Genomic DNA, 144,179 nt, shown 5'->3' on the forward strand with positions numbered 1-144,179 from the left:
CTAAAATCTGTGGTCAAATGTTGAAGTTTGATGTAATATAAGTTACCTTTGGCCAAGACCTTGTTACTAAAGGAGCCTCTTTCTTCTCTTTCAGCTCCTCTTGGGAAGTTGGGAGGAAACTTTGTCTGGCATTTCACTGTTGTAGCAGGGTAGGACCAGGTGAGCAGGTACATGGGGCTGTTGGGAGGGAAGTTACTACTTAAAGCCAAACCCTGGAGCTCTTTGCTTTGTCGTTTTAAATGAATTCCCTTTTGGGGGGCTTTTCATGCCACGTATAACTTATAAAGTGTATTGTATATGGTCTAGTCTTTGTGATGGTTAATTTTGTGTGTCAACTTAGCTAGGCTATAGTGTCCAATTGTTTGGTCAAACACTAGTCTAGTTAGTTGCTGTTGTGAAGTATTTACATGTACTTGATTAAATCTGTTGGCCCTTAATGAAGCAGATTACCCTCCACAGTGTGGGTGGACCTCATCCAGAAAATTGAAGGCCCACAAAAGGGCAAAAAAGGGAGTTTTCCTAGGGTGTATTCTGCCTCCAGACTGTGAATAGACATTTTACTAGGACTCTTTTACTGTTCCCACTGTCTGGCCTATGGGTTATGGGACACAAGTTTGTAAGAATCTCCAGCCTGTCCCCTGACCCAAAGATTTTGGACTTGCCAGCTCTGCCACAATCATGTGAGTCAAATTAATAAATCAATCTCTCTATCCATCTCTGTATCTCTGTATCTATCTAGCTGCTGTAATATTGAGAAAGGCACAGTTCCAACCAAAATTAAGATTTTTACTCACTTAATATTTAAGGCCCAGCAGGTCCCTGGGTGTAAGACCTGGCAATCTGCTTCCACAAAGATTACAGGCTAGAAAACCCTATGGGGCAGTTCTTCTCAGTCACATGGGGTTGCTATGAGTTGGAACTGACTGGATAACATACAGCAACAACATTTAAGGGAGTTTAGTTGCTTACCCCACAGCAAGTCTTACTAACCAGACCAGACGTCACTTTTCCTATTCTTTGGTACCTTAAAACTTCCAGGAGCCTTTGATTCTCCTATCTCACAAGAAGTTTCTTCAACTACAGCCTTAATCCACCACCATCTTGATTCCTTGAGTGCCTCTCACTCTGCACCATCTCCTACATCCTATACAACAACACTGCCCTTCCGCCTTCACATATATCTCCCTTTGATGGCTTTCCCTCTAAAAATCTACCCATGTTGCTTTTGTATATTCTCCTCCCAGAGAGAACTCAGTCTTAGCCGCTGCTTCACCAATCATGGATGGAAGTAGGGGGAAGGTTGTGAAACCTTATGAATTGTGTTTAACCCCTACCTGTACCGGCCAGCACTATTCCCATGAGAGTATTCATTCAAGATGGATGCTGCACAGTCCTCAGAGTACAAAGTGGCCATGAAATGCTTCTGGCTATTCCCATATTCCTCTCTCTGATTTATTTTCCTTAATGTGCTGAGTATACACAGGCATGTGATGGTATGCAGGATGTTCATGGGATTTCTAATACCAGAACTCATCCTCTCCTCTCCAAGTCTAATAAAGTGGACATATTTTTTCAGGCAAGTTGATCTAAATTTTTCTAGTTTTAATTTTTAGAATATAGAATATATTTTGAATATTATTTAAAGACTGCCAGCAACGCTTTCTTGCTGTAAAACATTACCTATCAGCCTCATGCCTAAAATTTTATTTCTAGAGAGTTGTTTTGGGTTATGGTATGATGTCCCACTACTTCCCACTTAACATTCAAATCACATCCAAAAAAAAAAAAACTTATTAAGAAACAATCAGCTCTTAATACTAGCAAGTTAGTGGAGGAACTGGGAAGAGGTGAACTATACATTCCCTTTTAGCTTTTATCTTGGTTTCCAAGGAGTGAAAAATGTACCCAAAGCCTATTTAGGAGGGAAATTAGTCCAATTTTTCCCATTTCACTGTACTTACAAAGTGACTTCCTCAAAATCACACAGTATGCTAAGGATCAACTAATGATTATATTTTGGTCTTTTCTCACCATGACATTCTACAAGTATTGAAAGAAGGAAGGAAGGAAGGAAGAAAAGAAAGAAAGAGGAAAGCAAGGAGGGAAAATATATGATTATATGATTACAGAAAAAACAAAAACAAAACTTGTTGCCATCAAATCAATTTTGACTCATGGAGACCCCATGTGTTTCAGAGTAGAAGTGCTCTATAGGGGTTTCTTGGCTGTAATAGTTGGGGCTTTCTTTTATGGTGTAATTAGGTGTGTTGAACTGCCAACCTTTAGGTTAGTAGCTGAGCTCAAACTGTTTGTGCCTCCCAGGGACCTTTAAGCATAAAAAAGCATAAAGGTAGTACATATTTGGTATACCTTTTAAATCTGCGTTCTAATATTTTATACCTTTTTTTAATACTTCACCTAGAAATCGCTGTTTTATTACCAAACTTGATTTAGTTCGTCCCTACTCCCCACCCCAGCCACAATAGTTGAGGACAAATCCTGAACTGCAGCTTGGGAGAAAGCCTATTTCATTTTTTTTCTTCTTTCTCTGATTATTTCATTAGACTTTATACATGTATTATGAGAAATTTTTCATTCTAATAAAATCTATACTTTCAGATGCTTTGCTCCCAAAGGATTCTGCCAAGATATTCACTCAAGAAAAGAGAACTATAAAGGTTTGAAAATTCATTGACAAATGTTTTTTTCCTACAGTCTAAGGCCTAAATCTCAGTAATAACAATAATCATGTTTAAGGGCTAAAGTAATCTTCTCTTTTAAAACCAGTATCTCTCAGTTTAATGGAAATAACTGTCCTTGATAGATGTAATTCCATTTCTTTTTGGTGAACCCTTTAGCAATTCATCTTCCCTTATGAATGACTGAGAATAACTAGAATGGAAAAACAGCATTAAAACATTAGTGAAAAAGAGATATGGACCTCAAAAATTTAATCAGGAAAAACAACTTGTTTGAGAAACAAATATTCTAAATAAAAGAATTTTATTGTCTCTGAAATGTGTTCCCAGAAGACTCAGTTGAAACTAATTGTTTGCCATGACCAAAATCCACTCAGTGTCACTCAACATGTATTGCTTGGGAACTTACAATATAGGGGACACTAGGCTGGATGCTTCATGAAATAAAAAAGATAAACCATATAACATCAGTGTCCTTAACTATGCAGAATTTTTCTGTCATTTGAAATTACATGTTTCAATGCACAAATTTGTGTAGGAAATAAATTTATGTAAACTCAAAATAAAGCAAATCAGTAAAAATTTTGTAGGAATAATCTAAGATGAAGAATAAATTTTTATTTATTTTGGAGGGAATTTCTACATTCTCCTCTAGCAATTAATGTCATGGAAGCAGAGTATTCATTCAAAAGACAAACCTAGTTTAGGAACTAAAATAAGATTAGGAATTAATCTGGGTACAGTGCTCAAGGTCTTGCTTTCTGGTTCTTTGCCTTTGTAAATCAGATTGATGGGAACACAAAGACAATATTGGTCTTTCTATAATACAATCTTATATTTAAAGTGCCATTTAAGAGTGGCGTAATTAAATATAAGAATTTAAGCATTACAGAAATGTTCCTACCTCATTCCTCATCCACTCCTCAAACCTTATGACCTGCATTTGGAGGATAAAAATCACTCAATTCCTTGTTTTCCACTGAAACTTTCTGTTCCTTTTTTTTTTTTTTTCCTAATGTTCAAATGCAGGTGAGTTCATGGCACATTATCGGCATTGGTCCAGTCAAAGCCCCTCCAGGCAATCATTCAACCAATCATTTATTCATATATTCATTCATTCCATTTTGTCACTGTTATCAATTTATATTCCTCTCTTCTGACATAAGCAACTATTCTTTTTGTTTGTATGCGCTTTTGAAAATTATATATCATTCTTGTGTTCATGTACTTTTTTTATTAACTTTTATTGAGCTTCAAGTGAACGTTTACAAATCAAGTCAGACTGTCACATATAAGTTTATATACACCTTACTCCATACTCCCACTTGCTCTCCTCCTAATGAGTCAGCCCTTCCAGTCTCTCCTTTCGTGACAATTTTGCCAGCTTCAAACTCTCTCTATCCTCCCATCCCCCCTCCAGACAGGTGATGCCAACACACTCTCAAGTGACCACTTGATATAATTAGCTCACTCTTCATCAGCATCTCTCACCTACTCACTGTCCAGTCCCTTTCATGTCTGATGAGTTGTCTTTGGGGATGGTTCCTGTCCTGTGCCAACAGAAGGTTTGGGGACCATGACCGCCAGGATTCCTCTAGTCTCAGTCAGACCATTAAGTATGGTCTTTTTATGCGAATTTGGGCTCTGCATCCCACTGATCTCCTGCTCCCTCAGGGGTTCTCTGTTGTGCTCCCTATCAGGGCAGTCATCGATTGTGGCCGGGCACCAACTAGTTCTTCTGGTCTCAGGATGATGTAGGTTTCTGGTTCATGTGGCCCTTTCTGTCTCTTGGGCTCTTAGTTGTCGTGTGACCTTGGTGTTCTTCATTCTCTTTTGCTCCAGGTGGGTTGAGACCAATTGACGCATCTTAGATGGCCGCTTGTTAGCATTTAAGACCCCAGACGCCACATTTCAAAGTGGGATGCAGAATGTTTTCATAATAGAATTATTTTGCCAATTGACTTAGAAGTCCCCTTAAACCATGGTCCCCAAACCCCCGCCCTTGCTCCGCTGACCTTTGAAGCATTGATTTTATCCCGGAAACTTCTTTGCTTTTGGTCCAGTCCAGTTGAGCTGACCTTCCGTGTATTGAGTATTGTCCTTCCCTTCACCTAAAGCAGTTCTTATCTACTAATTAATCAGTAAAAAACCCTCTCCCACCATTCCTACCTCCCCTCCTTGTAACCACAAAAGTATGTGTTCTTCTCAGTTTATACTATTTCTCAAGATCTTATTATAGTGGTCTTATACAATATTTGTCCTTTTGCCTCTAATTTCGCTCAGCATAATGCCTTCCAGATTCCTCCATGTTATGAAATGTTTCAGAGATTCGTCACTGTTCTTTATCGATGCGTGGTATTCCATTGTGTGAATATACCACAATTTATTTAACCATTCATCCGTTGATGGACACCTTGGTTGCTTTCAGGTTTTTGCTATTGTAAACAGAGCTGCAATAAACATGGGTGTGCATATATCTGTTTGTGTGAAGGCTCTTATTTCTCTAGGGTATATTCCGAGGAGTGGGATTTCTGAGTTGTATGGTAGTTCTATTTCTAACTGTTTAAGATAACACCAGATAGATTTCCAAAGTGGTTGTACCATTTTACATTCCCACCAGCAGTGTATAAGAGTTCCAATCTCTCCACAGCCTCTCCAACATTTATTATTTTGTGTTTTTTGGATTAATGCCAGCCTTGTTGGAGTGAGATGGAATCTCATCGTGGTTTTAATTTGCATTTCTCTAATGGCTAATGATTGAGAGCATTTTCTCATGTATCTGTTAGCTGCCTGAATATCTTCTTTAGTGAAGTGTGTCTTCATATCCTTCGCCCACTTCTTGATTGGGTTGTTTGTCTTTTTGTGGTTGAGTTTTGACAGAATCATATAGATTTTAGAGATCAGGCGCTGGTCGGAGATGTCATAGCTGAAAATTCTTTCCCAGTCTGTAGGTGGTCTTTTTACTCTTTTGGTGAAGTCTTTAGATGAGCATAGGTGTTTGATTTTTAGGAGCTCCCAGTTATCTGGTTTCTCTTCGTCATTTTTGGTAATGTTTTGTATTCTGTTTATGCCTTGTATTAGGGTTCCTAAGGTTGTCCCTATTTTTTCTTCCATGATCTTTATCGTTTTAGTTTTTATGTTTAGGTCTTTGATCCACTTGGAGTTAGTTTTTGTGCTTGGTGTGAGGTATGGGTCCTGTTTCATTTTTTTGCAAATGGGTATCCAGTTATGCCAGCACCATTTGTTAAAAGACTATCTTTTCCCCAATTAACTGACTCTGAGCCTTTGTCAAATATCAACTGCTCGTATGTGGATGGATTTATATCTGGGTTCTCAATTCTGTTCCACTGGTCTATGTGCCTGTCGTTGTACCAATACCAGGCTGTTTTGAGTACTGTGGCTGTATAATAGGTTCTGAAATCAGGTAGAGTGAGGCATCCCACTTTCTTCTTCTTTTTCAGTAATGCTTTGCTTATCTGAGGTTTCTTTCCCTTCCATATGAAGTTGGTGATTTGTTTCTCTATCACCTTAAAAAATGACATTGGAATTTGGATTGGAAGTGCATTGTAAGTACAGATGGCTTTTGGTAGAATAGACATTTTTACTATGTGAAGTCTTCCTATCCATGAGCAAGGTATGTTTTTCCACTTAAGTATGTCCTTTTTAATTTCTTGTAGTAGAGCTTTGTAGTTTTCTTTGTAAAGGTCTTTTACATCCTTGGTAAGATTTATTCCTAAGTATTTTATCTTCTTGGTGGCTACTGTGAATGGTATTGATTTGGTTATTTCCTCTTCGATGTTCTTTTTGTTGATGTAGAGGAATCCAAGTGATTTTTGTATGTTTATCTTATAACCTGAAACTCTGCCAAACTCTTCTATTAGTTTCAGTAGTTTTCTGGTGGATTCGTTGGGGTTTTCTGTGTATAAGATCATGTCGTCTGCAAATAGAGATAATTTTACTTCGTCTTTGCCAATCCAGATGCCCTTTATTTCTTTGTCTAGCCTATGTTCATGTACTTTTTAAAAAATTTTGTTTATTTTTTGTTGTTGTTGAAAGTATACACAGCAAAGCATACATATACAATTCAGTAACATTGATTACATTCTCTGAGTTATGCAACCATTCTCACCCTCCTTTCTGAGTTGTTCCTCCCTCATTAACATAAACTCTCTGGTTCCTAAGTTTCCTATCTAACCTTTTCAGTTGCTGTCATCAAGTTGATCCCATATAAACAGATAGACCTTAAAAGGGCATGCTACTCAAGACAGAACTTTGTTACTATTTAAGTTGAATGAATACACTGTTTGGTTTTAAGGTGACTTCAGGGGATATTTTGGGTTTAAGGTTTGGAAATTATCTCAGGGTAATAGTTTTAGGGATTCATTTGCCCCCCACGGCTCCACAAAGTCTAGGCTTCATGAGAATTTGAATTCTGTTTTGCATTTTCCTCCTTTTGATCAGGATTCTTCTGTGGAATATTTGATCAAAATGCTCAATATTGATAGCTGAGCACCATCCATTTCTGGTTTCATGGCAAAGGAGGTAGTTATTCATGGAGGCAATTAGCTACACATTCCATAGCCTCCTCCTATTTCTGACTTTCCTTCTTCCTTTGTTGCTCTAGGTGAAGGGAGAACAATTGTGCCTCGGATAGCCACTTGCAAGTTTTTAAGATCCCAGGCACTATGCACCAAACTAGGAGGTAGAACAGAAGCACCAAATACATTATTAGGCCAATTAACTGGATGTTTCATGAAACCACGTCTTTAAACCTCCAAACCAAGGAACTAAATCCTACGAGGTGTTTGGTTGTACTTAAGCAGCCTCAGCGGCTACTCTTTTTTTTTTTGGTTGCTGTTGTAAACATATCTATTACACAACTTTTGCTGATTCAACTTTTCACAGGTGTACAACTTATCGAAAACAATTAAAATTATCAGCTGTGTAATACCACCCTTAATCAATGTGATTTTTCCATCATCATTAACTCACCTTTCCACCCTTCCCTCCCATCCCTGGTAACTGCTAATAAACTTTGTTCTCTATATATTTATCTTTTCCCGTCTTTTTATATAAGTGAGGTCATACAGTATTTGTCCTTTTGTGATTGGCTTATTTGGCTCAGCATAATGTCTTCAAGCTCCATCCATAGGGAAGCATGTGTCAAGACTTCATTTCTCTGACTAGCTGAGTAGTATTCCATTGTATGTATGTGCCCCATTTTTGCTTATCCATTCATCTGCCAATGGGCATTTAGGTCGTCTCCACATTTTCCCTTTTGCGAATAGTGCTGCAATGAACATTGGGGCACACATCTCTTTTCGAGTCTTTGCTTTCAAGTCTTTTGGGCATATGCCTAGAAGTGGAATTGCTAAGTATTATGGTACTTCTATTTTTAGTTTTTTGAGGAACTGCCACACTGTTTTCCACAACAGCTGTACCATTTTGTATTCCCACCTGCAATGGATAAGGGTTCCAATTTCCCCACATCCTCACCAACATTTGTTATATTCTGTTTTTTTTAAATAATTTTATTGAGCTTTAAGTGAAAGTCTACAAATCAAGTCAGTCTCTCACACAAAAACCCATATACGCCTTGCTAAAATATACGCCTTGCTACACGCTCCCAATTACTCTCCCCCTAATAAGACAGCCTGCTCTCTCCCGCCACTCTTTTCGTGTCCATTTCACCAGCTTCTAACCCCCTCCACCCTCTCATCTCCCCTCCAGGCAGGAGTTGCTAACATAGTCTCAAGTGTCCACCTGATCCAAGAAGCTCACTCCTCACCAGCATCCCTCTTCAACCCATTGTCCAGTCCAATCCATGTCTGAAGAGTTGGCTTTGGGAATGGTTCCTGTCCTGGGCCAACAGAAGGTCTGGGGGCCATGACCACTGGGGTCCTTCTCGTCTCAGTCAGACCATTAAGTTTGGTCTTATGAGAATTTGGGGTCTGCATCCCATAACTCTCCTGCACCCTCAGGGGTTCTCTGATGTGTTCCCTGTCAGGGCAGTCATCGGTTGTAGCCAGGTAGCATCTAGTTCTTCTGGTCTCAGGATGATGTAGTCTCTGGTTCATGTGGCCCTTTCTGTTGCTTGGGCTCAAAATCGCCTTGTGTACTTGGGGTTCTTCATTCTCCTTTGATCCAGGTGGCTTGAGACCAATTGATGCATCTTAGATGGCTGCTTGCTAGTATTTAAGACCCCAGACGCCACTCTTCAAAGTGGGATGCAGAATGTTTTCTTAATAGATTTTATTATGCCAATTGACTTAGATGTCCCCTGAAACCATGGTCCCCAGACTCCTGCCCCTGCTACACTGGCCTTCGAAGCATTCAGTTTATTCAGGAAAATTCTTTGCTTTTAGTTTAGTCCAATTGTGCTGACCTCCCCTGTATTGTGTGCTGTCTTTCCCTTCACCTAAAGTAGTTCTTATCTACTATCTAATTACTGAATGCCCCTCTCCCACCCTCCCTCCCTCCGCCCTCTCGTAGCCACAAAAGAATGTTTTTTTCTCAGTTTAAACTATTTCTCAAGTTCTTATAATAGTGGTCTTATACAATATTTGTCCTTTTGCAACTGACTAATTTCACTCAACATAATGTCTTCCAGGTTCCTGCAAGTTATGAAATGTTTCACAGATTCCTCACTGTTCTTTATTGATGCGTAGTATTCCGTTGTGTGAACATGCCATAATTTATTTATCCATTCATCCATTGATGGGCACCTTGGTTGCTTCCATCTTTTTGCTATTGTAAACAGTGCTGCAATAAATATGGGTGTGCCTGTATCTGTTCGTGTAAAGGCTCTTATTTCTTTAGGATGTATTCCAAGGAGTGGGATTGCTGGATCGTTTGGTAGTCCTATTTCTGGCTTTTTAAGGAAGTGCCAAATCGATTTCCAAAGCGGTTGTACCATTTTACTTTCCCACCAGCAGTGTAGAAGTGTTCCAATCTCTCCACAGCCTCTCCAACATTTATTATTTTGTGTTTTTTGGATTAATGCCAGCCTTGTTGGAGTGAGATGAAATCTCATTGTAGTTTTGATCTGCATTTCTCTAATGGGTAATGATTGTGAACATTTCCTCATATATCTGTTAGCTACCTGAACACCGTCTTTAGTGAAGTGTCTATTCATATCTTTTGTCTATTTTTTAATTGGGTTATTCGTCTTTTTGCAGTTGAGTTTTTGCAGTATCATGTAGATTTTAGAGATCAGGCACTGATCGGAAATGTCATAGCTAAAAACTTTTTCCCAGTCTGTAGGTAGTCTTTTTACTCTTTTGGTGAAGTCTTTGGATGAGCATCCCAACCCCATAGGTGTTTAATTTTTAGGAGCTCCCAGTTATCTAGTTTTTCTTCTACATTCTTTGTAATGTTTTGTATATTGTTTATTTCATGTATTAGGGCTCTTAATGTTGTCCCTATTTTTTCTTCCATGATCTTTATCATTTTAGGTTTTTTATTTAGGTCTTTGATCCATTTTGAGTTAGTTCTTGTGCATGGAGTGAGGTATGGGTCTTGTTTCATTTTTTTTTTTTTTGCAGATGGATATCCAGTTATACCAGCACCATTTGTTAAAAAGACTGCATTTTCCCCATTTAACTGTTTTGGGGCCTTTGTCAAATATCAACTGCTCATATGTGGATGGATTTATGTGTGGATTTTCAATTCTGTTCCATTGGCCCATGTATCTGCTGTACCAGTACCAGGCTGTTTTGACTATTGTGGCAGTATAATAGGTTCTAAAATCAGGTAAAGTACGGCCTCCTACTTTGTTCTACTTTTCCAGTAATGCCTTATTTATCAGAGGCTTCTTTCTCTTCCAATATGAAACTGGTGATTTGTTTCTCCATCTCATTAAAGAATGTCGTTGGGATTTGGATCGGAATTGCATTAAATGTGTAGATTGCTTCTGGTAGAATAGACATTTTTATAATGTTAAGTCTTCCTACCCACGAGCAAGGTATGTTCTTCCACTTATGTAAGTCTCTTTTGGTTTCCTGCAGAAGTGTACTGTAATTTTCTTTGTATAAGTCTTTTACATCTCCGGTAAGATTGTCCCTAAGTATTTTATCTTCTTGGGGGCTACTGTAAATGGCATTGATTTGGTGATTTCCTCTTCGATGTTCTTTTTGTTGGTGTAGAGGAATGCAAGTGATTTTTGTATGTTTATCTTGTATCCCGATACTCTGCTGAACTCTTCTATTAGTTTCAGTAGTTTTCTGGAGGATTCCTTAGGGTTTTCTGTGTATAAGATCATGTCTTCTGCAAGTAGAGATACTTTTATTTCTTCCTTGCCAATCTGGATGCCCTTTATTTCTTTATCTAGCCTAATTGCTCTGGCTAGGACTTCCAGCACAGTGTTGAATAAGAGTGGTGATAAAGGGCATCCTTGTCTGGTTCCTGATCTCAGTGGGCATGTTTTCAGGCTCTCTCCATTTAGGGTGATGTTGGCTGTTGGCTTTGTATAAATGCCTTTTACTATGTCGAGAAATCTACCTTCTATTCTTATTTTGCTGAGAGTTTGTATCATAAATGAGTGTTCAGCTTTGTCAAATGCCTTTTCTGCATCAATTGATAAAAAAATCATGTGATTCTCGTCTTTTGTTTTATTTATGTGGTGGATTACATTAATTGTTTCTCTAATGTTGAACCATCCCTGCATACCTGATATGAATCCCACTTGGTCGTGGTGAATTTTTTTTTTGATATATGTTGTTGAATTCTATTGGGTAGAATTTTGTTGAGGATTTTCACATCTACATTCATGAGGGATTAGGTCTATAATTTTCTTTTCTTGTGGTGTCTTTACCTGGTTTTGGTATCAGGGATACGGTGGCTCTATAGAATGAGTTTGGTAGTATTCCGTCCTTTTCTATGCTCTGAAATACCTTTAGTAGTAGTGGTGTTAACTCTTCTCTGAAAGTTTGGTAGAACTCTGCACTGAAGCTGTCCGGACCAGGGCTTTTTTTTGTTGGGAGTTTTTTGATATGGGTCTATTTAGTTGTTCTTTTGTTATGGGTCTATTTAGTTGTTCTACCTCTGTTTCTGTTAGTTTAGGTAGGCAGTGTGTTTCTAGGAATTCATCCATTTCTTCTAGGTTTTCAAATTTGTTTGAGTATTGTTTTTCATAGTAATCTGATATGATTCTTTTAATTTCAGTTGGGTCTGTTGTAATATCGCCCATCTCATTTCTTATTCGGGTTATTTGCTTCCTCTCCTGTTTTTCTTTTGTCAGTTTGGCCAATGGTTTATCAATTTTGTTGAGTTTTTCAAAAAACCAGCTTTTGGTCTTGTTAATTCTTTCAATTGTTTTTGTGTTTTCTATTTCATTTAGTTCGGCTCTAATTTTTATTATTTGTTTTCTTCTGGTGCCTGTGGGTTTCTTTTGTTGCTCTCTTTCTATTTGTTCAAGTTGTAGGGATAGTTCTTTGATTTTGGCCCTTTCTTCTTTTTGGATGTGTGCATTCATTGATATAAATTGGCCTCTCAGCACCGCTTTTCCTGTGGCCCAAAGGTTCTGATAGGAAGTGTTTTCATTCTCACTGGATTCTATGAATTTCTTTATTCCATCTTTAATATCTTCTATAATCCAGTCTTTTTTGAGCAGGGTTTTGTTCAGTTTCCAAGTGTTTGATTTCTTTTCCCTGCTTTTCCTGTGATTGATTTCCACTTTTATGGCCTGCTTTGTAATATTTCAGTGTTTTGGATTCTGCTAAGGCTTGCTTTATGACCTAATATGTGGTCTCTTCTAGTGAATGTTTCACGTGCACTAGAAAAGAAAGTGTAGTTGGTTGCTGTTGGGTGGAGTGTTCTGTATATGTCTATGAGGTCAAGTTGGTTGATTGTGGCATTTAGATCTTCCACGTCTTTATTGAGCTTCTTTCTGGATGTCCTGTCCTTCACCGAAAGTGGTGTGTTGAAGTTGCCTACTATTATTGTGGAGCTGTCTATCTCACTTTTCAATGCTGATAGAGTTTGTTTTATGTATGTTGCAGCCCTGTCATTGGGTGCACGAATATTTAATATGGTTCTATCTTCTTGGTGTATTGTCCCTTTAATCATTATATAGTGTCCTTCCTTATCCTTTCTGATGGATTTAACTTTAAAATCTATTTTGTCAGAAATTAATATTGCCACTCCTGCTCTTTTTTGATTGTTTTTTGCTTGATATATTTGTTTCCAGCCTTTGAGTTTTAGTTTGTTTGTGTCTCTAACGTTAAGGTGTGTCTCTTGTAGGCAGCATATAGACAGATCTTGTTTTTTAATCCATTCTGCCACTCTCTGTCTCTTTATTGGTGCATTTAGTCCATTTACATTCAGGGTAATTACGGATAGGTATGAATTTAGTGCTATCATTTTGATGTCTTTTTTTGTGTGTTGACAGTTTCTTTTTCCCACTTGATTTTATGTGCTGAGTAGATTTTCTTTATATATTGTCCTTTCCTCATATTTGTTGTTGATTTTGTTTCTGCTGAGTCTGTATTTTTCCCTTGTATTTTATTTTGATGAGTAGGATAGTTTGTCTCCTTTGTGGTTACCTTATTATTTACCCCTATTTTTCTAAATTTAAAACTAACTTTTATTTCTTTGTATCTCCGTATCTTCCTCTCCATATGGAAGGTGTAAGATTACATTTCTTAGTCCCTCTTTATTATTTTAATGTTGTCTTCTTTTATATAATATCATCGCCATTACCTTGTGCTGGGCTTTTTTTTTTTTTTTTTAATCTTGCTTTGTTTTTTTAGATTTCTCTGTCTGTGTTGACTTCTGGTTGCTCTGCCCAGTGTTCTAGTCTTTGGTTGATACCTGATATTATTCATTTTCTAACCAAAGAACTCTCTTTAGTATTTCTTGTAGTTTTAGTTTGGGTTTTACGAATTCCCTTAACTTGTGTTTATCTGGAAATGTCTGGATTTCACCTTCATATTTAAGAGACAGTTTTGATGGATATACGATTCTTGGAAGGCAATTTTTTTCCTTCCATTTTTTAAATATGTCATCCCATTGCCTTCTTGCCTGCACTGTTTCTGCCGAGTAGTCCAAGTTCATTCTTATTGGTTCTCCTTTGTAGGTGACTTTTCGTTTATACCTCGCTGCTCTTATAATTCTCTTTTTATCTTTGGTTTTGGCAAGCTTGATTATAATATGTCTTGGTGACATTCTTTTAAGATCTAGTTTATGTGGAGTTCGACGAGCATCTTGGATAGATATCTTCTCATCTTTCACAATATCAGGGAAGTTTTTTTTTTTCTGCCAACAAATCTTCAACAATTTTCTCTGTATTTTCTGTTATCCCTCCCTGTTCTGGTACTCCAATCACTCGTCAGTTATTTCTGTTGATAGAGTCCCACATGATTCTTAAGGTTTCTTCATTTTTTTAAATTCTTTTATCTGATTTTTCTTCAAATATATTAATGCCAAGTGATTTATTTTTGAGTTCAGAAATTCTAGCTTCTGCTGGCTCAATTCTGCTCCTCTGACTTTCTGTTGAGTTATCTAATTCTGTAATTTTATTGTTAATCTTCTGAATTTCTGATTGTTGTCTGTCTATGGATTTTTCCAGCTTATTAAACTTTTCATTATTTTCCTGCATAATCTTTCTAATTTCTTCAGTTGCCTTATCTGTGTGTTCTTTGGCTTGTTCTGCATATTGCCTCATTTCCTTCCTGATGTCTTGAAAGGTTCTGTATATTAAACTTTCATATTCTGCATCTGGTAGTTCCAGGAATGCACTTTCTTCTAGAAGATCCTTGGATTCTTTGTTTTGCGAGCCTGTTGAGGTGATCATGGTCTGTTTCTTTATGTGACTTGATATTGACTGTTGTCTCCAAGCTATCTATAAGTTATTGTATTAGTTTATGCTTGCTTACTGTGTTGTAGCTGCTTGCTTTGTTTTGTTTTGATTTACCCCTATAGGTTGGTTGAGTGAGCTAGCTTGATTATTTTGACCCTTGGAGCTCTGGTGTCCTGGCTCCAGCTGGCTAGAGCTATTATCAGGCCTATCAGTCTAGGAGTCCATTCACTTTTCTTGTATGAATTCAGCTCAGGTTTCCAGGTAGCTGATCATTAAGTGTGTGGTACAGGCTCTGTCCTACAGTCTTAGAGGGGCAGGGGTGATTGGGGTATATACCGGTGTCTGATTCTAGCAGGGAGTCATGCACTGAACAAGGCAGGGGCTGAGTATCGACCCCCAAGTGTCTCTGAAGAAAACGCTTCTCTGTTCCTTAGAGCGTGCTGGTGGGCGGGTTCTGCAGAGGGACCACGGGCACCCAAAGTTTTTGGTTGTAAGGACTGGGAGGTACCAGTTATCTTTGGACCCTGGTCGCAGGTGGCTGGCTGACCTGAGTGGAGCTACCAGTCCTTAAGTCCCTGTTGTGGGTAGGTGAGAACCTTGTTTAATAGGCAAAGCAATGTCAAAGGTCAAACACCCACCTCTCCACCGTACAGCTGAAATGGTTGGAGTTCGCCAACAAGTGCCTATTCTCCCAAAATAGGCCCACACAGGTCCATGCAGAAGGGAAAGTTGCTCAAGGTCCATGGATAGTTTATGCCTGGACAGGAGCCTCTTCTGTCCTGAGCTTGCCTGGTTAATGGAGCTAGCAAATTATCTTTTCCCCCCAGTTGCAAATTTTTTCCTTACCCAAGGCCGGGAGAATGACTCTAAGTGCTCACCAGCGTCTATCTCAGGCCCAGGGATTCAGCCGCTGAAGCTGTCTTGGGGGTGCAGGATCATGGTAAAATATACAGAAGTACTTAGCTTTTGCTGAGAGCGCCATTCTCCTCAGGTTCCGGAGGTGTGAGTGGGCTGTGTGGCTGGCTGCTCCTTCCTGAGGAAACTGTGGCCAAATGCTAGGACCAGCCTGCTGCCGCCACTGCCACGCCAGGAATGGTGCCTGAGGGCTCCCCGCGATTCAGGTCCGGTAACTCCTCTCCACTTCTGAATGGCCTCTTCCTCCCCCTGCCCCTCAGTTTGTTGCCTAAGCTTGCATTTGATGCTCAGGGCTCCCAGCTTGTCACAAATATACTCGTTTCACTTGTTTTTTCAGGTCTTTGTTGTAAAGAGGGCTTGACAGAAGCTTCTGTCTATTCCGCCATCGTGGCTCCACCTCTATATTCTGTTTTTTAAATCTTAGCCATCCTAAACAAACAAACAAAAACCAAACCTGTTGCTGTCTATTCAACTCATAGGCATCCTATAGGACAGAGTAGAACTGCCCTATTGGGTTTCCAAGGAGCAGCTGGTAGATTTGAACTGCCAATCTTTTGGTTAACAGCCTAATGCTTAGCCACTGTGCCACCACGGCATAGCTATCCTAGTGGGAGTGATACGGTATCTCATTGTGGTTTTGATTTGTATCTCTCTGATGGCTAATGACAACGAGCATAGTTTCATGTGTTTGGCAGCTATTTGAACTTCCTCATTGGTGAAATGTCTATTCAAGTCCTTTGCTGATTTTATGATTGGGTGTGTGCATGTACTTTTAATTTAGAGAAATGCTAGTGGGTTATATATCAAATTCTGTTTTTTTAAAAAAATATTTTTACTCAGCTTTATGTTTATAAGTTCCATCCATGTTGCTACAGATACATCTAGTCTGTTTCTCTTTTCTACTCCATGGAGTACTTCATAGTACTCCACGTAGTGCATCCACCAAAGTTTATCTATCAATTTCTCTAGCAGAGAACTCCCTCACCATTGCATCTAACCCCATACCACTGGACACAATGCTGTAAGAATGCATTCTGATGCATACCCCTTAGGTGTGTGTGTGTGTGTGTGTGTGTGTGTGTGTGTGAAATTCACTGGCATGTATACCAGGAGTGTGATTGCTGGATTGCATTGCATACTTATATAAAATGTAAACAAATATTCCACACCACAGTGGCTGCCCGGTCTATAATCCCACCAGCAGTGTTTGAGGGTCCCTGTGTCTCCACAACCCCATCAATTATCCAGCTTTCCTTTTTTTTTTTTGTAATGTAATAGGTGTGAAGTGATGTCTTGTTTTAATTTTTATGTCTCTGATTTCTAGTGAGTTTGAACATCTCTTCACATACTTATTAACTTTTGGGTTCCTTCTCACATTCTTCACCCTTTTTTCTACTGTGGTTGCTGTTATTTTCCAATGGGAGTAATTGGTGTTTTATAATATTAACCTCTTGTTGGTTTAGGACACACAAGAATTTTCTTCCACTTTCCATCTATTAGCTTTGTCCATGGAATTCCTTTTTGAATAGAAGTCTTACAATTTGATACAAACATATCCATCATTCATATGTCTTATAGTTTTCAGTTTTATTTTTGAAAATTTAAGTTCTTCATCACAAATATATACATACATATATATTTGTATATGTCCTATATTTCTTTTAACTGTAAAGCTTTTTTGTCTTTCATACCTTGTGTTTAATACATTTTTGTACGTATTGTAAGACAGGAATCCAGCTATTTTTTTTTTCTTTAAAATAGTTTTTCAAATACGTTCTTTTAGGCAGCTCCTATTTTTCTCATGATTTGTGGAACATCTTTATCATGTATTAAGGAATAGCATAAATGAGTATGTTTTTAAGCTCTCCAGTCTATTCTATTGCTCTAACTGTCGTTCTTGCATGCATACCATACTGTTTTTATTACTATGGCTCTGTAGTATGTCAGTATTGAGTAATGTATGACCCTCCTCTTAATTCTTAATTTTCAAAGCTGAATTATTATTATTAGTTTTATTTTTTTGTGGACATTACAGATTTTAGAGTAAGTTTACAAATCCTTAAAAAAATTCGAACTGAAATTTTGATTGAAATCTGTAATAGTATCCTACTGCCTCCATAAAAAAGCTTAGTGACTTAAAACAGCACAAATTTACTGTCTTAGAGTTTGGTAGATCAGAAGTTCAACACGGTCATACTGAACTAAATTCAAGGTGTCAGCAGGGCTACTTTCTTTTCTGGAGGCTCTAGGGGAGAGTTTATTTGCTTGACTTTTCAAGCTTCTAGAGGCCACCCAAATTCCTTGGCTCATGGCTTTCTTCTTCCATTTTCAGAACCAGCAACATAGTGTCTCTCTGACCTTACTTCCATCATCTCATCTCCCTCTGACCAGAGTTGGAAAAGGTGTTCCACTCTTAAGTGCCCTGTGATTAAGTCTGCCCACCCGGATAATCCAGGATATTCTTCCCATCTCAAGGTCAATAACTTTAATCACATCTGCAAATGGCCTTTGCCATGAAAGGTAACATATTCACAGGTTCTGCAGCTGAGAGTGTGGGCGTCTTTAAGCCCATTGCCATTGAGGTTTATTCCAACTCATAGCAACCCTATAAAACAGAGTAGAACTGAGCTGTAGGATCTCCAAGTCTGTAATCTTTATGGAAGCAGACTGCCACAGAGTGGTTGGTGGATTTGAACCACCAACCTTTAGGTTAGCAGCTGAGTGCTTAACCAGGACTCCTCATGGACATCTTTAGGGGGCCATTATTCTGCCTACTTGGAACTGTATTGCATTTACAGATAAATTTGGGGAGAGTTCAAGGGAACCTATTTCTCTTTTTATAGAAACCAGTCATTGCGTCTTCTCTTACAGCTTAAACTTTTTCTCCAAAAAAGTGTTTTGTATTCATGGCTTGATTCCTGAACTCTCTATAATTTTTGTTGCAGTTGTAAATTGTATCTTATTTTTAATCACATTCTATAATTGGTTATTGCTGGTGTGCAGAAATGCTATTATTCTTGTAATTGATTCAGTACCTGGCAGGCTTGCCAGAATCTCTATTTGTTCTAATAGTTTGCCTGTTGATTCTATTGATTCTATCAAACTTTTCCACTTCCTCTAAGCCAAGGGTCAGCCAGCTATGGTCTGTAGTCCAATCTGGCCTGCTACGTGTTTTTATAAATAAAGTTTTATTGGAAAAGAGCCACATTCGTTTGTTTACACGTTGTCCACTGCTGCTTTCTTCCTATAATGGTAGAGGTTAGCAGTTGTAACAGAGACTGTATGTGGTCCTCAATGCCTAAAATATTTACTATCTGACTGTGCTCTAAGTCTCTCATTCTTCTTCCACATGCCTCACAGAAAGAGGGGAGCAGATTATTATTCTTGACTGAGCCTTAAGAAGTAGCCAAAGACCCAAAATATTTACCTCTTCTTATAATTTATTAATTTTCACAGTAATTTGTGAAATCATACAAGTTAGGAGATTATAAGGTTAATATGCTTGGTAGAGTAGAGGATCAGCAAAAAAGAGGAAGACCCTTAATGAGATAGATTGACACAGTGGCTGCAACAATGGGCTCAAATATAGCAATGGTTGTGAGGATGGCCCAGGACCAGGCAGCATTTATTTCCATTGTATATAGGGTTGATATGAGTCAGAGCCAACTCTACGGCACCTAACAACAACAACAACAAGTGTTAATAAACTCCCAAAGCTGTTGTTGTTGAGATAATTTGAACTCATGGCAACTCCATGCATTATAGAGTAGAACTCCTCCACAGGGCTGTCTTGGCTGTAATCTTTATGGAAGCAGATCACCAGGACATTCTTCTACGGCACTGCTGGGTAGAGTCTAACCACCAACCTTTCGGTTAACAGGTGATTGCACACCGCTTGAGCCATCCAGGAACCTTAAGGTTAATATGTCTTTTTTTTTATTTGTTTAAATCCAACACCCCCAGACAGTAAATCATTTGTAAAACAAAACTTTGAAGGCATTGGAGGAGCCTACAAGTGGGAGTTCACTGAAATGGAAAAATGATCACTCCAAACTAAATATTTCTGCAACCTTGTATAAGAATGACCTGCCCTCTAATTCAGAGCAATTGAATTTGTACTGTAGACATGCCTTGTCTAGAAAAGGGATAATCATGCTGAAACAGATATTGAAAGAGATGCTGCTCGGAAGAGCTTGTAGCAAGGCTTCCAGGTCTAAAGTGATCTCAAAGTGAAGGACACTCTTCCTGCATTGCTAAACGTGGCATATTTGGAAATAATAAATGAATTTTTAATAAGGAACTCTGTTGTTAAAATAAAAAATTGCTTAGAGAAGGGACCTACGGGACAAGCACTCAGAAAGAACTGTTCATTCGCTTTAGTGTGGCCTTTAGCGTCCTCTCTAATTGGGCCATACATTCGTCCTTCCCAAGCATGGCTGCACATCAGACTTTCCCAGGGTGCCTTAAGAATTACAGATTCCTCAAGCCCCAATTCTAATCGGAATCTCTGGAGCCTTTATTTTTTAAAAAAGCTTGCCAATAAAGTCTCATATGTCTAGCCCACACACAAATACCCTGCAATCTTGCCATCCATGAGGACTCCTTATATACCTTTCATCCAGGTAAATTGGTTTACTTGCCTCTCTCTCATCAGCCATTTTTTTCCTCTATCACCAAGCATGCTCTTAATACTCCCATGTTGTTGTAGGTTACCCTTAAGTCCATCTGACTCTTGGTGACCCCACATGTGCAGAGTTGAAATGCACTTCAGAGGGTTTTCAAGGCTCTGACCTTTTGGAAGCAGATCACCCGACCGTTCTTCCAAGATGCCTCTGTGTGGGTTTGAACCACCAGCGTTGCAGCTAGTAGTTGTTTAAAAATGTTCATCTGTCCAAATATTTCACACCCTTCAAAGCCCAGCCATGTGCCACAAATCACCCCAACTGTCCAGGCAGAAGTGGCCTTTCCCTACTTGGTGTTCCAATGACAGTTTGTTCTGCTTCTATGATGTAGTTATGCAATCAGTCTCTACTCCTTGAGGGCAAGGCAGGTCCATGAATTAAACAGCTTTGCATCTGTCAAAGCTCAGAGCTGTGCCATGGCACAGGGTGGCTGTTCCAAAGACACTTGCTGGATGAATGATAATGAAAGAACCCTGGCCATCCAGAGGACTACTCCGTTACTAAGAACAGTAAAGGAGGAAAGCGTTCAAGGATGTCAGAAGCCAAAACATTTTGCACTTTTCTTTGACTTTTTGTTTGAATGGATACTTTATTGGAAAAGACATTCTTGTTCACTAAGTATCTGAAAAGTCTTTCCTCTCATCAACTTTCCTTCTTTTTCTCTTTTAAGGCGTACTTATAAAGGGCTAGATTTTGCTTTGTGATTGAGACATATGGACTCTGTTAGGGAGTCAGCTAGTTAGAGGAACTGGTCCAGGGACCCTGTGCCTGCCAAGGTATTCCTGTAAATACCCCTTAGCCAGGCGGGTCCTCAGATTCAAGACCAGTGGGTGCACAGAGCCTGTGGACCTGAGATATTCTCTATCAAAGAGGTGATGCTAATTGCAGAAATTTATATGAAATGAACTGGTAAAGAAACATAAGGATAAAAATACCTAAATACACACTTTATGTTACCTGGTTGGGAATACCCATATCCACTGGGTGGCAAGGAGAGGATTTGATTAGTAAGGAGACACACTAGTTAATGACACACAAGTCACACAAGGATTGCTCATCTGTAACCAGTTTCTGTCAAGTCGATTCTGACTCATGGTGACCCTATGTGTGTCAGAGTAGAACTGTGCTCCATAGAGTTTTCAGAGGCTGATTTTTCAGAAGTTGATCACCAGGCGTTTCTTCATAGGTGCCTCCGGGTAGCCTTAAACATCCAACCGTTTGGTTAGCAGTTGAGTGCTTTAACTATTGCACCTCCCAGGGAGCCTTATTGCTCGTCTACAAATGGGCTCATCAGACTGCCAACCTCGGACTGCCTGGATGGGGCAAATCTTCCCTGTTGACTTTTCTTGATAAGCATAAAGCCTCTCCCCTTCACCCAACCTCTTGTCCCTCCTCTGCCTCATCATCTCTGATTTCTTTGAAATAGGCTTATTTTCCAAGCCACAGTCGGCAGCAGTTGGGAAACGATAGGCTGTGCATGGCAAGAAGAGAAAAGGTGTGAGCACATACACAGAGCCCAAGACGCTCCCGGCATGTATATGCTGTTTTGTCTTTACAGCACTCTTTAAAGGATAGTATTATTTTCTATAATTACAGATAAAGAACCAAAGCCTCACAGTGATCATAAAGACAGGACAGGGGCCAGAATCTGGAGCCGGGGCTTGTAGATCCCAAAGGGCCTGCTTTCTTCACTGTATTGACGTAAATGGAGTTATTGCTTCCCTCACTGTGCAGATAGTTCAGTGCGAGGCCAGCACTGCTTCTGAGGCTGGTGAGAAGGGTTGAGGGCCTAGGTTAGCCGCAGGCCAGGACTGCCCATGAGTCGGGTACACAGTGCCTGAGCTGGGCATGAGGGCCTCCAATTTCCTTTCTGACCCCAAACCTACTGTAGACAAAGAAACTGGCACGGTGACAGCCCATCAGAAAACCCTCTGCCTATGATTTTGTGCTAATAATTTCCATTTACTGGAGAAAGTCTGAGAAAGAATAATCATTAAAAACCTATGAAATGCCTGAGGGGTAAAGAGTTTAACTTTACCAAAGCAATTGTCCTTGGTTCCTGAGAAAGAACCTCTAAAACCTTGAGATTTCCCTATTGATTGAAGTGTCTTTGATGAGGCCTCTAGACCACACCTGAGGGTTTATGCTCATGAGGTGATTCACATGGGGGCTGGCCAGGCCAGAAAGGACCACGGCATGGTAACAGCTGACCTCAGGGGATATGGGCTGATACAATCAATCGTGCCTATGTAATGAGGCCCCAGTAAAGGCTCATGACACAGAAGCTCCATGGGCTTCCTGGCTGATGAAAGACGTTGATGCTTGTGGGGAGGTAGTGTGTCCCTTTTTAGGGCAGGAAACATGGCATTGGGAAACCTCCCAGACCTTGGCCTATGAGTCTTTTCATTTGTGTCCCTTTTGCTGTAGCCCCCAACTTACGAAGCGGTTCTGTTATGATGACTCTGTCATAAGTCAGTTCTGACATAAGCTGAATACCTCCTTTTTTTTTAGTGTTCATTATTTTTGCTTCTTATTATCAGTATCTTTATAAATCTGATCTTTATTTGTCTTTGGGGGTTGGAAACATTACATGTAAACATCTATGAGTGAACCTTGAGAATAACATCAGCAAATTACTCACTGCAACACTCTATGCAGTACATATTTTACGAAGGATAAGATGTACAAAAAAAAAAAAAAAACCACAGGGCAGCTGTAAGTGTGGTTCCTCATAACTGAAATAACGTGTAAGTCAGGGACTACCTGTAATCTTAAGCATAGCACTTTCGTGAGTTCTGTGAGCCGTTCTAGTGAATTTTGGAATTGGAGGGAGTAGTGGGAGCTAGCAGGTTAGAAGAGAAAAGGTTGGGGACCCCCAAGCTTACGACTGGTATCCTGAGGGGTAGTGGGAAACCTCCAATGTGTAGCCAGCAGGTCAGAAGTAAGGATGTCATGTGGACTCCTAAGCTTGCAGCTAGAGTCTGAGGCTTTAGGCAGACTCTGCAACCTGGAGGACGATGCCCTGTACTTACAAGGTCTGACCTAGCTCTGGGTGGTTAGGGTCAGAGGAAGAAGTGCTGCTGGTGTCAGAGAGAAGTGGATCAGAATTGAACTGATTTGACTGATCCTTACAATTTGGTGTGAGAAGTGGAGTTTGATTTCTCCATGCAATACCCATGTATTTTATTCTTTATTACAGTTGCACTGGAAAGTAGCTATGCTTATTTGCAGGTTGACAGAAGAGCAAATTGTGGCTCAAAGATTGGACAGCTGATGAACGATAGCGCTGGGATTCAAATCCTGGTGAGCTGACTCCCAAGCTTACATTCTCTCCATTACATCACACAGCCTTACATCAGCCCCATGCATAGGTATTTTAGGAGAGAGAGGTTATGCAGTTCACAAGAAGCAGACTTTCTTACTTCTTTACATCATTTATATGAAAGGGCATCAATACATATCCAGTGTTGTATATCCCTAGTATTTTGTAGAAATGAGCCTTGTGCTTGGTGATAGGTTTCAAAGTGAATGAAGATTCCCATGCATTGCATTTAGTGTTCCACCAGGAGGTACCCCTTTCTGTGGTTGGTGTGTGTCGTTGAGTCAATTCCAACTCATAGTGACACTGTAGGACAAAGTAGAATTTCCCCACAGAGTTTACTATGCTGTCATATTTATGGGAGCAGATCACTAGGTCTTTCCTCCTTAGGAGTCGCTGGGTGGGTTTGAACTGCCAACCTTTTGTTAGCAACTGTCTTAGTTGTCTAGTGCTTCTATAACAGAAATACCACAAGCAGGTGGCTTTAACAAAGAGAAATTAATTTTCTCACAGTCTAGTAGGCTAGTAGTCCGTATTCAGGATGTCAGTTCTAGGGAAAGGCTTTCTCTCTCTGTTGGCTCTGGAGGAAGGTCTTTCTAGTCAATCTTCCCCTGAACTAGGAACTTCTCTGTGAAGGAACCCCGGGTCTGAAAGACACACTCTGCTCCCGGTGTTTCTTTCTTGTTGGTATGAGGCCTCCAACTCTCTGCTTTCTTCCCTTTCCTTTTATCTCTTGAGAGATAAAAAGTGGTACAGGCCACACCCCAGAGAAATTCTCTTTACCTTGGATCAGGGAGGGGACCTGAGTAAGGGTGGTGTTACAATCCCATCCTAATCCTCTCAACATAAAATTACAGTCACAAAATGGAGGACAACCACACATGGCCTGACCAAGTAGATACATACATTTTTTGGGGGACATAATTCAATCCATGACAGCAGCCTGACGTTTATTACATCACCATGTTAGACAGGTGGAAGGAAGAAGAAAGGGCAGGGCTGTTATTTGTCAGAGCATGATTTAATTTTAGGTACTAACTATTCTATTACTTTGCCTTCTAAGGGGGTAACACTTCTGCAGCCTTTTCAAATTTGTAATTAAATTTGGAATTTAATGCTTCCTTGGAAAATGCCTTGAAATCTAGGGAAAATTATTCTGAATTTATAGACATCATACATAAATCTATCAATCCTACCAAGTTTTAGGGCCCAGAGCCCAGAGAATGGTCCAAAGGATTAATCTGAATGCTGGATACCAATGAGTCAGCCAGCTCATATCAATGCCATCCTATAAATCACCCATTGCCCCCAGAGAAGGTAAAAGCAGCCAAACTCTATATTTAGTAAATCCTAGGCTGGTAATTAAATGACAAAAAGAAGAGCAGGAGACAAGGTGACTAGCTAGAAGTATGACTCAGCAGGACACAAACTCTACTTTGAGAATGTCACACCATTGTTCCTTTGGGAGAAGAAAATTGATTGGAATTAATAAAATGTTGGTTACCTTAGGTATCAGTTCATATTTATTTTAGGAAATGAGTATAAAATCAATGGTATAAAATATTTTTACAGAAAACATCATTTATAGAGAAGCTTTTTAAAGCAACCAAAAGAGAATTTTCTGAAAAGATATATTTTTTTCCTTGTATTAATTTGGATTTTTTCTTATATCAGCCCAAATGATTTAATTGATCTTGGGAGACTCTACTCAAGTCATCACTTCGATCCTTTTGAAAGTCTCTCACAGGGATGAGAACTTTATTTTATAGATGTCGCGAATTTTTATATGTAATAAGTTAATCTTATGTTTTATATTACAACTTAGGATAATATTACATACTTTTTGTTTGCATATTTTGTGGTATGTAATTTCAATTCCTATAAAAAAACCAGTTGCTGTCGAGTCGATTCCAATTCATAGTGACCCTATAGCATAGAGTAGAACTGCGCCATAGGGTGTCCAAGGAGTGGCTGGTGGGTTTGAACTGCCAGCCTTTTGGTTAGCAAGCTCTTAAAGACTATGCCACCAGGACTCCTTCAATTAATGTAGATCACATTATATTTTGTTATATTGAAATACAAGTATACTGGTTTTCTTTACTTTATTAATTACTAATTAAAGTCCTTTAAAATACTTTGTATAGTTTACCAGTCGCCATAGAGTTGGTTCTGACTCGCGGTGGCCTCATGTGTCAGAGTAGAACTGTGCTCTATAGGGTTGTCAGTGGCTGATTTTTCTGAAATAGATTACTAGGCCTTCTCCCAAGGTGCCTCTAGATGGGCTCAAACCTCCAATCTTTTAGGTAGCAGCCACATTATGTAAAAAACTGAAATAAGTATGCTCATATCAATAATATCTTCATAGCAGATGGCACTTTTGGAAATCAAGTGTGAGAAAATGATAGTTTAGAATTGTGCTGAGGCTTGTAGAGAAAATTTTGTGCTTCAAGGGAAATCTAAGTGTTGTTTAGAGCACACACTTATGGGTTACCGGGTTCTGATTTTATGGGGGCTTTGGGCCTTTCACTGGCTTTGACCTATATGTATTTTATAACTGTGTGAGTTGTAGACAGAAAACAAATAGCAATGCAAAACAATTCTTGTTTTAGACATGCAAAACATTCTGTCTGCTGGTTCAATTGATTTATCTCATCCTATTTTTTTTTTTTTTATGGAAACAGCCAGTTTCTCTCTATTTGTAAATTCATTTCATCATTCCTTTAGTACAAATAAAGTTCTTTTTTCCCTTCTCTTTTGAACTGGTTATAACATTTTACTGGTTTCTTCATTAATAATAAATTGAATGAAATCCTTGTTGTTGGGTGCCATAAAGTCAATTCTGACTCATAGTGGCCCATGTGACAAAGTAGAACTACCTCATAGGTTTTCTAGGTTGTAATCTTTATGAAAGCAGATTTCCAGGTCTTTTCTCCTGAGGAGCAGCTGGGTGGACCTGAACTGCCAACCTTTAGGTTAGTAGCAGAGCGCTTAACCCTTGTGTCACCAGGCCTCCTCAAATGAAATCCTTAACATATATTAACTTTATATCTGTATGAGAGTCATGCTGTTACACTACCTTAAAAATTTATCCTTTAACACTCGAATGTCATCTCATCAAGGAGCCATATTGGTACATCTTCGTCCTCCCTGCGTATTGACTCATATTCTTTGTTGCTTCTATTGGTACTGCTGTAATTTTTTCTTATCATTTCTTAAATGTTCACAGGTATATTATCTTGTTTCCCCAGCCTAATTATAGGCTATTGGATGGTTAATGCTTCTCTCTATTTCCTGTAGTGCTCACGTAGTATGTTACATGTAATATGTGATCAGCTTGATAAGTACTAAACCCATTAACCTGTTGCCATTGAGTCCATTCCAACTCACAGCAACCCTATAGGACAGAGTAGAACTGCCCCATAGGGTTTCCAAGGAGCGGCTGGTGGATTTGAACTGCTGACCTTTTGGTTAGCAGCCATAATTCTTAACCAGAGCACCACTAGGGCTCCTGATAAGTACTAGTTGAATAAAATAATTATGCTGAGCTTCATGGGTCATTTGCTCTCTGTACTGTCTTTGTGGGTCTGTGCAAGTGTCACATCAAGATCACAAATATCCTATGGGTCCTATGCTTCAAATATGAAAGGCAACTGGGTACTTCCCGATAGCTTTTTACTTTTATTTTATTATGCGTTACATGTTGGAGGTCTGGTGGCATAATGGTAAAGAGATTGGCTGCTAACCAAAAGGTTGGCGGTTCAAATCCACCAGCTGCTCCTTGGAAACCCTATGGGACAGTTCTACTTTTTCCTATAGGGTTGCTGTGAGTCGGAGTTGACTCGACAGCAACAGTTTTCATGTTACCTTTGTATTAGAGTAATGGCAGTGGAAACCAGCCTATCCTTGCATTATAAGTAGAATTCAGTCTTTTCAGATGTCTGCTTTGTGGTTTGAAATTACCTGGAAGAATTTCAGCTTTAGAGAGTCCTTTACCCAAGGCTGGAATGTCTGGTCATCTCCATACCATGGGTGGATGTGGAGAAGGAGCCCTCTCCTTCTGAAAAGTAACCAATAGTACATGCCATGTAGATATTCAAATGGAATGGTAATTTGTATGTTTCAGCCCTTAATAAGATACTTTAGCATGTATTTTCATATTTGGTCTTCACAGCAACTCTATGAAAGGTAAGCATGCTATTTCTCTATTTTACAGCTGAGTAAACTGAGGCTTTATAAAATTAAGCAATTAAGGATCTGACTACAATGGATCTGATCACAGTCAAGATAAAATCCAGTGTCCTTGCCTTTACCCAAAGGCCCTTTGCAGTGTGACCTTGGGTCCCTCCCTCACCTTGTAGATACCATCCTCTCCCTGGCCAATGCCCCCCAGCCTCTCTGTTCCCTTGCCTCTTCCCCTTGGAAACTCTATGGCTTCTTTCCTTATTTCCCTTAGGCCTCTGGTCAAATGTTATATCCGTTTAAGACATCTTTCTAATTATCTTATATAAAACATTACCCAGTGTCATTTTTTTATCTTCTCACTTAGCTTCGTCTTTTCTTTGGAACACTTACCACCTAGCACTCTCCACACCCTGACATCATGTCATGCATTTGTTTTTTTAATTGGTTTTGACTCTTTTATGTAAAGTGTCATAAGGCAGGCTCTTTGCCCACTGCTGTACTGATGCCTGGTGGTTTCAAACCATTGAACTTTTGGGTGGTCTGCTTCTATAATAATTACAGCCTTGGAAACCCTATGGGGCCATTCTACTCTGTCTTACAGGGTTGCTATGAGTTGGAATCTGCTTGAGAGCAATGGGTTTGGTTACAGGTACTGGTGGCTGGCCCATAGCAGGCACTCCATATATATTTGTTAAATGAATGAGTGAATGAATTCTCCTTATCCTAATCTACAATTCAGTGAGATCACGATCAAAATCCCAAGGAATCCTTTTTAAATTTGTTTCAAATTCATGGATACTAAGTTTTAGAATACAAATTTTGAAACAGAAATTCTAAAAATAATTGAATAAATGTTTAGAAGTATTTGTACAAGGATGATCATCACAGAATTATTCATAAAGCAGAAAATAAAAAATAATTTTTAAATTCATTAATTGTAACTAGATTATATCATTATGGCACATAGTCAAGGATCGAATTATGTCCCCCCAAAAATGTGTGTATTGGTTTGGCGGGGCTACAATTCCCAGTATTGCGGATTTTTCTATACGTTGTAAATCTTGCCTTTACGATGTTAATGAGGGAGGATGGGCAGCAGTTGTGTTAATGAGGCAGGACTCAATCTATAAGAGTGGATTGTGTCTTGAGGCAATCTCTTGAGATATAAAAGAGAGAAAGCGGCAGAGAGACAGGGGACCTCATACCACGAAGAAAGTATTGCCGGGAGCAGAGCTCATCCTTTGGACTCAGGGTCACTGCACCTGGGAAGCTCCTTGACTATTGGAAGATTGAGGACAAAGACCTTCCTCTACAGCCAACAGAGAGAAAGAATTCCCCTGGAGTTGACGCCCTGAATTTGGACCTTTAGCCTACCTTACTGTGAGCAAATAAACCTGTCTTTGTTAAAGCCATCCACTTGTGGTATTTTTGTTACAGCAGCTCTAGATGACTAACACACACTTCAAATGAAAATACAATGTATTTGACATATATTTCAATGATATTATAAGCGGAAGATGTTATCAAGCAAAATAGATAGTATAAGACTGCTTAGAGTATATGGTTGTATGTATATTTACATGTGTGCATAACATCTGTAAGAATATATATAAAGACATTAACAATATTTCTTTCCTACCATAACCATGAACTATTTTTAAAATAAAAAAAACTAAATTTATTTTGAAAAAGAAAAAGAACACTACTCCAATTTCTTTATTGTACAGATGAAGAAATTGGTTTCAAGATACAGATTAGGCGTGTGTGTGTAAGTACTGAAGATGAGAATAAAGTTTATCCAATGTAATTCACTTAGGAAAGAGAAGTAGTGTTGGTTTTACTGAAAAGTTGTATGTTATTTTTCTTCTTCCTGAACCAAATAGCTCTTTTTTATGAACATCAAGCTAAACTGTCAAATTGTCTTGTGGCAAGATGCTTGATTCTGTGGTAGATATACTCAACCCATAGAATGTATCTATCACCGAATACTAACACAGCAAAATGAAATGGCACAAATAATCACTGCAGATAGATCCTGGTGAATCTTCTTGCTCATTTCAACCCAAATCAAGCCTATATTAAAATAGCAATGCAAGGATTGAACTGCACAAGTACCAGGCCATATTGAAGGAAGATTAAAGGGGATCTCACAAGATGACTGTGGATCTTCAGGCATCAAGTTGCTTGTCAGGATGTAAGCTCTTAGGAAATAGCTATTTACGTAAACCAAACAGTCACAACATTCTCAAAAGATAACAGCAACATGAGTAACTCCCTGGGTTTATTTGCTTCCAATAAAAATAGCTCTTTATTGTTAAACTTGAATGGCTTTTGTTGTAAAATAATCAGCCTACTTATTTGACTTTTATTCCTGGACATTTTCATAGTGAATTGTATGAATGTAAAGCTAAAAGTATGACTAGTTAAGAATTTGATATGCTGTTCCATTTTGAGAATGCTTTGGTGTAAAAAAACTAATGCGGGATTGTGTGGTCAATTTAAGAGGCACATCTGGTCCATACAGTACCTTCGTGTACATTAGAAAAAGGCATCACTTCTTGTGGACTCGGCCCCATAGGTGTATGTCTTGGCAAGCCAACCTTTTGGGCAAAGAGTCCCTGGGTGGTGCAAATGGTTAACAACCTTGGCTGATAACAGAAAGGCTGGTGGTTCTAGTCCTCAGGCAGTGCCTCAGAAAAGAGGCATGGAGTTCTAATTCCAAAAACTCGGCTATTGGAAACCCCGTGGAGCACAGTTCTCCGATACACATGGGATCGCCTTGATCAGAATCAATTAGTTTACTGGTTTATTCTTTGGGCAAATTGGCAAAAGCTAAGCCAGCCATGGTGAAGGCTGAGAGAAAGGAGCCTCCGTTATTTCTCTGTCCTTTTTGGTTTTGAGAAGCATATGTCTGTGGGTGGCATAGACAGAAACTGGAGTCTACCAAGCTGAACCAGGGACCCATATTACAGGCCTGCCTACAGTGTGAATTCTATATTTGCCGTCTACCCACCTCCCCTGGCTCCCCCTAATAGATTTCCTGCTCCACTTGTGGATGGCTCTTCAAAAACCTCACCTGGACACCCCTTAACTTCCTCACTGGCTGTAATTCTCTTTGCTTGTCTGATACTTCTGTTTTCCTACAATAATGTTTCTTTCTCATTCCAATACTGTCTGGTCTTTACTTAAGCAATGGGCATTGAGATCTATTGTCTCTGATATAAAATTCAAGACAAACCACCAAGAGAAAAATGCTCCGTGCAAGCACTGGCAGATCACACTAGGGAAAGGACACTTCAGACAAAAGCCCTACCAGGCATGGCTGGTCCTTGGTCAAGAGACTCTCTTGATAGTTCTCTCTTTAACAATCTTGGGAAGGTGCTTCTAAGGGTGACAACAGCTTCTCATTTGGTTTTGGATTCAGTAAAGCTACCCATCAAGATAGACAATGTTTACATTCTGTCAACTGTTCTCTACAAACACTGTGTACCTTTCACCGAGCCCTACCCTTTGTCAAGCTAACCTGTGGCTGTGGAGTTGATTCTGGCTCCTGGTGGCACCATGTGTGTCAGGGTTTTCATATTATCACTTCATGTCAAGTAACATTGGTGGGATTTGTTTCAGCCTGGAAGAGTCTCATCTCACACTGTTCTTGTTTGGATTTTCTCCTTGCTCTCTTAGCGGGCTACACACCATTTTTGATTGTTTGGGCCCCTATGATGTGTGCAGCAAACAGGAGGTGACTTGTTATCTATAAGCAGAAGCTGTCTGATAAACAGCAGGGATGAATAATTTATAAGGTAGCAGTATGGAAAGTGACATTTCACATCCTTTCCATGTAAAATGTTGCATGAATTCCAAACAGACTAAGCAGTTTAGTGGGAAATGGAAACCTAAAATCGCCAGTAGGAGAGAGGAAAGAGAAGGCTTATGTGGTAATTATGATGTTACTCAAGGAGTCTGATCCAAATATTGCTCTCCATTGATTAAATGTGAAAGCAAATTACAGTTTCTAAAATCGATGTTAAGAAACAATTATTATGCACATGCAAATGACATCAATAAAGCAAATCGGCTTGGGTTTCCTTCCACTCAATTTCAGTCAATTTACAGTAAATGAATCCTGAAAAACTACATTTTTCATTTTCTAATCATGCAATAAGCCCTCTATTAAAAGAGAACCCCAAAATGGGGTTTGATATATTATTATGCATCATATTGCATACTTAGCATTTGTCCAGTTAACTAGAAAATCCAATCAAATTGGGTCTCTGAATTCAAACCATCAAGCCATTACTAGCTCTTTATGACGAGAGTTGGTTAGTAAGATGAAACTTGAACTGTAGAAGATCAAACTCTTGAAAGTAAGATTGCATTTTTATTCCATTTGATGATTAATATTTAGCAAGTTGATATTTTGGAAAGCTAAAAAAATGTAGAGTTACCTTATTGAATGTTTACAGTTATTACTGAATCTGTCTTGCGGTAATATATCATTTTTTAAAAGAACATTTAAAAAATTCTAGATTCATCAAATCTGTTAAATACTTTCTGTGTGTGAAATATATGGAACACTCCAGGGAACAGAAAAAAAAATTGTTAGGGACTGTCTAAGGCTGGATTCTCTAGAGAAGCAAAACCAGTAAAGTGTATAAATATGCATAGAGAGGAAATGGCTCATGAGGCTGTAGAGGCTGAAACGTTCCAAGTCCATAGATCAGGATAGAGGCTTAGCCTGATTCACGTAGCCATGGGGGCTGGCAAACTCAAGATAGGCAGGTCAGAGAGCAAGGCTCTTACTCACAGGCTGCGAAGATCAACAAATCCCAAGATCGACAGGCAAGACCACAGGTAAGCTGCTAGTTCAAGTCCTGAGAACGAGAGGTCAGACCCAGCTGCAGATCCAGAGCAAACAAAAACCCAGGAGCTTTGCCAGAATGTCCACTTATATTCCATGCAGGCCACAAGTCCAGGGAAACTCCTTTTCAATTGATGGGCTGCTCACAGCAGATCCCATCATGGAGGTGATCACGTTATATCAAATCTCATCATGGAAGTGATCACAGCATCATAAGGCTGCCAAACTACATCATAACTGTCAAACCACTGAGAATCATGGCCTAGCCAAGTTGACACACAACCTTAACCATCACATCACATCTGAGAGGTTGGGGTGAAGGCAAGAATGAACACATTAAAGAATAAGAGATAATGAAACGGGTTACTGTTTGGTGCTAACTGTTGCTTGATAGGAAGTCTGAGAGATGAGAGATCAGCCTGCCATGGAACAGTCATGGGAGACTGCATCAATGACCAGGCAGTTTGTCATTTATTTCTGGACCCCTCCTTTTCCCTCTCCAGTTTGCCAGCAATTCCAAATGATTCTTTGGTCCAGTAACTCTTCTCCCTCCATCTCCTCATACCTACTGCTACAATCCTGAACTATGCAAAAAACAAAAAACCAAACCCTTTGCTGTCAAGTCAACTTCAACACACCCCATGTGACAGAGCAGTACTGGTCCATAGGATTTTCTTGGCCCTAATTTTTATGGATGCTGTTTGCCAGGCCTTTCTTCCATGTCACCTCTGGGTGGGTTCAATCTGCCAACCTTTAGGTTAGTTCATGTTGTGTGCTGTCAAGTTGATTTCTGACTCATAGCTCTGATCTTTAAGGGAGAAGATAGCCAGATCATTTTCCCTGAAAAGCCACTGGGTTGGTTCGAACCACTGCCCTTTTGGTTAGCAGCTGAGTGCTTAACTATTGCACCACAAGGGTCCCTTTTCAGCTTAGTATTTGAGCGCAAACCGGTCACACCACCCAGGGGCCTTAAGATAGCTATACCAAAAAAAAAAAGAAAACCAAACCCATTGCCATCGAGTTGATTCCGACTCATAGTGACTCTATGCTATAGCAGAGCATTAAACCAAGTGTAAGGAGCCTTGGTGGTGCAAGCTGTTTTTGATCATCTGCTCACCCAAAGGTTGGAGGTTCAAACCCACCCAGCACCACCACAGAAGAAAGGCCTGGTGAACTGCTTTCACAAAGATTGGATTTTCACACATGGGGTTGCCATGAGTCAGGGCCGACTGGATGGCAACCAACAACAACAACAATTGAAGTGTGAGCCCTGCTGTGGATGGCACCTTGTGTGGCTGCATACGCAGCATGCACATGAAGCTGGCCCTGTGCACCATGCTTCGGATTTTCACACTCTCTCTTATTCCACATAACAACCTTACAAGGTCTGGAGAAGTCAAATAACTTTCATGACTGCTTACCTGGAAAGTGACAGATCTAGGATGTGAATGGGGCCATTAGGAACATAGAGGATCTGCTGCCTCAGTTTCAGCACTCTTAGCTCTCCAGTGGATCTACGTGTAGGTTGCTGAAGGCAGATGCCACAGTTGTGATCTTGGTCCAGTGACTTGTTGTTTTGGGGGGCTGTCAAGTTGATTTTGACTCATAGTGACTCCATGTGACAGAGTAGAACTGCCCCATAGGATTTTCTAGGCTGAAATCTTTATGGGAGCAAATTGTGAGGTCTTTCTCCCACAGCGCTGCTGGGTAGGTTTGAACCACTAAACTTTCTATTAGCAGCCAAATGCTTAACCATTGTACCACCAGGGCTCCTGGGTCCAATGGCTAGTCACTCCATAATCAATCCATAAGTTTTTACTTTAATTTCCAAATGGCTTCCCACCCTGTGTTTCATTCTTTTTGCCAAGTAGAGAATCTCTGCTCTGATAGTGGTATTTGTCTGAATTCAATCTTTTTCCTTTTTACACAAAACTACCTCCTTCGCACTGTGGTGTGAGAGTAAAAATGGATTCACTTATAAGGAAGCCTCTCTGTCCTCAGGAAGCTCGGATCTGTTTCAAAAGGTCAAATACCTTTCACCAATTTTTCCTCCATTGTCCTTTCTTTACAGGTTTTGTTTCTCCTAATTGCTCTTTGCTCTTGTTATTGGGTGCCCTAGAGTTCATTTTTGACTGATAGTGACCTCATGTGACAGGGTAGAACTGCCTCTTTGGGTTTTCTAGGCTGTAATCTTATAGAAGCAGATCACCAGGCATTGCTGATGGCTTCAAATCACCAGCCTTTTGGTTAGCAGCTGAGAACGCTTAACCATTTCGCCACCAGGGCTCCTTCCTTTGCTCTTACCAGAAACTTTTCCTGGTGTCTGTTTTTTTTTTTTTCCCCTGACATCAATTTCATAGTAGCTCACCAAAACGTCAGCAGTTCGAATGCATCAGACACTCCTCCAAAAACTTATTAAGTAGTTCTACTCTGTCCTATAGGATTGCTAGGAGTTGGAATTGACTTGATGGCAATGGTTTTGGTTTGTTTTTTTTAGAGCCTTAATGATTTTCTTTCTGTGGCTTTGTTCTGGTTTGGAAAACCCTTGTTGATGTACCTGATTCTTCAAATTAAGTATGGTCGGATTTTTCCCTTTCCTCTGAACTTGATGCCTATAAAGTGCTAACAGACGCAAGACCTGGACAATACTCGGATGAATTTCCATTAAGGAGCTCTTTGTGGTTTGCATACCATGTCTGTGCTGAAAGCAGACTTGTTCTCTCTGTTAAAGAGAGAAAGTCACCTAAAAATATTTTAAGAAGTGAGGAACTGCTCAGAACATGTTTTATCATGGGTACACTTGGGATTGATTTCCAAGTTGACTGTAAGGAAGAAGGGAACAGTCCAACTCTCCACCACTCCTTCTGAGCAAAACATTCTTTAGGATAGAGAACATGTCTTGAAGCACAGTTGGCATATTATTACACATCCGGTAAGTGATTGATTATAATATTTCTAAATGGCTGTGGAGGGCGGTTAGAGGCATCAGTACCTTTGGAAAACAGATTTTACGTGTCTACTGAATACTGAATACTGTAATCGTTAGTTTCCAAAAATATTAGCCTTAGAGGAATCATTCCACCCATACTTTAGTCTTTGTAATTATATCTGAAACTTCTCCAATGATGAGGTTTCTCTTAATTTGTAGGCACCAAGAGATCAGGGAGCAGGTTATTTGATTTATTGTGAAAAGTTCATAGCTTCACCATATGAATATACATGGTCTGCTAGTTAATTCATATGGCTGCTCTGGTTGGTGGTCATAGACTGTAATCTTAACCCTATACATATGTGCTTTTAGTCATAGGGGCAGGGAAAAGTGACTCGCTCAGCACATACGTCATGAACGTGTGCTATGATTCGCAGCTAATGCACCTCAAGTGCAGCCAACATCCGTCTGTCAGTGGAGGCTTGTGTGTTGTTGCAACTTTGAGCAGGTTTCAGTGGGGCTTCCAGACTAAGACCAGGAAGAAAGGCCTGGCCATCTACTTCCAAAAATCAGCCAATGCAAACCCTATGGATAACAAAGCTCCAATCCCATTGTGCATGGAGTCGCCATGAGTCAGGGGCCGACTCTATGGCTGCTAACAACAACAACATGGGCTAGATACAGTTTTAGGTGATACGTGTGATGAGGAATGGCTTAAAGATAAAGCCTACATTGATCTCCATTAGAGTAAGCACACATCTCAGTTTGCTCAGGCCTGGTGGGATTTCTGGGACAGCTGGAGAGGTGCTGGACAAACCAGGAGGAGTAGCCTCAAGGAACCTGCAGTCTGCTTGGAAAGAGAAGGGATATAAAAGGTGGAGAAAACAACAAAAACAACAACAAAGTACTATCAGTTCTAAGGAGGGAGAAGTTAATTTCAACTGGAAGATTTTGGGCCAGGTGAGTGCAAACCCCTTGTTGTTAGCCAGGGTAGGGGCGAAGGGAGTTCAAGAAATGGTGTTTCCAGGAGATGGAAACTTGATTGAGTCTAGGCATTTCATTCTTTTTCTCCTAGAGCTCTTTTGAAATGGCCAAAATGACATAAAATTAGAAGAGGAAATGTTATTACTTAAAATAGGGAGAGAGCACCTATCATCTGAGAGAAATTGTGAGGAAGTTCTGTAGGATGGAGAGAAAACTGGGGTCAAACTGAAGAAAACAAGGAAGGCTGTCTCACAGCCTCCCCCTCTGAGAAGACGGTGCAAAACGGAGGATTAAAACCAGTTGCCATCCAGTCAGTTCAAGTTCATGGTGGACCCGTATGTGCAGTGTAGAGCTGCTCCACAGAGTCTTCAAGGCTGTGACCTTTCGGAAGCTGATCACCAGACTTTTCTTCCAAGTTTCCTCTGGGTGGGTTCAAACCACCAACCTTTCCATTAGCAGTTGAGTGTTTAAACATTTGCACCACCCAGGGGCTTCATAGTTGGGAATTAAGGGGAGCAAGTCCTAGTAGAACTCCGAATATTCCCTAATTTGGAATGGGGAAGGGAGAGGTCATGGAGACTGTGGGCAGACAGGGAAGCATGAGGCCTTAGGGTCTCCTCTGCAGCTGAGGAGTGAAGATAAATCAGGACACGTACTCTCGGGCGTTCAGAGCTCCCAGTGTGGCTATACCAATGGAAAGCTGGGAGTAGGCCAAGGCTTTGCTCTGGCAGCAGGCCTCCCTTGATGAAGCAGATGGTCTTCCTGAACAAGCAGGCTCCTGGGAGAAGCCTGGTCTGCGTGCCTGTCAGACAGACCAGGACAAGTGCAAAGTCGATGCAGAAAGCTGTCCCCCGAGCTGCGCAGAAAATAAACCTCGTAGTGTTGGCTTCGATCGTCCACAGTTGTGATTCTCCTCTCGTTTCCTTCAGGATGCCGGTTTCACTAAACTAGTAAGGCAAATTTAAATAAAGAAACTCTTCAGCTTAAAATTGAAGAGGGGATTTCTAACAGTCACCAGATGGACAGTGAGGAGACAGGCGAATCCTCCCACTCTGTTTACGTGCAAACAGGAGGCTAGGAGGGACCTCTCTTCTCTCAGGGATGTGTAAACAGAAAACAACCGACAGGTGGCCTGTGGAAAGAGTTTGCAGTTCAATGTGAGGAGAGGAGTGGGGTACTCGACATCCAGGAAAAGAGCTGGTTTTGAAAAGATTCACTACAGGAAATAGATTATGTCTGGGCTTTATGATCTCAGTAAAATATACGACAAGAGGAGCTCTGTTGTATAGAAGTGAAAGATGACATGGAATCGCAGGAGACTGAGGTAATACTGAGTGACCTGAAAGCAAGAAAATGAAAGCCAAATGAAGTAAAAATCATATAAGAAAATTGAAAAGACAACCGTGGAATTTAAAACTGCTTTAGAAGTCATGGGTACTGGGTTAGAAGTCATAGAAGAACAGAGTCCATGCTGGCGAATTCCTCCTCAGTGGATGGAGAAGGCACTTGAGGTGCTAACAGAATGGGAAGGCAATGGGCTGAGAAAAGAAACTGACCAGAGAGAAATGGGTATAACTGATTTGGAGTTATTGATGTTTCTGAATAAAAGACTAAAACAAAAAGAATTATTTGAAGATATAAAAAAAAAAAAAAAAATAAGTGATTTTCTGAGCTAAAGAAAGACGCAAGTCTTCCTATAAGAAGGGACCAAGGAGTACCCGGAAAAAAGCTGAGAAACATGGAAAATGTTATGAAAAGAGATGAAAATCTGTTTTCGGCAGGAACATTTTGAATTTTGACACTAAGATGGAGAGGATGCGAGGAGAATGTTGGCAGAGTTCTTGATGGTGCTAATCAGAAAATAAATATGAAAAAAGGAGTATCTTTCCCATATGCCAGCAAAACAGTTTATTAAACATAAGGTCTAAAGATACAATTCAAAATAATAGTAATTCAAAACAATAATGATATAAAATAGTCAGGAATAAATTTAAGAAGGAAGTGCCTATATACGTAAGAGTTTTTATGCATGGTGTAAGTTATTTTTTATTTTTTTTTTTTTATGCATGGTGTAAGGGTTGACTGAGGGACATAAATGAAGATTGAATAGGTGACGATGTAGTACATGCTTTTAGATGCAAAGACTCCATATTGTATAGATGTCAATTTCTCCAAAATTTAATGGGATTCCTATGAAAATCTTAGTAGAAGGTGAATGTTTAAAGGACCCTCCCCCCACCCCCCAAAATCCACTGTCATCAAGATGATTCTGACTCACAGCAACCCCATAGGGTTTCCAAGACTGAATATCCGTACGGAAGTAGACTGCCACATCTTTCTCCTGCGAAGGCTCCGGTGGTTTCGAACCACCAAGCTTTTGGTTAGCAGTCACTTGCTTTAAGTTTAAAGGACATCTAATGCTAATTCACAAAAAAAGTAATAAAAGTGGTCAAAATGAAGAAAGATTTTTATATGATTTTGATGAAAGTGTAGTTTCAAATTAGCTTTTTTAAAAATTTAAGAACTTGGTAAAGATTTAAATTACTAAGAATTGGTGAGGACTTGGGGAGACGAGCTCTTTCATATGCAGTTGACAGAATTGTAGATTTGTATTATGCTTCTGGAAGGAAATTTAGAAAGATGTGTGAATGTCAATATTTTTAGAAATATTATTGTAAAATTTTAAGCCAGAAATTTCAATTTCAGTTGCTTTCTTAAGAAAATAATAAGACATATTTTTTTTAAATAAATAATTGCAGCATTATTTATTATGATATAAACTGGAAATAACTAAACACCATTATGCTATTACTAAGAATATTATGGTATACCTTTATCATAGACTATTACATGGAAATGAAAGATATATTTTCAAAGCCTCTAATAGCTAACTTACTGTGCTATGAACAGAAATCATCTCTACATTTTCAAAAATTTCCATAATAGATATGTTATTTCTATAATATAAAATTATGTTATTTTTGTAAAAACCAAAGAGTCTGCCCTATCAATGGTAATTCAGTAACACAATATTTGCAGCAAAAAGCAGTTTATAATAAATACTAAAGACACTAGTTTCTGATTTTCTCAGAAATAGTACTTGCCATAACTTTGGAAGAGAAATATCTTAAAGCTTACAATTGTTATGTTTCTGCTCAAGGTTTGAACATAAACTGTATTTTATGTAATGTCAGATTTGTTTGTTTCCACTCTGATGATTTGCAAGACCTTTTAAAATGTACCCACGTGGAATATATAAAAATTACTCCACATGGTCAGAAGAGGGAGCTTTCAGATTACAAAAAAAAAAAAGGCGACGACCTAAGCACTGTTATCCAGAAAAAAAGTTTTTTTTTTTTTCCAGAGTACAGTATTATTTCAAGTCCACATATTGACTGTTAAAAAAAAATTTTTTTTTCTTCATGATTTGTTTTGTTCCATGATTAATGATTAATGAAATATTGAACTTATTCTTAATTGCAAGAATTACATATTTCACTTTAACCATTCTCCTCAAACTCTTTTCAAACTTGACCTTCGTGAGTGTTGCTGACAAACAAGAAGCCTGGCTGGTTGGAGGTATTTTTCTGGGTGCTTTGCTTTTCCCCTTTGCATATGGTGCAGTTGGTTAATGAGCCAAGGAGCTAGATGGTGGACAGCAAGAAGTCATGAACAATTTAACACTGAATCATTAAACATTTATCACATGCCCATGTAATAAAGATACAGGAACAAAGTTCTCTGTTCAAAATAGCTTATTAGAGATAATGCTATAAGCATAAAAGGTGAGAATAAATCAATCTAATCCAAGGCTTTTTTCTGGACCAACATTCAGAGGTTAAAACTGAAGTTTCAAGTCTAGTATGTGTGTAAATTTTTCACTAATCTTTTAGTGTTCGGAGGTAGAGCTACGTGTCCACAGCAAGTGTGTAGGCTTTGTTAAAGGGGGACTTTTTCAACATGATTATGATAAAAGTAAACCTAAAATAAAGTGGAAAATGAAATACTCGAAAGAATGGCAACACACACAAAACATGCTATGGGTTATAGTAGGTACTATAGATACCATGGAGTTGCTGGATAGTGCAAATGATTAAGGAGCTCGACTGCTAACTGAAAGTTTGGGGGTTTGAGTCCACCTAGAGGTGCCTCAGAAAAAAGGCCTGGTGATCTATTTCTGAAAAATCAACCATTGAAGACTCTGTGGAGCACAATTCTACTCTAGCTCATATGGGGTTGCCATGGGTCAGAAGCGACTTGCTGACACCTGTGTTTTTTATAGATACTGTAGTAAACCAAGAGCCAGAAGTGAGTTGTTATGTCATAGAAACAGGGATTTGAACTGGTTTGTTCCAATTTGGACCCCTGCTGAGATTTTCCATTTCTAGCAAATTTCCTACTGAGAATTTGCATTTCCACTTCAGATATACTGAATCAGAATCTACAATTTAACAAGATCCCTAGGTGATTCTTATGTATAACCTCCTGGGAATTTGTTAGAAATGCAAATTCTCAGCAGGGAATGAACCAATTTGAGGCCCTGCATAGAAATCACGACAGTCAGAAGTAAAACCCAGAGTGAAGACTGTAACAACTATGAGAATAATTCTTTTTTATTTAGTACTAGTCAAAGGCAGGAGCCCTGGTGCACAGTGGTTAAGCGTTTGGCTGCCAATCAAAAAGGTCAGCAGTTTGAATCTACCAGCCGCTCTTTGGAAACCCTATGGGGCGGTATTACTCTGTCCTGAAGGGTCGCTATGAGCTGGAATTAACTTGATGGCAGTTTTTAGTCAAATGAAAGTTCTGTAGTCAATTCTTGACTCCACATCTTGAGGGAGAAATAGAACATTTGAAGTGGGTTCATACAATGGGCACAAATAACATTCAAATGTGGAAAAGAAAATATGACAAAACTCTATAAATAGGGTTAATTATTAGGTTATTTATCTTAAAGGGATAATTTGGCATGGTTGCTCAACATTTTTCAAGTATATGAAGGTTAATCATACCCAGGAGGAGGACCAGATGCTTCCATCCCAGAAATGGAAAAAAAAAAAGAAATAGTTAATTTCAGTGAGTGCTGCAAAAACAATGAAAGCACATAGCCAGGAAGTTGAAGGCTTTTTACTCTTCAGGTACCTAAACAGGCCTCAAGTGTGTTCTTTATCTGCATATCACCTTGCTTGGATGACCTTTGGCCTTTTTCTGAATTTATTTGTTCCCCTGACTTAACTTGACAAAAACATTCCGTAGGGTCAAGGCGCCACATCGAGAGTTAAGGATAATTGAAGCTTCTTAAAACCTGAAGAAATGGGACAGGCCCTGAGAGACAAGGAGGCTCTGTCATCCAACCAACAGAAGGAAATGGGGTGTCTGGGCAGAGGGAACCTGAGGGCTGTTACTCTAATAGATAAGAAGAAATGATAATTCTGTCTCTTTATTAGCCTTCTTTCCATCACCACTCATCCATTTATTCTCAGTGTTTTAAGATATGAAGATTTTCCCAAGAGGAGTAGGAGAAGGAGAAGGAAGAGAAGGAAGAGGAAGAGAAGGAGGAGGAGGAAAGAATACATATAATTGTCAACACAACATACTTAGAGATTTTGCTTTGACTTTTTTGTCTGTATATTTTCATGGGTATCTGCTCCCTATACATGCACCTATTTCACGGATGTGCACTTCCCAAATCTATGGCTGTAGCCAGTTATTTAAAAGCATCACTTATTCACTACTGACCTCGTACCGAAGATTGCACTAGATGTGATCGCAGCAGAGGAGTAAGACACAGTCCTAGCAGCTCGTGGCCACTTAGGAAGTCAGACATGTCAACACGCATTTACAATCAATCTGTGGAAAGAAGGGCATAACTGAAGTGGGTGCATCAGTGGTAAAAGGAAATCATGGAGGTGGGATCTGGGAGGATGTGGGCAGGGAAAACACAGATAGGGAAGAGACCCTGGAGGTTATGTTGCAGGGCAAGGCTTCCCAGCTCAGGACTAAGCCCTGCCTAGGTTCTTACCTTCTTCTGACCAAGAATGACCAGGAGAGGCCCAGAGGATCCACAAGAACAATGGTTTATTAGTGACAGAAAGAAAGCAAAAGGCTCTGAACGGAGAGATGGAGAGGGGTTTCCACCTACGCTAGCCTCCAGTCTCTCATGAACAAAGGATTTCCTAGGGTTTATAAAAGGTTTTAGGCAGGAAAAAGGCATTATTTTTATTCATTAGATGGGTGGAGATTTCCAGGAGAAGGGGAGGGATTATGAAAATCAAATGCTCACGCAGTTAGAATTCAAGATGGATTTCCTCGCGGAGGTTGCTGGAACTAAGATGGAGTTTGTCACAAAGGCTGCCGGGATGTCGAACAGGACTTATTCTGGAATGTTGTGCATGTGTGATGCCTCTGGATCTTGGTTTGAGTCCCGGGGAGGGGTCCCTGCTTTTGTTTGTCTCACATGGAAGGTCATTCATAGGCCACGTTGATCTTTACTGCACATGCTCTGCAGCTGGTGACGCCTTGAAAAACAACTCAGGAGGATTATCAGTAATTTATAGCTAGTCAAACAGACAGGGCCTCGAAATGTAGCCCTTTATCTTGTCTAAGCACCTAGTTTGTTAATCACAAGTAGTTCTCGGATGCCAGCAGCAGAAGTTATATGGTGGTCTGCACTTAGGTTTAGATTCCAAGAATACTGAGTCAGAGCCTATTTAATTCAGCCAGCCTGATCTCTTTTCTGTCCCACTTACTGAGTTCTGAGCTTTAAAATGATCTCTCGCTGGAAGCAAAATTCCTTTGCTTGCTCATGACCTGGTTTCATTTGGTTAACCTTTTCTTTTTCCTTTAGTAGGACCTTGATGAGGAATTGACATGTAATGGGAAGATCTGTACTCTGAGTCAGGAGGCTGTGTTTACTGCCTCTAGGGAGACCAGTGCTATGAGGGGTCCCTTGGCCTTATTAGGTGCTGAGATCCTCATTTCTAATTGTGGTGGTTTCACTGTGTGATGTGTACATTCTACCAGGTTGTTGGTGGAATTTTCCTGGATACTTTCCTTGTATGTCCTACACAGCAAAGTCTCCCAGTCAAATAGCATGGATATATGTGTTTTGCTATTCCTTATTAACATATATGGGGCATTTGGGAACACAAATAATTCAAAGCTGTGCAAAGCTGTAGGATTATCTACGTCACTCTGGGCATTACTGTAAAGAGAAATGAAGCAGCAGTTTGAGACTTTGAATTTGTTGTTGGAGATCCCATGTGTGCAGAGTAGAACTGCTCTATAGGGTTTTCAAGGCTGTGACCTTTCAAAAGCAGTTTGCAAGGTCGATCTTCTACTTGCCTTTGGGTGAATTCCAACTGCCAATCTTTAGGCTAGTAGTTGAAAACTATTTCTGCCTTCCAGCAACTCCTTGAAATTAGTAGCAGTCTCTTTCTATAATGCAACCTTACTTCGACCTGGAAAACAGACACACATGCACACATATGAATTAAAGAAAGACTTTATATATAATTATCCTTACAAGATACCTGGTTAGCCGGCTCAGTGAAATTTTAGTATTTAGGTTTTTTCTGGGAAGAATAGTTATGACAAGATTCTCTGGCCTTATGGAAAACCCTGTGCAACAGATAAAGTAATGAGCTGTGGCCCAAACTACAGTTGGCTCTGTGTGACTCTTAACACCCACACAAAGCTAGCCAAGCATGGTATTTCATTTAATTAAATGCACAGAAAGTAAATTGGACCTCTTCATGCTAAGAAACCCCTTGGATGTGTGAGCGAGCCTCATAGGAGGGCTGTGATGACTTCAGTAGCGTCCCTGGGCTAGACTGTACTTTGTACGGGACTTCCCAGAACTACTAAGGACTGAGACATGAGTCCATCTCTAACAGTAGTTCTTAATGGAAGCTCAGTTTAACCTGTCTTTACCCACATCCTTAATCAAGTGTATGCAAATAACTGAAATGACTCAGGAAAGTCTTTGGATGAAATGATTTTCTCTTTTCATCTGAAATTGAAAATAAATGTTCTCATCTTACCTGACACCTCACCTCCAATGCATTTATAGCTTATGTATTTCTTCTGGGATTTACTGCATTTAAAAAATCAGCCCTTGAGATATCTGCACACACACATGCCCATATATGGCTCCCGGTTTTATTACAGGGGGCAGGTGCATGCTTCATTCAGATCCAGGGCTTGGTGAGTGGAGAGCATTGTAGTCCTATAGAAGGCTGCTAGTGAGAATGCCCTGATTGCTTTGTTTGAGTAGACTGCATTTGTACCACCATCTATTTCGTTGAGGGGAGCTGCTGGGGGAAAGATATAATCTGGGGTGCTTACTTTCCAGTGACCTTTCTGGGAGTCCTGTGCAAACACCTCCTGTGAACATTCCAGATGGTTAGATTACCATCTGATCACCAAGAGCATGAAGCTGGATCTTCAGAGATGCTCTGAGCAATCTGATCTTTACTGCTACAACCTGAACCTGTAGCTGTGAAGTCGATTCTGACTATAGCGACCCTATAGGACAGAGCAGAACTTCCCCATGGGGTTTCCAAGGCTGAAATCTTTATGGAAGCAGACTGTCACATCTTTCTTCCATGGAGCAGCTGGTGGGTATGAAGTGCCAACCTTTCAGTTAGCAGCCAAGAGCTTCACCACTTTGCAACCAGGGCTCTTCACTGTTGCAAAGTGCTGTTTATTTTCATTCTAATTTGAGTCTCATTGAGGGTTTATGTTTGGTAAGCCCTGTTTGTGGCCACCTCATTTCAGGAGGGGGGTTGGGAAGCGGTATTTTTCAGAATGAAATGAAGCTGAGCGATGCTTGTCAGCTTGGGGCTGGGGGAGAGGACATGCCACCCCACTCATAAGAATGGTCACGGTGCTAACACAGCCGAATGTCCTCTCATGGTGTCCTTGTTTCCTACAGCTGCCTCACAGGAAATCAACATCAACATCCCAGGATTACTTATTCAAAAGGCGGCCCACCTTCGACGTGGTATCAATGGAAAGCCAGATTCTTCCACATTGTGGGTTATAGACTAGAAAGGAATATTGCTTCTTGGATGTGGCTGACTCCTTTAGGCCACCAGATACAATTCTTCAGGGCATATTGTAAAGCACTGAATAGTTTCCCCTGGCCTTCCCTATGTGTCCAGTGCAAGTCCACTGGAGCATGTACCTTTGGAAAACCTTGCCACCAAAAGGATGATGTCACAAACTGGCAGTACCATCCCATGCTTAGATGTCACCAATGCCTGCCATTCATTTCCAGGAACATCTGAACTCCGTCCTCAGTGGCCACATAAACATACAGAAGCACCAAACACTTAGCAGCACCAGCCAAAATTCTTTTGTGAGAGAACCGCAAAGTTCTATTAATTACTCTCTCTTTTTGCTATACTCATTCACTGTTATTTCACAGCATCTACTGAGATTAGATTTATTGACTAGTACTTAGGGTATGGAAGAAAATTAACAAAGTTTGGCGTTTTTATCTTTCACCTTTTCTTAGAATTTTATTGCGATTGTTTTGATTCATTCTAAGTAGACATTTAGGATGTCAGCTTCTAGCAACATGTACTCTGAGCATATAAATCTCCTGATCCATAATCCAAAAAAAGAAAACCCATTGCCAATGAGTCAATTCTAACTCACAGCAACCCCACAGGACAGGGTAGAACTGCCCCATAGAGTTTCCAAGGAGCGCCTGGCAGATTCAAACTGCCGACCCTTTGGTTAGCAGCCGTAGCACTTAACCGCTATGGCAGAATGTAAGGGATACAATATAATAAGGTGTTAAATAAGTAGTTATGTTATAAAAAAATAAAGATATGTGCCTGTATGAGTCAGTGTTCTCCAGTGCTCCATTTGTGCTTGTACCCTGACCCATACACAGTCCCAGTCGGACAGGGCAAACTCACAGGGTAATGGATTAGCTCTCATAATACCTAACATCTGAAACAGCTATTAATTCCTTTCAAATTTGCTTATTTTTCTTCTTAGGTGACATATCCCTTTGGTCACATTCCATTTCCAATTTCCTGGATCACAAGAATACAAACCAAAGTCAAAACTTAACATAAAATTGTACTTAGACAAATCAACGAACTATGCCATTTCTCTCCCTCCATATTGCTTCTAACCTGTTCTTTCCTTCTTATCAATTTCTATCTTTTTCAAATAGCAATCTCTCAGTCTTTATTTGTGTGCATATTTATTCCACCCTCACTCTTCAACTGAAAATTCAACTGAGTATAGATTGACAATTTTTTTTTTCCTAAATTACTTCAGGATATCTTTCCACAATTTGTAGTCTCCCTTGTTGCTAACAAAAAGTCTGTCAACTATTCTTCTTTCATGGGTAGTTTGTCTTCTCTTTCTGGTTGTTTTCTCTTTGTCTTCAGTGTTCTCTAGTTTTGCTCAACTAGACCCATACAGCTTTCCTGAGGTATCATTGTGCCTTCTACCTACTTGTGGGGAAGGAAAGGAAGGGCAAGAGATACCATTTGATGTGAAAAATGTTGTCTAATGAAACAGATCATTAAGACATTGAGAAAAAAGCCCACTAAAATTGAATAAACATTGTATATATATAAAATTTGTTAGAAAACATTTATATATATATAACCCCCCAAAAACCAAACTCATTGAATTCTGGTTGATTTTGACTCATAACAATCCTATATGACCCGGTAGAACTGCCCCATAGGGTTTTCCAAGGAGTAGCTGGTCGATTAGAATTGCTGACCTTTTGGTTAGCAGCTGAGCTCTTAACCACTGCACCTCCAGGGTTCCTATACACACAATTTATGTGTGTATATATATATATATATACATTTTTTTTTTTCTAACAAATGATACCTTTCTCTTACTGGGATATGATGGTGATGATTCTTTCATCACCCAGTGTCTGCATTAAAATGGAGTTTTAATCCATGTGGAATCTCTGGGTGGTGCAAATGATTAAGGTGCTCAACTGTTAACTGAAAATTTGGAAGTTTGATTCCACCCAGAGACACCTCAGAAGAAAGGCCTGGTGACCTACTTCCAAAAACTCAGCCGTCAAAAATCCTATGGAGCACAGTTCTACTCGGACACACATGTGGTCACCATGAGTCAGAACTGACTTAACAGCAACTGGTCTGGTTGCTCAATTCATTTGCTCAGAGAGGTCACAGATCATTTGTACGATATTAGTGCTATGGTAAGCATTTCCCATTTTACACCAGGGAACCTGGATTAGTAGGTGAAAGATGCATCATAATTTTCAGTAGTTCGTGGTTACTTTCATATGAACCAAATGAGGGGGAAATAGCCATTATGGGTGAAATTACAGAAGTGTAATTAAATTGACTTTCTTCCCTATGCTCTCTGGTGCCTGTACCTGGATGTTACAGTTTGTAGTAAAGCACAGAACACTGGCTCCAATGACATTCTGGCCTCACTGAAGGAAGGAGATGCTAGCAATTTGCCAACAGAGTTAGCCTTTGGAATTTCCACTTTTATAAACTGGAGGACTGATTGGCAGCTGAACTTTAGAAGGTTTACTTAATGCTACAGAACTTCAACGTTTTCAGGTTACCATTCAGTTCAGAAGTTTTCTATATGTTTTTTCCAGTGACCTGTTGCTCACCTCCACTTGGCCCCCTAATCCCCTTGCTTTAAGGTTATCTTCTCCCAGTTAGTTTCTGCAAATCTGGGCATGTGTCTGACTCTTCCTGCAGTGGCATCCTTACTCCACTTGTCCCTCTGGCTGCCTCACTCTTTCCCACCTCTGCAAACTTAGATTGCTTTTGTCACCACCTAGAGCTCGAGGTTCCAGTTTCTGATGCTTTAAGTTGCCCCCTCCCTGTGCCTATTCCTCTTTTTGCCATTTACCCCCTCCTTGCTCCATTGTCGCTTAGACTTTCTGGATTCCAAGATGGCACTTGTAGAATAACACCTCCACTGCAAGTAGAAATGTGAGGAAATAACAGTAATTTGTCATTTAAAACAATCCTGCTTTGTCTGTGGTCTGATAAATAATCCATGGGCTAGCATCCCAAGTGTGTTTTTATGGAATGAGAATACACTGACCCAAGTAGGGTTATGGTACTTCACTGAGTCAGGGTAGACAAAAGACCTGGGAGGAACTGGGATCAGATTCACTAGCAGAAGAACAAAAGAAAAAGGAACACAACTTTGTGTCATTCTTTCTGTTCCAGGTTTGCAGTTTGGGCAGCAAACTTGCCATATGCAGTGTTTCATGCCCTTACGAGGTAAAGTAAGCCTCATAAGTTACCACAGAGAAGACCTGGTAACCTTCTTTGGTGGAATGACTTAACCTGGTCAAGACACTTGCATGCGTGTCCATTTTAGGTTGTTTTTCTCAGGAGCCATTCTGAAGTTTAAAAAGATCTTTGCTGCCAAGTATGGAATGTAGAATACAATCAGCAACAACAAAAACCCAAGATCCTTTGCTTGGGCTCAACTCAGGTACTGTCTCGTTCATTTATGCTACTCTTGGAAAACATTAGGAATAACTACAGCCATTATCACCTGTGGCAAAACACTTCGCTGTGGATGGACGCTCTGCTAATGACCTCCCAGCACGAAACACGGTTCTTAAAGCATTTCTTGGCTTCCAGTGCAGTGTGTCCGGTGTGTTTTTCTACCTCCTGATTAGTGCTTTAGAATCTCTGTGTGGTACTTTCTGAGAACAGAGTGGGGGCTCCATTTGTTAAAAGCTGTGGGTACGGATGATTGGCAAATGCAAATCTAATAAGCACTCAGTTAACCCATCAGAGGAAAAATTATGTGGCAAAAAAAGATTACAAGCCACCTACAAATATATATTTTCAGTACTTTAGTATTAATTTAGTCAGGATGATTTCCTCATTTTGATCTCATCTCTTTTAAGAATGACTGACAGAGCTAGCTGGCAGCCACCCTTCCTTCAAGACCAGCTGTCACTGAGAGAGAGGAATGAAAACAGGGTGTTTTCATTGTGAGGCTGTGAATTCCTTGGCAGGAAGGATTTGAGCTTACTCATCTCTGTGTGTGTCCAGATTCTGCCCAACACAGGGCACCTAGTAGGTCATCAGTTAGTGCTGGATGAGAGAAGGAGGAACTGAGAACTCCTGAGTTCAGGCCAGGGCTGAGGCTGCTCAGATGCATTAAATGTGAATTCCTGCCTACAGACCAGCAAAACACTAAACGCTTCACCATCAAGTGGATTCTGACTCACGGCAACCCCGTGCATTACAGAGTAGAACTGCCTCACGGGGATTTTTTGGATGTAATCTTTATGGAAGCAGCTCACTAGGCCTTTCTTCCGAGATGCTCCTGGATGGGTTCGAACCGCCAACATTTAGGTTAGTAGTTGAGCACAAACTGCACCACCCAGGCCCTTACATCTATAGAGCAGTAAGGAAAATACATATTGCAATGCCATAAAATAGAATATGACAGGACTGAGGTCAGCTGGTAGAGTCAAATGTGGAAGAACGCAGATGTCCTAACCTCTAAACTTTCACCGCAATGCTTCCTCTAAGAAGCGAGATTTTGGGTAAGAATTGACCAGGGCTGCCCTGGTAGCAAAGTGGTTAAGCCCTTAGCTACTAACCAAAAGGTCAGGAGTTTGAACCTACCAGGTCTCCATGGGAGAAAGATGTGGGAAGTCTACTTCCGTAAGCATTAAAGCCTTGGAAACCCTATGGGTGCAGCTCTACTGTGTCCTATAGAGTCGCTGTGAGCTAGAATTAACACGACGGCAATGGGTTTGGTTTTGGGGTTGTACAAATGGTTGACAAACTCAGCTCCTCAGTTCATGTTCACCCAGAAGCTCCTCAGAAGACAGCCTTGGCAATCAACTTCCTAAAGGTCACAGCCATTGAAAACTTTATGGAGCACTGCTCTACTCTGACACACAAGGAGTAGCCATGAGTCAGAGCTGATTTGAAGGTGGCTGGTAGCCCCTTTCTCATCCTGTCTGGACAACTGTCCTGTCTCTGAACCTGCCTGAGGAAACCAGTCTACCAGTTCCTTGAGAGAAGCTTTAGGGAGGCAACTTGTTTCCTTGCCAGGTTTCCTAAGGATTATGAGAAGCAGACTTTAATACTTTTTAATAGTAAAATTTAATTAAACTAACGGTACCTCAGGGAAGAATAATGTATGCAAACTTATCACAAAATCAAGCACCATGGTGAGAAAAAGTGAGAGTTTAATGTGGATGAATTCCAAAATATTTAGCTTAAGCAACAAACCCAACTTATCCTGTATTTCCCCTTAATATGTTGTGTGGGTCTTTTACCAGTTGGTTGTTTAATAACGGTAATCTCTGAGCTTATTTCTCAGCTCAGTCTGCACGTGACAGTCCTTCACTCTCAGTGAACACTGTGTGATACAATCAGTCGGCCACAGATGCTCCTTATTTTATTACTGCAGCATAATCATTCGGAGAGATCTGTGAAACTAATGCAAAAATCCCACAAAGCTATTCAGAAATACGGATTGAAAATGGAAGGCTGGAAAAATACTTTGTCATAGCCCATTAGCATCTACTCACTGCTGTTTGAGAAATTACGTTCCGAACGTTCCTTTTTTACACGTTGCTTAAAAAAAAAAAAATCCAACCTTGTTTGTTCCTGGAGAACAGTGGAAACATTTATCAGGGAACGTTATCTCGATTCCCAGGCAAAATGATTAATATTTCCACTGGACTGAAACATGTCGCTAGATTTAAGATTAAGTCTGATTTTTTTTTTTCCTCAGAGAGTAACAGTATTTCTGGTGTTATTTTTATTAGAACAGAGCACAATAATAGTTATTGGCATAATTGCATTTATCTTTGATGAGCAAGGTTCCGGACTCAAGGATTGACCAGCACTTCATCAGGCTAGCTCTTAGTTCTTTAATTTTTTCCCCCTTTGTCCATTATTTTATATTTTTTCACAAGTCTTGTCTCTCCTCAGCCTCCTCTAATCTCAGTGACTTTCTCTGATTATTTGTGTCTCTTTCCAGAAAGATCCTTTTATATTTTATTTCCTAATCAGTGGCTCTTAGTTCAACATTTGGGTACACTCTTGCCCTCTGAGATGCCACAACTCCGTCTCAGCTGTGGACCCAGAGTGTTTGGGGCAGGTATGCAGGAAAGAGAAAATTGACCGGGCCTTTTGCTGGCCATGATTATCTCTTTGGGAGAAATTTTCAGACTTTCTAAAGCATACTGGCATTTGTAATTCTGAGAACATAAATGTCTATCAGTATATTCACAAATAACTCTTATAAAATCTGGTGTAGAGGTTCATGATATTTATGAGAAGTGCGTTAAAATAGTAGAAGACGTAAAATTTCAGAGCCCTGATAGTGATGTGGCTAAGAGCTCAGGCTAAGAAATGCTATGGGACATTTCTCTGTTATATAGGGTAGCCGTGAGTTGGAATCAACTCCACCGCACACAACAAAACAACAACAACAATGTGAAAATTTCCAAAGGGGTCTTTCCTGTGATGTTTTCTTATTACTACTTTGGGAGAGGAAAGAGGATGCCCCATTTTGTGATCCCAAACTCTCAAGCAGAGGGTTGCTGAAGGGAACAAATGCATGAACGTGTGCCCACCGTGTGCTCTGGATCAGGGTGGTTGTAATTTGATTCATGACATTTTATACTCTAAGTCTACACTGGAATTCCCTGATATTTCCTTCAGTGCCTTTTCACAGGAATATTTATTTGTTTTGTGTTTTGTGATGAGTTTGTGTGGGAAGATAGTGGGGGTGATGATAACAATGAGAGAAAATACGCATAAGGCAAAAGGCCTGAACCCCCCTCCCCCTGCCCACCAGCATTTCATCACTCTCCAGCCCCCATGCAGGGCTCGGGGGATGCACGGATTTGCAGTCAGCCCCTTGCTCACTTTGGCACCTTTGTTGGTTTTGGAAGAATACTGGGGAAAAGCAATCTGGTAACATCTAGGGGAGTTATAAGGACTATGGAGTCTCTGGGTGGTACAACAGGTTAACATGCTTGGCTGATAACCGAAACATTAGAGGTTCCAGTTCACTCAGGGGTGCCTCAGAAGAAAGGCCTGGTGATTTACTTCCAGAACAAATTCAGCCACTAAAAACCCTATGGAGCACAGTTCTACTCTGACATGCACGGTGCCATCATAAGTCAGAGTTGGCTTGATGGCAACTGGTCTACTGGTTTGTGAAGACTACACTCACTCCCACATTACCTTCGACCCAAATCATTGCCTTGTCTACATTTTACAAGGACCAGTTTTGTTCATTTCTAGAGAGTCTGTCTAATGATGAAGATGTTGTGATCCCATATGTCCCTCGTACACATGCAAGTGCCCTTAGAAGGGGCGAGGCATCAATCTACTATGGACCTTCAATGAGCGTACGAGCAGGGAGACCACCAAGAGCACAGACAGGTGGATGAGGCAATGTGGCCTCATTGAGGGAAGGTCTCAGGTTTTCCAGCCTGAGATTTTATAAGAGAGGAGGAAGGTAAGGTAGACATGCAGGTGTGGGTGTGGGGGGCCATCTGTGGGGATAAATGGGGAGCCGGGTTTGGGGGTTTCAGTTGGGACAGTGGAAGGAGAGTCCAGAGACCCACTTTGTGTCCTGAAATCTTGCAGGACATTCTGAAGTGCAGCGGAGTCCGGATTTTTTTTTTTTTTTAATCCCCTCATGATCAGTCCAACCTGTCCTTTCTCATAAAACATAAGGGGCTAGAAGGTCAGCTGCCTTGCTAACCAATCCCCTGTCTGAGGTTTTCCACAAGCCTTTGAAGGAAATGAGTCCTGAGATGTGAAATGTTCTTCAGTCAGGTTGTGTGCTGAAACCCCAAACGTGATTCCTTAATGAGAACAAAGCAATACAAAACTCACAACTGCATCTTTAATCTTCTTTGTTTGCATAACAATGAGCTTCCTTCTCCACAGTGCCTAATTTATTCCCCAAAGTAATTTGCTCCAGCCCCGCAGTCCTTGCTTGCTTTAATAAATCGAGCTCTTAGGGGGAAACCTTAGAATTCTTCTAGGATTAGTAGGAAAGCCTGACTGCAGTCCTTCAAGAGAGGCTTTTTGTGGTAGGGAGCTGTGAACTAGACTTGAAGTCTGGAACACTGCCCCTACCCCTTGTGACTTGGGTGAGGCACCCATCCCCACCTCCTCCAGGTTAGCAATTATCGGGCATCACTTCAGTGATTGGCCCTTCCTACGACAATCTTATCCAAGGCTCACAATGCTCACAGGAGTAAGACATGGTTATCTCCACTTTGCAGATTAGCTAAGGCGAGGAGGTCACATGTCATCCCTCAGATTTCACAAGGAATAAAGCTGGCAGAGCTGTGTTTCAAAATTTGCTCTGGTTGGCTTCAAAACTGGTGAGTTTTCCATCCATCATGCTTCTGCCCTGCATTGGTGAAACAGGGAGATGAGTCACTGATGGGTAAAGCATATTCCAGGCTTGAGATTTCCTGGTTTTGATTCTAAGAGACCTCACCCTGATAGGGAGTGTGTTGAACCCAGACAAGTACGTACAATCCAGGGCCTTTAAGGTACAGCACAAGAGACCGTTCTTTTTTCCTGGAGCTTTAACAACCCTGTATCACGCTGGGATGGAGGCAGTGGAGGTTCAGAGGTAGAATTCTCGCCTTCCATGTGGGAGAGAGACCCAGTTTTCACTACTGGTCAATGCAGCTCATGTGTAGCCACCACCTGTTTGTCTGTGGAGGTTTGTGATGCCTAACAGATTTCAGTGGAGCTTTCAGATTCAGACTAGGAAGAAAGGCCTGGCGATCTTCCAAATATAAACCAATGGAAACCCTATGGAGCACAATAGTTTCAATCCCATTGTGCATGGGCTCACCATGAGTCTGGGGCCAGAGCCACAGCAGCTAAAGGCAATACCCTACTGGGCCACCCTGTGGGGCAGATTTTCAAAGGGCATCTATGTGGTGCAAATCACCACAGGGTCAGCCAGAGAGCAGCTCCTTGCCTGTTTGGAGAGATCCAGCCCCTCTCTCGATGTTTCTATCCTTTTCTTTTTTTCCCTCTAAACCAGAAAAGTGATATTTACAGTTAAGAAGAGGAAACAGTGTGTAGCAAATGAAACCCTCCACCTACTCGGCTTCATTGCTGGTTCTGCCTGCTTTTCTTTGGTCTTCTATAAATAGGCAACACCATTTCTCTAAGGCTTCCGTTTTGTTTCTTGAAGAGTGGTGATAATACTCATGGAGATTTTCTAACAAAAAGAGACTGAGAGCGCCTTGAGTCCCCCAAACTGAATAGGTTCTAGAAAAGTAATTACTTAGTGTGAACAGCTAGGAGGCATGTTATCCTTGTGTGTGTGTGTGTGTGTGTGTGTGTGTGTGTGTGTGTGTGTGTATGGGTAGGGGGGGTTCCTCAGTATTATTTTGCATAAGTAGAGGGAGCTTAAAGGAACCTCAGCTATCATCTCCTCTAACGCTCTTATTTTACAGGTGAGAGAATGCATGATTCTGTGATATGAAGGAACTGAGGTCAGTTAGGCTATGTGTCTTTCTCACAATCACAAGCAGTGAATGCCATGTACATGTGGACAGGGATGTTTTTCAACGAAGGCAGACAGCCTGCTCCACTTGCTGGAGGTAGTTCCTCACCTTGGTTTTACAATAAGGGTGTGTCTATTTTTCTAAAGAAGTGCTATGAAAATATTAATTGCCTTTAATGCATTTAACTCAAGAAAACATATACATTATATTCATATATATGCATAGTCATTATGACTTTTTTTTTTTTTTTTGGTATGACCAAAAAAACTCATTGCCTTTGAGTTGATTCCAACTCATAGCAATCCTATAGGACAGAATAGAACTTCTCCATAAGGTTTCCAAGGAGCGGCTGGTGGATTCGAATTGCTGACCTTCTGGTTAGCAGCTGAGCTCTTAACCACTACACCACCACGGCTCCTTTTCTATTATGTTTAAAAAATCAACCAAGATTTAATAGGATATAGCTCCAAACACATAGATTAGCCCTGACACCATGTTTGGAGTGGAATAGATTCTCATGTAATGACATATCCTACCTGGGGTGCCTGTTCCACCTGCTTTCAAAGCTCCATTTATATTCAAGAGGTCTATGCACAGCGCCCTCCTCTGGACAGACCAGAAACTCTTTAACCCGGAGTGATCTCTCTCACTTTGATCTCTCTCACTTTTCCTTCCTTCCCTTCTCCTTCCCTCTCCCTCTACCTGTCTTCCCTTTCTCTCTTTCTTTCTGTTATGTTTATCTAACCCTGTGCTCCTGGAAAACAGCAAGAACCAAGAAATGACCTCACCTTTTTGTGTTCCAGGAAACACTTACTGCTAAGAACCTCCCTCAAATGGCTTAGATCAGACTGGAGGATGACCCCCTCGTTTACCTATGACAAGGTTGACACAGACCCTCCAAATTCCTTCTCTTCCTTTCAGTCAGGCTCCTCTCCCTTCCCTCAGTTCCACCCTTGAGCATTGGAACACAGAACAGCCTCTCATTAACGACCCCAGCCAAGAAAGGATCAGCCACCCCAGGGAAAAGCATTCCCTGATCAGATCACGATACCGACTCATTTGACTTCTCTGATACCCACTTCTTTCTAGCCTTTTATTCCTCCCTATAAGAGAAAAAGCCGCTTTTCCCTGACCTTTGAGATGCCAGCTGATCTTACAGTAGGAATGTTCGTCCTATTGCCATAGCCACCCTTCCGCTATTGCAATAGTTCCCCTCCCTACTGTGATGACCCCCTTCCCCTACTGCAATAGTCTTTTCAAATAAAGTGTCTCCTTACCTAAGTCCAGATTTGTTTTTATTTGACATTTCTATTCAACACCTGTTAAGTAGCTACCATATTCCAGACACTGTTGTTGTTAGCTGTCATCAATTTAGGCTCCCCAATGCATGGCAACTCCGTGCAACAATGGAACAAAATGCTGCTCGTCATGCCCCGTCATCATGATGGACTGTGGATCAGACTGTTGTGATCCATCAGGTTTTCATTTCAGACGTAGATTGCCAGACCTTTCTTTCTAGTCCATCTTAGTCCACTAACCATTAATTTTTGCATTGCTCATTTTATACTTATTATCTATGCATCTTTGGTGGTCTTTCACCAGTCTAGGTCTTTTTTTTTTTTGCTAACAATAAAACTATTTGGGGATAGAGACCCTGGTTTATATATATTTATATCTTCCATTGTACTGAGGACTATGCTTTGTACATTGGACTTAATAAAATGTTTTGTGGATTGGTTCTTTGTCTTTCTTTAAATATACTTAGCTCATTAACTGATTTGTGCTGCAAATATTTAGTGAATATCACTTTTGTGCATATATAGAAAAAAAGTGAGTCACGGGTCCTGATCTGCAAGAATGCATGATTTAGCTGAGGACCTAACACATGAATTAGATATGATTTATTCAAGAAACAAAATGATTGTCAGGCAATTAATAAGTAAGTGTCAAAAGAGATTACATATAATAACTTCAGTAGAATGCAGAGGAAGATATAGTCTCTTGTGGTTAGAGAATTCTTGGAGGAGCAGGGATTTTAAATGAACCCTCAGTGATCTGGGAGTGGAGAAAATAGAGAACAGGACTTTGTGAGCAGGAGGGGTAACTGGGTAAAGACTGGAGCCGGGCCGGCTGGTGGAACATCATTGAGGGAGTGGTTAGAAAGACCTTCTAAGAGTTTGGTGAAGTTTAGTTTAGAGAGGGACTTGATTTTTCACTTACCATACTTCCAAGCAACTTATTGGTTTGTTGTGATTAATTATAATTCCATCTAACTAATTACATATTACGTTTCCCTAAGCTAAATGTTATAGGGATTATGACATAAGATGATACAGGTTCTTTTACTGAACAAGGCATGATACGAACTGCTAGAATTTCAGTTGTTATAGACTTTCTGCCTCATTGGCACAAAATTCATCAGCAATACTTTCCAGATTACCGTTCTGACTTCTGATTGCTACGCCGTAATACCTCATAGTGAAGGAATGGGAAAAGAAGTGCCTCTTGGAGATCTTTGCTGAAGACCCTTCCCTGTGGTCTCTTCCTGCAGTGGTGAGATTGGTTTCTGTAACCTCCTTGGCAGTTGGCAAGAAACTGAAAATCTTCTGGATGGTTCTACCACAAAGACTGATCTACTACTCAAAAGCTCTTTTCTTTACGGCTGTTTTCTCTCCCTTATTGCAGCCTTGGGACGCAATTTTGCTTTTGCTTTGGGGTACGGTTATGTAGCCTGTCAGATGCAAAAATTGACAGCAATGGTCCTTTTCCATGTGTGTGAAAATCACTAAAAGAATGGAAAGGAAGAACAGGAATAACAAAAAGCTGCATGAAAAATAAGCTTTGGGTCTTAAGTATTTTTACTCATCCCCTACTTTTTCAGAAGCGATTATACCTATTTATTTTTCTTTAAAAATAGGCTTCAGGCCACCACGGGACCAACTTCCTACAAAGAGACCAGGGGAGTAAATAATGAAAGCATAGCTCTTAAAGCACCCCAGCTGAGTGTGGAGCATGCTGAGTGCAGAAATACTTCCCGGAATAGTTGCTCCTCCTCTATCCTTACTCTAAGATGACTTGGGTTTTTTTTGTTAAAGAGATTCAAAAGTCTGAATGAGTCCTTGGGTGGTACAAACATTGCCTGGATGCTAACTGAAAGGTTAGAGGCTCAAGTTCACCCAGAAGTGCCTGGGAAGAAAGGCCTGGCCATCTATGGTACTTCTGAAAAATCAGCCACTGAAAATCCTATGGAGCACAGTTCTACTCTGACACACATGGGGTCACCATGAGTCGGAATCGACTCCACAGTAACTGGTTTAAAGTCTGAATAATAGTTAAATTTATATAAATATTGTGATTCATCGACAAATCAAATCCTTCCTTTAGCTGCTAAAGTTGGTTCAGATAAACCATTTAGTACCCCTGTGTGAAGTGGACACTGACAATTAAACATGCGCTTAACTAGGGTATTCTTTTAGGAGCCATAGAGTTTGGAGACAAAGTCCTGTTTAGCATATTAGGTGTCGAGATAGTTGAGAATAATATTGTTTCAGCACTAACCTCCTTTTTTCTTTTTGCATTTGAGGTGTCTGGAGGGCATTTCAGATGCTCAAAGAGAGCCAATTTACTAGTCTGTGTTGTTTCGTTCTGTGTAAAGAGTTGTAGTCTCTTTTTAATCCTCCATTATCCAGATTCTAGAGACCACGAGACGAATGATAGCAATTTAGTTCTCACATTCTATTTCCAGCAGAATTGTTTGTGGTTTAGCTCAAAATATCCATCTTCTTAATTTTAACTCGTTTTGCCAGTTGCCAGTTAAACCAGATTGCAAGTGAAAATGAATATCATCAACACACTTAAATATTTCTGTGCACGGTACAAAGCAGACTGTAGATGATTATAGACTACTGGAAAATGTGTTTCCACAGAAACTTCTTTACAAATTGCTAAGAGTGTGTTAGACTTTAAGATTACTCATAGTTGTGTGTTCAAAAAGTTAGGAAACTTAAATTTTTTTATTTTACTTTAAAAGTATATTAGAAAGAGAGTAACAGTCTCTAAGGCAATGACTCATATATTCCCCTACAGTTTAAATATGGTGCATGTAAAATTCATGTTGTGCACAAAGATGCCTTTGAATAAAATAATTTTAAATAAACCAGGTCACTGAACAGTCTCCATGGCATCGATGACTGCCTCTACTTTGTCTCCCTAGGCAAGGGCACTAGTTTATCCCTTCACCATTTTTTACCTGGGTTGTTTGTACAGCCTAATCAGGGCTTTGACCTGGTTCATTCTGGTTTGACTCCCTGCTGATAATTAGCATTTCCACCCCAGATATATGAATCAGAATCTACATTTCTAACAAGAAATCACCTGGGGGAATCTATGAAAATCACCTGGGGAATCTATGGGAATCACCAGGGGGATCTTGTTAAACTGTAGATTCTGATTCAGTATACCTGGGATGGAAATGCAAATTCTCAGCAGGGATCTAAGAATCAACTGGGGATCTACGAGAATCACCTGAGGATCTATAAGAATCACCTGCGGGATCTTAAAATGTAGATTTTGATTCAGTATATCTGAGATGAAAATGCAAATTCTCAGCAGAGTGTCAAACTGGAATGAACGAGGTAGAAGTACTGAGCCTAATAGTCTGCTCTTCTTCCCCTGACTCCTGCATAATGGATTCAGAAACAACTTCCTAAAATGGTCCTGATAGTGTACTTCCCTCCTTAGAAAACTTTAAGACTCATAAATTGAAAAATAAGCCAGACTACCCACATGTCCATCACCAGATGAGTGGATACATAAAACATGGTATATGTATGACAAAAAAACCAAACCCACTGCTCTCGAGTCGATTTCGACTCATAGTGACACTATACGATACAATATTATTCATCAACAGAGGAAAAATAAAGTGTTATTATAAGTGCTTTGATGTAGATGAATCTGGAAAATATTAAATAAATCAGACACAGAAGCACAAATATTGCATAATCCCATTTTTATGAAAAATTCAGAATAGGCAAATGCATAGAGATCAAAGTCCCCAGTGGCAGGTGGAGGGGGAAACGGGAGGTATTGCTTAAGGGTTACTGAGTTTCTGTTAAAGGTGTTGAAAAATTTTGGTAACAGATAGTGGTAATGGTCGTACAACATGAGGAATATAAATATTGTCACTGAATTGTACACATAAAAATAGTTGAAATGACAAATGTTTTGTTATATACATTTTACCACAATGAAAAAGAATAAATTGAAAAAAAAAAGGACTACTTAGCCCACAAATGGATATCCTGTACTACCAGTCCCTCTCAACATGTCCTCTTATTCTCAAACTTCACACCCTTCTCTGCTAATAAACTTGCTCACTAGCTACACCTGAATACATATTCCAGACACTTCTGCCAAAACTCTGTCCTTTGGCCCATTCTGCTCTTTTTTCTAGAAATCCTCTAGTCTTTCACTTTTCCGTTATGTTAATATCTTACTGTTCAAAACCAGTTGCTGTCTGGTCGATTATGACTCACAGCAACCCCATGGGTGTCAGAGTAGAACTGTGCTTCCCTGGGTTTCCAATGGCTGATTTTTTGGAAGTTGACGTCAGCGCTTTGTTCTGAGGTCCCTCTGGGTGTACCTGAACCTCCAACCTTTTGGTTAGCAGCCGAGCACATTAACAATTTGCACCACCCCGAAACCCCAAGGTTCATGTAAATTCTGCCTCTCCTGAAAAAACTTGTCAGGTTCTCTCCTTGCCTCCCTACCCCCACCTGTGCCCCAAATACTCACACAGCAGATTGGCCTTGAGATTGTACTGCTCCGGAAATGGCATTGGCAATACTTAACCTCTGCCCAGCATGGCTGCCCCCATGATCAGAACCTAGCTGCTAGAAACGTCGGTTGTGTGCTGGCTGAACGGCCAGCCTGCAGGCTTTACCATCTCTCAATTGGCTTCCCTCAAGTCCTTCAGAAAGTGTCCATGGACCTCTTTGTGACTAACCACTCTTCCTCTGTGGTGTCATCGCAACTGTGTGGGTCTCTAGCACAGCGCCAATCACGCGGTGCTCTAGCCACGCAGTGCTGTCATCTCCATGCTCCATCAGGCTGAACGCCGGGCATGGACAGATACTCATTAAAAGCTTGTTGACGAACTGAATTTTTAAGAAGGAATTGAGGCCAAATACCAGTCTTAATCACTTTCTCACAGCTATTCACAGTAATTGCATAGATAAAGTGCTAAACAAATATTTGTTGAATTAAACTAGAAAGCTCTTTCTCTAATGAAATCTTACTATTAATAAATTTCAATAATAGCAGTATTAATAATAATAATGATAATAATACCAAAAACTTATGTCACCTTGACTACGTGCCAGGCAGTGTCTTAAGTGCTTTATATATACTTCCTTAATCCTCACATCTACCCTGTACGGTGACCCTATTACTTTTCCTGATCTCTAGCTGAGAACTGAAGCACAGAGAGGGGAACTCGTCCAAGGTCGCAGGCCTTGTTAGTGGCATGGCCCGGTTTCTATCCTAGGCAGTTTGACTCCAAATCCAATGCTCTCTTGTTCTGAATTCATTTTTGATGAAAGCACATTATGATATAATGAACCTATAATACGCATTCATTGTTTTCCTTCCTAACCACCTGTCCTTCACATCAACCTCTGATACTCTGGCTTGGCCCCCCCCCCCACCCAGTGCTTTATAGAACATTTCCAATCAAAAACTTGTAAATAATCATTTTATCACCAACAGCTGTCTTTGAAATCCTCTCTGTAGTACCTGTAATTGTTGAACACACGTCTAAACCATTTCTTTCCTGCCTTCTATGAAATAGCACGTTCCTGCTTCTGCTTCTGTGGTTGTGCCTTCATTATTCCCTCCCCTTGCCCCTTTGTTTTCTCCCAGCTGAAGATAACTCAAGAGCGTCTATTCCTCTTCCATCCCCCTCCCTCCCCGGAACTCAGCTTCTCAGGGGCCCATTCATTCCTTGAGCATCTGCTGTCACTCATACCCTGATGGCTGCCAATATCTTTTCATGTCATCCTGATTTCTCTCATCCACATTTCCACCCCAAGTTTCCAAAATTTGTTCACAAATTAAAAAATAAAGTCACCTAAAGCTTATCACCTCCATCTTAACTCATATTACATCAATTATTGCTCCTTCTATTAGTATCTTTGGAGCCCTGGTGGCGCAGTGGTTAAGAGCTTGGCTGCTAACCAAAAGGTCTGCAGTTGGAACCCACCAGCTGCTCCTTGGAAACCCTATGTTTTTGTTGTTGTGTGCCGTTGTGTTGATTATGACTCATAATGACACTATAGAACAGTGTAGAACTGTCCCATAGGGTTTCCAAGGAGCTGCTGGTGGATTCAAGCTGTCGACGTTTTGGTTAACAGCCTGAGCTCTTAGCCACTTCACCACCAGGACTCCCTATGGGGTGATTCTACTCTGTCCTATAGGGTCCCTATGAGTAGGAATCCACCCTCTGGCAATGCGTTTGGTTTGGTTTTGGTACTAGTATCACAACTGGGCCAATACCTTTAACTAAGAAACCTTTAAAATCTCCCACTGATAATTCTTTCTATACTTAAAAAGGAAAGTACATACATATATAAGCATGTGTGAGTGAGTGTGTGCAAATGCATGTGTGTTTATGAATGTGTGTGTGTGAATGTGTCATTGTCTATGTATGTGTCAATGTGTATGTGAGTATGTGTCAATGTGTGTGTTTATGAATATGTGTGACTGTGTGTGAGCATGGTAAGTGTGTGTGTGTGTGTATCTTAAATGTATCATTTTGTCCTCCTTTCCTCAATCCGCTGACTCTGAATCCAGCCCTTATTACCTTCTACCAGCTGTGTGGGATGGATCTTAGTATAACTCCATGTTTGTGCACGTGTGTTTCTGCATTGCTATCCCCATCCAACCTCCTTAAATTTTAAGGGATAATCTCTCATGTGGTTTACTTCTCTGAATTTGATTCTCCTACTGAATGCCCAGAATGTGCTGAGAATGAGGAATTTGGGGTTTTTCTCACTGAGCTAATTTGGAGAGGAGGAGATTGAGTTCAGGTTCACATGCTGAGCTCTCTAAGGTAGAACTAGGTTACTTTAGTAAGACAGATACGTTTCTTTTTCTTTTGGGCTTTTAAAAAAAGTTGCTATCAATGACATCCAATGTCATTGCTTGATACTAATGTAAAGTGTCAGATTAAATCAAATAATGGTGTCTGTCTAATTGTTTTGTAAATGAACAACCCAAGTCACTTACATTCAATGTAGCCCAACTTCAGAGTGATTTAAATAGAAAGGGTGATGCTCTAGAAGAGTGCTCTTTTCCAGTGTCCTGAGCTGCTTGTGCAACATAGAAAGTGCCTAGCTATTCATCCCTTTGACTCATTTGACCCACATGAGGAGAATGAAAAAGACACATATCCTGCCACCTGCCACCTCTCACCTCCAGGTCAGGCTCTGGACCTGCTCCCTAACATAAACCTCAGAGGAAATTGGAGGACCAAATGCTATTTTATTTTAAAGCTTTCCAACCATAGTCTTGGATGGTGGAGATCAACCCGAGTGGCAGCTGCACTTGATGATTTTACTTGGAACATTGAAATGAAAACCACAGCCTGACAGCATCTCCAGATTTCTGGGGTGGAGGCCTGGGAGAAATCCTTCGAATTATGATTCATTTTCTTTTCTTGTCACAGGCAGTGCTGCATATCCCACTCTAGACTTTCATCCAGTGTTGTGTGTACAGGTAGGACCATACCAATTGTTAAAATATTAACTTACTTCTATACCAATTCATATATCACCAATCTACCTGTTTGTTGTACTGTCATGGCCTGCATGTTGCTATGATGCTGGAAGCTATGCCACCAGTATTCCAAATACCATCAGTGTCATCTGTGGTGGACAGGTTTTAGTGAAGCTTTCAGACTAAGGCTAGAAAGATAGGCTAGGCAGTCTACTTCTGAAAATTAGTTAGTAAAAACCTAGTGAACCATAACAGAACATTGTGTGACTTACATGTGTTGGACATGTCAGCAGAAGGGATCAATTGCTGGAGTAAGACATCATGTAAGTAGAAAGCCACCAAGGGCATGGAAGGCCTTGGTTAGATGGGTTGGCATGGTAGCTGCAACAATGGACTTGAACGTACTAGTGATTGTGAGGAAGATGCAGGACCAGGCAACATTTTGTTCTATTGTACCTAAGGTTACCATCAAAGTAACTTTATGGTATCTATTCATATCTGCCTGTCTATCTGTCTATCTATCTATCTCTACCAGTTGATAAATAATCACTCACTGAGCCTCTAAGAAACCCAACTGCAATCAAATACCTTCTCTCAGGGCTCCAGAACATTCCTACAACCCAGCAACTCAAGGAAATAACCTTGACACAGCATGGCTCTTTAGAACTCTGTGCCAGTGTCAAGGCTGGCTGGCTTCTCTTCAGATTGCTCAGGACCTGTGCCATTCTACTGTTACATATTTTATATATGGCCCCTGAAATGAGAATTGGAGACCTGGAGGGACTAGCTTTTATACAGGATCAATTAAAAAAATACCCTCTTCTCTGATGCTTTGGGTCTCTTATAAAACTGCAGCAGAAGATATTCTCTATTATGGGTCTATCCTCTCATTATATGATTCATGTGATCAATTTCTTTGGGAGTGCCTTTTTGCTGGGAATGTAATTTGTTTCTCAAGGAAAAAAAAAAAACTTGTTTCTTTTCATTAGGCAGAAGGAATGCATTCAACCTATTTTTCATTTTCCTCAGTTGAATACTAAAATTATATGGACTTTTACTTTATATACATCTCCTCCTAAATGGATGATCCATTAATTTTAAAATTTTACTTATTTTAATGTGACTTAATATTAGAAACTACATCAAAATTATTTTTTTTTGGGAAACAAGTGATAAAAATAATCATACCTAGATGGAGCACACACGGTGTTCTGTTGTACTGAGTGCATTGCATGTCATGAGCTGCAGGGTTGCCCTACACACCACTGTATCCTCCTGGACGACCTCCATGATTATACAGTTATGCTTGCCCTACACACCACTGTATTCTCCTGGACAAGCACCGTGATTATACAGTTATGCTTCTGAACTCAGAGAAGAACTCCCTTTTATTATTAAAGATGAAAGAGTTTGGAACAAATACTGAAAATCCATTTAATTTTCCATGTTCTCTACTCTTTAATCCTCCTCTGAGGTTAGTAAACAACTAGATTTGACTTTGAGTTTGTCAATGATTTCATTTTACTTGGATCAACAATCAATGTCTATGGAATCAGCAGTCAAGAAATCAAACAACATATTGCACTGGGCAAATCCAATGACTAGTGTGCACCTGAACCAAGCTATGGCCTTCTCAGTCACCTCAAATGCATGCAAAAGTTGGATGACGAAAAAAGAAGGTAGAAGAAGAATTGATGAATCTGAATAGTGATATTGGTGAAGAATATTGAATACACTGTGGATTGCTAGAAGAACAAACCAATCTGCCTTTAAGGAAATACAACCAGAATGCTCCTTAGAAGCGAGGATGGCAAGACTTTGGCTGGCTTACTTTGGACATGTCATCAGGAAAGATCAATCACTGGAAAAAGACATCATGGTTGGGAAAGCAGAGGGTCAGCAAAAATGAGGGAAACCTTCAATGAGATGAATTGACACAATACCCACAACAATGGACTCAAACATACCAATGATCATTAAGATGATGCAGGACTGGGCAGCGTTTCTTTCTGTTATATGTAAGGTTGCTATGAGTTGGAGCTGACTTGAGGGCAACTAATAACAACAACAACAACAAGAACAATAACAGGTTTGATCTAGCTAGAAATGGGGAAAGGAAATCTTGAAATTATTCAATATATGATTATTTTTAATTTTGCCTTATGAAACATGAATTACTCTATTTATGTAGATCTAGCTCTAGATATCTACATAGTTCACAAACAATTATGATCATTTCACTTGTTTCCATTTCCCATCTTCCTTGTAGCCATTTCTCATAAGCATGTCTGTTTTGTAGAGTTATTAAGGCAGACAGAAGTGAAATTCAAAGTAGTTACTTTTGGTAAAGGTGGTTTATAACTAGAGTAAGATTAAGTGGTGAAAGGTGAAATTTTGAGAAGATCGATTAGAATTAATACAAACTTTAAATTTTCTGTGCATGTCATTTTTGAGAACATTCTTTTTTACTCTATATGCCATGGGTGATATGCCAACACGACTCAGTAGATTGTACATCCCATGAATTTTTTGTCTTTGTGATACCCATTCCTTGTTCAAGTCTGTGTACATGATATGAGCTCAGTGAATGTATATCCAATTTTATTTTATTATGAAGTATGCATTGTGTGCTTTGCTCATTAGAGAACAACTAGGTTCCTTTTCCTTATAATTCCTCTGTGTTTTAAATCCCTTATTTATGGTTCTGCCTTCCTGCCAATCAAAAGAATAATTATTATCATCCATCTGTCCTACCTTTGCAGTTACCTAATCATTAAGGTTACTTACTGAGTGCCAAACATGTTTCCAAAATATTACATAAATAAGACTTTTTACCCTGTAAGTATGTGTGCCTTTGCCATGAGAAGACAGATCCAACATTCACTATATCATATATTTATGGGAGGCCTGGTGGTGCGGTGGTTAAGAGCTCAGGCTGCTAACCAAAAGGGTGGCCATTCTAATCCACCAGCTGCTCCTTGGAAGCCCTATGGGGCAGTTCTGCTCTGTTCTATAGGGTAACTATTAGTTCGAATCAACTTGATGGCAATAAGTTTATATATGTATGTATATATATATATATACACACACATATATAATATAGTAAAGGTTGCAATAGAATTTGAGAAATCTTTATGGGAAGAAAGAGGAGGGATTGAACAACTCTGTTCTCAGAAATATAGAAAAATCTCCACAGATGCATTGATATTTCTGCTGTAACTCAAGGATGAGTATGAGTTTCCTGGATAATGGGGTGGAGGAGGGAGAAATAACATTCCAGATGGAGTGACCACCTTGTTCAACCATCTGCCTTGTTCAAGAGACACTGAAATACTCATATTGCCTGGTGAGAAGGGGTGATGCATAAATTCAGAGAGGTAGGTGTGATGCTACTGTGAAGAGCCTTCCAAACCATGCTAAGAAGCTCTGGTTTTAGTCTGTAGGTAAAGGACAGCTAACAGAGGCAGCTGGCCAAGCAGCTACATCGCAACTCTACACTTGGGCTGGTATGTATGGACCAAGGTTTTTGTTTGCAGTTCACCTCCCTAAGGACTCCTGTACTGTGTTATCATGGAGAAGAAATGCTGCAAAAACATGGGAACACAGTCCAGAGGATAGAAATACTATTTTCTTCAACTAATACCTGTAAGTAAAAAGGTTCCATTTTAACCACTTCCAGTGAGTAAATTTCATGATTAAATGTTGGAAAATATATGGTGCTCTTTACTAAAAAAAATAAGAACAGTCATTTCTTTATTATTTTAAATTATAACTGAAACATTGACTTCTATATGCTATGCCACAAATTGAACTTGCACCTAAAACGTATTCATGCTAGGCTTCTGTGACATCTGCCAAGAGATCTAAATTACCCATTGACGAAGATTATTCAGGTAGAAAAAGCTAAATCTATGTAGAAAAATGGAAAGGAACTGAATTGGGCAGCTGTAGGGAAGAGATGATAAATCATCCATTTATGTCAGAGGAAAGTGCCAGCTTCGGTATTGTTGGTGTGTCATGTGGTTCAGGTTTGAAATACAAAGCTTATCATTTTTCTTTATATATAGTATCCTTCCATGAAGGGCTCAAACAGCATTTATGTAACGGTTTCCCACAATATTTCAGCGGAATAATGGACAATTTATGATCGTAATTTATAGATCAGGAGATGGCAGTGATGCTGGCAGAGTCCTAGGAAGGTTGCAGCATCACCTTGGTAGGGGTTTGGTGCAGAAATCAGGCAAGACCAGAGAACAAGGGTCAGTTGCTGCAATGAACTGCGTGAAGTGTCCTCAGAAACGGGGTTTGGATAATGCCAAGATGGCCAGGGTTCCTGCACTATACGAAATGAAAGAACCTGTAAGAAATGTTAAATGAAAGATCCTGGAGTCAAATTATAAAAAATTATTTAAAAATTAAAAAAGATTTTATTTGGAAATACACCAAGTTGCTGCGGCAAGGAGGAGTTGCCAAGGTCTTCATCTTGAGAAAGATAAACCTGTTGCCTCTGGTCTATTCAGACTCATAGAGACCTTTTATAAGAACATTTGAGGAAGTTAGTTGGGTAAAAAGAGATAAGCTCTGGAAAGTTGTGGTTTAAGCAAAAGTGGGTATTTTCCAAGTGAGGGCAAGTTTGGGATTGTGCTGCATGTCCTTGTACTTGTTTGTAGTAGGTGCAGGTATTCTTGGCTTTACTATGGGGAAGTCTCAAGAAAATGTGGGTTTGGAAAGTCCCAGTTAAGTAAGATTTATAATATCAGGTGGAAGCACCGGGGGCTGGTCTATAGTGGTTATGGTTATTTCTGGTTGACAGAGAGTAAATTATCTACCCCAAATTGAAGAATCACTAATTTTCCTAGCCCAATATTTTGTCCCCTGAGCCATTATATACTCTATTATCCATTGCACTACTTGATGCATTTGCAACAAGAAATATTTTTCTTTTGTTTTACAATAAGGGGTAGATAAATTTTAATTTTAAATAAAATGTAAATTTATTAGCTCAATATTAATATATTGCTGTATTCCTTTCAATGAGGAAATGAAGAAAGTTAGGAGAGTGTCTTATAATTTAACTGATATTCGGTAGGGATTTCAATGTATTCAGGCATGAAAAGCATCTTTTAAATGACCTCTCCGGAAGAGAAATAGGCAGAATTATTCTACAGCATTTCATTTGCATGAAGAAAGCAATTAGCAGTAGATCTACTGTTAAATAGATTAACAGATAATTAATCATTAAGAGCTTGAGCATTATTTCCATTCTCCCATGATTCTTTGTGTCTATATGTGTGTGCTGATAGAAAGGGCCATCTCATTATATTAATAATTTGCATGTATTGAATAATGATCTGTTCCAGGCACTGTGCTGAATTCTTTTCATACTTCATCTTGTGTAAACCTTACATAACTTATTTCAGGAGATACGGTAAAACCTGAGAAAACTGGAACCTGTGTTAGGTGGAAAACTGTCAGAAAATAGAAAAGTGATAAGCCTGCACCCTACCAAAGGTGGAAAACTTGTAAGACTTGGGAAAACAAGGCAATCCTGTCGAATTCTGGCTGTCACAGGTTTCACTGCTCTATCATTGCTACCGTTGTACAGAAGAGAAACAAAACCAAACCCAATACATGGAGCTCAGTGAAGTCAGCTTCAGGCCACACACCCACTGAGTGGAACAGTTCAGATTAGAAGCCCTCACACTCTGGCTCTACCGTGTGTGAACTCAACTGGAGCTCCTTAGGCAGGGTCTGGGAAAAGGAGCTAAGAGAAGGTCCTGGAGTACCTGCCAGAGGCAGGAAATGTTTGGTCTAGGCACAAGCTATGGGTGAAGGGGTGGCTGAGCTTTCGTGCCCAGGAAAGGTTCCCTGGGTGACATCTACCTTAGTTGGCTGGGGGGCCCTGACCCAGCAGGGTATCACCTCCAGGATAAAGTCAGGAAGGAGGAAGGTTCTGGCTGTGTGTAGTCAACAGTGTTGACAGTGGAAGTGGGGGAGTTAGTGAGCCCTCAGTATGCTTCCAGGTGTCAACGTGGACAGGGCACCTGGAACTTCAGACATCATACAGAAGGGCTCAGCCAGAATCTGCTGTTGTTGGTGTTGCCACTGTTGGGGACAGTGGAAAGCCTGGAGAGCAGTCTAGCAATGGAATTGATTCTACAGGAGATGCCATGCCAATGGTAACCCTTCTAGCTTTATGTCACTCCGACCCATGTGGGGGATGGATTGGAGAGGACATAGAGATTGGGAAGACTCTATTGCAGTGCATTGACTCTGCTTCAGATGAATGATAACAAGGAGCTGAACCAGAGGTGAGTGAAGAAGAGTGACCTTATTGAAGGTGTGTTTGGAGTTCTGAATGAATTGTGAGTTTGTTTTTTTTTAATTGTACTTTAGGTGAAAGTTTATAGGTTGAGTTAATCTCTCATACAAAATCTTATACACATATTGTCATGTGACACTAGTTGCAATCCCCACAATGTGACAGCATGCTCCCCCTTTCCACACCAAGTTTCCCATATCCATCCAATGGAATTTTGTGTTTTCAGAGCTGAGAGAGAAGGAAAAAAAAAAAAAAGCAGAACTCAGCTTCCAGACTTGCTCCCTTCCCATCTGTCTGCTGCTCGGGAACAGAACAGTCAGAACAGTCTTTCTAACATGTGAGTTGCAGGTGACTCCTCTGATAAAATCCACCTGTCAGGAGGACACAGAGAGGCCTTTAGGACTTGGTCTCCACTTCTCTGTGTCTCCACCTGATCTTCAGTGGTTTACCCAGAGTTTCTTAAATGACATCTTTTGCTTCTCCACATATCTTTGCATGGACCATTTCCTGTATCTAGACTGCCTTTTCTTCTTGCATCCCAAAGTAAGATTTCCACTTACCTCTCAGGAGCAGCTTAAATCACACATTACCTCATCTGGCAAGCTGTTCCTGATCTCCCTATTTTATATAACAAAAAGAATTTTTAACGTGTCCTTCTCATGGTTTATAATGCAATCTTTTGAATTCTAAATCTAGTCTTGTTCTTTCCCTGCTTAAAACATTAATTGGTTCCCCTTTTCCTAGAGGGTAAAGGAGAGCTTTAAGGAGGCCTGGTGGTGCAGTGGTTAAGCACTTGGCTGCTAATTGAAAAGTCAGGGGTTCGAACCTACCAGCGGCTCTGTGGGGGAAAAGACTTGGCAATCTGCTTCTATAAAGATTATAGCCTAGGAAACCTTATGGGGCAGCTCTCCTCTGTCAGATAGGTCACTATGAGTTGGAGTCAACTTGAGGGCACCTAATAAAAACAACAAAGTAGAGAGCTTTACCCCATGTAAAACCAACCTCATATAAAATAGTAAATACTTGGATAATATAGCATTTCTGAGTGAGTTAATTATATAATGTATGTACAGCATACGTAAAACAACCAAACCCATTGCCATTGAGTTGATTCTGACTCATTGCAAACTCATGTGTTATAGAGTAGAACTGCTCTGTAGGGTTTTTTTCAGCTGTAATCTTTACGGATATAGATCGCTAGGCCTTTCTTCCACAGCACAACTGGGTAAGTTCAAACTGTCAGTCTTTTAGGTTAATAGTCAAGTGCAAACCATTTGTGCCACCCAGAGACCTAATATACAAGAGCGTAATAAATATTTGTTTAATCGTGTAGAGAGATACTGAAATACAGTTTTCAAATCATTAAACATTTGAAGTTTCAGACAAAAAGCTTTTTTATTTTTATTGGACCATATTAGATTTTTAAACTTAGAAAATATGAAGACTGTTTTGATATAAATATATCAAACATCCCATGACACTGTAAGAAATGTACATCATATCATTGAAAATCATCAAGGAAGATCCTTCATGTTTAGGGCATTCATCTATGGAAAGTCTGGAAAACAAGAATAGCAGGAGATCATGGTAGCTGTCTGCAGCTGGAGAATATTAGCAGGGGAAGGAAAAAATAAAGTCCTTATTGGCAAAAAACAGCATGCAGGTTACAGCTTAATAATTAGATCCAGTTTATAGAAAACCAACATTTCTTGAGTTGATCAAACTTTGTTTTTCTTGCATTGAAAAAAATACACCTCCTCTGCTTCCCTACAAAAACAGAAATGCTTTCATTTTATTTATTTATTTTTCCCAGGAGTAATGGTAGAAAAACTTAGCAGCCTACCTGCTGGCGTGGATTTTGTCATACTCTGCCTACCTTCTAGTCAATTTTATTTCTCTCACCAAGCTGTTTCTTTGTGAAATGGCTCCTTATTATTTATGTAAATTGGTTTTAAATGAGAATGTTTAACTAAAAGATTTGATTCTCCTATCATGACAGCTGTTATAAATATGGGTGTCCAGATGTGTCACCTTCTTTCTTCCAATTTCTTTACTTTGCCATTTTGTTATTATATTTTTAATATCTTCCTGAAAGGAAAGCGTGTGTTTGAAGTTTTCATGAAAACTTTTGGGCTAAGAATTAGGGTAAAATTATGGAAATGGATACTGAACTATAAATAATGAGGCCCAGGCTCTGGGTCTACCTCTTTCATCGTTATTTGGAACACTGTTGTTGTTGTCTTTGATGTTGCTGCCAGAGCTGGGCTCCTAACTCATGGTGACCCCATGTACAATGGAACAAAATGCTGCCCTGTCCTGTGCCATCCCTCTGATTAACTGTGGATTTGACTGTTGTCATCCATAGGGTTTTTATGGGCTGGTTTTCAGAAGTAGATCATGAGGCCCTTTTTCCTAGTCCATCTGAGATTAAAAACAAAAAAACAAAACAAAAAAAAACCCATTGCCATCGAGTTGATTCTGACTCATAGCGACCCCATAGGACAGAGTAAAAGTGCCACATAGGGTTTCCAAGGAGTGCCTGTTGGATTTGAACTGCCGAACTTTTGGTTAGCAGCCATATTTCTTAACCACTTTGCCACCAGGGTTTCCCACCTAAGATGAAAAAAAAAAAATTTTTTTATTTTTTTTTAGATGAGGCAGGCTAAATTCTCTGAACCACAGTTCCCTTACTTGACACTGAAGAAAAATGTAAAAAAAGATAATAGATAATGTCCAACTTCATTCTTTTCAGCTTCAACATTCCTTCAAGTCCACGTATATGCGAGCCATACCCTTGAGATTGCTCTCGATGAATACACTTGGCATCACGGGAGGAATTTGTTTGCACAAAGAGTGCAGGGTACTGCTGAACTTACTCACCATGGAATGGCATAGATACAGCTGGGGCCCTTAAATGTTGTCAGATTCTCTCTTTTTTCAACTTCACTTCGTAGAAGCTTTCCTTTCTTTAAGTATAGACTGGTACTATGGATTGAATTCTGTCCCCCCAAAACATGTGTTGTAAATCCCAACCCCTATACCTGTGGTTATAATCCCTCTTGGGAATGGGTATTCTTTGCTATGTTAATGAGGCATTATTAATGTTAAGTGTGTTTAAGTCAATCTCTTTTGAGATATAAAAGAGCAGATTAAGCAAGCAAGCAGAGATGGAGGAAGATAGATACCATGCCACACAAGATCTCCAAGGTACAAAGAAACAGAAGTGAAAAGAGACAAGGATCTTCCCCCAGAGCCAATAGAGAGAGAGAAAGCCTTCTCCTAGACCTGGTGCCCTGAATTCAGACTTCTAGCTTCCTAAACTGTGAAAAAATAAATTTCTGTTTGTTAAAGCCACCCATCTGTGGTATTTCTGATACAGCAGCACTAGACAGCTAAGACCATGGGTTTCTTACATGACGAAAGTTGTGGCTGCTGGCGTCTTACCAGTCTGCCGAGAGTGGGAATAGGGAAGGAGGGGTTGTGGATGACCACCTCCTTTAAGTTTGAAGAATCACTGGAAAGTCACCTGAGGGCCTGGCTTGGGGCAGGGCTTTCCCAGACCATTCCCCCCTGGAGGGACCCAGGCACTGTGTAAGAAAATGGTAGCATTGGCTCCAACCACCTGGTGAGCTGGGAGTGGTGTGGATGTTTCCCAGGAGCACATTGCTTCTCTGGGTAGCCAATTCCATAGAACTCGACTGGGGTAATGCTAGGTAAGACTTTGTGTTCATCCTTATCAATTGTCCGTACATGTATGATGCAAGAAGGTCTTGAAGTTCTGTTTGAACGCCAGCAGAGTAGATAGGTGAGGCTGTCAGTGGAGACAACATAAAGAAGAGAATTGCAAGGTATAACTGGGGCTTTGAAACAGGTGTGTGTATCCGAGCACTTCTCTTTTAGGCCTTGTTGTGCCTCCAGAAGGGGAGTTACAGTGTCTAAGGGACAGGAAAAGGAGAACATTCAGTGATCAGGTGGAGACAGAGCTGTGGTTGTGAGACATAGCCATGGCGTTTGGTGTTCACTTGATTTGACATCACACTGCAATTCTGAGTAAGGACATGTGGACACAGATATATCTCCTCCAAAGCTTACAACATGTTTCAGAAGTAAAGAGTTAAGCCATTAAACACTTACGATCAGAATTACAACTTTGAAGCTGGGGTTTGTGCGGGGCGATGCTCCACTCTCATACTCTCTTTGGAGTCCTGCTGTCTGAGACTCAGAGAATTCTTATTTTATACCTCTGTGTTGTCAGAGATCCTAAACTTCCAGGGTCAAAATCAAATATACAGTGTTTAGAGAGGAAAACGTATATGAAAAGATTGTATTTACTAAAATACCAGCTATCATGAAGATGGTGCAGGACCAGGCAACATTTCATTCTCTTATACCTAAGTCAGAGCCCTCTCAAAGGCACCTACCATCAACAACATTTACTAAGAAGTAAAATGCTCTGAGACTTCAACATATGCCATTCAAACACATAATAAAAATGACAAATAAGCAATGTAAACCACTTGGTTTTCCTTTGGTCTATACCCTCCTCTTCTTGCATAGCCCTCTTAGAGTTTTCTTAATTCTTAATTGGCTGATTTGGATGGGAAATATCAATTTTCTCTACTGAAGTTTTTCAGATTCCTTCTCCTAATGTCAGTTGTATTGGGCTTTCCCTAGAGAAGAAAAAAAAAAAAAAAAGCCTGTTAGGGAAGCAGTTCGCACATCAATAGATAGCAGAAACCAGAATGCTATTTTTAGCTATGAAGAAGGCATGGAGTTTGCAGGTTACTAAGTGAATGAAATGGTGGCATTCTGGGATGAAGAGAGAAATGGAAAATGGATCAATAAGGAAGATCTTCATTGTTTTCTCACTACCTCTGTTTTCCACCAAAAAAGAAAAAGAAAAAAAAAAAAGCCCAGACTTGTGCTATGGTCTGTCTGTCTCCTCTCATTTGAATTCAATTCACCAAAGAACACTAACGTCTTTATTTAAAATGTTTCAAGGTTGACTATAAAATCCCTAGTTCAGGTCAGCCAACACAAGTGAGAAGTAAAAGTCGGGCAACTTCTTATGGAAATGTTATTTATCTCACACCTTGCTTCCACTGTGTTACAGCTTATATACTTTTAGACAGCCCTTTCTCAAACTTCTCTGTATTTCTTCACAGTTCGTAACAATCTGACTGCTGGTTTGCAATTTCTTCTCTAATTAGATTTTTTGGCGTGTGAAAACACAGGGCTTCTTTTGTTTTAGTCCAGGGTTCTTTCCTCCCCTCCCCCACATTTTTCTTCATTTTCTATTTGTTCATTAATTTTTTTTCATTCAGAGGCGGCCGGTTTGGCACTTCTGTGTTTATGTTTTAACCCTTGGCCACATCACACTTCATAGTTAATTTCTGGCAGAACCTTTGCTGATGCTTGTCAGGTTCCATTTCGCTCCTGTGTTTTCTTAGTGTGTAAAGCTCAACCATCACTCATTGTTTTTTGAAGATAGCGCTGCTTTTGAGCCTGGAACGGCTTGAATTAACTTGCAATAAACGACCCTATCCAAATGCAGAGAGTAGTAGGCATGGAGCATGGCAGATAACCCGTGCACGCAGACGGTATCAGTAAAAGCTGTCAGCGCCCCAGCAAAAATACCCAGGACTGCCATGGGCAAGTCCTCATAACAGAACTTGCCCAGGAAACAGCGTCTTTTCAGTGAGTGACATTGCCCTTAACAGCCTCCAAACATTCGCCCTCTGTGTTCACTGCACCTCCAATCAGACACTGAAATTACAAATCAACGATCTGAAATACTTTTTGGGAAATGACTCAATTCTTCATCTCCTGAAAATCAAGGAACCAGATCTCCAGCTAGGGTAGATTCATAGCAGCAGCCTCTAAACAGGTTATCTCTTCTGTAAACATATCGCTGTGCTTGCTTCCATAATTAGGGACAAAATGGTTCTGGGAGGGGGGGAGCCATGAAGAAACTAGGCCAAGCCTGTTAAAATTCCTAGGACAGCAGCTTTGGGGTTGCTGGTTCATGGCTAAACATGACAGAGCAATCTTAGCAGTTTGTTGTTCTTAGTTGCTCAGTTTCTGAGGGGTGCCCTTGCCTAGTTTTTCAAATCAATCTGGCATTTTCTGAAGCATGCACCATGTTTTTGAGTTGTTGTCGTCAGTTGGCGTCAAGTCAGCTTCAACTCATAATGACCTTATGTATAATAGCATGAAATGCTGCCAGGTCCTGGGCCATCCTCACAATCATTGCTATGCTTGAGCCCATTAGTGCAGCCACTGTGTCAATCAATCTCGTCGACAGCCTTCCTCTTTTTCACTGACCTTCTACTTTACCAAACATGATGTTCTTCTTCAGGGGCTGGTTCTTCCTGATAACATGTCCAAAGTACATGAGACAAAGTCTTGCCACCCTCGCTGCTAAGGAGCATTCTGGCCGTACTTCTTCCAAGACAGATTTGTTCGGTCTTCTGGCAGTCCAGGCATATTCACTATTCTTCACCAACGCCATAATTCAAATGCGTCGATTCTTCTTAGGTCTTTCTTATTTACTGTCCAGCTTTCACATGCAATACGAGGTGACTGAAAATACCATGGCTTGGGTCAGGCGCATCTTAGTCCTCAAAGTGGCATTTTTGCTTTTCAACACTTTAAAGAGGTCTTTTGCATCAGATTTGGGTTAGGCAAGTTCAAGACTCTCCTCCTAATGATAACAAAATTGTCTGTGTGTGTCTTTAATCCTGAAAGATGGAAATGATTAGGTGAATAAAATTAGACCCACTGTCAAATAAATTGTAAATGATACAATTGAAGCAAGTTGTAGGTACGCCTGTTTTCAATACCTGTTCCTCCTCCGTGGGAGGCTTTGTGGGCCACATGGTTTCTGTGGAAGCTTCTTAACTCTGTCGTTACAGAAGAAAACCAGCCATAGACTATACAAGTACAAATGAGTGTGTCCATGCACCAATAAAACTTTATTTACAAAAGTGGTGGGTGGGCCCGAATTTGGCCTGTGGGCTGTAGTTGACCGACTTCGCCTCTAGAGCAAGAAGTTCAGTATGGAAAAGCAGACTCTGAGGGGAGAGCAGAATACCTGGAAGGCCTGACGTCTTAATGCGGGAGACCAACCCATGTTGGATGGCGCAGTAAAATTAAACTCAGAATTCGTTTAGAACAGCAATAGAAAAAAAAGGTACATTATAAAAAGCATACAGTTTTAAGAAAAAGCAAGGTATAGAGTTTGCTGTCATGTGCACGTCAGCACTATGTTCTCTTCCCCCAGTTGTCTTAAATAGGCTGGACATTTAAAAAACGAAAAGTCGTATTTTGAAATTATGGTTCCAGGGTTTTTTTTTTTATTATTATTCATAAGTCTATACCTATTTTGTAAGGAGCCCTGGTGCACAGTGGTTAAGTTCTGGGCTACTAACCCAAAGCGTGGCCTTTCTAACCCACCTAGGTGCTCTAAAAAAGTGCTCTGTAGGAGAATTATGGGGCAGTCTGCTTCCGTAAGGATTACAGCCCAAGAAACCCTGTGGGACAGTTCTACCCTGTAACATGGGGTTGCTGTAAATTGGGACCGACTCGAGGGTACCTAACGACAACAACATTGTGCTCCAGAAGTTTAGAGGAATGAGAAATTGAACAGAGTTCATGGAAGAATGAAGAAAATAAAAATGAGAGAAGCATAAAATAAATTAAAGAATATTTTAGGTTTTGAAATTTACTATCTTGAAGAGGAACAATAATATAGATATTAATATCTATAGAATTAAGTGCTACCTTAAATTATCTGTTATTAAAACTGGACCAATGAGTCCGTGCCCAGCGTGCAAGAAGCCAAACTCTCAGACGCTGGTTTTGAGAGGAAGAAAGTTTATTTCGCAGGCCAGCAAGAGGGAACTCAGAGGTTTTGACTTCAGATTGAGTTCACCGATCTGTGAGAGCAGTGTACAATTTACCCTTACACATATTCATTTAGGGGTGGAGGGAAATGGTAGGCAGGATCCGGGGTTTTAACCATTCACATTTTCTACCGATTATTTATTAGGAGGTGGGGCTAAGACTCGGCAAGGAAGTGGCCGAGGGACCAAACACTTTTGAAATGGGCTCGACTATTGTGGATGCTGCCTTTCCGGTGATTTGGTTTCTTGGCATGAGTCTTTTGGTTCCTTGAGGTAAAGTTCGCTTGTGTTATTGAGCATGCGTGGCAGCCCAGTGTCGTTTGTTGGTCAACATGGTCTGCTTTGCGCCTGTCAGGAGCTACCCTGAGCCGGTTAGATCTGGCCTCTTCTAGGGCTCTCCACAGGGTCTGAAAAACAACTTAGAGGAAGTGAGTGATGTGGTGGGGAGGTGACCAGGAGTGGCCTGATACCTGGCAGAGTACTAATCAATTAGGTGTCTTCAGGGTCTTCGGCCTCCAGAGTAAGCTAACATTATTACATGGATGAAGTTCAAGGCAAGCGTAGTACAGAAGGGGCAGACTCAATGTCATGAAGCTGAAGAGGGCTTTAAAAGGCTTACTGTATTCGTTTCCTAGGGCGGCCATAATAAAATGCCAAAATTGGTGTCTTAAGAGAGAAGAAATGTATTGTATCACAGTTCTGGAGGCTAGTGGCCTGAATTCAGTCCAAGCCTCTAGGGGAAGATCCTTCCTTGTCTCTCCCAGCTTCTGATGGCTCCAGGTATTCCTGGGCTTGCAGCTGCGGGATAACTCCGTCCTCACATGGCTGTTTTCCTCTAGTGTCTCTCTCTGCTTTGCTTCTCTTTTATAAAGGCACCACTCAGATTGAATTAGGATGATGGATGATGTCATGTTTATTTGACTAATGGTATCATCAAAGACCCTATTTCCAAACAGGTTCACATTTACAGGTATTAGCGATTAGGATGTCAACATATCTTTTTTGGGGAGACAACCCATAGCAGTTGCTATTTAGTAAGAACGTGGACTCTGTCTTTTATTTAGAGACCTTGGTTAGTGATTCAACGTCAGTCCCATCCTTCGCAGGCCAAATGACCTTGGGCAAATTATTTACAATTGTAATGATGTTATCTACCTCACAAAGAGGTTGTAAAGAACTAAAGAGATGGTGTATCTATAAAAATATCTTGTAAGCAATACAAAATTGTAAAATATAAACTGTTACAATATGATAACTCTCTTGGCTATACTGGAACTGACAACCTTAGAGTTCCATTCTATTCTGGTAATTCAAAGATTCACTTATTTTTCAGAAGGGCATTTTCTGTAAACACTTTAATGTGATACTCACGCACATGAAACAATGTGGTTTAGCCTTATCTGCATACTTAAGATGGGAATATTCTCACTTCATGATTAATATGAGAGTGAGAAGCTAGCTCAAAATATTTGTGGCATGTTTAAGGCTAATTAATCTTATGATCCTGCAAACCTGATCTGTTTCACAGTTTCTAAGCTAAAATAGAATATGCATTATTGAGCTATAAAGGTCTTGGAATGAAATTTTCTTATAGCTTCATATTTATATATGAATAAGCATAAGAAATGGCATTTTGCTGGCTGAACTTGGGCTCAAACTCTGCTGACTGTGTACATTGATAGGTGGGGAATTGGGGGATGGGGTGTGCGTGTGTGTTCCACATGTTCCCCAACAATTTATCCAAATAGTTGAGGGTTTTCGTTTTATAACTGGCAGAAGAGAATGTAGTCTGCTTGCGTACAGAGGCCAGGCTGGGATGGGAGGGGGCTAGATAGATTCAATGGAGTAGATCACATAGCATCTTATTTTTTGGATTCGAAGTAGATAAGGGAGGCCCAATACTGTTGGAACTTTTTACGGGAGGATCTGCGAGCTTCTTGACACAAGCAAGTGACAAGTGACACAAAGTCGAGGAGACAGTTATTCTCACCACTTCTGAAAGGGGCTCTGGGGCTTGCTGAATCTCTAGGGACCAAGTGTGGGCAAGAATGTGGGTCACAGGGACCTCCGTGCTGGTGGGAGCATATTCCAGAGCCTCCTTGTGCAGTACAAACACACAGTGCTGGGTGACATGAAGTTTACATGTTACTTTCAGACCCACCCATCACACACTTGTGTATAAGGAGAGAAACCTTCACGATGTGGTATAAAGTAGTTGAAAGCAACTTAGTGTCCATAACTGGGAGAATGGATAAGTGAAATGTGAATGGATATATGCCGTGGAATACAACACAACAGTTGGAAGCAATAAATTACAGTGAAACCTGTTAGAGCCGGAACTTATCGGGACTGCCTTGTATTTCCAGGTCTTGAAAGTTTTCTACCTTTGACAGTGTGCAGTCTTACCACTTTTGTATTGCTTATTTTAGTGGAAATGATTTGTGTTTTCCTTCTCTGACAGATTTCTGCCTTATACAAGTTCCAGTTGTATATGTACATATAGTAACGTGGATAGATGTTAAAAATACAGTGTTGACTAGAAAAAAGCGAGAACAGAATAAAATCTGTAGTTCATTACCATTTATGGAAATAAAAACATATTTTAAAGGATCAAACATATGTAGGGAAACACATCAAACACAATGGATGTCACAAGGGGAAGGGGACTGAAGCTGCAAGCGCTGTAGAGACATCAGCACTGTGAAACCCACTGATGTCCCTGTAGGCAAAGAAGTGTATCTGTTTGTGGGTTATTTAGCTATGACATCACTCAGCCATTCTTAAATTACCTACTTTTGTCCACTTTGTTTATCCATATGATTCCAACCATTTGTTCACCAAATCTAGATGAATTTTAAAAGGCAGTAATGAGAAGGTTAATAAAGAACTAAGATGGTGAACAACTGTTGATACCTAATTTGGCAGCTTTGAGTCTATTGTATATTAATTTGTAGGTGGCTCAGTGTCTGAAGATTATTGAGGGTATATATAAAATTCTTAATGAAAACATGCCAGAAATCTGGAGAATCTTTGCAGAGAGAGGTGGATTTAAGAGGTAAGAATATTCCATCTTCTGGGAATAGTGTGTCTCCTCTTCATGAATAGCACAGTGCCTGGGGTTTATACAGAGATTTGCCTCTTTACCAACCTCCTTTTATGTGCTCTTTGGCTCCTTGGGGCCAGTGCTGACAGACAAAGGAGAAACCTCGTCCTTCTGTCTAGCTTGCTTAATTCCTTTTTTTTCCGTCTAATCAATGGATTCTTAGATACACAGGAAGTTGACTAAAGTTGGCTAATTACGTATATTCTATAGAATTAGGTCTTGCTGTCAATCACCTTCTCTCAGTAGTAGGCAGAATAATGGCTCCAAAGATGTTCACGTTCTGATTGCCAACATCTGTGAATATATTATTTTGCATGTCAAAGGGGAATTAAGGTTGCTGGGGGAATTAAGTTTGCGAATCAACTGGCTTTAAGATAAGCAGGGTAGTCTGAATTACCCAGGTGGGCCCAATTTTATCATAACCCATTGCCATCAAGTTGATTTCGATTCATAGTGACCCTGTAGGACAGAGTAGAACTACCCCATAGGGTTTCCAAGGAGCACCTGGTGGATTCAAACTGCCGACCTTTTGGTTAGCTCTTAAACACTATGCCACCGGGCTTTCCAATTTAATCATAAGGGTCCTTAAAAGTAGAAGGGAGCGGCAGAAGAGTTGTCAGAGGGAGATGGGAGAATGGTCATAGAGATTTAACGATGCTGGTTTTGAAGATCAAGGGGGCCGTGAGCAAAGAAATGCAGGCAGCCTCTAGAAACTGAAAAAGGCAAGGAGACGGAACCTTCCTTAGAGCCTCCAAGAGAGATCACAGTCCTGCTGATATCTTGATTTTAGCCCAGTGAGGCCCGTGCCAGACTTCTAACCTTCAGAACTGTAAGATGATAAAATTGGGTTGCTTTAAGCCACTAAGTTTGTGGTAATTTGTTATAGCAGCAAGAGAAAATTAAGCAAATCTGTTTTTCTGTGACACAGACATAATCATATGCCTATACATCTACATTTCTCAAATTTGAGTTGATTTTTTTTTTTTACCCTTGCCGAGGACATTTTTTTTCCTTGTGTAGAGTACCTTTGTTTTGAAAAGCCATGTAGTTTTGGACTCAAAAGGTAGGTTTCAGATGAAACTAATAGAAAAATATAAAGTACTTAGTCATTCAAAAATGAGGAAAAAAGTCAATGTCAGATATTAATATTTCATGGAAAGAACAAACCTCAGGCTATTCCCAGTAATTAGAGAAAAAAATACTTTAAAAGAGAATGAATTTTTTATTTTAAGTTAATATTCCAAAGTTTTAGTCAGTACTGAGTAAATTTCGCCCAGGACTATTTAGTAACCAAAGGAGATGATGTTTGATGCCTGGGTTAAGAAAGATTCGAGAGTGGTAATATTTGACCAATTTTTTCGATAATAGTTCAGATTGGTATAAAGAAAGCTATTTTTTAGAGTATGTAATGTTCTAAGATGATGTGGTGAAATGAGTTCCCTTATGTGGCCTTTTGCCTTGGTTCTTTGGAAAAACAGCTTGAGAGATTTTTCCCCTAAGGCTGGAGGAGTTACCTATGCCCTAATTTTGTACCCCAGAGGGTTTGTTACTTTTTTCCAGGTTGATTGACATTTCCTAGGCAATCTGTAAATAACTTGACTTTTTGTCCGGCCCTGGGCTGCAGCCTGCCCTGATTGGTATGCACCTTGGAGGGATTTGTCAATAGACTATACAGATGAGATGAGTGGTAGCCTACTATGCACATGAAATATATGCAGCATACCAGGAGGTGATTGGTCAGTTCATGACCCTGGTAGGAGTACCATACCTTGAAAATGACAAGGAGTTAGTGCATTAAGCAGCCAGTCTCACAGAGATTTTTTAAGAGACAGAAAAAAGCAGGAAGAGAAGAGAAGGAAGAAAGAAGATAGAAGAAAGTAGAGAGAAGAAAGAAGCAGAGAGAGAAAGGTGACAAAGAACCTCCTCAAAGAGCTGTAACACTGGCCAGGGGCTGTAGCACCGAAGACAGCGAGAGGCCAAGAAGGGGCCCAGAGGCACAGCCAGCAGTGACGACTGAAGGGCCAACAGGAACCTGTCCTGAGGAGGCTGACAGGAGCCTGTCCTCGGGAGGGGAACCTGCCCTGGGGGAGGCGAGGGAGAGGCCCGTCCTGCTGATAGGAGCTGAGAGAGGCTGTCCTGCACTGAAGAATGGAGACTTTGCCTGCATGCTTCCTGATTCTGAGTTGTATAGCCTGTTGATCCCGTTCATTATCCTCCCTGAAGTTAGAGGTTCTCATGCTCCTACTAGTCCCATTTTACAGATGGCAATGTGAGCTTCCATTGAACTGAGATCCCTGGTTTCCAGATAAATGGCTCCCATTATGAAATTTTTCTGTTTACTGGTTTTTAATTTAATTGGACTGTGTATGCATGTGAATATATGGTGAATGCTAATGGACAGTGAGTGTGGCCTCATAAAATATCTTAAGTGACCAGTATTTCTTCTAGGATGAATATTCAGGTATTGTGCCAACAAAGTGATATAGATGTGAGGGGTTCAGACTGCTGTGCTCTGTGCTCTGATGTCATCCCAAGGGAGTCAGACCCAGCATGCATCAGAGTAGAGACCTGAGCAGATCCACCTGGGCAAGCTTTCATTGGCAGATAGAGATTCCATGTACTTTTCCTAAATTGCTGTTGACTTCAGTGTGAATGCGCGAAGAACTAGAAAGCATCCAGATACCTAAATCTTTGAAGAGACTAGAAAATGTGATATTTAATTGGAGTTGTGCTTTAACACATGGGATAGGAGCCCTGATGGTGTAGTGGTTAAGAGCTTAGCTGCTAACCAAAAGGTTTGCAGTTCAAATCTACCAGCTGCTCCTTGGAAACTCTATGGGGCAGTTCTACTCTGTGCTATAGTGTTGCTGTGAATTGGAATCGACTCGACAGCAACTTTTTTTTTTTTTTTTTTTAATGGGGGGATAAAGTAATAGAAATGCTGAGAATGTCTCTGACAGATTCAGACCTGTTTTGAAAGGAGAGGTTTAAGTGTGTATGTGTTTGTTATATCGAACCACTACTAAATTAATAATTAGTGAACCTCCTGCTGAAAACTAAAGGGGATGCTTTTAGTTCAGCTTACATATTAGCGAGTCTGTTTGAATGTTTTCCAGGATCCCTTTTTTTTTCTCTTTCTACCGAATTATTTTATTATATTACTTTCCCAAGTTTTTGCACTTTAAAAAGTACACATGTAAATTGCATAATGGATAGCTAAAATCACAGCACTTATTTGGGGTTCAATAATTTTGAATATTGCCCTATAGCACATGTAAATCCTTTGGAATATTACTTTAAGCATTGTACTTGATTGACATGGGACCTAGAGGCTCTGCAAAGTTCATTCCCCTTAGAAAGGGAAAACTTATGGATGTCTTCAAACTGATTAGATACCCTATACAGAGTTGTGGTAATATTATATGGTAGTATAAGAATTTTAAGGCACCCAGGTGGCATAGTAGTTAAGAGTTTGGCTGCTAACCTAAAAGTCGTCAATGTGAACCCACCAGGTGCTCCTCAAGAGAAAGATGCAGCAGGCTGCTTCCATAAAGATTATAGTCTTGGAAACCCTGCGGAGAAGTTCTGCTCTGTCCTATGGATGGCTCTGAGTCAGAATCAACTCGGCAGCACACAACAACATAAGAATTTTAGACACAAAGCTAGCATGATTCTACAGTACTATTAAAGGTGGATCAAATTCTGAATGACTTTAAAAACCAAAACCAAACCCACTGCCATCAAGTTGATTCCCACTCTTAGTGACCCTATAGGACAGAGTAGAACTGCCCCATAGGGTTTCTAAGGCCGTAATCTTTACAGAAGCAGACAACCACCATCTTTCTCCTAAGGACAGCTAGTACTTTCAAACCACCGAGCTACCAGTTTGTAGCCGAGAGCTTAACCACTGTGCCACCAGGGCTCCTGAATGACTTTAGGTGAGTTGAAGTACTGAGGAAATTTACACATATTTGCATATATGTATAATTTTCCCTAAGTAACTCCATAGAGCTATAGCTGTTATGTCTTGGTTTTAACACTGTGAGAAAACTAGACTCAGAACTTACTGATTTTATGTGTGGACTAAAAATGATGTTCAAATATGTAACTATATATATTTTTTTACAACTAATCTTACCATGTTCTTAAATCCTGTTCTTGCTGAAAATGCCAGATTTTGCCCATCCAAGTGTGTCAATCTTTCTTGTTTTAAAATTTAGCCACCTTGAGTTAATTACTCAGTATTTTAGGGAGTCCTACCCTGTTTCTGTTCTCCCCGTATTGCATCTTGGATGCAAAAGGAAATGGAGGTAATATAATGGCCTGGGCTCATGGGTGGGGGAGGGCTGGGAGGGAGGCTGCTTATGTGTTCAAAACTGTTGTCATTCATAGCTGGTGTTTTCATCTTGTTCAAGACCCAGCTCCCCTGTGCTAATTCAGCCAGCATCTTACTCTAGGCTGTAGCTGCTGTTTTCTCTACCACCTCCATTCATTCCCAGGCTCACATGATCCATCTTTTGGCCCTCTGCTATGAAGTCATTTAGCCCCTCAATTCTATGACTCTCCCTATCAGTGAGCGCACCAGCCAATACCGTGTGCAGCCTTACTCATCCCCTCTGTGACTGTATTAACACCTTAGAAAAACTGCCTCAGACCAATGCATGTGAGCACTCCCCTCCACTGTCTCCACTTGATTGTCCGAGCACCACCATGTTGGATGTAGTGCCATGCTGACCCCATGGTTTCCCAGGAGTGATGGAATCTTTCTAATCTGTGTCCAGGGTAATAAGAAACAAGACTCCTATCTAGGATCTCCATCATCCTTTCCCCCCAAATGATTCCTGGGGGATCTCTATTACAATCTCTCTCCTAAGGTTCAGTTCGAGGGGGAGAGAGACAGAGGGTAGTGAGGTTTTATCTCGTGCCTCTCTTTCTTTTAAACTCCAGTGCCTGAGTCTATAGTGACAAGAAAGAATTTTTCCTCAGGGTACAAACTTTTCTTATCTCAGATATCCTATGTTGTTTCACTAGCACTAGTTTAAATGTACAACTATGTTCAGACTTCTAATCTTTGCTCTTAATATGAAAAATGCATTTATTTTTGCTATTTATATGATCTTTCCACCCATGCTTGGCGAGGCCAGCTTTCAAGTCACTGTCCTTGAAGGGAACATAAGGATGTCTAATTAGGAGCCCAAAGTTGAACAAAGTTCCCTTTGTTCTAGACTGTCTACGAAGAGATGGAGAGCTAAAGGGCAGCTCATTTATGCACCTTCTAAATAGTTGGAAGGAAAAAAAGAAAACTTTACCCCTGTTGGCATAGTCTTCTGAGAGCCAAACTTGGACTTTTCTATCTTCAGCTGCTACAATGCGGCTGTTGGTTGATGCGCTTTATTTGCTTTCAAATAGAGGAGCCAGGGAGTTCTTTTGCAAGTACGTTGTGAAGATGGATTCATTCCATAGGTGTTGTGAATCTCTGGTTCTCAGGAGACCAAGATCAAAGCATGTTTCAGTGTTCCTGGAGGCTGACTTGGACACAGGGCAAATGGGCATGTGTCCTTGTATCACACTGTGTGCATCACTGGACAATTGGGAGGCAGCAGTCAAGGGAGAAATGAGGTCATAAGGAACTACCACAACTGATCCAGCTGGAGATAAGTTCACAGGAGGAGGAGGGCATGGGACGTTAGAGATGCCGCTCTCCCCTGAGCTAACTCGCAGGTCGCTTGGGTGGGTTTTTGACACAAGGGGAGAAATGTTCTGAGGAGTTAAGGGAACAGACTTGTAGCAGGTAGCTCCATCTGTTAAGAAAGTAAATGAACCCTCTTTGCCTTCGTGGTCACAGGAGAGTGTAATCCCACGGCTGAATGCCATGTCAAATGTTTCCACCTTTCCTTGGGGAGTGGGGGTGATGGCTTCCTCTCCTTTGGATAGAGGAGCACCAAAGTCACCACCTGTCAGAAAGGACACACCAGACCCACCCCTCACAGCAGGGGGTCCTTAACGCTAGGGCCTTGAGTGTCTAGGGAACTCATGAGTGGCATCCCGGGGTTGGTTCATGCCAACATCATGTGCAAGCTTGGTGTGTGCCTTTGTGCCTTAGTCTCAGGAGAGATGCTGTGACTTCAGCTGATTCTCAAAGGAACCTCTGACTCTAAAGCATCAAGGACCATTACATTAAAGGAAATAATGACATAAATAAGTAACTTATAACTTGGTACATTAAAACCCTTTTCTCTGTCCAGGAAATTCCAGTGAAAGAAAACAATGCTACTGATCACAGAGTTCATCCTCTATTTTCACAAATCTGTTTAGTGATAAAACTCATGCAAAAATGCCCACTCAAAAGAGAACAACAAACACAACAACAAAAGAGAACTAAAGTTTGCTTTGGGCCTCTTATGGATGCCCTCACAGAGCACTGGACTACAAAAAAGCCGGGAACTAAGGATATCTTCAAATCATTGGAATTCCTCATAGGGAATTCAGCTTTAGATAACTCGTTTGTAAGCTGAGAGGTGGATGTGAGGACCAGCAATAGCATATGACAAATAACTTACTGTAAAGGGCAAGTTTCTGGGTGGAATTAACGATTTGTCCTCAGGAGGCCTTTATTTACTATTTAAAACCGGAATGCCTTTTGTTGTTATCAGGCTGATAGTTACAGGGAAATTGATTCTCCTCACAGAATGTCCTGATGGTCCCAATAAGCCATTAAGTGCCTCTGGCCGGCCCTGCCCTGTTTTAGTGGCAGCTCTGCAGTGGTCAGCAGCATCCTCTCTGGCAGCAATTAGCAATAATAAGCAGGAGCTCACACAATTGATGGTGTAATAAGCCTTGGTAATGTGGAAGCAGCAGTTACGAAATGCTTCACCGAGTAGAGTTCCTGTTCATGCTGCCTCCCTCCCATCAATTTTCCAGGTAGCAGAGCCTAATGATGGTGCAAGGCAGTGGTGCCGGGACAGAAGGAGCTCAGACTCCGCTCTTCCCTGGCTGATGGAAAGACCCAGACTTTGCTTAATGTGATTGCTATGACTCCCTTCTTCCACCTCAACTGATGTTTCTCCTTGATTAACCCTGAAAGGGTTTTGTGGAAAAGAGGGTAAGGACAGAAAGAGGGGTATGAGCATGCTTTTTCTCTTATATCTGTCTCTCAAGTGAAAAAATTTAACCTATTCTTTACTTTTTATCATATCATAATAGTGGGTTTTGGTGGGTTTACTTTTTATAGAAGGATTTTAGAAATCTTCTCTGCTGTAAAATGATTTCCTCTATACACTTCAAGGAGTCCCTGTGTGGTGTGGTGGTTAACATGCTTGGCTACTAACTGAAAGATTGGTGGTTCAAAAGTACCCAGAGGCAACTTGGAAAAAGTCCTGGTGATTTATTTCCAATGAATCAGTATTGAAAATCCTATGGGGCACAGTTCTATGCTGACACACAGAGGGTTGCCATTGGTTGGAGCCAACTTGACAGGAACGGGTTTATTTATTTATTTTTTGGAAAACACTTCAACCTCATGGTTTAATTACTCTGTATATGCAGATGGTTCTCAAAATTATATCTCTGATTTCTCTGTTGAGCTTCAGAATTGCATGTCCATCTTCCCACTCCATTTATGTATTTGAATAAGCAAATCCCAAGCAAAAATGTCCAAAACAGCAGTCAGTATCTCCTTGTCCCTATAATGGGGCCTTTGCCTGCCACCTGTTCTTCCAACAGCACCTATGCTTTCCATTAGTGGCACTGCCAGTTGCCCAGTTCTCCAAGTCAAGAAGATAACACCTAGCCATCCTAGACTGCTCAATTCTCCCTATCCCACGTTCAGCCCATTACTATGACTTGCTGAGTTCACCTCCTAGGTTTTTTTTTTTGGATGCATTCTATCTTCTCCACACTGTCACTACACTTCTAGTTCAGGCCACATAGATGCTCACCTGTATATGGGAAAAGCTTCTTAATAGACCTCCCTGCCTTCCCGCTACTCTTAAGGTATGTCCACACCATGGCCAGAGGTCCTGTCCATGAACCATTAAACATAAGCAGCCAATGTTGGTCATTTATTCTCTCCCATAGTATCCCCTCTGCTCTCCTGTGTTTCTGGCCCTTTTAGAAATGGTATCTTGCCTCATTAAGTTGTTGCTGTTAGTTCCCATTGGGTCAGTTCCTACTTATGGCGACCTCATGTACAAGAGAAAGAAACATTGCTCAGACGTGCCGTTTTCGTGATTGTTGGAATGTTTGAGTCCATCGTTGTGGCTATTGAGGGTATCTCATGAACCTTTCTCTCATTTCCACTAGCCCTCTACTTTACTAAACATGGTTTCATTTTCTAGTAGTTGATTGTTCCTGATGACATGTCCAAAGTAAGCGAGCCAAAGTCACGTCATCCTTGGTTTTAAGGAGCATTCTGCCTGTATTTCTTCTAAGACTGATTTGTTTGTTCTTTAGGTAAAAACATATGGTATATTCATTTCATGTACCAGTATACTAGCGCTGTCAAGTTGATTTTGACTCATGGTGACCCCATGTGTGTCAGAGTAGAACTGTGCTCCATAGGTTTTCAGTGGCTGATTTTTCAGAAGTAGATCACCAGAACTTTGTTCCAAGGTGCCTCTGAGTCTACTTGAATCACCAACATTTTGGTTAGCAGCTGAGTGCATTAACTGTTTGTACCACCCAGGAACATTCTTTAAGTAGGGCAGCATAATTCCCTGAGCTCCCCCTCATCTCACTAGCAATAGTTTCCATTCTCCTTTCTTGTTCACTCCCTGGTCCTCTGCCCTTCCGTTCCCTTCCATATGATTGTTCCTCATTGCAACTCTTCAATAAATACTTGGAGGCTGTGTGAATGTCTGGCAGCCCTTCTCTCCTTGAACTGTACACTCCCACACTCTCAGGCCTTTGCAGTTGCTGTTTATGTGCTCATAGGTTCCAAATTATTATCTCTAGTCCAGACATCTCTGCTGAAGTACACCTGTACACATGACTGGTATTCCACACACAACACATCCCAAACTGAATCCCTCTCTGTGTCACCAAACCCACTTCCTCCTGCACATGTGTTTCTTCAGTGATAGCACATCATCAACCCACTTGCTCAAAGCAAGACACATTCGAACCACACCTGGTCCTATTTTTCCCTTGACCACAGCAGTTCCCTGGGCAATCCCATCCTGCCCTGGTAGTTCTACATAGTATCAAAGTGCTGCAGCTTCTCAATTCACATCTTCATCCTGGGGATCTCCCGTATGTAACTCTCTATTTAATACCCCCACTGGGACAGCCAGTAGACCAATCATACTTAGTATATTCACATTCCCTACTACTACCCTATTCCTATTCTTTCAGCTCATGGTACCAACCTCCCATGTCTCTGGTCAAAAGGAATCACACTTGACATCTCTTGTCCTTACTCCTCACATTCACTGCATCAGCCTAGCCTATCAGCTCTATGCTCCTCCAAATTCTAAGTCCAGTCCCTTCTCATCATCTCTCCTGCTTCTACTTTAGTCTCATTTATTTTTACCTGGACTACCATTAGCCCTCACCCCCCACCAGATTTCGCCTCCTGATTATACTCTTGCCACACTCCTCCCAACTTAAATGTACGTAAAGGCTAAAGAGATCTCTTTTTAAAGGAGTATCAATTTATATCATCTCCCTTCCTGAAACACTCAATGTATTGCCTTTTAAAAACAGATGAAAATCCAGACTGATGATTGGGACCTACAGATCTGGAACCAATCCCCTCTCCTTTTTGTTTATTCTTCTCCTCATTCAGTCTTTGCGGCTCCTGAATAGGCTAAGCTTTTTCTGACCTCAGGACCTTTGCATCAGCTTTTCTTGATCCCAGAACACTCTTTCTCTAGAGATTTGTGTGCCTGTCTCCTCATCATGCAGAATTTATCTCAGATGTCCCCATTTCAGAAACACCTGCCTGACCTACCCTATCTAAGGAGGCCACACAACCTTGTCCAGCTATTTACCATTATTCTGCTTATTTTATTTGTAGAGCTGGCTAACACCTGTAGTAACCTAATTTACTGATTTGTTTATGTATTTATTACCTGCCTCCTGCCAGTCCCCACTAGGCTGTTAGCTGCATAAGAACAGGGACCTTTCTTATTTTCTTCACTATTTCATTCAGAATGATGGACGTCCCATAGTAGATAGTCAACAAGTATTTGTAGAATGAATTAAAAAGTCTTCAACTTTTTTTTTCTTTCTTTCTCAATTCTGATGTTCAGTCAACCTAATAAATCCTGTATTGCCACCTCTTAAATATCTCTGAAATCTCAGGTCTCCTCCTCCTCTGTTCCTAACATAGTTTAGGCTCTTATCATCTCTCCTCTAGATTGCTAAAACAATCTTATTTTCTTGCCCGCGGTCATATTTTCTTCCAACCAGTTTCTCCAAGACAGCTGGAGTAATATTTCTACAGTACAAACATACTCATGCCATTGTGCAGATTAAATTTTTCATTGATTTACCATTGCTTTTTGGACCAAGGTCTAACTCCTTAGTGTGATTTGCAAGAACCTCCATGATCTAAACTCTACTTCATCCATATCTCTACCTCCCTTGTTCTTTGGCATTTCTTGGTCCCCAGAAGAACCGTGTTTTCTCTTGCATCTGGAGCTCAGAATGGACCTGTTCTTTCTACCCCTTTACCTGACTAGCAGCCAACTGTCCTTCAGAAGTCACCTTCTTCAGAAAGTCTTTGCTGACTTGTCACTGTCATGCTGAGTATCTCTTCAGTTAGTGACCACAGAGACCTTTGTTTATTCCCACCATGGCAGTTACTACATGATATTCTAATTATGTATTTGAAAGGAGAGTATAGTTTAGTGGTTGAGAATACAGACCCTGAGGTTGGACAGAGAGATGCACATGAAATGAAAAGACTTCCCTGACCTCATAGATCTGAGAGGAACCATTTGGTGGTTTCTTCTCCCCTCCTTTCATCTCCAGCTTCATTCCCTGTCATTTCCTGCCTTTGAATGTCATGTTCAGGCAGTAACAACCAGGCTGTGTTTCCCTATACATATCACACTGAAGCCTCTTGCCTGGGGTGGTAAGTCCCAATACACACTCCATGTTGTCCTTAAATTATCAGTGAAAATGCCTATCTTCCCTTCTAGGCTAAAATATCTCAATAGCACTATGTCTTACTCATCTTTGTAGTCTCAGTGCCAAGCTCATGCTAAATGTTCACTAAATGTCAATTGAACAAAGTGGGGAGAGAGAATAGAACTAGCATTTATTATGTGCAATGTACTTTTCCAGGTGTTTTACAGGAGTAAGAAGAAAGGAGGACATTTAAATCATAGGGAGTGAGTTTGTGTCTTGTTTTTCTTTCATTGTCAGGAAGGTATTGGCTCTTCTGCTTCTAAAGGGATGCAGCAGACTTTCTGACTATTTTATATGCACTATCGTGGGTACTTTCCCCTGCTTCACCCCACAGGATGGTGGGGCAAATCTAGGGTGTTGTTAGAAATATCTGTCATCAAATGTTTCTCTTGTGAAGAGTCCTCTCTGCTTTTCCTTCAACCTGTATCCTTTTCTTTTCTTCTTCATGATCTGAGTACAATGAAGATTGGTTGCTTTGCTCTACCTCACAGACTTCTGGGGGAAGAGAGAACTCTTCAAACTTCCCTATTTCCATTTCCCGACATCTCCCCATGTTGCACAGAATAGGAAAAGAATAAGGCTGAATAAAAAATAAGGTAAAGACAATGTTCCTCAGAGTATTGTTAGAGTTATATTGATTAAAATTTGAGAATATTATTTGTAAAAGACTGTCTACTCCGTGGAGAAAAGGCACAGAATATGAATTTATAAATAAATAAAATGAATAATTTCATTTCCCATAAGAGACAGAGAAAAAAATGGATTTTTTTTTTCTTAAAGCAAGTTAAATTGCAAAGAAGAATAGGACAATTTGTGAATTTAAATGAATGCTCAAAATATTACAATTGTAACTGCATTTCTGTCAATATAAAGAGTGGGATATTTCTAAAGGATTAAAGATTAAATTTAATTTCAAACCTCCATGAGGATAATTTATTAAATGGAAGTGCTGTTTAGAAAGGAATTACTCCTGTACATAGATATTTGTTTGCGCCTTCAGGTTCTCAAATCGCACCAGTTTAATCTGGACTGAGTATTCAGAGAAGTTGCTCTAACTTCAAACATCTATTTTTAAACATTGAGGTAAAAAATATGGTCTGGGAGAATGTGCCAGCAGGGTAGATATTAGCATGTACTAAGTGTTGGCTTAATTAGCTACAACTAGAACCAGAACGAGTTGCTGTCAAGTTGATTCCAACTCATGGTGACCCAATGTGTTATTAGCTATAAAACCCACTGCTATCAAGTCGATCCCGACTCATAACAACCCTACAGGACAGAGTAGAACTGCCCCACAGAGCTTCCAAGGAGCACCTGGCAGATTCTAACTGGCAACCTCTTGGTTAGCAGCCGTAGTACTTAACCACTACGCCACCAGGGTTTTATAAGAAAACGTTTATAAACAAACCGCAGCCTAAAATCACCAGCTCTTAACATCCAGTGAGTATGGAGATAATTATATTCTCGAATTCATAGTCCTGAGCATTTTTCCCCTCAACAACTCTTCAAAAATACATTTTGAAAGAACTGGATACTATTTAAATACGATGAAGTGGGAATAATTGGCAAAGTGGTGGTGCCTACACATTTTCTCAAAGAACGCATAATCTATATGCCTCCAGAGCCATCTTCCCACTTGGAAGTTAGGAGAAATTGTTCTGTACCTCGTTTTGCTGAAACTTTGCATATGAATAATTATGTCTGTTAAAATTGGTGCACATTGTTCCTATACTTAAACCTTGTCTCTCTAGGGTTGATGGCAAAGATGCTATAACACGAATGAACTGAGCTTGATCAGCTATGGACTTTATCACAACCAGACTGCTTTTAAGAACCTGGTCATCTGTGTGACTCTTGTGAAGAGGACATCAACAACGAGTGACATAAGCGATACTACCTAATCCCAGAGAATCCAGAATGTCTGCACTTTAGACAGCTCAGAGAGTTAAGTTGGGCTTTTTTTTTTTTTTTGGTGATCTAATATCCCTGAATTCCCATTCTAGATTTTCTCAAGTCACTTAACTTTTCCTTTGCTTTTATTTGTTACATCTGTTTTTATGAACATGACATTTACGTCTTGCTCTTCTTCTGGTCTTTTTGAATGATTAATAGTTTGGGGGAAGGAAATGTCAAAGCCCATCGAGCAGGTTGGGGTCTTAAAACTACTCTCAAAGATTCTAGGTTCAACCCATGGTTAGGTATTTTCTAAATCTACTGATGTTATAAAGGATAGGGCAATATTATTGCATCCTTGGATATTTTAAAAATTGCTACTCTTGGAAATTCTTTGGGAAAAGGGGCTACGATATATATCTAAAAGTCATATTATAAATATTCTTTAGAAATTAATCATCAGCTATTGAAGGAAAACTGTTTGCTCCGGATTTGGGGAAAAGGGGGTGGAAAGTGGTGATTAGCTGCTCTTGCTTTTAGCCTTAATGAATCACACATCTCTATTGATCGCTAATTATGATACTAACCTTGTTGAGCCAAGTTGGAGAGATTGAGGAGGAAAAAGAAGCAGAGTCTGGTTTTGTTTTTGTTTTTATTTGTGCTTTGATTTCTGGTTACTATCAGATTATGACCTCATAGGCGAGAGGCGTTAATGAAAGGTACTTGAAATTTGCACTAATTACTTTGTGGCTTTGAATTGTCGTTGTTATTGTTAGTTGCCATTGAATGGGCTCCAACTCATGGCAGCCTATATACAACAGAATGAAACATTGCCCAGTCCTTACTATCATCTTCATGATTGTTGGTATGTTTGAACCCATTGTTGAAGCTGTTATGTCAATCTCATTAAGACTTTCCTTTGTTTTCACTGACCCTCTGCTTTACCAAGCATGATGCCCTTTTCTTGCGATTGGCATCTCCTCATGACGTGTCTAAAGTAAGTGAGTCAAACTCTCGGCATTCTCGCCTCTAAGGAACATTTTTATTTTGTTGAATCTTCTCATGGCACTTTGAATTGTGATTTCTTCACTTAAAAAATGAGGGAAGTGAGTCTCAGAAAGTAAATGTGAGGGAGACAAATGGCTGAAAAATGGCCAAACTGGGGCTGTGATGCAGCTCCATGCCTTCCCCATGTTCCCCAAAGACAGTGGATGCCAATTCTTTTTCTTTAGTCAAGACATCTGTTCAAGGAGCATTCCCTCAGAGCCCTGGTTCTGCTGCCTGACAGGCTGCTAACCCAAGCTAATGTGTTGAGTGTTAATTGGATAACTTTCTATTTCTCTAAGATTATATACCTGCATTTTAATAGAGATATTCTTCAGATAATGTATGAGTATAGAAGAATGGAGCTGACACTGACAGAGTCACCTGACCAATGGGTGGGGTGGCTGTTTCTGGGACATGGGTCTGTTAATGTTCTTCCAATTGAACTATGAGGTAGATTGACCCTACTTTGGAAATTCAAGAGAATTAGCCTCAGTAATGGTGTTTGTGCTCTTACGTATGAATATCGCCAAGAAGATTCATATGTGAATACCAGTCTTTCCCAGTGTAATGTTTTAGCTTTGTCCCTATTCATGGGAACTTATGGTTTTGTTACTTGTACTGCATATGGGGATGACTGATCAAAATGAAACCCATTATTTTCACTTAGGAAATCACTGTTGTTACTGTTTTTAATTGATGGTGCAAATGGTTAATGCACTTGGCTGCTAACCGAAAGGTTGAAGGTTCGAGTGCACTAAGAGGTACCTGGGAAGAAAGATCTGGCAATCTACTTCTGGAAAATCAGCCATTGAAAACCTTGTGGAGCACAGTTCTACTCTGACATGTATGGGATCCTCATGAGTTGGAATCCACTGGCAGCAACTGGTTAACTGGTTATCTTCACTCCAGGCTCCTGCTCAAGTGGCTTCTGTGCTTCTTAACAGCCCCCACTAGCTGTGCCACATTTCCGGTGCTTAACTGACATAGAACAAGTCCCCACACCTCTGCCTCAGTTGATTCATCTGTAAAATAAAACGGTGGCACTCAAGGGTCTGTAAGTTTCCTTTAAGTTCTAACACTCTTGTCCTACCCGGCTTGTAATCAACCCCCAAATTCCCTCACATTTCTGGGTGGTGAAATGAACAATCTCAGACTGAGATACTCTGATCTCAGGAATTTGAGGCGCCAGGTGGCAGTGGTCACAGCATATCTCTGATCTTGACAAATCGTTCCTTAGGCTGCTGTGAAACTCATTACTTGAAAGAGATTTGAGGGAGCCCCAGTTACTGTGACTTTGGAAGGGATAAAGTCCTCCTACCTCACTTCTAATCTTCCTTTCATGGTGGCACCAGAAATCTTGATTTTAGCGACAATTTGTGAACACCTACCCATCTTCAATATTCAGTCACTTCTGGGTCTGATGGATGAAGAACCAAGGCCTGAGTCTTCTTCTTTCCCTGGGTAATGAATGCACTGTACTACCTCCATTTGCCAGAGATACAGGCATTGGCAGGGCAGTGAGGGAGCGGAACATTATGGCACAGAGAGCCCACTTGCTCTTCTTCCCGATAATGTGTTTTTGACTGCCAGTGGTAATCTTGAGCCCTGTTTCATTTGGTCCTCTTCTCTTCCCCAACTCCTTAGCCTATATTCAAAACTGCTGTATATTCATATAAACCCTCAACTTTTCCTTTTTGAGCTGAGTGCACTGAACATTTCTACTCATGCATAAAAGATGCCCAGCAAATTCCCATCACAGCCACGTAAGTGTTTATTTTGTTTTCTGAGATTCAAGCTCTGAGGTAGTGCCTTCAAGAGACAAGCACTTACGTTCTGCTATGTGATTTGGTTCAGGTTTTTTTCTTCCATCTTGTTTGTTTATCAGGAGTAAAAGAGGGAACTAAAGGTATTATACAGAGAGAGTTTCCCCCGGTGGCTAATGTTAGGTGTTTTGTGAATATATATGCTTTTAAAAAGAAAAAGAACTGTGGGGAATGGGACATAATATAGATCAGGAGTTATTAGAAAATCCTTTGTAGAGTTGATTTGAATTATCTTGAATCACTAAATCTAAATTAAATGCAATGTAAATGTAAAACAGCTGACTTAGTAATAACATTTCCACCTTTTGATTGGCGAGCCTGATATAATTCTTAGTGCAAAAATAATCATTTTTAATTATTTTGGTAAATTACCTACATCGTATATAAATAAGGCAAGTAAAAGCAATATTTTTGCATCATTCTGTAGCTTTCAAAGTTAATTTTCTCCTGCATAGCTCCGGTGTTCTGATCTCAAAAGATAAAGTGAGGAAGTAAAGGTATCTTATATCAACATGCTAAATTTTAAAGCATTCTTTTTCTTTTTTTTTTTTTCAGAACATAAGACTCTAAAAAACTATGACTTTCGTTCTTCATAATGAAGAATAATTTTTTAGTTACTCCAGAGGTGGGCAGTGTTGTTCACCTCCTCTGAAGCCTCCGTTTAAGGACCAATCTGGAAATTTCTCCTTTGGAGTTCTTATGGATGAAAATCACAGTCCAGTTGTCTTCCAATGCCACTATGAAAATACATATGCGATAACTATGCCCTGCTATTGATTAATCAGATTAGGTTTTACACTGTTAGAAGACCTGCTCAGGTTTCGAGAAGTGCTTGGGAAAATACCCACTGAACCTTGGGTTGGCTCTGGCTAGTTTTAGAGCCTATCTGGTTGAAGCAGCCATTCCAGGGTTTATTTAGTACAGCTGTGCCAGGTATTCCCATTCAAAACGCCAGACTGAGCCAACAGCTTAGTCATGCAAGGTCTAGTTGCCAGTGGAGTGCAAATTTCCTCTCCTGCCCCCAAATTGTTTCAAAGGATACGTTTATCCATAGAATATTGGCCAATGAGAATTCTTACCCCAGTCCATCAAGCATACCAAACAGTGTCCATATCTTTCTGTCTTTCCTTTTACTGGTTGAACCATGTTCTTCTGGCTATGGCTTTACAGACAGAATAAAAAGTTTGAACAAGTATTTAAGATAGTGCAAAGATTCCATTTTGACATCTGAAGATTATCTAGATTAATTAAAAATCATCCAAATTAACTGGATTATTTTATAAATATTTATAAATCATAAATATTAAAATATTTAGAAATTATAAATAATTAAAAATATATTTGTTTTAAAATTAAATCAGAATACAATAGCTTAATATAAACATATATGTCCCACACTGCCATTTCTAGTAATTTATGCTTCTAAGTGTGGAAAAAAGCAGGTATGTCTTTAGCGCAGGTGTGGTTAACTTTGGATCCAACTTTCTAATGAATTTTAGGCAGTCAAAATAGTTTTGAAAACTCCTGGTGGAGAGAAGAGAATATACCTTCGTTTTAGAGTTAGCATCATTCTGTCAATGGAAATCAGATATTAATCAGATATACTATATTTCATAAAGGCTGACAGTTTAAAACAAAGCAACTTCATCAATTAATCTACACATAATCACATGGACACTGGGAGCAAGGAGTTTCAGAACTCTATCAGTGTGCTAGATTGGATATCATTATAGATGTTACCAAGGGAAAATTTGCCCGAGCTGAAAGAGTCCTTTAGGCAAATGACTCTGCCTGATGGAAGGATTTGTATGATCAGTGTGGTATTTTCTGTAGCGAAGCATTACTTTCTGTATGTCTTTGATAGCTTAAGACACGTTCAGCTTGCTCTTTCTCTATACTTTGTTAAGGAAGCAGCTAAAGTAGTGGCTAATCATAATCTAGTCATAGACTTAAAGAGAATATTTAATAATAATAATAAAATCCATTCTGTTTTTTTAAATAAAAAATACAATTTGCCCACAAAGCTTTCAGAAAAGGAAGCCCTGGAGTTGCCCAGAGTGAACAAAATCAGAATCCAGTGCCATGTAGATGCAATAATTCTCTATGTCAGCACACCTATCAATCAGGTTAATACAGCTATCATTTGTTACAAAAGGCTTTTGGGAAACTGAAGGTAGGGCTCTTTGTTTAGCTAGAAACTTATGTGGCTAGAAGGAAAATTGCTGGGGAGCATACAGAGCAGCTAATCTCCATTCTACCCTCGGAAATGTGCTCACCCTGCATTCTCTGGTATGAAAATAGAAAAATCGAGATGGCTAAGCATTCAGGTGATCTACCTGTCCTTGGGGTTCAGAATCCTGTTAGAAATGCCTTTATGGTTTCGCATTAACTGCAGGTCTATGAAGCTCTCCAGAAAGTTCCTTCTGACCACTGCTCTCCTCCATCTTCACTCCCCACAACACAATTTGTCAGTGACTTTTCAAAGTCCTTATGTTTCTCAGTCCTCTTTTGTAAAGCATCGATAAAGGTATTTTTTGAAGAATTAATGGAATATTGTATTATTGGGAGAAAATAACCTAGGCAATTGCGATAGTAAAAGTGAAGACTTTTGTAAAATAAATCTGTTTTACCCTTCTGAATTAAGAACTGTACCTACATGATTATCGTATTTCTCAACGTCTTTTTTGTAATTTCTTATCCCTTTTTCTGTCTTTTCAACCACATTCAAAGTTCCCTGAGGTGGAAACAACGTCTGTCCTACTCATCCTTGCATCTCTTGATGCATACGAGGTGAAGTGATGCTTAGATATTTGTTAAATAGTTAATAAATGACCCCAGGATGTAGGACATGTGGCGAAAATGTTATGAGAGTATATGAGATGTATAAGTCTCTCCCCACTATTTAGGATCCTTGGGAGTTGACCAACTGAATTTAAAATAGGGAAAACTGCTTGCTCAAATTAGGGGTGACTCTCCCTTCTTTGGAAACCCTGGTGGTGTAGTGGTTAAGAGCTATGGTTGCTAACTAAAAGGTCAGCAGTTCAGTCCACGAGGTGCTCCTTGGAAACTGTATGGGGCAGTTCTACTCTGTCCTATAGGGTCTCTATGAGTCGAAATTGGTTTGATGGCAACGGGTTTGTTTTTTTTCTTTTTTCCCTTCCTTGGTCCAGGCCAAATTTTTAATTAGAAAAAAAGAAAAAAAATAGTGCAGAAATTGCAACATACCAAAAGACTTTGAAGGCAGGTCAAAGGTTATTTTACTGCCACCTTCATCTCTACTCAGAGTAATAATGGATAGTTATCACACAGCACCATAGTGGCCCCAGCCATCTGTTTACATAGTTTCAGCCCTGGCCTTAGGCGATGAACTTTTGGGAACCCTCACCCAACAGCTTTTCAGAGGGTAGACATTGAGGATTTTAAAAATAATTAGGTGTATATGTTTCAAAGGGTGGAGAGATTTCTGCTCATCTACTGTGGTTGTGCAGTGGTTAAGAGTTCTGCTGCTAACCAAAAGGTTGGCAGTTAGAATCCACCAGCCACTCTGTGGAAACCCTATGAGACAGTTCTACTCTGTCCTATGGAGTCAGAATTGACTTGATGGCAACGGGTTTGGTTTTTTACTGTGAGTTCTTACAGCTGAAATGATTGTCTTGATGAAACCAAATCTTTACTTCATTGCTGTAGGTTTACAGCAGGCAGGTCCTTCTTTGTTTATTATAACATTAAACAGAACATTCACACAATTATCGTTATTATTATTATTAGATCAGGTATTTTGTTTTGCAACTTCCCAAACATTTTATGCTCAGTTTGGTGGATGATGTGAAATTTCCTGTTATGCAAAAATTCACACACACATTGTAGTAGGACATATTTAAGAACGATAGTTATTTTCATCCTTTTTTTCTCCCAAGAGAAAGAGGGAAGATAATAAAATACATCTTCTCACTTATTGGCTATTTCATTATGCAACATTTCACATTTACAACAATAGTAAAAAATCTACTATCCGATTATTTTTGTATTAACGATGTATGTCTGGCAGTAACGGATGCAGCGATGCCAGGCAAGAATAACGTTGGCTATGATGGTTAAGGTTATGTGTCAACTTGCCTGGGTCATAAATCTCAGCAGTTTGACAGTTATGTAATGATGTAATTTGGCAGGTATGTAATGATGTAATTTGGCACATGTGTAACGATGTAGTCATCCTCCATTTTGTGATCTGATGTGGTCAACCTTCATTTTTGCATAACACAAATTTCACCCAATGACCTGGGCTTTGGAACCTATCCATGCCAGTAAGTGAGGTGAGAGTGTATCTAGTAGGTACTAAAGGTACTTCATGCCTGATTTTGATCCGTGAGCTCCTGGAATATTACATCAACTGTCACAGGAAGGATGCCTTTTACATCTCAGAAGCTTGAAGGAGACATTACGCAGTGGTAGAATTCTCACTATGTGGGAGACCTAAGTTCAATTCCCGGTCAATACACCTCGTGCACTTCTGTGTGACTATGATGCTGAACAGGTTATGATACCGAACAGGTTTCAGTGGAGCTTCCGGATCAGGTTGCCATGAGTTGGGGACAACTCAAAGGCCTCTAACAACAACTGTTATAGGAGGACAGTGTGCCTGCAGTTAGTGGTGGGGTTCCTGTCAAATCCCTCAGAAACCTGGTGCTGTGGAGCAGTAAGAGCTGGCAGAAAGGCAGACAGACAGGAACAGAGTCTGCTGCTTTGGGCAGTGTGCTAGATTTGGGGAAAATAGAGTTGAATAAGACCTTAACTGTGACCCAGAGGTTTTCGTAGACTGACCGGTAAGAGGAGAAAGGCACCTAGATACACACAAACCAGTGATTTTCCAGCTTTTAAAACCCACACCTTCTTTTGAAAATGAAGCTAAAGAAAATTGACACAAATCTCTCACAATACAGCACACCTGGGTTTCTGGAACCTAGCTCTAGGGTCATGACCTTGCCCCTCCTTGAGAACCAGACATCGATGTTAACTAATGATGGCAACACAATGCCATACATGTTCTAGTGGAAGTGTGGGCAGGGGGCTGTGGGACACAAAGGCCTGGGAAGCACTGCCTTCTGCATTAGGAAAGCTGTTGCAGTGGCGATCTTACCTGAACATAGCTGAATTTCACCTGTACACCAGCAAAATACCCCAGCCAATGCTACAACTGAGGCAATCTTACCCTGTGAGATCCAGAGCCAGAACCACAGGAATAGCCAGTAGTGATTGGCAGTGGAAATACTCCACTAGACTATCACCTTGTTTGAGTCCTTGTTTGGTTTTGCTCGGTTTTGCGGACTCATCTTTATCAATGTTCATATTTGCTGAATGCATTGGTAAGTGAAGTTCCATGGAAATACACAAAGGAACACTGAATTATGTCAAGATAGATGAGTGAGGGGGAATGTTAAAGATATTTCCTTCTGCCCAAAATCAATATCAGTGAACAAAAAAAAATATGGGAGGAACCATGGTGGTATAGGGATTAAACACTGGGCTGCTAACTGAAAGGTGGGTGGTTTGAACGCACTAGCAGCTCCATGGAAGAAACGCCTGGCAATCTACTTCCATAAAGATTACAGCCTTGGAAACCCTGTGGGGCAGTTCTACACTGTGCTATAGGGTCTCTATGAGTTGAAATTTTATTTTACTCTCTAGGGTAAATAGCTGTTTATTCCTGATCTTCCTCCTATGGAAACCCTGGTAGCATAGTGGTTAAGATTTATGGCTGCTAACCAAAAGGTCAGCAGTTTGAGTCTACCAGGCACCCCTTGGAAACTCTATGAGGCAGTTCTACTCTGTCCTATAGGGTCACTATGAGTCGGAATCGACTCAATGGCAATGGTTTTTTCTTTTTTTTCTTCCTCCTATGTGACATTCTTATATTCTTGGAGCTTGAAAATATATTCAAGACTAATGGAAAAAATAAATAAAATACCAAAAAAATTTAGACCCTTGTGTAAGAGATAACTAGATCTCCCTCTGCAAAAATATTTATTTGTAATTTGTCCTTTTAAAGAAATTTCGTACTTACCATATGATTGGTGTGTTGATGTAAATTTAAATCATTCGATAGTCCCAAAATGTTTTGAGTTTAGCCCATTAGTAATAATGAGAGTTCAATGGCAGTATAGTCTCTTCACTAAATTCAGGATCTTCTCCTTTGGGGCAATTTTAATCAGATTTTAATAAGAACAGTGAACTAAACATGATCATTAAGGACCCTTTATACTGTATATTAATTATGTGTCAAGATAATAAGGTATATATTAGGTATTTCAAGTATAGACAACAATAGAAAAGGGAGAAAGTCTCGACTTGCCTGTTACCAATATTATTTTTATTAACTGGTTTGAAAATACATTTTTAAAAATTATTTATACATTTCTTAATTGTCACCAAATGTGCTTAATAAGAGTGGATTATTTCAACCAAAGTAAATAATTCATTAAATGATAAATGAAACACACATTAGGCACGCCAAAACGAAAGCACTAACCATTCTGTTTGTTTTATTTTTGTTTTTTCCTAGCTGCTTACAGATTGTCTCAACATTCAAATCTATAAACCACTTAGCACTCGACAACTCCTGCTGCGGCAAAGCTTTGCCACCGCTGAGTAATAGATTGTTTGGCAACCCAGAAAAATACATCAGAGTTAAGGGAAGAAGCGTGATGTTAGTGGTATTAAAAGCCTCCCTGCTTCATTCCGTGTAGCCTTTACTATAGAGCAAAGGACATTCTTTGTCTTCAGTCCTGGGAGAGGACCTGGTCTGCCCTGAGAAATTATGCCTGCAGCATACTAAGCTTGTATAGTTAGAAATTAATGAAGGACAGGGAAATATTTGAAAATAAGAATGGCTCCTTGGAGTTAAAATAATTCTGATACTTCTTTGATAGTGAAATAAATTTGGCTTCACCGGTGCATTTTTTGGTAACTTGGGTGCGGAAAGTTTTTGGAGATGTTTGGTTTTGTGCTGAGTGTGAAGCAAATTGCTTTTGACCCTGATAGAAACGTCACTTAAGCAAGTTTCAGCTGCTTTGGTGAAGACCAGAAACAAGAAGCCATAAAAAGACTTGACTTGTTCTATTTCTCACATGGTGATAACACAGCTGATGTTTATAACTTATTTTTGTGGCTTTACTTTTTTTTTCTCCATTGGTACTATGATATTTAATTCATGGCCTCTGTTGTCTACCATAGTTAAATAATGAAATTGTTAATAAAATAGCATGCTTGGCATAAAATTAGCAATTCTCTTCAATCTGTAGCTGTTGAATATTCTTCTAGTCTCTATTTTCTTTCTTTGACTCCTGCAGTAACCTCCCACTGGTCTCCTTGTTCTCAGTCTTGTGTTCCTCCAATCCATTTACCTCAAAGTATTCGGAGTGACTTTGAAATGCAGATCAGATCACATCAAATTTTGGCTCAGAGTCCTTCAATTGTTTCCATTGCACTTCAAAATATATACCTTTTTTCTTTTGTAAATAAAAGAAATATATACTTTCTTTTCAAGGCCTCCAAAGCCCTTTGTAACCTGGTTCCTGGCGGGTCCCATACCATCATCTGGCTCCTCTCCTCTACTCACGGCTGCAGCCGCATAGTCTTCTGAAGTTTCCTTCACCATGCCAAGCTCTTCCTCATCCATTCCTCGTGCTGTACTACATGACAACAGCTGGCATCCTTTTTTAGTGTCCTTCAGGTGAAAGCCGAGTGTGGAGTAACACCAAAAGCCACTAAGTTACAACAAAAGGTTGCTTTCATCCAACCTTAATTATTATATCAGGAAGCCCAGGCAAGCATTTAAAAAATTATTTTTTCCGCTTAATAAAATCATTGCAGTTGTTTGAATGTTATGCCTTTTTAGCATTCAAAGCTTTATTTTGTAATAGGAATGTTATTTGAATTTTTTAGTTCATTGCTCTTTTTTTATCATCTCTTCTATGCCCACTCCCAAAAGATTTTGGGTTAGCTTTTGGAAATTAAGTCCATTAGAAACTCAAGAAATGTGCTAAACACAGAGCCTTCATCTTTTCCTTCATCAACAGCTATGTGCCTGTAGTCATGCTACCATAATGTGGTAATTACCACTATTTTTAGGCCAGGATTGAAATTCTTGGTTTGCTACCTCTTTAACTATCCACCCATCCACTCATCCATCTCTATCTCTGTCTGTCTGTATATCTGCCTATCACTTTTAGTATCAAATAAATGATGATATATAGTCAAGTGTCCAGAACAGTAAGTACACAATCAGGAGAAAAACAACAAAAAACACTTTGAACTGTGTCCCCACTGGTGAAATTGAGTAAGTCACTATGTATGCTTTAGTTTTCCTCAGTCATCTGAAGGAAGCTGATGTTTGGCCAGTACCAATCCTTTAGGATTGAAGATCGAGCGATTCATTTGATAGCATCTGTGAAATGTTCTGAACATCTCAGAACAGGATGTCCTACAAATACGATGTATTATAATCATCGTCTTTATCTCTTTTGCACCTAGAGCATACTATTTACTGTCTGTCTCACAGTGAAGCTGTAGGGATTAGTGAGGTAATATCTATAAGGTACTTAAAGCTACTTGGAATCAGGAGGTTGTGTAAATACAAGGAAACCTGATTATTCTTAACCCGATGCATTATGTTGTCATCACACTTTGCCTTTTCATCAAGAGTAGAAGTAAATAACTGATCAAATTCACACTGAGTGAAAACAGCAATGTAATGTTACGTTGCTTTGGAAAGAAGAGTGCGTGTGTGCTGTACACACAAGTATATATATTTGAAATGTCACTTGAATTCAGTCTTTTAAGCAAATGCATTTCTATTCTGAACTATTTCAGCTACTCTTAATATTAAGGGATGTGATGAAAAATTCTCACATCCTGGTTTATGAAACTAAATCTTTTGAGCCATACACTCTATTAGGAAGAAAATATAATAAAGTGAAATATAATGTCATTTTAGTAGCTTTGTGACAAGACTAGATTTAACTGTTTTCAGTCAGGATTTTGCTGAATCTACAAACACTTCAGCAACAAAAGCCTGGATTGACATTTCATAAAAACTTACAAATATTTCCCTTTTGTCTGAAATATATTATACTATACCGCTATATTACGTTGCTTTGCTAAGTGACAGATTTTGAATATTTTTCAGTTATTAAATAGTATAGAATATTGAATGACAGGGATAAATTTTTAAATTTATTTTCTACTCTTCTGTATTACTGCTTAGCATGATAAGCACCCTCTCTCTCACCTTTGAAGGATGGTGTTCTCTGTCCTCTTCTCTGGATTTCCTTTCTCCTTCTACCCTCGCCCTACCATCTATATGCTAATTATTCTGAAATGTGTGTCTTCAGTCAAGAGCTCTCTGCTGAGTTCCTTATGCTGCCTACTGTATACCTCATCCTGGATGTTTTACAGGCCACGTAGACTAAGGAAGTCTGAAAATCAACATGCGCCCTCCCAGCCACAGTTGGCCCCTCTATGCCCAGACAGGAATCTGCTCTCCTATATGATTCTAAACCAGTTGCAATGAGTGGATTCTGACTCATGGTAACCCCATGTGTGTCAGAGTAGTAGTGTGTTCCACAGGGTTTTTAATGGCTGATTTTTCAGAAGTAGATAGTCAGGTGTTTTTTCCAAGAAGCTTTTGAGTAGACTTGAACCTCCAACCTTTCAGTTAGTGGTGGAGTGTGTTACCCAGTTGCACTACCGAGGGATTCCCCTCTATGGTTGTACTTACCAGTAAATGCCTGTGATTGCTCCTGGCCTAAACCACTATCCTTCACCCTCATCTCCATTTCCAGTTATTGACTGTGTCCTATCGTGTTGTCATTGTTGTTACATGCCGTCGAGTCAGTTCCAACTCCTAGTGACCCTATGTACAACAGAACGAGACATTGCCTGAACCTGCAGCATCCTCACAGTCACTATGTTTGAGCCCATTGTTACAGCTACTGTGTCAATCCGTCTCATAGATGGTCTTCGTTTTTTTTTTGCTGACTCTCTACTTCATCAAATATGATGTTTTTCTCCAGGGACTGGTCCCTCCTGATATCATCTCCAAAGGAGTGAGACAAAGTCTTGCCATCCTTGCTTCTAAGGAACATTCTGGCTGTACTTCTTCCAATACAGATTTGTTTGTTGTTCTAGAAGTCTATGGTACGTTCTATATTCTTCACCAACACCATAATAATATTTTTTGCCAACACCATGTTCTATTTTATATATATATATACACATACATATATATATAATTTCTCCCCAATAACTATTACTCAAAGAATGAAATGACTTCTCTTTTAGTTCTCAAACTTGCAACTAAAATCTTAACTCTAACATTTGCTTAGTTGTCCTCCTCCTCTGTAGGGAGTCATCAAAGCCTTAGAATTGGGTGACCATTTATCTGATAGACATACAGGTGTTGGCAATAGGTTTGATCTACTTTGTGGCTATAATTACATCAATGGCCTACCAAAGCCAAGTATTTAAATGTCCATGTAAATAATTTTTTTCCAAGAAGTCAGTTTGTTACTCGTAGGTTATTACATTGAAAAATTAAAAGTTTTGACTGATCATTTTCTATAGTAAATTATATAATTTTCTATGTTCTTAAAAAAAGGTATTCTGAAATTATTAAATATTTCCTTGAGGAGGAGGAATTGACATTTTGGATATCAACTGTGTTATTACAGTGTGATAAGTTAATGCTTACTATTGAGGTATGTAGATCTGTTGCCTGTTCACTAAATGGCTTTGGGCACCTACACTTTTGAAGTTCATGCTTTGATTACTGTCATGTTCAGATTTGATCCAGTTCGTGTGTCTGTGTTAAATTACATTTTCCCAGAGGCAAGGGGTGGATCTATAAAGTTATCTTCCCTCAGCTCTTAGCACAAAGCTTGTCCAAGTAAGTTGTAGATTGCTTTTGATGGCAACTTTTTGTTAAAGTGAGGTTCTCTTTTAATTTCATTTTTTTGGAGGGAGCAAGGAATAGGCTAATAAAGCTAATATACATTAATAATTTTATATTGGGCTTTCCTTATAAATAGGTCTTGGGAGGTATCTTTTAATCTATAGCACATTTGCATGAATGAAGTAAAGATCTGTATGGAATAATTTTACCAATTATAGATAACTTAAATAATCCTCTGTTGCTGAGAAGAACACCTATTTTATGAATACTTAAATGTATATGAAAACCTGTGCTTCCCCCAACATTCCGAGAAGCTGAATCATATGAAGAAGAAGGTGCATCAGGATTGGAGGAGACTCATTAACAACCTACGATACGCAGATGACACAATCTTGTGCTTGCCGAAAGCAAAGAAAACTTGAAGCACTTACTGATGAAGATCAAAGACTATAGCCTTCAGTAGGGATTAACTTCAACATAAAGAAGACAGAAATCCTAACAACTGAATCAATAAGCAACATCATGATAAATGGAGAAAAGATTGAAGTTGTCAAGGATTTCATTTTACTTGGATTCAGAATCAATGCCCATGGAAGCAGCAGTTAAGAAATCAAACAACGTATTGCATTGGGAAGATCTGCTGCAAAAGATCTCTTTAATGTGTTAAAAAGCAGAGATATCACTTGAACCTGACCCAAGCCATGGTATTTTCAATCGCTTCATGTGCGTGCAAAAGCTGAACAATGAAAAAGGAAGACTGAAGAAAAATTGATGCTTTTGAATTATGGTGTTGGTGAAGAATATTGAATATACCTTGGGCTGCCAAAAGAATGAACAAATCTGAACAGCCATAATGTTCCTTAGAAGTGAGGATGGCAAGACTTTGTCTTGAGTACTTTGGATGTGTTATTAGGGGGAACCAGTCCCTGGAGAAGGACATCATGCTTGGTAAAGGAGAGGGTCAGTGAAAAAGAAGAAGACCACCAACGAGATGGATTGACACAATGGCTGCAACAATGGGCTCAAATATAACAGCGATCATGAGGATGGCTCAGAACTGGACAGAGTTTCATTCTGTTGTACATAAGGTCGTTGTGAGTCGGAACAGGCTCAAAGGCACCTGACAACAGCTGTAGTATTTGCCATGGAGAAATAGTTAGGTGTGAAAGAGCCTCCTTCAAAAAGGGTGGCACATATTTCATTCAGCAGAAAAATGGAGAGAAGAATCACTTATTTTGAATGGAACCAGGATGACTTGCTGGGCATTACAAGCCCCTGGGTCTACGGTTTCCCTTGATCTGTCTAAAAGAAATTGGATCAATGTTCCTTTGGGATGGCTTGATGGCCCCAAGGGAACTTTAAACTCACATAACTCTTTTCCCTTATCTTCTTCATCAGGCTGCACTGAATTTGGATGCAGTGGCCCTGGGAATGGTCCATCTCCAAGCTTAATGAGGGCACACTTCTCAAAGGTGTGCTGAATCCAAATGTATCAGTGGGAAGGTTACATAATACAAGACAATCTTTCTTGGAGGATAAGCAGCCCTGGAGAGAAGGCAGCAGATTCTCTAAGAAGGTATATAGCATGGAGATCAAATGTCCCTGACTAGTCACAGCAAGACAAGCTGCTACCTACCATATACTCTCCTTGCTCACAAAGTGCTGATCATCCAGATAGCCAATCTGAGAGACTTACTCGGAATGACAGCACCACCAGCCCATGCACTGTAATCCATCCCAGCAGAAGGGGCAAGTTTTGACGCACTGGGGGGGAAAAATGTGAGGCCCATTTTGTCCAGCTTCTTTTACTCTTGCAATCCTTACCTTTCTCTGACCTCCTGTAATCCATTTCATCTTCTTAGCTTTCATTTTTAAAATATGGTTACGACATGAATGGTTTGAAGCAGAAATAACATGATTTTCAACAAAGAATACTGACAAAAAGTACCCTGGGACAAGTTTGCCTGAAATATAAATTGTTTTTATAAGCATATACCAGTTTTCTTGCCAGTCCTGAGCTGTCACTTTGGGTTATTTTCACTGTAGTCACTGAGGACGTTAGCTGAAAAGCAAGCAACCAAGAGCGAATGAGGCAGAGAATGAGAGCGGCAGGGTAGGTCCCTGGAAAGCCTGGAACCAGCCACACACACAAGGAAGTATTTCAGCCCCTGCTCTCTCTCACCCACACACACGTACACCCCATATCCGTATAAAGCACACATGCTCTAAAATCTCATTTTTCTTTCCTTGAATATACAAAATGAAAGACCAGAGCCAGAGAGTTTCTGTGAGTTCTCAGCTATGAGAAAAGAGAGAAATCAAAATCTTTCCCTCCCCAGTTTTAGTGAATTGAGTTAAAAGAGATGGATGGTTTTCAGTTCTTCATCTAAGTATCATGAATGCCCCTTTCCCCCATTTTCTTTCTCTACCTATTGGTCATCATTAGTGTGCTTTACCTTTGACTGTCAGGCAGAGTTGTGCCGAGCCCACTCCATTAATCAAGCAACAGATGGGGAATTAAGGCCTGAGAGGCCGGAATCCTTTCTTTCTATCCCCAGAGATTTATGTTCATTAGCCAGAGGCGAGAGTTATTGAGAGATGATCATGTGCTAATAAACTTTACAAATGGTAGCTTTTTTGGTATGTGTGTGCGCGCGCGTGTGTGTGTTTGTTGCTTGATATGTAAGAACAGTTGAGCAGACTATTAACTGTATATTTTCCAAACAACTTTTTAAAAGATATCTTAAATATAAGCTTTGTTTAACACACCAGACATACTCTAATACCAGTGCTTTGTTGAACACACCAGTGGTATTCTAATACCAGTGCTCAATGAACACTGTTCATTCCTTAGAGCACTTTTGAAACTAACTTAGTGCCTGATCTGGTGGAGCCGGTTTAATATTTATAGAGACCCAAAATGTGGTAAGTACCAAATGGGGCTGTTAAAAGGAAGGGTTCCGGGATGGCTTCATTGTGTTTAATTCCTAGAAAGCGGGAACAAAATGAATGCCTTGCTGGTTAGGAACAGGCCTAAGCAGGCATTTTTCTAGGACAGTTGACCTACTCTGCCCAAAGGCTATCCACCAATTTCTTTTTAAATGCACAGACCTTAGGGGTATAGCTCAATTGTTTTTACACGTACTCTCTCTCTATGTATGCATATACTGTATTTTTATGCAAATGACACACATCTTCTACCTTCGTTTGCCAAATCCGCCTTCCCCCGTGAGGTATTTTTGTAAGCACCACTATGCCGATATTTTTTACGTACATGTATGTACATTCACCTTCACAATAGTTCTGTGAAATAGGATGTTAGGTGATTTAGACCTTGTACAAACACTGCATTATGTAGTGTATAAAGTTCACCTCGAGGTGAGGCTTGGCTGGTGGAAGCAATCTTCCATTTGGGTGGGTGGAGAACACATTCTGCATGTCGTCAACTGTGTGTCACAGAACCATTCTCTGCATGACTCGGTTGAATCCCAAAGACGAGGCTGAGATCTTGATATTTTGGTGGCCCTGTTACCAGAAGGATGTAGTCAAGATGATCATGAACTTGGCTGAGTATTACTGCCAGCACCAGGTGCAAAGTTCAGAAAAGGGCCCTTCCCCAGAGGCTGGCCCTCAGCAGGCTCCAAACACTGCACAGGTCTGGGTTACCAAGCTCTGAGGGTAGTTCGTGCCCCAGGGCAGGAGCCATGCAGAGGTTAAAGTAGAAGCCCTGTCCTGCTCCCCGCTCTTACAGGTTTTGCTACTACCTCCTGGGTTAAAAATGATGGGGTGGGATTTTTTTTCTTTTCCAATGTTAAATGTTTGCTAGCATGAATTTAAAGAGCTCTAATAAAGAGTCAAATTAAAAAACAAAAATATGACCACAGACGTATATGTGGTCAGACATTGCCTGAATGGACGTTATGTGGCACATAAGTATATATACATGAGGGTACACACACACACACACACACACACACACACACACACATACACATACTACATCATACATATACATGCATACATCATACATATTCATATACATATATTGTTGTTGTTAGGTGCTATGGAGTAGTTTCTGACTCGTAGTGACCCTATGTACAACAGAATGACACTGCTGAGTCCTGTGTCATCCTTACAATTATTATGCTTTAGCCCATTGCAGTAGCCACTGTGCCAGTCTGTCTCATTGAGGGTCTTCCTCTTTTTTGCTGACCCTCTCCCTTACCAGGATGTCTTTCTCCAGGGACTGGTCCCTCTTGATATATACACACACACACACACACACACATGTAGACGGAAACCCTGGTGGCGTAGCGGTTAAGTGCTTTGGCTACTAACCAAAAGGTCAGCAGTTCGAATCCACCAGGCACTCGCTGGAAACTCAATGGGGCAGTTCTATTCTGTCCCATAGGTTCGCTATGAGTCGGAATCGACTTGATGGCCACAGGTTAGGTTAGGTTAGGTATATATATACACATATATATGATATATATGGAAACCCTGGTGGCATAGCAGTTAAGAGCTACAGCTGCTAACCAAAAGGCTGGTAGTCTGAATATACCAGGTGCTTCTTGGAAACCTTGTGGGACAGCTCTACTCTGTCCCATAGGGTCTCTATGGGTCGGAATCGACTCGACGGCAATGGGGGTTTATGATATATATACATTTCTATAATGTTGTTGTTAGGTACCCTCTAGTCACTTCCCACTTATAGTGACCCCAGGAACAACAGAACAAAACACTACCCAGTCCTGCAGCGTCCTCCCAATCATTGTTATGCTTGAGCCCATTGTTGCAGCCACTGTGTCAAACCATCTCATTGAAGGTCTTCCTCTTTTTCGCTGACCGTCTACTTTACCAAGCATGATGTCCTTCTCCAGGGACTTATCCTTCCTTACAACATGTCTAAAGTATGTGAGACCTAGTCTTGCCATCCTTGCCTCTAAGGAGCCTTCTGGTTGTACTTCTTCTAAGATGGATTTGTTTGTTCTTTTGACAGTCCATGGTATAGTCAATATTCCTTGCCAACACCAAAATTCAAAGGTGTCAATTCTTCTTCAGTCTCCCTTATTCATTGTCCAGCTTTTGCATGCATATGAGGCTACTGAAAACGCCATGGCTTGGGTCAGGTGCACATTAGTCTTCAAGATGACATCTTTGCTTTTCAACACTTTAAAGTGGTTAAATCTCTATATCTATACACACACATATGCATATATAAAATCTCTGTAGGAAGCAGTGGCGATTTAGTGGTAGATCCTCACCTTCCATGCAGGAGACCCAGGTTGGATTCCCAGCCCATGCACTTCCTGTGCAGCCACCACCCACTTGTCAGTGGAGGCTTTTGTGTTGCTGTGATGCTGAACAGGTTTCAGCAGAGCTTCCAAACTAAGGTAGACTAGGAACAAAGGCCTAGTGACCTACTTTCAAAAATCAGTCAGTGAAACCCCTGTGAGTCACAATGATCCAATTCGCAGTCAATCATGGGGATGGATGGCACAGGACTGGGCAGCATTTTGCTCTGTTGTGCAGAGGGTTGCCATGAGTCAGGGGCCAACTCAAGGGCAGCTAACCACAACAACCCATGTAGCCACACCCAAGTCAAGATGTGTGTATCACCTCATAAAGCTCACTTGTGGCCCTTTCCCGTCAAACTCCCCAACTTCCAGATGTAACCACTTTCTGACTTCTATCACGATAGATTTGTCTGTTTATGAACCTCACATAAATGGAATTGTTCAGTATATACTTATTTGTGCCTGCTTTCTTTGACCTAACATGTTTTGGATTCATTCATGGGGCCCTCATAACTGAGATCTTAATAATAACAACAAAAGTAATAATATGAAGATTTCTTTGTCCTGTTTCCTTTGAGTTCCACTTTTGTTTCTTATTCTGTTTCTGTATGATCCACTGATTCTTTTCCCAGTCTATGCTCTTCTCTTTTCCTGCACCTTTCCTCATTCTATGGCTTACTTCTTTACTGCTAATTGCAGAAAAATCTTCAGTTCCATTATCTGCAATTGCTCCAAGTCACACTTAAAGTATGAATTGTCATCAGTTGTTTTATCTTTTTGAAACACGGAAGCATTTCCCATCAGCTTTCCATTATTAGCTCTCAGATACCTATGGATGTCCTTTTTCTTGGTGCTTTCTTGCCCTGTGGTGTCTCTATTTTATGGACAAGAGAAGGTGGAATTATAAAGGTCAGCACTGCGTTTTCCTGGAGGAAAAAGGTTGAGTGCTACCTAAAAACCACCTGACTCCTGAGCAGAATTCATTTTTTAAAGTTACATTCTCTCAATGCACTAAAATCCAACACCCATCCCATTGGTTTTAACCTCTGACTTCTCTGCCAGGCCCGTTCAGGGGGTAACGTATGCTTGGATGACTTTGCAATTGTTTGGATAAGTTGCAGCTGTGTTGAAGAAGTAGCATTGTATCTAGGTCTCCGGTTAGCGAGCTGATGCTTTGATGTTCATCAAAGTTGATGAAATCCTGTGCTCACCAACCTACTTCTGTGCAGAACACAATTGTGCAATGACTCTGAAAAGTCATACCAACTGACGCTTGGACGGGGAACTCCTAATCTGCTTTATGGATCTCATGCAAACCTGCTCTTGACCTTTGGAACCCTGGATTCTAAAACCATGAGTTACCTACTAGACTGAAGAAGGGTACCTTAAGGCTCATGAACATACAACTTACTGTGTTATCCTTACTTTGGTGGTCAGTCAAGTAGCAAAATCTCAAGCAATTCCTGCAGCAGTGTCTGAACGATAGTCAAAGCTCACGCTTATTCAGGTGCTTCGTGCCTGCACGGGCAATTTTATCTACTCTATTGGAATTTACCCTGTGCTGAACTGTCAAAAGCATTTCAACAGAAGGACCAGCATTCTATCTTTAGCATCAAGAAGGAACAACTTTAAAGCTTTAAAGATAAAGAATTTGATGTGCTAAGAGAAAGCAAAGGTGATGGTGTTTGCAATACAAACTCCCTGTAAACACAGCTTTCCATTCCCACCTCTTGGAATAAAGTGGCATATATGCCAGAGAAGCTGGCAACATACTTGTAGTGTAAACATCGTAACCTGTTCAAAAGCTGTTCAAGAAACATAGAGTGTGACCCCAACTGTGGGAAACTCTGATCTCTAAATATAGTCTCTGATTCTTTTGTGCTTCCTTTCCACCTCGTTCTCTTCCTCCTTCCATTTTTCTCCGCTCTTCTCTATCTCTTTCTTCTTCTCTCTCTTCCTTTATTTTCACTTTATATCTTTTAGTAAGTGTTTGGTGTGTAGCTAGTATAGACCAAGTATCCTTCTAGGCTTTGGCAATAATTACAGTAAATAGAGACCTAGCCTTCATGAAAGCTGATATTCTCCCTCTTTTCCTTCTTCTCTTTTTTCTTTTTCTTACTAATTTCATGCCATGCCACTGGGCTAAGACTAGAGTAGCCTCGTAACATAAACCACTAAATTTCAGCTGGTCACCTCTGGCAAACTTTTCAACAGAAACGACACTGCTACCCTCGGCCTCTATGAGCCTGGGCTGAGGCAAAAAACAAGAAGAGTGAAAAAGGTTCCTTGCATACGGTTGCATCTATTAGTGACAAGGAGTGATGCTACTGGTTCTGCCTGTCTGCCAGATGCCAGATCCCCATCTAGACCCCTGTTAGCTGTCGATTAGACTTCCTGATGTCAGTGATTATATTGCTAAAGCGCTAGCAAAGCCTCATCCCAGTAGTGGTTTCTGGGCTTGACAACTCTGAAGAGTAATTGAGTAGCAGATGAAAGACCAAGGCTGCCTGGCTCACTCTGAGATACTTTCATGGCTTTTAATTATTTTATATTCTCATTTGCTTCCTGCGGATCTTTAAACCCCTAGTCAATCTCACTGCGTGTTAGTTGGTCTGAGCAGCCGGCAGTTCAGCCCCAGCCCTCGCTGCCCTGTGAAGGCCCAGCTGAGGTGAGTTTACCGGTTACTCCCCAGCAGAAGAGAATTTGAGAGCCACTGTGTGGGTTGAAATATTTCTTTCACTGTGAACATTTTCAATTTCTAAAATGATGAAAAATGACTTGGTTTATATTTCTTTTATATATTATGTACTCTGAATCTCACTACTTGTCTTCTATAATACTTGGCTCAGGGTCTTATACTCGGTAGGTGCTTAACTAATAATTGTTGGATTAAATAAAATTGGAAGATGATCACACACTCCACATCTGATCCTTCTATATGACGCTTCTTCCTTATTCAACTTAGTATTAAATCTATAAATACGAAGAAAGCTCTTAAAAAAAAAAAAAAAGGAAACTAGTGAAGTCATTTAAAAAACCTTATTACACAAGAATTTATATACTTAATGCCTATACAAATTCAGGGCAACTTACACAAGTCCCCTGGGCAATTTATATAAGAGACTATTGATATATTTGGCACTTTCTTATCACTTCTGGGCATACTTAAAATACACAACACTTTTGAGTTATATTGATAAATGATATTGAATAAAAAGCACAAACAAATCAGTCTTAGAAGAAATAAAACTAGAATGTACCGTAGAAGCAAGGATGGTGAAACTTTGACTCACATCCTCAGAAAAGACCAACCATTATAAAAGATCAATCGCTAGAAAAGCACATCCTGTTTGGTAAAGTAGAAGGCCAGTGAAGACAAAGGAGACCCTCAATGAGATGGAGTGACGAAATAACTACAGTGGACTCAGACATACCAGTGGTCATGAAGGTGGCACAGGGCTGGGCAAAGTTGAGTTCTGTTGTAGATAAAATCATCATGAGTTGGAGCCTACTGCAAGGTACAAAAAAAACTAACAGCAATAACATAGGAGGCAGATAAATGTCCCACCTCCACCCCTCTGCCTCTAAATTTCTGATCCTGGGAGTATCAGGACCACATTCATGATTGCAGAGGATATGGGAAGTTTTCCATTTGGGAATCCTCCAACACAAAATATTTTTCTGATGCCCACACTCTATTATGAAGAAAAAAACAACTGTAGGTTAATTTTCTGCCATTCCTGGGTCCCAGGGTGGCTCTGTAGTTGCTGGTCATCCATAGGTTGGGGCTACATACTCATCCACTTTCTTGGAGCACTTAGTCTTCTCCCTAAATGCATGCTGATTTTTCGAGGAAGGAATAATAACTGTAGTTATATCTCCTTTCCTTTGGAGAGGCCACCTTCTCCTCTCCTTACACCTTCTGTCCCTTCTTGTTTGGTGGCCTCTTGGTCATGTACCGGAGAGCACCTTCAGGCTCTCCTGGGGACCTTCTTCACACCCTGCCAGTTCCCTCTCTAATGCGCATATGACCCTGAGCTCATACCTCACTTTCTTTCTAATAGAATGCGTAAAGGCTCATTGTAATTCCATCTGGTCTTTATAGTCTGAATTGAGCTCCTGGGTTCCTAGAGGTCAAAGACCAGGCCATGACTGAGTCCTGAGTTATACACATGAATGAGTCAGCAAACACAATTTGCCCCCTGCAAAGAAGCACCAGTTCAGTGATACACAACCAAGACAACTGACACTGGATGTGGGAAGAAAATGTGCAATTGTGTCTGTCTACACAAAATAGAGGGCACAGATGTCTGTTCCTCTGCAGTACTCTTTGAAGTCAGAATATTCAGTGTGTTCGTATGTTAAGTGTCAGGTAAAATTCACTCTAAAATTTCATCTCCCCAGAAAGCAAAAAAGTATCAGTATGTACAGGATACAATGAGGAGACAGCCAGCAGAAGTGCAGGAACACTGGATGATTTGAAATTCAAGGAATGGAAAAGTGTGAACATGTAGACAAAGACAAGGCGGGTTCAAATAAACACACAACAAACAGAGGAGTATGTGTAAAGAACCTGATGAAAAAGGACTTGGAAAGGGTTATGAATGGAAGACTGAGCAGAAATAAAGCCTGTCCCACAGGCCATGGCCCAAAGCACCCTGTGGCTTTCACCAAGGAGAAGCTGGAGCCTGTATGGTTTTGCGGCTCTAAGAAGCAGTCCCTTGTTTAATTTTGAGGAGAAAAGAGGAAAAAACTGATGGATGCTCATGGAGAAAGTCTACTCTTAAAAGATTTAGGTAGCACTCAGGAAGGAAGGAGAGCAGAAAATGTGCTTACAGTATGAAGCTCTGTTGACCTTACTTAGCAGGAGCCCTGAGTCCCTGAGTAGGAGAAAATGGCTGGTCTAATGGGAGGAGCAACATGTTGATTTATAGCACTGGTGCTTTGTGGACATACAGAAAATAACTGTTGACCTCTTAAAGTAAACACAATGGACTGATCTACTGAATTAAGTATGTAACTGGTAGCCACAGCCCAGAATAGATTTCTTTTACTCTTAGGAGTAAGTAATAATAGATATAAAGCTGTTGTGGTCCACGAATTCTGACTCCTGGTGACCCCATGTGTCTCAGAGTAGAACTGTGCTCCACAGAGCTTTCAGTGGCTGGCTGATTTTTCAGAAGTAGATCACCAGACCTTTTTCCAAGGTGCCTCTCGGTGAACTTGAACTTCCAAAATTTTGGTTAGCAGCTAAGTGCATTAACTATTTGCACCACCCAAGGACTTCAATAATAGGTTAAAAAACAAACCAAACCCATGGCTATCAAGTGGATTCCAACTCATAGTGACCCTATAGGACAGAGTAGAACGGCCCCACAGGGTTTCCAATGCTGTAAATCTTATGGAAGCAGACTGACACATTTTTCTCCCATGAAGCTGCTGGTGGGTTCAAACCACCAACCTTTCAGTTAGCAGCTAAGCACTTAACCACTGTGTCACCAGAACTCCTTCAATAATAGATATAGTTACTCTTTAATGGATTCTTTCTTGTTATTCATTACATGTAGGAACAGGGTTGGGGCTGCTCAGTTCAGCTCATCCAATCTGCTCAGACATGTAAGAATCATAGAGCTGGAAGACCCAAACCTTCAACAGTATCACATAACTAGATTCCCATCCAACCACCTCATTTTATAAATGATGGAATAGGGGCCAGGGAAGGTTAAGAGACTCTCCTAAAGTCATTCAGCTTGTGGCAGAGTTGAATCAGAACGCTGAACTTCTGATGCTGATTCCTAATCTACTGGGCTTATTTGTTTTTTTTTTGAAGTTGGAAGCTGCCACCTACTCGAATTTACCTCTAGTCAATTATTTGGAACATTCAAAGAATCTCTAGATTGTTCACTTCATTGCAACCCTGTGTCCCTGGATGATTTGTTCTTTCTTTAACTTTTTTTTTTTTTTTATAAAGCATCAACTTATACCAGTATCATCAATCAATGGTTTAGAGGAGAATCTACTCTAAAAGTGGGTTGGAACTTGGGGTTATATCTATATATGTTGTTGTTGCTGTTAGGTGCCATTGAGTCGGTTCTGACTCATAGCGACCCCCTGTACAACAGAATGAAACACTGCCCAGTCCTGCACCATCCTCACAATCATTGTTATGCTTAAGCCCATTGTTGCAGTCACTGTGTCAATCCGCCTCATTGAGGGTCTTCCTCTTTTTCGCTGACTCTCTATTTTACTAGGCATTATGTCCTTCTCCAGGGACTAATCCCTCCCAACAACATGACCAAAGTATGTGAGATGGAGTCTCGCCATCCTTGCTTCTAAGGAGCATTCTGGTTGTACTTCTTCCAAGACAGATTTGTTCTTTCTTTTGGCAGTCCATAGCATATTCAATATTCTTCTCCAACACCACAGTTCAAAAGTATCAATTCTTCGATCTTCCTTATTCATCGTCCAGATTTCACATGCATAGAAGGCAATTGAAAACATAATGGCTTGAGTCAGGTGCACCTTAGTCTTCAAGGTGACATCTTTGCTTTTCAAAACTTTAAAGAGGTCCTTTGCAGCAGATTTGCCCAATGCAATGTGTCTTTTGATTTCTTGACTGCTGCTTCCATGGGTGTTGATTGTGGATCCAAGTAAAATGAAACTTTGACAACTGCAATCTTTTCCCCACTTATTATGATGTTGCTTATTGGTCTAGTTGTGAGGATTTTTGTTTTCTTTATATTGAGGTGTAATCCATACTGAAGGCTGTGAAATATGATCTTCATCAGTAAGTGCTTCAAGTCCTCTTCACTTTGAGCAAGCAAGGTAGTGTCATCTGCATAACGCAGGTTGTTAATGAGTCTTCCTCCAATCCTGATGCCCCGTTCTTCTTCATATAGTCCAGCTTCTCAGATTATTTTCTCAGCATACAGATTGAATAGGTAAATAGATATGGTGAAAGGATGCAACCCTGATGCACACCTTTCCTGACTTTAAACCACACAATATCCCCTTGTTCTGTTCCAACGACTGCCTCTTGATCCATGTACAGTTTCCTCATGAGCACAATTAAGTGTTCTGGAATTCCCATTCTTCACAATATTATCCGTAATTTGTTATGATCCACACAGTCAAATGCTTTGCATAATCAATAAAACACAGGTAAACATCTTTCTTGTATTCTCTGCTTTCAGCCAAGATACATCTGACATCAGCAATGATATCCCTGGTTCTGCATCCTCTTCTGGATCTGGCTTGAATTTCTGGCCCTGTGGATATATTGCTGCAGCCACTTTTGAATGATCTTCAGCAAAATTTTACCTGCACGTGATATTAATGATATTGTTTGATAATTTCCACTTTGTGTGGGATCACCTTTCTTGGGAATAGGCATAATATAAATCTCTTCCAGTGGGTTGGCCAAGTAGCTGTCTTCCAAATTTCTTGGCATAGATGAGTGAGTACTTCCAGCACTGCATCCATTTGATGAAACATCTCAATTGGTATTCTGTCAATTCCTGGAGCCTCGTTTTTCACCAATGCCTTCAGTGCAGCCTGGACATCTTTCTTCAGTACCATCGGCACCTGATCCTATGCTACCTCTTGAAATGGTTGAATGTAGGTTAGTTCTTTTTGGTGTAATGCCTCCATGTATGCCTTCCATCTTCTTTTGATGCTTCCTGCATCCTTTAATATTTTCCCCATAGAATCCTTCACTATTGCAACTCAAGGCTTGAATTTTTTCTTCAGTTCTTTCAGCTTGAGAAATGCCAAGTACTTTCTTCCCTTTTGGTTTTCTACCTCCAGCTCTTTGCACATGTCATTATAATACTTTGCTTTGTCTTCTCGAGCCACCCTTTGAAATCTTCTGTTCAGTTCTTTTACTTCATCATTTCTTCCTTTTGCTTTAGCTATTTGACGTTCAAGAATAAGTTTCAAAGCCTCTTCTGACATCCATTTTGGTCTGTCTTTTCTTTCTTTTTAATGATCTCTTGCTTTCTTCATGTATGATGCCCTTGCTGTCATTCCACAACTTGCCTGGTCTTTGGTTATTAGTGTTCAATGAGTCAAATCTATTCTTGAGATGGTCTCTAAATTCAGGGCAGATATACTCAAGGTCATACTTTGGCTGTTGTGGACTTGTTCTAATTCTCTTCAGTTTCAACTTGAACTTGCATATGAGCAATTGATGATCTGTTCCATAGTTGGCCCCTGGCCTTGTTCTGACTGATGATATTGAGCTTTTCCATTGTCTCTTCCCACAGATATAGTCAATCTGATTCCTGTGTATTCCATCTGGTGAGTTCCACATATATAGTCGCTGTTTATGTTGGTGAAAAAAGGTATTTGCAATAAAGAAGTCATTGGTCTTGCAAAATTCTATCATGCGATCTCTGGCCTCATTTCTGTCACAAAGGCCATATTTCCCAACTACTGATCCTTCTTCTTTGTTTCCTACTTTCATATTCCTATCTCCAGTAATTATCAGTGCATCCTGATTGCTTGTTCTATCAATTTCATACTGCAGAAGCTGGTAAAAATCTTCAATTTCTTCATCTTTGGCCTCAGTGGTTGGTGTGTAAATTTGAATAATAGTTGTATTAACTGGTCTTCCTTGTAAGCACATGGATATTATCTTAGCACTGACAGTGTTGCACTTGAAATGTTCTTTTCAGCAATGACTGCAATGTCATTCCTTTTCAAGCTATTGTTCATGGCATAGTAAAACATAGTAGACCATATAATTGTCTGATTCAAAATGGCCAGTACCAGTCCATTTCAGCTCATTAATACCCAGGATATTGTCATGGATTGACTTATGTCCCCCCAAAAATGTGTGTATTAACTTGGTTAGGCCATAATTCCCGCTACTCTGTGTTGTCCTCCATTTTGTGATTATAATTTTAAGTTAAGAGGATTAGGGTGGGATTTTAATACCACCCTTACTCAGGTCACCTCCCTGATCCAATATTAAGGGAGTTTTCCCTGGGGTGTGGCCTGCACCACCTTTTATCTCTCAAGAGATAAAAGGCATGGGAAGAAAGCAGACAGTTGGGGACGTCATACCACCGAGAAAGCAGGACCAGGAGCAGAGTGCATCCTTTGGACCTAGGGTCCCTGCACCTGAGAAGCTCCTTGACCAGAGGGAGACTGATAACAAGGAATCTTCCTCCAGAGCCGACAGAGAGAAGGCCATCCCCTGGAGCTGACACCCTGTATTTGGACTTTAACCTACTAGACTGTGAGACAATAAATTTGTCTTCATTGAAGTCTTCCACTTGTGGTATTTCTGTTATAGCAGCACTAGATAACTAAGACAGATATCAATATTTATGCATTCCGTTTCATTTTTGATGACTTCCAATTATCCTAGATTCATACTTCGTACATTCCATGTTCCAATTATTATTGGATGTTTGCAGCTGTTTCTTCTCATTTTGAGTTGTGCCACAACAACAAATGAAGGTCCCCAAAGCTTGACTCCATCCATGTCATTAAGGTCCACTCTATTTTGAGAAGGCAGCTCTTCCCCAGTTGTCTTTTGAGTGCTTTCAACCTGAAGGGCTCATCTTCTGGCACTATATCAAACTATGTTCTGATTCTATTCATAAGGTTTTCACTGGTTAAATCTTTTCAGAAGTAGACTGCCGGGTCTTTCTTCCTAGTCTGTATTAACCTGGAACCTCAACTGGTACCTGTCTGCTATAGGTGACCCTGCTGGTATTTGAATACTAGTGGCATAGCTTCCAGCATCACAGCAACATGTAAGCCCCCACAGTATGACAAACTGACAGACACTTGGGGGATATCTATATATAGAATTGTGTAAATTCAGTTTAGTTCCAATCTGCTTACAAATTTAATGGCTTTGTGTGAAGTAGGGACAGAAATAAAAAGTGGTGTGGAGATAGTAGTGGATATTCAGAAAGCCCAAGTCACTACAATCACCCAATGTTAAAAGGAGCAGGGGAAAAAAAAAGTTTGCAGCTCTAAACTCTGCTGACCTTACTTAGCCAGGTACATGTGTTTGTTGGAAACATTGACCATAATCTTCTCAACAGTCCTTCTTGGAAGCTATTATCAACCCCACTTTATGATAAGGACATTGAAGCTCAGAGAGATACCATGGCCAAAATGGCCAAAATCCTTAGACTGCTCCAAGTTGTGAACCCAAAATTCATCCTATGGGGACTCTGTTTGTTTTTATAAATTTATACATGTATTGTTTTGTGACATTGGTTATAATCTCCACAGTGTGACAGCATGGTCCTCTTTCCACCCCGGGTTCCCTATGTTCGTTCATCCAATTACTGTTCCTTCCTGCCTTCTTGTCCTGCTTTTGGACAGGAGCTGCCCATTTGGTCTCATATATTTGATTCAGCTAAGAAGCATGTCCCTCACATGTTATTTTTTGTTTTATGTGCTTGTCTAATTTTTGTCTGAAAAGTGGGCTTTGGGAATGGTTTCAGTTCTGGGTTAGCAGACTGTCTAGCGGCCATAAGTCTTGGGGGTTCCTCCAGTCTCTGTGAGAACATTAAGTCTGGTCTTTTTTGATGAATTTGAACTTCGTTCTACATTTTTCTCCCTCTCTGTCCAGGACTGCCTGTTGTGATCCCTGTCAGAGCCGTCATTGGTGGTAGCCAGGCACCATCTAGTGACTTTGGTCTCAGGCTGGTGGAGTCTGTGGTTCTTGAGGTCCTTTAGTCCTTTGGGCTAATATTTTCTTTGTGTCTTTGGTTTTCTTCATTCTCCTTTGCTCCAGATGGGATGGGACAAATAGATGTACCTTAGATGCTGCTCACAAGCTTTTAAGACCCCAGACATTACTCACCAAAGTGGGATGTAGAACATTTTCTTTATGAACTGTGACTTAAATGTCCCCCGAGACTGGTCCCCAGGCCCCAGCCCCAGCTACTGTGTCTCTCAAGGTGTTTGGCTGTGTCTAGGAAACTTCTTTGCTTTTGCTTTGGTCCAGTTGTGCTGACTTCCCCTATATTCTAGGTTATCCTTCCTGTCACTGAAATTGACACTTGTCTCCTGTCTAATTAGTGATTCCCCTCCTCCTTTCCCACACTCATAAACATCAAAGGATGCCTTTTTCTGTGTGTAAACCTTTTCTTGAGTTCTTATAATAGTAGACTCATACAATATTTGTCCTTTTGTGATTGACTTATTTCACTCAGCATAGTGCCCTCCAGATTGGTTCATGTTGTGAGATGTTTCACAGTTTTATCATTGTTTTTTATTGTTGCATAGTATTCCATTGTGTGTATGTACCATCATTTGTTTACCCATTCATTGTCGATGGGCATTTGGGTTGTTTCCATCTTTTTGCTATTGTGAATAGTGGTGCAGTGAACATGGGTGGGAAGATGTCTATTCGTGTGACGGCTCTTATTTCTCTAGGGTATATTCCTAGGAGTGGAATTTTTGGATCTTTATGATATTTCAATTTCTAGCTTTTTAAGGAAATGCTATATCTGTTTCCAAGGTGGTTGTACCATTTTACATTCCCACTAGCAGTGTATAAGAGTTCCAATCTCCCCCTAACCTCACCAACATTTGTTCTTTTGTGTTTTTCGGATTAGTGCCAGTATTGTCAGGGTGAGATGGTATCTCAATGCATTTTTGATTTGCATTTCTCTAATGGCTAATGGAGCTCTGGTGGCAGAGTGGTTAAGAGCTCAGGCTGCTAACCAAAAGATCGGGAGTTTGAATCCACCAGCTGCTCCTTGGAAACCCTACGGGGCAGTTCTACTCTATCTTATAGGGTCGCTATGAGCCAGAATGGACTTGGCTCACAAAAATAACAAATGGCTAATGATCGAGATCATTTCCTCATGTGTCTGTTAGCTGCTTGAATATCTTCTTTGGCGAAGTGTATATTCATATCCTTTACCCATTTTTAAAGTGGATTATTTGTCTTTTTGTTGTTGAGGTGCGTGGTATCTTGTAGATTTTAGAGATTAGACCTTGTCGGTTATGTCATAGCCAATTTTTTTTTCCCAGTCTGTAGGTTCTCTTTTTATTCTTTTGGTGAAGCCTTTTGATGAGCATAAGTGTTTAATTTGGGGGGGGGGGGGCTCCCAGTTATCTAGTTTCTCTTCTGGTGTTGGTGCATTGTTAGTTATGGCTTGTGTTGTATTTATTCCATGTATTAGGGCCTCTAGAATTGTCCCTATTTTTTCTTCCATGATCTTTATTGTTTTAGATTTTATATTTAGGTCTCTGATCCATTTTGAATTAGTTTTTTTGTATGGTGTGAGATATGTGTCCTGTTTCATTTTTTTACAGACAGACATCCAGTTATGCCAGCACCGTTTGTTAGAGACTGTCTTTCCCCATTTAATGAGCTTTGATCCTTTGTCAAATATCAGCTGTTCGTAGATGGATGGATTTATGTCTAGGTTCTCAATTCTGTTCCATTAGGGTATGTGCACGTTATTATACCAGTACCAGGCTGTTTGGACTACTGTGGCGGTATAATAGGTCTTAAAATCAGGTAGTGTGAGGCCTTTACTTATCCAGTGATGCTTACTTATCCAGGGCCTCTTCCCTTTCCATATAAAGTTGGCGATTTGTTTCTTCATCTCATTAAAAAATGTTGTTGGAATTTGGATTGGGATTGCATTGTATTTATAGATCACTTTGAGTAGGATTGACATTTTCACAATGTTGAATTTTTCTATCCTTGAATATGTATGTTTTTCCAGTTAAGTAGGTCTCTTTTGGTTTCTTGCAGTAGTGTTTGTAGTTTTCTTTGTATAGGTCTTTTATGCCACTGGTTAGATTTATTCCTAAGTACTTTATCTTTTTAGTTTCTCTTCTTGGCTGTTGTAAATGGTATTGATTTGGTGATTTCCTTTTCAAAATTCTCTTTTTTGATGTAGAGGAATACTACTGATTTTTGTATGTTAATCTTGTATCGTGCAACTTTGCTGAAATCTTCTATTAGTTCCAGTAGCTTTCTTGTGGATTCTTTCGGAGTTTCTGTGTATAAGATCACATCATCTGTAAATGGGTATAGTTTTACCTCTTCTTTACCAATTTGGATACCCTATAGGGACTCTTAAGGTGAGACTTCAAACATGTGCAGCACAGCTACCCAGGGAAAACACACAGATTTCTGGTTCCATCCTAAATACAAAGAATTAGAGTCTCTCAGGGGGTGCTCCTTGTTCCGCATGTTAACAAGCTCCCAGGTGATCTCTGTGCACTTGGGCTGTGGAGAACCATTGCATGAGTCCCTCAGTTACAGCAGCAGGTGTTCTGATCCCAATTTAAGTGTCAGTGTTTGACATAACCATTCTATTTTGACAGGAATCGTTCTTTTTCTTTGGGCCTTCCTGAACCTGAGTCTAGTACATTTTCTTGGGCCAAACCACTGTTTGCACCTTACTGCTCCCTGATATATGTTTAGGGGGCCTGCAATAATGATATCTCTGTGACTCAGAATAAAGAGCTTTGTAAAATTCTTTTTTCTCCAGCATCTACATGGCTTAAAGTAAGGGCTGCAATCAGAGTTTCTTTAACATCTATTAAAAATTTCCTGTGAGAATAAAGGTCTTGTTTTTTTTCCATCTATATGGATTTATTTAACACTATATATATTTTAGTTTTTATTTTGTAAAAGCATAAAAGTAACATTTTTATTTTTTATGAATACTGATTCCACTGTGTTCTCTTGAATGTCCCTCTTACCTTTGGGAGTGGGGTTCTCAGACATCTCTGTCTACTTCCCCGAATTTTCAGTCTCTTTTAGTTATAAAAACAGTCTATCTTGGCTATCAAGATTTAGACCCATCCATTCTAAAACATCAAACTCAAAGCTTTCATCCTTTCTCTGCAGGGAGCAGTCTTCTGGACCCTGTTCAGCAATTTGAAGGTGATGTGGAATTCTCTGCTCTCACCTTCCTCTGGTTGGGATAGGGAGGAGGGAAAAGAGAAAAGACATTTCCTTGTGCCTGTGTGTATGGAGTGTCTATTCTCTTCTAGGTTGGCTGCAGTTGCTCTACCCTTACGTTAACAGCCTCGCCTCACTGGTGACAAGACTGTTTGTTGTCCCCTGCTATTGGTGGGGGCTTCTTTTCTAACACTGAGAGGCCATTCGATAGCTCCTTTGTCCTGAAGTCTCCCTACACACTTTGGCCCTCTTGGGAGCTACTATCAAGGTAGCTTATGACCTACAAATTTATTCAGGTTTTCTTAGCCCAAAGGAAGCCTATTTATCCTTGCCAGACCAAACGGTGGGAACACAGGCTTCCTCTTTCAGCTCCCTTTCTTCTCAAATCCCTTTCTTCACTCCCTGAAGCATGTGGATTGGGGCATGTTCTCTACCAGTCAATGGCTCACAGTTTTTAGGCAAGAGGAAAATCATCTGTCGCTAACCAAGTGGAAGTGGTTTGGGCACCTATAACCTATAATAAAGGAGGAAGATCTCTATCTGGTGTTACACAAACTCTACATCCACCCAAAAGCAAACCTCTTGTCATCATTCTAAGACTCATGTTTTCTTTATATCAATCAGAAGTGGGAGGTCAGGCGAAGGGAGCAGAGGGATTGTACTGCTTGTGTTGCTAAAAAGACGCCTTTCAGAAACTGTTGGGATGAATTTAAAATGTGTACTATTTAGCAAACATGCATTTTCACTCAACTGGAAGCTCTGGTTGACAATTTTTGGGAATGTATATATATGTATGTATTTTTTTTTGTTGTTGTTAGGTGCTGTTGAGTTGATTTTTGACTCATAGGGACCTCATGTGACAGAGTAGAACTGCCACATAGGGTTTCCTAGGCTGTGGTCTTTATGGGAACAAATTGCCAAGTCTTTCTCCTGTGGAGCTGCTGGGTGGATTTGCAGCCCCGTGCTTAACTGTTGTACCATCAGGGAACTCTCTGTCTTTTTCTACCTCTCTATCCTTCTCCCTCTCTCTGTTTATATGTATATATATATGTGTGTGTGTGTTTATATATATATAAACACACACATACATATATATATCCTACTTACATTTTTTTTTTTTTTTTACTTACATTAGTTTATAATTATATTAAGGAAGTTTAGCTTTCTTTACTTTGGTGACTATATTTCTATGATTATAACTCTGGTATGTATAGGCGCTAGAGTATAAGAATTTTATATTGGTAGCTGTATTATCACTATAAACACAGAATTAACTTTCTATTTTGTTAAAGTGTTAGTTCCTGTATGCTTCATAGTGTATTTGACAACCTGGATGAATTTTGAAGTGAACTTTGAGGACTATAGACATGAACATTTCAAGTGTTTCTGGGAGGGCTTGATTGACTGCTCCTAAAATTTTTTTAAAAATAGAATACTAGGGAGAAAAAAAATGTCAGGAGTCATTTAGACTAGTCCCTGCTTCCAAGCAGTTAAATTTGGACCTGTTGCAGTCTATACTTGTTCATTTTTAAAAAAAATCCTGTTTGATGGAAGCCCCACAACCTTCTTTGGTGTTGGTTCACTCAAGTGTTTTTTTACTACCTAATATAAATCTCTCCTACTCTGATGTAAGCTCAGTTTTTGGTGTCTTACAGTCTTTGTTGCTGCAGCTGTTTGACTTTTCCTCTAAATTTGATTCCAATGGTGGATAAAAGTAATCATGGAAATTCCGCTCAGACCTAATCTCATGCTCAGAGGCCTCAGGCAAAATGAATCTTTCTCCAGACAGCTTCTAAGCCCTGTGGAAACTAAGAGAGGACAGTGGAGGGCTGGCAGCACTGGCTGCTTCCTCCACCCTCCAGACCCATGGGAGGAAAAGGGAAAACCAACTTCAGAGGGGAAGGAAAGGAGCATACAGAGGGCAGGAAGGGTGAATAAGGAGAAGGAAACTGAGGGTGTGGAAGTGTCAAAAAATCTTTGAAGCTGCCCCTTCCACGGTAAAATCTGCATTCCCCAGCTCCCCTTTTATGCAGGATGTGGTGTTGGGACAAATCCTGCTGAAATTTCCCAGCACTTCACTGTCCTTCATTCACTGTCGAGTGATATTCCTTAAGCATCCTTTCCAAAGATGAGAAGAGATGATCAGTTGTAGGCAGCCAATCCACTGGCCATTTTCGCTGTCATTAAGTACTGGAGGAGTCCCTGAGTGATGCAAGTGGTCAACATACTCAGCTGTTCACTGAAAGGTTGAAGGTTCAAGTTCACCCAGAGGTGCGTTGGAACAAAGCCCTGGTGATCTACTTTCAAAAAATCAGCACTGAAAACCCTGTGGAACATAGAACTACTCTGACATACAAGAGGCCGCCATGAGTCAAGTCAACTCAATGGCAACTGGTTGGTTGGTTGGTAGGGGCAATGTATATTTAATGCTTGGCTGAAGGAGGACAAAAGAAGGATCCAGAGAGGCAAGAAGGGTGAGATCCCATGGATCTTATAGTGAAGCAAGCTGAGTGTGTGAAGGGGCATGTATGAATAGAAGTTTTAAAGTAGGGGTCTAAGGAAGAGCACCTTTGATACACGATTATGAAGTAAATTTATAAACTACATTTTTGGCACTGACTGTTTTTTGAGAAGTTTTAGAAGGGTCATTGATGTTTTTGTATTAAGTTAATAGAACCTTTTTTTAAATTGTGCTTTAGGTAAAAGTTTACAGAACAAATTAGTTTCTCATTCAACAATTTATGCACAAATTGTTTTGTGACATTGGTTGCAATCCCTGTGATGTGTCAACACTCTCCCTTTCTCCACCCTGGGTTCCCTGTTCCCATTTGTCCTGTTTTCCCATCCCTTCCTGCCTTCTCATTTTTGCTTTTGGGCAGATGTTGACCATTTTGTCTTGTATACATGATTGGACTAAGAAGCACATTCTTCACATGTAATCAAAACTTTTAATGTTAGAATATCTTAATATGATGACCTATATTTTTGTTTTTGTTTTTTTTTTTTGAAAGCTAAGAAGCATTTATATCAGCCCAACGTAGAAGTGTGATTACCTTTGCCTCCTAAATATTCACATTTTCTTTCCTGTGTGTTTGGGGTGGAGGGAAGAGTCTTTCATTTTGCCGTTATTTCCTTGATAGAAGGGAGGCCAAGTATTAAGAATGAATGACCATTTCTTCTGCATTTAATTGTTTAGAATCATCCAAACCTAATGAAAGAACTAATCTGAATTACTCTCTCCAAAGTTATAATTTTTATACCCAATGAAGTCCTTTTTTTTGTAATAAAGGTAAAAGAGGCCAGAGTAAGGAACCCTAGTGTGTTAAATTTTTATTATTTTCAGACAAGGCCAAATTATAACCTCTATTTCAATTGCAGTGGAGAGAATTTAAGACCTCTATACCTACATTTTTAAAAAGGTTAAGAAGAGTTGTACACAGCTGACATTTCAGAGTATGATCAAAGTGTACCTCAATCTTAAATATATACTTTAAATGTGTCAGACACACCACATCACCTGCTCACCATAGCATAGAAACTTTCCCAGAGACCCCTCTGACATTTCCTGACTGAGTGACTTCATTCTTCAGTGTGTCCTACTTTCTGCTTGATAAGCCACTCTATTTAGCATCACGTCTGCTAAGGAGGACCAGTTTCATACTGGTAGCAGATTGTGTCTACGCTTTTCTTTCAAATGCCCCTATCATTTTTAGATATTTTAAGTGATTCTAGTTACCCTTTCTTTAATGGCAAAAAGGAGGGCAAGAATTCAAATCTTGCCACATAGCAAGTTTAGCACAAATGTCAATATTTTGTGCCGTGTTGTGCCTGCTCTGATGTTATCTTTGAAAACTCTGAGAATTAACTGTGATGTTCAGATTGATTAAAAATGTACTGTGGCTCCAAAATCAAGTTGTCAAAATCAACAAGACATTTTGTAAAGACAGGAAAGCATGCTACAAGGAAAGAGATCACAAGGCCATGTGTGTTTTTAAAAATCTATTTGTTGTTGTTGTTAGGTGCCTTTGAGTCGATACTGACACATTGTGACCCTATGTACAACTGAATGAAACGCTGCCCTGTCCTGCCCCACCCTCACAGTTATTGGTATGTTTGAGCCCATCATTGCAACCACTGTGTCAATCCATCTCGTTGAGGGTCTTCCTCTTTTTCACTGACTCTCTAATTTACTAAGCATCATGTCCTTCTCCAGGGACTTGTCTCTCCTAATAACATGTCCATCTCCTAGTAACATCTCCTGATAATAAGACTTCCTATGCTGACTTCCAAGGAGCATTCTGGGTGGAGTTCTTCGAAGACAGATTGGTTTGTTCTTCTGGCAGTCCGTGGTATATTCAATATTCGTCACCAACAATGTAATTCAAAGGCATCAATTCTTTAGTCTTTCTTATTCATTGTCCAGCTTTTGCATGCATATGAGGTGATTGAAAATACCATGGCTAGGGTTTACATATGGAGACCCGGTGGCATAATGGTTAAGAGCTTGGCTGCTAACCAAAGCTTGGTGGTTGGCAGTTCGAAACCACCAGCTGCTCCTTAGAAACCTTATGGGGCAGTTCTACTCTGTCCAATTCAAATACGTCCTTTGATTTCTTGACTGTTGCTGGCATGGGATTGACTGTAAACTGAAATTCTTGACAATTCCAGTATTTTCTCTGTTTATCAATGAGGTTGCTTATTGATCCAGCTGTGAGGATTTTTGTTTTCTTTATGTTGAGGTGTAATTCATACCGAAGGCTGTAGTCTGTGATCTCCTTCAGTAACTGCTTCAAGTCCTCTTCACTTTCAGCAAGCAAAGTTGTGTTATCTGCAATGCCATGTTCTTCTTCATGTAGTCCAGCTTCTTGGATTATTTGGTCAGCATATAGACTGAATAAGTATGGTGAAAGGACACAAACCTGACACACACCATTCCTGATTTTAAATCATGCAGTATCCCTTTGTTCTGTTTGGAATACTGCCTCTCGGTCTATGCACTGGCTCTGCATGAGCACAGTTAAGTGTTTTGGAATGCCCATTCTTTGCAATGTTGTCTATAATTTGCTATGACCCACACAGTCAAATGCCTTTTCATAATCAATAAAACTCAGGTAAATATCTTTCTGGTATTCTCTACTTTCAGCCAGGATCCATCTGACATCAGCAATGATACCCCTTGTTCCAAGTCCCCTTCTGAATCCAGCTTGAATTTCTGGTGGTTCCCTGTCAATATAGTGCTGCAACCATTTTTGAATGATGTTCAGGCACATTTTACTTGTGTGTGATATTGTTTGATAATTTCTGCATTCTGTTGAATCATTTTTCTTTGGAATTAGCCAAATATGGATCTCTTCCAGTTGATTGGCCAGGTAGTTGTCTTCCAAATTTCTTGGAACAGACTAATGATTGCTTCCAATGTTGCATCTGTTGGTTGAAAGATCTCAGTTGATATTCCATCAATTCCTGGAGGCTTGTTTTTTGCTAATGCCTTCAGTGCAGGTTGGACTTCTTCCTTCAGTACCATCAGTTCTTGATCATATGAAAACTCCTGAAATGGTTGCTCATCAACCAGTTCTTTTTGGTACAGTGCCTCTCTGTATTCCTTCCATCTTCTTTTGATGCTTCCTGCGTCATTCAATATTTTGCCCATAGAGTCCTTCACTATTGCAATTGGAGGCTTAAATTTTTCCTTCAATTCTCTGAGCTTGAGAAATGCCAAGCATGTGCTTCACTTTTGGTTTCTAACTGCAAGTCTTTGCACATATCTTCATACCACTTTGTTTTCTCAAGCTGCCCTTTGAAATATTCTGCTCGACTTTTTTATGTGACCACGTCTTCTGTTTGTTTTAGTTACTCTATGTTCAAGAGCAAGTTTCAGGGTCTTTTCTGACATCCATTTTGGTCTTTTCTTTCTTTCATGTCTTTTTAATAAGCTTTCACTTTCATCATATATGATGTCCTTGATATCATCCCACAGTTCGTGTGGTCTTCAGCCATAAGTACTCAGTGCATCAAATCTATTCTTGAGATTGTCCCTATATTCAGGTAGAATATACTCAAAGTCGCACTTTGGCTCTTGTGGACTTATTTTAATTTTCTTCAGCCTATTTATTTAGCCCTGTCCATTTTCAGTAAATGTACCAATATCCCTCTTTGAATTTAAGATATCAAAACTAATAGGTGGGGTGAGATTGCTCAAGATTTAGATAAACAGCAAGACAACAACACATGTTGAGCATCCCTTTATATACACACTTCTTTCCTTTAGAAAAATGATGTTTTTCACAAATATTTTGTTGTGAGAATATTTAGAGTCAAATATCTTGGGTATTGTTTTCTTTTCAGAGTTGGGGTTATTTTGCTTAAATTGCACAATAATTGTTGCATGCTATTTCAGTGGATTTTTTTCTATTTTATTGTAAACCAAAAATGATACCTTTCTTTACAAATGACAGGCAGGCAGTACAGTTGAGGAAGGCACCATCATTAAGGAAAGCATATTCTTTGTTGGTGTGCTTTCCATCACGGATTGAAGGAATGGAAATTCAAGGGCCCCAGAAAGGTGGATCAGAGCCGCAGTGTAGAGCTGCAAGTTATAGTACAGGCATTACTGAGCTGTGAAAAGCCTAGCTTCTCTTAGCCTTCTTGCTTCACCCTTATGTAGAAGGCCAATGTTTAACTAGAGAGATGTTCAGTTTAGAAAAAAGGAAATTCAATTCCACAGACATGTACTAAGAAGCTGCCCTGCAAAAAGCACAGCTATAGTCAGTATGGGGCAAAGAGAAAGTCTGCTAGGCTGTAGATCTTATCTGCAGAGATTGAAATGTAGGGCAATCACTGTATTCTACATGTGTATGTGCAAACATGTGCTCATGAGATGCACATACAAACTGTTATGGATTGAATTGTGTCCTCCCAAAATGTGTGTCAACATTGTTAGACTATGATTCCCACTATTGTGTGATTGTCCTACATTTTGTGATCTGATGTATTTTTCCCATGTGTTGTAAATCCTAACTTCTATGATGTTAATGAGTCAGGATTAGAGGCAGTTATGTTAATGAGGCAGGACACAATCTATAGGATTAAGTTGTATCTTGAGTCAATCTCTTTTGAAATATAAAAGAGAGAAGCGAGCAGAAAGGAGGGGAACCTCCTACCACCAAGAAGGAAGAGCCAGGAGCAGAGTGCATCCCTTGGACCCAGGGTCCCTGCACTGAGAAGCTCCTAAACTAAGGGAAGATTGATAACAAGGAGCTTTCCCCAGAGCCAACAGAGAGAGAAAGCCTTCCCTTGGAGCTGGTGCCCTGGTCTAGGAGGACTTTTAGCCTCCTAGACTGTGAGAGAATAAATATCTGTTTGTTAAAGCCATCCGCTTGTGGTATTTCTGTTATAGCAGCACTAGATAATTGTAAAAACAGCATGGGGGCACCATCTCACCTCCTCTAACTTTAGAAAGGGAAAGGAGAATCAATATCAACAGCCCAAGACTGATTCCTATGAGGCAGGGTCAGACATATCTCCTCTGTCTGCCCTTTTTACCAATTCTGACACCAACCACACCTCCCATGACATTTCCTACTTCTCTTCTGGGTTCGATAACACATTGCAGTGGGCACTCAGAACTCACAGGCAATACTCACGATTATAGGGTTTAGTATAGAAGTAACAGGTTACAATTCAGGCTCAGGAACACACAAGGATACAGTTCGTCCATCGGCTCAGCCTCTTCCCAGTTGGGCCTGCAGACACACCTCTGCCTGGTCCTAGGCTTCTGTCCAAAGGCACTCAGCTTTCTCTCTCTGTGGGCCAGGAAACCCATGATGCCATTTCTTGCTGCCGGGTCTCTGCTGCCAATCTCTTCTTCCTAGCTGATGGTGGGTTTTTCTCTCTTTCCCACCTCTGGGGTTGCTCATTTCAAGCCCAGTGGGATGGCAAAACTGACCAATCCCTTTTGTAGGCCACAATTATCCTACCACACAATTCCACTCAGTTACTTGTGTGAGAGTTACAAGACCATAGCTAGAAAGACCACACACAAGTAGTCAATCACGCCACAATGACTAAGACACAAACACTCACACAAATATACCAAAGCCTCTAGCAAGGCTAAAAGTGAGAGAACACATTCATTTATCCACTCCTAATTCTTCTCTTTGTTTCTTACTCTTCTATATTTTTGGTTTTGAGGGACACACACAAAAAAATCCAATCCCCTTGCTACCAAGTGAACCCCAACTCATGGCGACCTCAATTCATGACAACCCCATGTGTGTCAGAGCAGACCTTTGCTCCACAGGGTTTTCAATGGCTAACCTTTCAGAAGTAGATGGCCAAGACTTTCCTCTGGGTGCCTCTGGGTGAACTTGAACCTCCAGCCTTTCAGTTAGCAGCTGTGTGTGTTAACTATTTGCACTACCCAGGGACTCTGATCTTCACTTAGCAGAAGTAAGAGTCAAAATATAGAAAGAAAGTCTTCAGTCACTAGCCATTCTCCAACTGAGTCTTCAACATGCCTGCTATTTGGGCCTCTGATTGCAAACCCACTAGATGCTACGCCCTGTCTTCAGAGCTCTTTCACACCTTATTACCTTCAGAGTGACACAGAGTTAGAAGGAGAATAGGGAAAAGAAAATAATATGGTAGGGTAAGGAGAAGAATTTCAATAAGAAGAGTATTCAACAATTTCAAAAGCTAAGGGGAGCTATAAATGGATGTGTTAAGTCAATAAAACCATAATCTCTAAAATGAAATATTTGTTTCCAGTTAGAGTATAGAGAACAATTTATTATTATCAAGGTCATAAGACATTTTGGACACATTATTAGTTGATAGTTTCTCGTAGAAAAAAAAAAGAAAATAACTTTTTAAACAGATGTAATCTGCACAAGAAATAAGTAAGCTGTTTGGAGAAGGAATCAGAGAAATTATAATGGAGTCTAAATAAAACTTACTGCTCATCAGTGTGGATAAAAATGTCGAATAGCATGTAAGTACCGTTGAGAAGTGAATGGTTCCAGTTTGCTTCTATTTACCCATTCTGGGTCTTCTAATAGATGTTACTTTCTTATGTGGTGTTTTGTTTCCTGTGCTTTGTTTGATTTATGGTTAATTTCTAAATTATTTTTACAAATGTCCAAATTAAAACATCTTTTATTCACCCTCCTACTCCCTCCACCCTCCAGGATTAAGGAAGACTGTAATTTGTAGAAACAAATAGTTAAGAAAGTGTATCACCACCAAGACTAGGGTCAGGGCAAGGAGCAGAGAAGGATTCTATTGATACGGAAAGGAGCCTGGGAGGGAGGAGCCAGAGTGGGCACAGAGCTTCCAGGAATCCTCTCACTGAAAAAGGCTCTTTCCAGTTGCCACCGAGTTAACTCTGATTCATAGCTGCCGCATGTGTGTGAGAGTAAACCTGTCTCCCATAGTGTTTTTGATGCGTGATTTTTTGGAAGTAGATCACCGGGTCTTTCTTCCAAGGAGCCCCTGGGTAGACTCAAATCTCCAACCTTTTGGTTAGCAGCTGAGTACATTAAGGCTCGAGGCTGGCTTTTACTCCAGTTGATTAGAAAACTTCTATTCTTGGGCCTAAACAGGGAGGGGGCTTCTATGCAGTGACCATGTTATTAGCCATTCTGGTTGTAGTATCAGAAGGCATGAGGTGTCTTCCCAGAGAACATGATCGTCATAGAAATGAGATCTTCAATCATTAGCCTTCTCAGACTGACTCTAACACTCATGTTATTGAGGCCTCTGCACTGTTGATTTGGATGTAATTGATAACTCGTCAAAACACATTGAACAGAAGACTTGGAACCATTCATGTCCTCAAATATTATCTACCACTATGTATCTGATTTGCCCTAGACAGTAAGCAGAATAAGACAATGAAAATTACAGTGCTTTATCTTAAGGAGGGGGGGAATTAATGTAAAGTTTTCTTATTTCTTTACGATAATTTGAAAACTAGGCATTTTCTTCAAAAATTGTATTTTTTTTAATGTTAAAAAAGAAATGTCAAGTTCAACATCACATAGTAGTGAATTCCTTGCTTACAGTGATAGCTTATAACAGGAATCATGTACCAAGGTATAAAATCTTTTATGTTGGCATACATTCTAATAAAAGTAGATAATTGCTTTCAGACCATTAAAGAATGTATATGGGGGAATGCCGATTTTCTTTGTAGTAGTTTTAAAGACGGGGAGTTATAAAAGTGGATTTCATGAAAAGGGATATTTTTACTGTTAGCTTCAATTATATAAGTGTAGGACAACCTAGAGGACAAAACAAATACAAGTCAAACCTTTGAGGAATCACTCTTCTCTCCTTTAGTAAATACAAAAACTGTAACACATTCAGCCTGGAATTTTAGATAACACTTCAAGGAACCTTAAGCTTGTTCATTAATTTATACAATATGGAACTGTGACCCTGCTAGTTAACCTTCTGGAAAAGTCATCGCTTCCTGAAATCCCGACTTGCCCTTGCACCATCCTGTCTCCCCTTTCACAGGTCCCCAGGACTATGACTTCAGGAGCCCTCCTTCACCCCATCTTTGGAGAGCTATATAAAGTTGAATGAGATTCCAGTCCCTGATTGTGACAGCCCTGAGTCACCCCTACGTACTTAATTATGATCTTCTCTGTTGCCACATTCCGATCCTGCATATCCCCATCCCCAGGAAGTGACCCTCGACCTCATCACTGGTTTCCAAACTTGTGTGAAAACCCTGTGGATCACAAATGTCCTACCCACAACCAATGATGGAGATTGTGGAGGACTGCGCAACATTTCCTTCCCTTGTACATGGGGTTTCCATTAGTTGAGGGTTAACGCAACAGCAGCTAACAACAATGCTAACAACTCTCACCCCAAGTGTTTAAGAGGTTTCATTCTTTTCTGAAGGTTAGTGGTCTCATGCAGGAATTCATGTTTCTCCCTCCCATTTTTACTTCCCTTTTTTCTTGCACCTTCTGCCACCTTCCAAATGGAGGAAAAATCCCGTTTTGTTCAGGGTCATGTGAGTCCTTCTTTAAAACCTTGGGGGTCCATAAAACTTCCATCCCAAAAGTCTTATCAAGGCCTTCTTCCAACTCCTACCTGCTACTGAGTGAGCACAATTCTTTCCATGTTTTTATATCTCGAAAGTTTTTCCAAATATGATTTTTTAAATCCTTATAATGCCACCTGAGATGATGACAAGTGTTGTGAGTTTTTATGTTTCAGATGAGAATAACTGGTCCAGAGAGGGAAGGTTCAAGATTCCTGATCTGCAAGAGAGTAGGAAAACCAGGGAGAATAAAACCCAGTACCATTTCTTTCAGTTGTACCCAGGACTGTTTAGACAACAAACTCCTGAACTTTGTGAAGTCTCTCACTTCACAACATGGATGGATAGATTTAGAGACACACAATTCTGTGAAACCAGGTCCTACCCCAACAAGAAGAAAATACCATCCTATCAGCAGATACACATTTGAATGGCTTTACAATTAATGTGAAATATGTAACCCTCCTTGTCTTTGAAGCACACCAAAGTTGGTGGGTGGGAGGGAGGAGGGGCACCAGCTCTTAGTCAGCTCCTTTGTTAGCAGCACATTTTGGACCAGGCATGACATGGTAGCGCCTCAGTAGAGCTGAGCCTATGATGGAAAATATCATTACATGCTGCTATGGTATAATTTTGTATCTCCTATTTTAAATGCTACAGCTGTTAACCAAAGGGTCGGCAGTTCGAATCCACCAGGCACTCCTTGGAAACTCTATGGGGCAGTTCTACTCTCCCCTATAGGGTCGCTATGAGTCGGAATCGGCTCAACAGCATGGGGTTATGGGACTTCTCTTTTCATCACTAGCAATAATTCTGGAGGAAGTCCTTTTCTTCCCTTCCATTGAAACACTTCCTTGTCATTCCCTCTGCTATATCTGGACAATGGCTGTTTGAAATGTCTTAACTGCTCAGTGTTTATGTACTTCTTGGCTCTATCTTAAGATGGAGAAGAACTTTTCATCTAGCCAGGATTTCCAGAGTCTACATTGTCCATTGCTAAATTACCCTAGAAAATCTCTAAATGAAGCATTCACTCCCTTAACCTATTATTGCAAAATAATAAACTGTCCCCAACAAATGATGCTGTGCCTTCCTGCCTCCTTAATTTGCAGGAGCTCAGAGTCAGCCCTTTTACTCATTCATGATAATGAGAAACTCTCATAATATATATATTCAAGGAAAACTTAAAAAAGATCATAAGGCATGACCGGTATAAAATGTGACCACAGGAAAGGCTTGTTAAAAAAGGAATATTGGTTTATTCAATATAGTATATGATTCAGAGCAACCATTAATCCCTAGTTGAAGAAATACTTGATTACTTTTTGATAAAACTATTGTACAATGGAAACTTTATTGACTCAGCCCATTATTCCAGGCCCTTGAGTTGTGGACACTTTTAATTTTTTTTATATATATAAAATTATCTATTTGTTATTGCTTTATAGAAGAAACAATTCATATAAAGTAATCTATTGCACTGTAAAATTTTAGATATCTTGTATAAGAAAATTTAGGGTCCCTGCAAAAAGATTTATTGAAAGCTTATTGTGTGGTAGACACTAGGGAATTGGGAATAAAAAGGCAAAACTTCTGATAACTAAAGAATAGACAGATATCCAACCATTTATATGATGTGTTATGATAAAGGAATGCTATAATAATAGCATTCTGTGAGCATTTATAATGGCCTAGAAATTTGTTTCTAAATATTTTCTTTTTTAGCTCATTTAATCCTCTCAGGAACCTCATGGGCTACATCCTATTGGTGTTCTGTTTTTATGAATAAGCAAACTAAGGAACTAAAATCGGCCCAAATTACAGAGCCAGTAGGTGGTGGAACAAGTATTTGAACCAACAGAGTCTTAAGTTACATCACACTATGTAGCAAAAATAGGAAACGCTTGTTTCTGAACAGGGGAGAGGAGGGATTTCACAAGCAAGGTATATTTGATACGTTTTGAAGATCGAGTATAATCTGATCCAACAACAAACCGAGAAGGACGTCATAGGGATAAATAGACTAGGATGAGCAAAAGCAAAGATGTGTAGAAGCACTTGATATATTCAAGAGATAGGTTATCATTCAGGAGTTGTTTGTTCAGAGATAGAGGGAAGAAAGAATTTCTGCAATAATTTCAAGTCTTATTTCAGGCCCGAGATTACTTTTTTTTTTTTTTTAAAGTTATGGAACCTTTCAACTCTAATACATTTTTTTCACATCTTCATCACAAATATTCATAGTTAGCGGCATCCAATCACACGCAACATATACAACGTTGCCATTCTGTAATGTGAAATGAGTGGATGCATGTGTGTGAATAGATACAGACTGGTAGTATACATGATCATTTTTGCTAAATAAAATATTATTTTTCTCCAGATGCATATGAATAGGTTGAAAACACTAGCTCAGATAATGAGCAAACAAGCTAACATGCAATGAAATCGTTTCCATCTCCGGTAAGCCCAGCTTCTTCACTTCGTTAGTTTTTAATTAAACCTCTGACTGATTAAGTTCTCCATCTTTTTTCCACACACTTGGCTTATAAAATTTCCTTCATTTCGTTCTTCACAGTCTCCAAGAAGGGTGAAAAGCAAATTGCTTGGTTCACCTCTGCTATCTTCCTCTTGCACATCATCAATTATTTTATGTTACAATGCAAAAAAAAAAAAAATCAGAAAAGCAATTCACCAAGACGAGAATAGAATGCATAGAATATAGAGAATACGTAGACACAGTGACAGCCCAGGACCTAGTCGATAGGGGTAAAGGTCCTCCCAGAGTACCCCAGTTTCTTTAAGATACGTGCCTGACAACAGATGAAAAGTTTCCTGGGCTTCTGAACCTGATTCTGATGGTTCTTAAGGACAACCAAAGGGGAGAGGGGCTGAGCTTCTGTAGTTGACCATGTGGAAAGATGGTGGACATTCTCACCCTTGCCCTAGGTTCTGCACATGTTAAGGGTGGGCGCGCTTTATCAAGGTACTGCCCTAAAAGTTTAATTAAAAAAAAAAAAATAAAAAACTGCACAGGCCCACCATATTTTCTTTAGAAGTTGAATTCATTCACTCTTTGTCTTTCATTTGTTATTTATGGGGCAAATATTATTCAGAACTACTTTGTGAGTTTAGGTGAGCTGAAATGGGGAAAGAGAATAATCAGATACATAGGAGCAACAACTGGAAGTTGTGAGCTCCAGGAAGCCAGGGAAAGACAGGTTTTAAGAAGGAAGAAGTGGCCAGCGGGGATATTGTCAGGATGTCTCAGAATGCGAAGGGAGAAGCTGTTCCTGGGCTCAGCAGGAGGAAGGTCACAGGGACTTTACCAGGAGAGGTTAGAGTGAGGTGGTGGGGGTGGAAATGAGGTTTGAATGGTTTGAAAGTGAGTGGGAAAGAGGACCGTGTTAATGGCAGGTGTAGGTTACTCCTGATTTTTTTCTGAGAAGGTCAGTGGGAAGATACTGAAGTGGTGGGATGTGGAAGTCGGGATTCCAGGGGTTCAGAGGACTGCAGGAGACAATGCATTGCTTATGATACTTGCCTTTGCTTGGGGCTTGAGCATGTACACGTTTTATTTCAGTACCAAAATGTCTTCAGGTTTAGCAATAGAGCAATTTTTAGACAGTTAATCAATATACCTCTTCTACCCCCTTCTCTCTTAATTATGTAATTATCTACAGAGCTATGTCAAGAATGACCAGGCTGAGCTCTTTTCTCCCCACATTTAGCTAGGAGAGTTCTATTCCCTGAGTAGACTTATCTTGCTCCCTAAATTTTAATTCATTAAGTGTGTCACCTGAAAGCAATCACCCTTGCAGTCAATCCCCCAAATAAAACATCTGCCTTTTCAATTCAGACAGCTATAAGCGAAGAACTACACCAGGGGAGCAGAATTACGTTCTCTTTTGGAAAGTAGAGATGTTTACAAAGACCTGACTGTGACTCCTGTCGCCTGCGCTGCATGCAACACGGGCCGCGGCAGGATGAGGGCGATTCCCGCTCACCTGGGAACATCCTCTCAGCCCTCTGTCCTGTATTAACTGACTTTTGACAGCTGCCTCTTGAGACCTGCAAGCTCAGAGGTCATTAGTTCCCACGGTGCTGTGTTTTTCGGTAGCATTTGCATGACACTTTTGGTTCTAACATGCTTTAATGGCTAAGAGCTGCGGCTGCTAGCCAAAAGGTCAGCAGTTCAAATCCACCAAGCACTCCTTGGAAACTCTATGGGGAAGTTCTACTCTGTCCTACAGGGTCGCTGTAAGTCCGAAAAGATTTGATGGCAACGGGTTTTTTGTTTGTTTGTTTAACAAGCTTTACCATCATTTATCTTATGAATCCTGGAGGCGCCATTCTGTGAGTCTGCTAGGAAGCAGTTCTACTCTGAAACACGTGAGATGGTCATGAGTTGTAACTGACTCTAGGGCAAATGTTTTTGTTTGTTTAGGAAGGTTTGATGTGGGGGATGGGATGATACTTGTGCTGACTTTTTCACAAACCTTGTCCTAAGCACAGAACTCTAAGGGCAGCTGCTGAACACCTCACTCCAGATAATAGATTTAGTCTCTCAGAAGTGTGGATCAGACACTGAAGAAGATGGACATGTGCTGTGAAAGTGCTGTTTTTTAATCTTTCCCTGAGCATTTGAGCCCTGCAGGAGTTTGGCTTTTAGGTATTGCTGGCAAACAAAGCTCGTGGAGACCCTGGATAATAGAAATAATGAGGAGTTCCATAGGTCCTGACTGTTTAGGACCCCCTTTCTCCTACCTGAGCTCAGCTAAGCCCTTAGGGCTGTTTGCAATCATTCCCACCCAGGTCCTGGACTTCCCTGGCAGGCCTCTGTCACTGATGCGTGTCTATACTTTTCTTGTTGGGACAAGTGAAAAAAAAAAGGACTACTGTGATGATTTCCTGCCAAGCAGCCCACACAGTGGCATGCAAGCAAAGAAAGGATGGGACTTTTTGTGGAGCAGAAGTGTTTCAGGGAATGATGGGCAGCAGAGAGTAGAAGAAAAATCTCTAAGATGATCTAGGCGAGGCTCCCGTATCCCTCACATTAACTAATGCTGCTTTGTAAGTCATCAAAGGACTTACCAGTAAAAACCAGTTGGGGTGGAGTAGACTCTGACTCATGGCAACCCCATGTGTTTTGGAGTAGAACTGTGCTCCTTCTGGTTTCCAATAGTTGAAGGAATAAATCAGCATGCAGAACTTTTTTTCATTTTCCTTCCCTTCTTACCCCTGTCCCACCTAAAGCTAAGGCTTTCTCCCAAGGCACTTCTGGGTAGACTCAAGCCTCCAACCTTTTGGTCAGTAGCCAAGCACAACTGTCTGCCCCACCCAGGAACTCCTCAGGGGACTTAGAATTCACTGGTTCACAGGTTGGACAGAGAATTAAGACACTGGTTTGGGGGCAAAACTTTACTAACCCATTGCAGAAGGAAAACAAATAAATATGCTTCAGTCTTATGTACCAGAGGTTACACAGAACATATACAGTATGTGAAACAAAGAAGCTAGTTTTAGGTGGAATAGGGGTAAGAAGGGGAAAGAAGGGGAAAAAAATGAAAAAAAGTTCTGCATGCTGATTTATTCCTTAACTGATTAACACTAGGCATAGTTGAATGGTATATGCCAAACATTCTTTTAATTGCTTGATATATATGAACTCATTTAACTGTCATAGCAACCTTATGTGAAAAGCATTGTTATGTACCATTGAATCAATTCCTACTCATAGCAACCCTATAGAACAGGGTCAAAAGGCCCTGTAGGGTTTCTTAGGCATGCAAATCCTGGACAATGAATAAGGAAGACTGAAGAAGAACTGATGCTTTTGAACTATGGTGCTGGTGAAGAAGATTGAATATACCATGGACTTCCAGAGGAACAAACACATCTGTCTTGGAAGAAATATACCCAGAATGCACCTTAGAAGGGGGATGTATTTTGGACATGTTATCAGGAGGGACCAGTTCCTGGAGAAGGACATCATGCTTGGTAAAGTAGGAAAAAAAAAAAAAAAAAACCCGCTGCCGTTGAGTTGATTCTGACTCATAGTGGCCCTATAGGACAAAGTAGAAC

Source organism: Elephas maximus, chromosome 11 (assembly GCF_024166365.1).
Source record: "Elephas maximus indicus isolate mEleMax1 chromosome 11, mEleMax1 primary haplotype, whole genome shotgun sequence".
NCBI classification, from domain to species: domain Eukaryota; kingdom Metazoa; phylum Chordata; class Mammalia; order Proboscidea; family Elephantidae; genus Elephas; species Elephas maximus.